The 114,127-nt window shown below is 37.3% G+C and overlaps 8 protein-coding genes across 8 annotated transcripts; 3 read left to right on the top strand and 5 right to left on the bottom strand.

The window, feature by feature from the left end:
- Positions 1-3,569: 3,569 nt before the first annotated feature.
- LOC133292374 (protein TIC 20-v, chloroplastic) lies at positions 3,570-4,600 on the bottom strand. Its single transcript, XM_061490781.1, has one exon. The coding sequence runs from the start codon at positions 4,516-4,518 to the stop codon at positions 3,853-3,855; it is 666 nt and encodes a 221-aa protein (XP_061346765.1). The 5' UTR covers positions 4,519-4,600; the 3' UTR covers positions 3,570-3,852.
- A 2,809-nt stretch (positions 4,601-7,409) lies between these two features.
- On the bottom strand, positions 7,410-7,820 carry LOC133292344 (uncharacterized). The gene has a single exon (XM_061490752.1). It carries the CDS (start codon positions 7,818-7,820, stop codon positions 7,410-7,412), a length of 411 nt encoding a protein of 136 aa, XP_061346736.1.
- A 272-nt stretch (positions 7,821-8,092) lies between these two features.
- Positions 8,093-8,503, top strand: LOC133292343 (early nodulin-like protein 1). Its single transcript, XM_061490751.1, has one exon. It carries the CDS (start codon positions 8,093-8,095, stop codon positions 8,501-8,503), a length of 411 nt encoding a protein of 136 aa, XP_061346735.1.
- A 4,351-nt stretch (positions 8,504-12,854) lies between these two features.
- On the bottom strand, positions 12,855-14,080 carry LOC133292380 (nuclear transcription factor Y subunit B-3-like). The gene has a single exon (XM_061490787.1). The coding sequence runs from the start codon at positions 13,777-13,779 to the stop codon at positions 13,186-13,188; it is 594 nt and encodes a 197-aa protein (XP_061346771.1). The 5' UTR covers positions 13,780-14,080; the 3' UTR covers positions 12,855-13,185.
- Positions 14,081-20,890: 6,810 nt separating this feature from the next.
- On the bottom strand, positions 20,891-29,900 carry LOC133292342 (DEK domain-containing chromatin-associated protein 4-like). The gene is made up of 9 exons (XM_061490750.1): positions 29,796-29,900; positions 29,515-29,574; positions 29,234-29,344; positions 28,830-28,910; positions 28,584-28,655; positions 22,593-23,055; positions 22,267-22,367; positions 21,874-21,904; positions 20,891-21,516 (listed from the first exon to the last, which is right to left on the bottom strand). The coding sequence occupies exons 1-9, from the start codon at positions 29,898-29,900 to the stop codon at positions 21,362-21,364; spliced, it is 1,179 nt and encodes a 392-aa protein (XP_061346734.1). The 3' UTR covers positions 20,891-21,361.
- A 5,771-nt stretch (positions 29,901-35,671) lies between these two features.
- On the top strand, positions 35,672-36,811 carry LOC133292341 (uncharacterized mitochondrial protein AtMg00810-like). Its single transcript, XM_061490748.1, has one exon. The coding sequence runs from the start codon at positions 35,672-35,674 to the stop codon at positions 36,809-36,811; it is 1,140 nt and encodes a 379-aa protein (XP_061346732.1).
- An 8,429-nt stretch (positions 36,812-45,240) lies between these two features.
- Positions 45,241-52,892, top strand: LOC133292340 (3-hydroxy-3-methylglutaryl coenzyme A reductase 1-like). Its single transcript, XM_061490747.1, has 4 exons — positions 45,241-46,139; positions 50,770-50,951; positions 51,783-52,129; positions 52,409-52,892. Exons 1-4 carry the CDS (start codon positions 45,241-45,243, stop codon positions 52,649-52,651), a joined length of 1,671 nt encoding a protein of 556 aa, XP_061346731.1. The 3' UTR covers positions 52,652-52,892.
- Positions 52,893-68,160: 15,268 nt separating this feature from the next.
- On the bottom strand, positions 68,161-104,315 carry LOC133292371 (NADH--cytochrome b5 reductase 1-like). Its single transcript, XM_061490777.1, has 9 exons — positions 104,135-104,315; positions 103,092-103,233; positions 102,833-102,923; positions 102,652-102,729; positions 85,556-85,636; positions 85,353-85,442; positions 73,772-73,837; positions 68,472-68,558; positions 68,161-68,378 (listed from the first exon to the last, which is right to left on the bottom strand). The coding sequence occupies exons 1-9, from the start codon at positions 104,241-104,243 to the stop codon at positions 68,286-68,288; spliced, it is 837 nt and encodes a 278-aa protein (XP_061346761.1). The 5' UTR covers positions 104,244-104,315; the 3' UTR covers positions 68,161-68,285.
- Between the last annotated feature and the right edge of the window lie 9,812 nt (positions 104,316-114,127).

Raw genomic sequence — 114,127 nt, 5'->3', positions numbered from 1 at the left:
TGAGAAGAAAAAAAAAATCTCTATTCAATCCTTATATTTTATTTTTGCGAAAGGTTTAAATATCTTTATCTCATCTCACATTCTAGATTAATCCAATAAGTCAAAACTTATCAGACAGCCAACCTGGCTCAAAAAATAATTAAGGTTGAATTAATTTAAAAAAATATCTCTTGAAATTTTATCTTAATTTTAAAATATAAAATCTTTTTCCATCTTTCAATTTCTTTAATTTATCCACAGAACCATGGTAGAAAAGATAAAGTGATGTGCAAAATCTTGCCGACGTATTTTCTTTTTTTGGTAACAACATACGTTTTTTCCTACAAATCTTTCATGTACAATAAATGTCTCTTGTACTCAAGAGACATTTCCTTGACAAACCTTTTTCATCTTTTCTACTCATCGTTATGACGAACTCCATTATTAACAATGCTACAGGAGTCAATCTATGATTAAAAAGAGAAAGTTTAAAGCCAAAACAACTAAAAGTAAATAGTGTGTGTGTGTGAGAGAGAGAGAGAGAGAGAGATGAAACAAAAAGTAGAAGTGAAAAGGAAAGGTTGAAAATTTTGTTAGCATAGATTAGAGGCTCGTGCAAAGTGGTGGAGATTTGTGTGTGTTGCTTCAATACTATAATGACAAATGTACTGCCATGCGGCACCAAATCCTGTATGCAAAAGAAAAAGTGGCGCTAGATCCAAGACGATATTAGACAGGTGCTGATTACAAATCAAAAAAAGGAAATCTAGGACACTCTTTACCCATAAAGCGTTGTCACAAGACTCACAACATCATTGCAATCCTCATTTCTTTCTTTTCTTCCTTCCTTCTTTAGCGTGAAGGAAAACATTAAAGTAGATAAAAAAAAAAAAATGTTTCCATCAAATTTCCAGCTGGTTGTAGTGGTAGCGTTTTGGTTATCAGTGTGCAATTTTCATTTGGAAACAGTTTATGGGGATGCATCAGGGGATGTTATCCCATCCCCAACTGCTTGTGTGAACTGCCAGGTTTCTCCACCACTTTCTGGTTATCCTTCTTATGGAGTTCTACCACCGCCACCTCCAGCTCCTGCTCCGCCTTCTGGCTACTCTATATATGGCGCCCCACCGTCACCAAAAAGTAAGTGCCCTCCTACTGCTGCAGGTGTTCAGTGCTGTACTCCTCCTGCTCCTTACATTTATGGACCTCCTAATCCTTATGGACCTCCAAATCCTTATGCTCCTCCAAATCTTTATGGTCCTCCAAATCCTTACACCTACGTGCCTTATGGTGAAGGGTCTGCTTCAATGCTTCTGCCACTTCTAGTTCCTTCCATGATGCTTTTTTCTTACTTTATTTTTCTCTTCTGAATCTAGCTGCTTTTTATTTATCTAGTCATGAAAAAAATTAATGATCATTTTAAATTGGACATGATATGTAATATGGTATCGGGTTATCAGTACTTGTAGTCTGTAGATGCTGCTGTAAATCTGTAATATATCCATCCATGATAAGATTCTCTACTAGTTTCAGTTATATCCTTTGTTATAGTTAAATTCTGTTAATTCTTTTTTTTTTTTATACCCGAGTATTATTATACGTATCTTCTATGCAAGTTTGTGTCTCGAAAAGAGTGTGAAAGGTATATCCGGTGATATTTTTCTTTGTGCTTGCGTCTGGCATCTGAATCCTGACAAAACGACAAAGCATCGATCTGAGAGGAAAACTGGAAAACTAAGCCATTATAGGGGACCCTGGTAGGAAGGAGGGAAAAAACAAGAAGGTAGTGATTGTCCTCAGGTATATGCCACCGAATGACAAATAAACAATATTCGATACATCACTTAATGCAGCATTTATACGGAAAATCACTAGCTAAGTAAATGAAGTCCAGAAAGGATGTGCCAACAAAAAATAAATATTACAAGTAATTAATTGTGAGGTAATCCAAAGAGTATGAGCCCATTAAAATGGCTTATGTCAATTTAAGCGGCGAGCAGAGCACATGGAAGCTAATGAATTAATTCTTCACCTTGTGCTCACTGCACGGCTGCGTGAATAATTACATCTACACATTTCCATATTTATGGTAGCTCTTGTGTGATGAGCTTTTGATATTCTCAGAGGTGGGGCTTACCAAAGATCAGTAAGCAATTTAACCTTAAGATTGGATATGGCTACTAGCCTACTGCTCTCAAATGAAACAATCAAAGAGATCAACTTGATTCACTGCTATCGCTTGCAACTACTCAAATAATTTGCCCCCGTTTTTGTATTTTGATTTTGATCATCAAAGGCAACACATCCATTGGGTTATACGTATTTGAGAATGGGTTTTTACTTTCTACTGAACATAGAAAAGGCAAAAATGAAAGGAAATATAAAAGATATCAACTACGAGCGAGGTGCAAGCATAGAGACTTTGGAAATGGCTTTGATGCGGCAGTTTTTTTATCATATAACCACTAGATGGACATCTAGAACCTATTTGAAACAACAGATACATAAATAATGATGAAAAACTGGAATGACGATTCCTTTCAAGTGGAAAGTGAGACCAAAGATAAAACTATTCTAAAGTATTTTGGTTCCAGGCTTCCAGCAAATGGCAGAGAACATTGACATTAATACTATCCACAACTGCTCACTGAAGAGACAACCAAACCAATCAAAAGGCATACTGAAGAGCAATAGAACTAATCGATGTAATCTTCAATGTCCTTGTGTATGTATGCAATATAATAGAACAAGAAAAATACGTTTTGTTTTGTTTGTGTTATAGACTCAAGAAAGGCACACATTCTAGAAGGCGCAAAAAGGACTAACGGCTAAGAGGGAATTAAGGAAAGATTCCTGTATTATATTAATCCTACTACGACAGCAATGGATCATGAACCAGACCCTCAACTTTCCTAAGAGACCCAGAATTTTACTATTGTCAGGTAACTCATCTATAAATAAAGGGTTAAGCCAATAAAATACACACGTTCTAAACCCTCTCTTTCTCTTAGTTGTCACTGTGCACACACCTCACCCATTGGCTATGCCATTATTATATTAGTGAACAATAATCTGCTATTCTCTAAGATATCTCCCCCACAAATATCTGAGAGAGGCCACGTAGATCCATCATAAACAAACTAGCCACCGGTTGGATATCTCTGTCACCAAGACAAAACAGTTTGGTTTGAAGGAAAAACATTGCTTATGTATGCAACAATTGATTTTCCTTGGGTTACCTCCATCATAAGTAAAACAGTGTACCCAGTACCAACCCAGAAAAGCTATATGGATATACAAAACATATTTATAGAAAAGGATTATAACATTTGAAAATTACCTCTATCTCTGTTTTCCCTTCCTCCCTAATGCATAACTTAAACCGTCTAGAAAAATATCACTCTGATCCCCCAGAAGAGTTCAAAATAAAAGCTAACAATGTAAGAACTAAAAAGAGAAGATAACTGATTGTAGAATTATTAAACATCCAGACAGGAAAAGAATATCATAATTGCCAATCATAATCCACTAAAATTTCCCTTTCCACGGATATGTAAAATAGCCAAAACATGAGAACTTAAAAACCATATCCATTCAGTAAATCCAGAGACATATAACACTGGATTCAATTAACAAAGAAGCAAGGGAAGTTTCTCATTGTCTCAAATACATCAAAACTAAAGCCAGGATAAGAAATCCCTGAATTTGAAAGTCATATAAGAATACAGAAACTTAAGAAACAAAATAAAAATTCCGTTTCGCAGAATTTTCTAGGTTTGGTATTAAGGAAGTGAAAATGTAAACTTTTCCACTACCTAGGCTGAAGTTGAACAAGAAGTTGCTATACAAGTAAATTACCAATGGGCATTCAATTCAAAGAACTTGCCTATCAGCTGCTTCAGCAACAATCGGTAATCTGGGGATTTGACCCAACAAGCAGGAAGAAGAACCATAAATCAAGCACACCAACAGAAACAAAAACACAGTGCTGTCCAAACTCATCATCAAATCCAATCCCAACCCACCTCTGGGATTAAAGCTTCTTTCCAAGAGATCAGGGAATATCAACAGCACATCAAGGACAATGGCTTGCATTGTATTGAACCTCACATATCGACTAAAATTGGGGTTTCTGACAATAACAAAGTAAAGGGTCAAAAATACCAGAAACCCATTAAAGGGGAAGCTCTTGAACACTCGTATTGCAGGCACCAATGGTTGAACAATAGCTTGAAGAGGGTAGAACTGAGTGATAACATACTTCCCGTACTGTATACCATCAAAGAAAGGGTAGAAGTAGCAAAGAGCAGAAATCAAACGGTCAGAAGCATCAGCTGAGTCATTGCCATTGGATTTGGCTACTATAAGCCTTCTGAGTTCAATGGGTTTGCTGAATTTCTTTGGAAGCATGTTTAGAGTGAGAAGAGAGGGGTTTGTAGAGGAAAACAGAAAGGGAGAATGAAGTGACTTGTGTGAGAAGCTGAGAGTAAGAGATGCTGAATGGGAGAGAAAGGTGGAGGTTGCCATGGACATGAACATGGTTCACTTCAAAGAGAGGTTTGATTTTGGGTGGAACTGCGTATGGCAATTGAGGAGAAGATAGATATTAGATAATACTGATTTCTTTCTTTCCCCTTGAACAAGAAAAAAAATCTTTGCCTCCAGTTGGTAAAAGATTAAGAATATCTTTTCTTTTTTTTCCTTTTGGGTGTAAAAAAAAATATAAATTATTTTTCTTTCAAACCAGTATTTATTAAATATTTCTATATTCTTAAAATGTAATTTTCTTAAATTATCTCCCAAATTAAAAAACACTAAATAAATTATTTAAATATAAAAATTACTTTTTTTATAGTTTTTAAGATATTACAAATGAGAAAGGATATTATAACAACCAATTAATGTTACTACCGATATCACTACCAATCAATTTCATTGTTAGATCGATTATGTTTATCCAACGGTTATATTTATTTTCATCTTTGCACGATTATGATTTTCCACATTTAATACTACATATTTAAAGTAAAAAGCATTAAATATGGAAAATCATAATCATACAGAGATGAAAATAAATATAATCGTTGGATCCACATAACCGATCAAACGGTAAAATTGATTGGCAGTAATCTATGATGCACCGACACTGACACGGGACACGCCGACACGTTAATTCTAAAAAATGTCATATTTCGACACGTTGGGACACGTTTTGATATTAAATTATATTTTTAATATATATAATATAATTTATATTTAATACATGTAACAGCCTATAATAAGTCGTATAACTAATCAAATATTCAAATTTCATAAAAAAAATATAAAAAAAAAAATATTCGTACCTTAGTTAATTTTACATGTAAATTTATAATTTTTTTTTTTAGTTAATAAAATAAAATTAGGAAGTAAAAAAAAAATAAAAAACGTCGGATGCGTGTCGAAATGTTGATCGCGTGTTGAAAAAAGTTGACTGCGTGTCGAAAAAACGTATCAAAACATGTCGGAGCGTTGACCGCATGTCAGAACGTGTCGGAGCGTGTCGGTGTCCGACACGCACATTTTGAAAAAAATAACATGTCTGTGCTTTGTTGGCAGTAATATTGATAGTAACACTAATTAGTTGTTACAATATCTTACCCATTACAAATAGCGTTTAATGTTTTAGTTTAAGTAATTAAGAGGATACACAGATATTTATGAGAATATAGCATAATGAGAAAATAAGAGTATGTATTAAATAAAAACATTAAAGTATTTAATGTCATTGAGTACAAAAAATAAAATTGATACATTTTTTATTACTTAATTAGAAGAATCCATTAAAAGAATATGAAAAAAATTGGTAAAAAGGTATTTTTATTTTAATGGACTATTAATTGTCAAAATCGATAAATCTTTTTTTTCTGATAATTGGAAAACATATTGCTAAATTATTTTTCACTGTAATTTGCCAAGAAAATGAAGATTTCCCATGTTTATATACTCAATAACGTTTCCTCAAATATAAGATTTTTCACCTAATTCGTGTAACTCTAATTGTTAATTTGTTATAATATAGAGAGTTAATATATAAGGAAAAAAGTTAAAAAAAATTAGAGAGATGGTATAATTATGGAAACAAATATTTGTCATTTTAATGGATAGTTATGTTAGTTAAAAGTAGTATTTTTATTTAAAATTTAAATTAAGACAAATCTCTCACTTACTCCTCCCATATTTTCATTATATATCTTTTTCTTTCTCCTAAAAAGAGACAATTATATATCCTTTAAAATGATAAAAATTAATATCAATATTTATATAACAAGAATAATATATTGGTGGTCGACCCTATTTTTAGTAGATATTTCTCATTTTCCTTAAGTTGAGGAGTAGAATAAATTTAATTAGGTTTTAGGTGAGTTTTTTTTTTTCAACAATAAAAATTTATTAAGTGAAACAACTAAACCGATAACACAAATCTCTAAACTTTCGTACCCGTTAAATTAGATTATGAAAATAATATAGGCAAAAGTTTACCAATGTGCTTGTGGTTTATCTCAGAATCACCTATGTCCCTTTTTATTTATCACATATGTTCCCTGAAGTTTATAAAAAATAAAAAATTACAAGGGTATATATGATAAAAAAAATCACAAAGACAGAGTTGATTCTTGAGTAAACCACAAAGATATTAATGAACTTTTTCCAATAATATAAGTATTGGAAAAAAAAACTAAAACGGAAATATAGATTTTTAAATTTTTATTATTCACTAAATAGGTTAGAAAATCTCGTCAATAAAAAAACCTAATAGTTTCAATCGATTCATTATCTCCTATTTAATTTGAGCAAAACAATACAATCCATCACATAAAAGAAATAATGATTTTTGTATTATTTTAGGGGTTTACTAATATCATGTTACATAAGATAATACTCTCATGTGGGTGATACAAATATAGAGGGTCCACAATTTAAAAAAAAAAAAAAAGAAAGGAAAAAATTGGCATAAAATTCTATAGTTGTATGACATGAGATAGATATCTTATGCGGCATGACACTATCATTTCCCATTATTTTATCAGTTAATTATCAAATAACTATCAACATAAAATTTAAAAAGGGCTTTATACCTATGCTGTGAATGCAGAGTATCAGATTTTGCAGTAGAGAGAAATAATCATAGGACCCACCATATCTTTTGAAAAATAAAAATAAAATTAATATGGCATAAATTATGACGAGTCTATGACTGTAAAAAAAACTTCTTCTTATGTGTCAGAAGAAGTGTTTTACCCATTTAAAAATGCATCAAATGCAATCACAGAGTACCACTAAACATAAAATAATATTACTCCAAACAATAAAATATTTTAAAAGATAACACCCAAAATATTATATAATACCAAAATTTTATCAAACTTTAAATAATCGAGTCGATTTGCTTAGATAGCCATAGCGAACAGGAGTTGCAGACTGCACAAAATAACTGGAGCCTCATATTTGAAGCCTGCACCCGAATCGTCACTAGCCTGATCCGGTGAAATCTCCGGCGATGAACTCACCGGCGCCCTACCCTTTGATGGAAGTGTCGTTGGTGAGCCTGCCGGTGTTGCCGAAGTTGAAGGAATACTCTGAGGAGCCTGTGCAGGAGCAGCTGAACTGGAAGGCCCCTTTGCCGCCGCCGGCGAACCCGCCACTGGACTGCTCACTGGTGTCGCCGCCGGGGATGGAACAGACCCGTATGGAGATACAACCGGAGTAGCCGAAGGCGGTGATAAAGATGGAGACTTTACAGGAAGTGTTTCAAGACTCACAGGAGATGGTGATTGATTTGAGAGAAGGAGCGGGTGCATTGTCTGGTTGTGCTATAACCAAAACCGAAGAAGCCACAAAGAGTGCAAGCACAGAAAGTACCGACAACCTAATCATCATCTCTGAATCTTTCGAGGATGGAAGGGGTTGTTTGTGCTGTAAACTTTTAGCTCTTATTTAAAGAATTTGATTGAATAGCACAAACAACCCCTTCCATCCTCGAAAGATTCAGAGATGATGATTAGGTTGTCGGTACTTTCTGTGCTTGCACTCTTTGTGGCTTCTTCAGTTTTGGTTATAGCACAACCAGACAATGCACCCGCTCCTTCTCTCAAATCAATCACCATCTCATGTGAGTCTTCAACCACTTCCTGTAAAGTCTCCATCTTTATCACCGCCTTCGGCTACTCCGGCTGTATCTCCATACGGGTCTGTTCCATCCCCCGCGGCGACACCAGTGAGAAGTCCAGTGGCGGGTTCGCCGGCGGCGGCAAAGGGGCCTTCCAGTTCAGCTGCTCCTGCACAGGCTCCTCAGAGTATTCCTTCAACTTCGGCAACACCGGCAGGCTCACCAACGACACTTCCATCAAAGGGTAGGGCGCCGGTGAGTTCATCGCCGGAGATTTCACCGGATCAGGCTAGTGACGATTCGGGTGCAGGCTTCAAATATGGGGCTCCAGTTATTTTGTGCAGTCTGCAACTCCTGTTCGCTATGGCTATCTAAGCAAATCGACTCGATTATTTAAAGTTTGATAAAATTTTGGTATTATATAATATTTTGGGTGTTATCTTTTAAAATATTTTATTGTTTGGAGTAATATTATTTTATGTTTAGTGGTACTCTGTGATTGCATTTGATGCAATTTTAAATGGGTAAAACACTTCTTCTGACACATAAGAAGAAGTTTTTTTTTACAGTCATAGACTCGTCATAATTTATGCCATATTAATTTTATTTTTATTTTTCAAAAGATATGGTGGGTCCTATGTTTATTTCTCTCTACTGCAAAATCTGATACTCTGCATTCACAGCAGAGGTATAAAGCCCTTTTTAAATTTTATGTTGATAGTTATTTGATAATTAACTGATAAAATAATGGGAAATGATAGTGTCATGCTGCATAAGATATCTATCTCATGTCATACAACTATAGAATTTTATGCCAATTTTTTCCTTTCTTTCTTTTTTTTTTAAATTGTGGACCCTATATATTTGTATCACCCACATGAGAGTATTATCTTATGTAACATAATATTAGTAAACCCCTAAAATAATACAAAAATCATTATTTTTTTATGTGATGGATTGTATTGTTTTGCTCAAATTAAATAGGAGATAATGAATCGATTGAAACTATTAGGTTTTTTTTATTGACGAGATTTTCTAACCTATTTAGTGAATAATAAAAATTTAAAATCTATATTTCCGTTTTAGTTTTTTTTTTCCAATACTTATATTATTGGAAAAAGTTCATCAATATCTTTGTGGTTTACTCAAGAATTAACTATGTCCTTGTGATTTTTTTTATCATATATACCTTTGTGATTTTTTATTTTTTATAAACTACAGGGAACATATGTGATAAATAAAAAGGGACATAGGTGATTCTGAGATAAACCACAAGCACATTGGTAAACTTTTGCCTATATTATTTTCATAATCTAATTTAACGGGTACGAAAGTTTAGAGATTTGTGTTATCGGTTTAGTTGTTTCACTTAATAAATTTTTATTGTTGAAAAAAAAAACTCACCTAAAACCTAATTAAATTTATTCTACTCCTCAACTTAAGGAAAATGAGAAATATCTACTAAAAATAGGGTCGACCACCAATATTTTATTCTTGTTATATAAATATATATATATTAATTTTTATCATTTTAAAGGATAATAATTGTCTAGTTTGATACCAAAAGTTAGAATTTAATTGTTATAATTTATTGAATTATATTTATTAATTAATTTTTAATTTTTAATAAATTATAATTGTGAAATTAGCCGAAATTAACAATTCAGATAGGATATCAAATTTTTTTTAATTTGATACCAATATCAAATCATCCCATATCATCCATTATAATTATTTTAGATTGCAGCCAAATTAGTCTTTTTTTTCTATTTATAATCATGACGTGAAATATTTATTTATTTATTTGGTAGAATCATTATACTTGAAATGAAATGAGATGGATTCTCAACAATTTTTATTTTATTGGAAACTTTAGATAGGAATCTAATGATATTTTTTTATTCTTAAAATTGAAAATTAATTCCTATTCTTTAAAATAATTCTAAATAATTAGGGAATTGACTTATCTTTGTCTTGCAATGTTTGTTCCTATAGAGTAATGTTTTTTTTTTTTATCTTGGGGATAAAGCCCCAAGCAAGCTAAAGAGAAGAAATGCAAGGAGTCCTACCAAAGTCATCTAAATAAGCTAAATACATAAAGTATATACAAGGGGATCAAGAAAGAGAAGAAATCTTCCCGTGCCGAATTAACCAATGGAAGATTCTGCACAATAATTTCCTTTTCTGTATATGTGTTTTACCTTCATAGTCCAATCTCTGTCTAACCATGTTCGTAAGTGAGTAACAAGATGCGACTCACAGGCTCACTCACCACGTGTCTATAGTTTTTGAGTCACTTTTGATTCATAGTGAACGATAACCGTTGATTAACGAAAATTAACGATTACGATTTGATATCAAATTTTAAAATTTGACACTGGTGTCAAATGATCGTGCCACACATAGAGAGACAGAGAGAGAGATAACACACAGAGAGAGACATAACACACAAAATATTTTATGATTTTGTTTTAAATCATCAAAATTTTAAAAAATAAATAAATAATCTTCTTTGAAAATCAATTCTTATTTTTAAAATTAATCGAAATGTAATAGTTCATATTCTGAATTCTCACAAAATGTGATGGAACTTATAGTTTTTTGTTTTGATTTCAAATAGGTTGACTCTTTACTCTTAGTAACTGATCCGGATAAAATATAAGCCCAACCAGGGCCCGAAAACATATAAGGAAGCCCAGGCCCACTGAAGACCAGAGCAAAGTGCAAAGAACAAGCACAGACGCGATGCCCTCATCGCGTCACACAATACACGATACCCACATCGCGTATGAAACCTTCTATAGGAAGTAAACTTAAGGCCCAAGGCAACTCCACCGCGCCTTAACTCCAGTAAACAACGGACAGCTCCAGCTTGCCACAACTCTACTACTAGACACTATGAAAGATAAGGCTACTCAGGTCCCCTGACTGACCTGCAGCCCAAGGCTGGCCACTCAGAAGCCAAGCCGCCTTTGAAGGTATATCATCAGAAACGCGGAAGCGCATCGTACCGATGTGATGAGGAATGAAGAACACCGCTTTGATTACCTGAGATGAAGCAGCGAGCGTGACAATTTCTCACGTTCTGTTCTCATCTTCAAGCCTCACGATCTGCAGCAACGCACCACGAACGGTCGCAATTCCGCTCTACGGTTGATCTTCCAGGCTATGAATGACTCAAGGGGGATTAGGTGGTCGTGTGGGCAACCGTTCAGATGATGAACGTCTGACTCTTTGTGTTTCTGATGTCTGTAAACCCCTAGGAGGCACTAGAGAGAAAAAAGAGTTTTTATACTCCAAGACTAACCCTAAGCTTCATGGGTTGAAATTAGTCTTTTTGGGCTCACTCTCACTAAAGCTATTGGGCTTAAGTGAAAAGAGCATATTAAACCCAACAATCTTTCACTTGCTCTTTTGGACACAAACTTGAGTTCATAAACCCAAGACTATGTAGCCCATAAGCCATCATCATCTGATTATACAACCCATCCCTTGTCTCGAGCTAGCCTGGGGATCTACCATTTATCACTCATCAAGGCTCCTGATAATCTTTGAAAAATTATCTAATTCGGCGCTACTCCACTAAAAGCCCGAACGTGAACTCCAAGATTAATGACCTTTATAACATGAATATGCATCGCCCCTTTGTAGAATGTCTATAATTGATTGACAAGTTTTCTGTAACTCAATCAATTATTTATTCTCTTGACTATGATAGTTTCTCTAATGGATTACATGCACTGGCCAGTGTCTTTAATATCCAAGTACCGAAACATATAAAGGAGACATATCCTACAATTTCCTACATTTTGACCTTTGGCATTGAGAGCTTGTATATTCACTTCCAGCATTAGCATTAATAAAACTTGCATATAGAAATAACAGTGATAACTGATAATCCATGGTGACGGATTTTGTCGATTGATTTATGACGGATGCGATGACAAGTATATTTTTTCCATGATTGGGTTATCTATGTTCAAAGAAAGGGGGTTGATACAATAATATTATTATTATAATTATCTCATATCAATAAGATATAATTATAATAATAATAAAAAAAAATTTCCTCTCCTCAAACATTGTCGCTTTGTGACAGAAAGAGAAAAAATAATTTTATCATTATAACTATATCTTACTAATAAGACATAATTAAAATTGCGTGCCGCAAAGAAGGTTATATAAAATAACTTTATAAACTTTTTTCCCAAATTAAAATGCCCTTTTAGGAAGCAAAATTTGAGCATGTTCTCTAGAAAACTCCTGCATCAATGAGCAAACTAAACCTAATGGTCCTTTAATATTGCTGGTCTTTCCTCTTCCCCGAATGCAGTAGTCATCCTGCCCAAACCTCTATTCATATTGTTAGAAGTTCTTATCCCACATTCTTCATCTGTTTAATCACATAACATAGCATTAGGTTGTTGCTTTATTATTCCTGTGATTCCAAATAATAACTTTATATTTTACAAAATATTACTCTTATTTTATATGAAATAGTTATCTCATTTTCTCTCAGTTCAAAAATCACACCTCCTTTTTTTTCTTTTTCTTTTTTGCTTTTTAATTGTGGACCCCACCTGGATTCTCTCTATAACATGAGAGAACTATTCTCATATAACATGAGACTAATATTTACCTTATATTTTATGATTAAAATAGCTAACTTAATGCATCATCATTGATATTCAGCTTTCAAATTGCAGAAAATGCTCCCAAGTTCCTGATCCTATCTTTACTCCCTTCACCGTCCTCAGTAAATAATTAACCCATATCAATATACACCAGGCAAGAAAAATAAATATTTGACAATTTGGACGTAAATAATACATATTGTACAAAAAGGAAAGAAGCACTATTTCTATCACACAACAGTTTCAAATACTAACCCAATTTTGGCTTCTGAAGAGAGTGCCTGCCAATCACCATTAATATTAGAATTCATATTTATTTTTTCGGTCTAATTACCTAGTGCCCCCAAATTAACTATTAGTCTTGCATTTTATGATTTAGAATTAAAAATTAAAATTAAAACTTTTTGTGCAGACCACATCTATCTATCTGGGTCTACCTGCATTAGATCCAGCACCAGGATAACTGGGCCCACCCTTACCCATAACAGGACCAGCACTATTACCAGTGACAGCCACTTGATGAAACCCACCGGAACCGTACACGTGTCCCTGATGCACCATCATCCCCATTGAACCTCCACCTCCATACTCGTACCCACTGTTAACGGCGGCGGAAGAAGCACCGCCGACCTCCTTATCACGCGCGGCGACGGTCTTCTCCCCTTCCATCTCCCTGAATCGCTGAAGGTATATCTTGAGTGGATCCACGTACTCCTCGAAGCCCAAGGTGGTCATGGCCCAGAGCAAGTCGTCGCCATTGATGGTCTTGCGCTTCTCCCTCTGGCACTTATCGGAGGCCTCGCCGGTGATGAAGCTTATGAACTCCGACACGCATTCCTGCACCGTCTCCTTGGCGTCCTTCGAGATCTTCGCGTTCGCCGGCAAAGCCTTCTTCATGATCCTGCTCACGTTCGCTATCGGTAAGAACCTGTCTTGCTCCCGAGGCGATAACTCGTTGCTGTTCGCATTGTTCCCTGCGTTGTGTGTCCCTCCTGAGTCGTTGTCCGAGTCCGCCATCCAACTCACTCACTCGCTCAACTCAATATCCTTACAAATCTCACAAATTCACTCGTTCAATTGAAATCCCTCACTTTCGCTATTTCATCGAAGTTCGAAGCATTCATATTTGGAACGAGGGATTTCAATTGAAGAATCTGCGTTGCGTAGCGTAGCGTTGACTTGAAGGAGAAATATCGACGAATTAAAGCTGATGATGGAGGTGGACAGGGTGGGAGATGGACAGCCGGCGATCGGCGGCGGAGGTCTCCCGCCGGCGAGGAGTGGCGAGAGGAGGGAGGTGGAAAGGGTAAGGGAAATGGGAATGTGCAGGGTCCGTTGGATCAGGAGTGTTAATAAGGCTTTATCTGGTGGACACGTGGAATGTTGTGAACCGTTGTTAGTCGATAAGTGTGTGTCTGTACGGACGGGTTTCAAGCCATCGGATTGGATGACGGATTAATGATCTGGACCGTTGCTTTGGTATCTGCCAGTTGGTCTAGTCCTACTTGGACTCTATAATCGCCCTCTCCTATTTCATTCTTATTTGTTGTTAGTCAGTTGAGATAAGTAGTTGAAGGGCAATGAGGGAATAAGTTCGAACCAGCAAATATGCATTGCAAAAGAGGTAGTAGCAGTAATGCAGTATCCCAAATAGAATCTCACATAAGAGATATTTATTTTTTAAAAAAATAGACATATTATTGTTAACATAAATCGACTTATATATATATATATATATATATATATATATATAGAGAGAGAGAGAGAGAATAACATAAACAACTAAACTTCATTTTTTTTAATTATGCAGGATTAATTACATGGATAAATGAGGTAATTAAGTTTAATTAAAAGTCAAGTTTTTCAAAAGGTCATTGAGAGCAAGGTCTTTTGTTTAATAATTTTTATTAATTTTCCAAAGTTTACCTCTACTTTTTTTTTTTGTTGAACTGTGTCCATATTACCAATTTTTATATACTGAAACCTTTATTGATCTGTAACTCACGTAATAAAATTATCTTAGTTAAGATTTTGTCAATTTTTTATTATGTACTACTTTAATATATATTTTTTAATTCATTCATTTGTCATCTTATTTTTTTTTTAATGTTTACTTTTCTGTCGCAATATTTTATATACGTAACAGTTAACCTGTGCTCTTAATTGACCATTAATTATTTGCCAACAGTAGAACCATAAACATAGGCAATCTTACGATCATTGAGTAGAATTTTTATTCGAGTTTAAGACACACCGCAAGGGGCTTTACACGTGGAAATATCTTGGCCTTGTTCTCTGGCAAATCAACAACAGCTTTAGCCTAATCTGCGAGTATAAGAACTCACAATATAATTCCACTCAAATGCAATTATATCAAGATAGTTGATTAAAAAACCAAGAAAAATTGGGTACTCCAAAAAAAAGTTAAGAGTTTTTGAGTTTTTATCACTCGGAATTTTCAATCGCTACAAGCTGTCCATTACTTCAAATCAAAATCTTACCTTTTTGTTGGTCTCGATTTTGTTGAGAATCCTCTGTCTGAACCTTTCCATCCTTTAGATTATGAATCTTAAAGCAAGGGCTTTGTACTAAAAAAGTTCTGATTAGATGTGTCGGTGTTGGCAATGGCACTCTACGGAAGAAATTAATGAATGGTGGGCCTCAATAAGTTTAAGTACATATAGATTTGGATCTGATCTAAAACGCGACTTGCGAACAGCTGCCGACTGGCTAAGTCTGGTTTAGATCTAGATCTAGATGGATTGCGACTCAACTGGACCAATGATAGAGGAAGAAACAAATGTTCCAACTTCCAATAACGAAGATTGAGGTTTGAGAGGAGATGAATCAGTATGTAGATGCAAATGACGAGTCTGAAATAGAGTTATCTGTTGTTAGGTTTCGATAATGAAGGTGGAGGAAAAAAAAAACTCACGAAAAAATAAAATAGAAAGAAAAAAAATTAAAGGGGTAAGCTATCGTAACAAGCAACTAGTGTTACTACCAATCAATTTTACCGTTAGATTGATTAGGTTGATTCAACGGTTATATTTATTTTTACCTTTGTATGATTATGATCCCCATATTAAATGTAAAAGTATTAAATATGAAAAATCATAATCATACAAAGGTAAAACAAATATATAAAATATTAAATATGAAAAATCATAACTTTTTCCCAAAGATGAAAATAAATATAACCGTTGGATCAACATAATCAATCTAATCGTGAAATTGATTGGTAGTAACCTTAATTGATTGTTATAAATTTATAATATCCTATCCCGAAATTAAATTGAAAAAACTTAAATTTTAATAGAAGAATATTTTTATATTTTTGCATCATAATTTAAGAGTGAACACTTATCCTTGTTATTAACCTAAATCCGCCTCTGACTCTATGCATGGGATCCTTCGATTGGAATGCCGTTTTCTTTTAAGATGCAACAAGTGCATGTGTGAATTATTAATTGCAGAGCTAAGGATGACGAATATTGAATGGTCACTGTTACATTTCTTCCTTTTCAAGCAAATTTGATCTTCAGGGTAAAACGTATGTGACATATCGAAATGTATTTTATGTGACTTTGTTATATGTAACTTTTGTATTTATTTTCTTCGTTATATAAGTATTTAATAATTGAGATTCTATTGAAATTTCTGAAAATTTGTTAAAAAAAGAAATAGATACAAAACCTTACTTAATAAGATTACCTGAAAAATCTATTAAGATGTACTAAAAATAAAAATAAAAAATCTATTAAGATATAAATGATATTGGTACTACGTACTTTATTGGAAGTTTACTGTACAACCACAAAGCACTACACTTTAAAATATATTGACGTTCAACACGTCTGACACTTCTCAAATACCTTTAAACACTTATAGCCGAATCGTTTTATTTATTTATTTTTGAGTTTTTATTTGTATAAATGAAATATCATAAAAACTTGATAATTTAATATTTTCATTATATATAATAACTAGTGTTAACTACTGAAATATTAATATGTGTTCTAATTTAAGGTTTGTATTTTTATATTATTTCATAAATTTTATGCATTATATGTTAATTATATCACATTTTATAATTTTAATTTACTGTATTTACGTGTTGAATTCGTGTTATATATGTAATTCCTAGCCGCAAATTACAATTATTCTTTAACCATTTCTAATATAACTGTTGGGTTGGGCTCGTGACGTCAGGGTGTGGTTGAAGGTTTTGGGGCACACAAGGAGATGTGGAAGACAGTGTGGCAGTGCCCAAATGTCTTCCATATAAATCCTTAACAAAGTTGATGATTTTTTCTTTTTGACTTTATATATTAGCTTGTATTTCTATAATTAAATTTTTTATCTAAAAATAAATAATATATGTGATAATTAAATACATTTATAACGATTAATAATCAATATAAGTATTGGTAAGTCAAATTTAATGGGTAATGGTTATTTTTTAATGGGTATAAAAATTCCTACACTGATATGACAATTTGATCGCTCCATTTTATATATGAATTTATTACTTCTCCTAACATAGGAAATTAATTTATCTCCTATGCACATATAAAAATAGGAAAAAACAAGTATTATGTTCTAGGAAAATTCTTAAGTCATGTCATAGAGACAATCAATTGTGAGGGCCATTATTTTTAAAATAAAAGAAAAATAAAAGAATTGATGGGTCCACTTTTATGTGTAGGTAGAAAAATTGGTTGTGTCATATGAAAGGAGGAAAACATTATCCATAAAAATATGTTAAACTCCGTGTTTTTTTTTTCTTTCTCTTCTCCTCATATAGGTTCGCGTGAACCTCTTATATTTTTATATGTGTATTGGAGATAAATTTATTTCGTATAACATAAAAAATATTAAACACTTTATATATATGTAATTATATATACAGAGAACGCTATACGTGTGTATCAAGAACCTATGTTTTTTAAGAAGGGAAAGAAAGAATTTTATCAATATCATTAGGGGTGAAACTGAGTTTAGCTGTGCCAAGTTTTATCCTGAAAAGTCCAAACTTATGCCAAAAAAATTTCAATTTGACATGACTTAATAACATAGTACAAGTCTAACTGCTAGTCTGACCTGCTCCATTTATAAAAAATAAATAGCCTGACCTGCTCTATTAGCCTATTAATTTTTAACTTCTAAGCAGAACATGAATCAACTTTATAAAATACTCAAATTTTGTTGTTAAAACAGAAACCATAATTTCAACATTCAAACAAAACCATGAATCACAACAACAACTTATCATAATATGCATTTAAGTCACTTTAAGAAACAAGATGTCCAAACTAAATAACATATATTTCATCATATCCAACAAATCATGAATCCAACAAATGCATCATGATGCTTGTATTAGCCAAAAATTTATGATCATCTTCTCTCCCCTGCAAATACAATTCCAAGGTTACATAAGTTGACAAATAATTTGTAAATGTAGAAAAAAAATGATTAAAGAATAAAGAAAAAGATTAAACAAAAAACATTTTTACACCTTTTATTTTTTCTTCAAACCATATTTATTACGTAGTCAATCTCCACCATATATTAAAGCTTGGATGGTATCTTTAGCCAAGCTAGAACGATAGGCATCAATAACTCTTCCTCTAGCACTAAATATTGATTCTGATGGTACTGTAGAGATTGGTACAAATCTTATAACACTCTCAAAGGTAGTATCGGTGGGGGATCAAACCTAGATCCTTCCATCACCTACTCAGCTCACATACATCAACTGAATTATCACTATTTGATATTATTATGAATAATATTATTTTATTTAATTTAAAATAAATAATATGATATATGCCGACTTGTAAGTTTATAGGTCCGAAATTTAAAAAATAGCCTATGACCTGCTTTTTTAAATAGACTATTTTAAAAGTTCAAACCTATTCTACTTCACTATATGTAATAGTGAAAAACCTAATCTAATAGAAGCTAAGCCGTAGGCTATGTAGACCAACCTAACCTATTTTCCCTCCTAAATATTATACATATCGTTACAGTACTGAAAATACCGCGTGAAGTCAATATGTACAACGGTATCAATTTGACATGAACGACCCTACATTGAGAAAACTGATAAATTTGAATCGGAGCGATAGTTTAGAAGCAGAGAATAATAATATACGTCGCACTATTCTTGTTTTTTATTTGACTGAGCTCGTCTTGTGGGGCTGCTTTGTTTATCTTACATGATTGTATGAGTCGGACAGAAAATGTTGTCATCAGTTTAAACTTTAAACCATATATAGCTTCTCATCAGCTTTATTTTAATGAATTACTTTCAAGACCTTAACAAAATCCTACTCGATCAAACAATACTATAAAGCTTATATTAAACGATTCCTGAAACAAACAAATGTTTTGTTTGTCCTTCCATTGCAGTCTAACAACTACTAACTTATAGGAAACATTTTTAAAATGCAACTATTTCATGACTTTCCTTTCATGTGACAAAACTTAGCCTACCAATTTGTTTATCTCTTGATAACAAAAAAATAAAATAAAATTGTTTTCTACTAATTTTTAAGGTAGATACCATTAAATGACAACCTCGTACCACAAAAAGAATCAACAATTGGCCCATAAATTGAATTAACAATGAAGAAAAAAAATATCCGTATGGCCTGATATATCCAAAGAGATATTAACCACTGGTCATTTAGCTTTCAGGCGTGTTAAGATATCTAGTGGTATTAAGAATCTTCTATGAGAGTGCAGAGTATTGAATTTTGTATGAGTGATAACACACATGTACAATAATTTAATCATTTGGAGACATATAGACCTTTAAAGCAAACAAAAGGGTAAGCACTAGTTATAGTCAGTGGTCACAGACATAGTGACTTTGCATGTAGGCCTCCACTATTAAACATTTGCTAAGTGGGTAACCGACCCATACATATTCTTGCTGCGATGTCCTTTTCCGTCTGTTTCTTTTCTTTTCTTTTGTTCGCACTCTTCTGTTTTTTACGCAAATTTTTTAGTAATAGTAAAAAAAAAAAAAAAAAATCAATGTTTTACCATAGGAAAATTAGGAATTAATGAATTTAAAATTACTTTTAACTACATTTTTTTAAAGAGTTACTATAAAGTAGTTTAAATACTAAACAACTTAAACCTTATAGATTTAGTACAGGAGTACAAACGAAACTGAAAGATTCATACATTAATTTTATTAGTAAAATTATATTGAAAAATGATTCTAAATTTTTATCCTATTTGGACACCCATACTAAACTAATCCCTATATGTAAATATTACTTGTCGGCTAAATCACCCTTTTGGCAATCATGTCAGATTGTCACCATACCAACTAGACACAAAATAAATATGATTATAACTACACGTTCTCAAATAATCACACCTTAAATATTGATCTAAATCGTGGTCAGTTTAGGGGCTATCATGACGGGAGATTTTCTTGGTGCTCCACTAGTCTGAGTGAGGAGCGCATCCGGCTAAGAATATTTTTGACTTGTTCCCCTTAGTCTTAGATACAAAGTATGTGCTCTAAAAGTTAACAAAAACTTTGTTCAGATTGGACATTGATTCAGCATCTAGGAAACTTTCTAATATGTTGGCAATCTAATCTAACTAGTATGATGAATTCATTGTGATCATAATAAATTAGACTTTTCACATTTATCAATATTGTGCATAATTGGACAACACAATATATACATTGGTTCTTTTTTAACTTATTTATATTAGGATTAAATCCTATAAGTCATCATACTTCCATTGCAAGAAAACCGTAGTTTTGAAATAAATTATAAAAAAGAAGATCCTAACATTAAATTCAAATATTTCCTTTGATTATGAAGATAATAAGATACGCATATTACCACATTTAATCTTTTTATATCAATAGAACTTGATATTTTATATTCATATACAAGGTGTATAAATTCAAATTCATTTTTATTTTCCGATTTATAAACAATACTATTTACGAATTTAATTTCATCATAGCAAATGTAAGAAGACACACTTGTCCAAGGATTAAAACTAACAAAAGAAAGGGATGGCTTTCGAAATGCGAAATAGCATATACTATGGAAGAATTAGAGCAGACTGAAAGATACAAGACGGCATGAGGTTCAGCTCAATGGCATGGTACAGCTGGTGAACAAGTCATTTCGTAACACATGATACAGATATATACAAATGCAGTGGCCATTACATATAAAATTATACAACAACAAAATCTGAAGATTAAGAAGGTAAAGACTTGACCACGCAGTACCGTTACATGCAATCAATTACAACTTACGTCAATAATTTATTAAACTAGGCAGATTGTTGAAACTACTATTGGTCAGTTATATTTAGACAATATAATCCTACAAGTTCTGTTCATGTGTACGCAAGAAACTGCAGACTAGGAGCACAACAAAAGCCTCCAAGGCCCTCCACTGAATTTTGCAAATCCTGGTTTGTGGTCTCAGAGATTGGATGGATGCTAAGAATAAGTTACAGCCATTTTAACTCTGCCAAGTGTACATACGACGTATTAACTGGGGTCAAAGTCTACATTGCTAAACCTGTCTCCAAGCGGTCACATCTAGGCTTCAACCTCTTGGCCAGTAGATTGGGTCTCATCATTCTCAGCATCCCCTTCTTCATCTTCATCTGCTTCAGCTAGTTTTGTCAGCTCTTCCTGAATAATTACCTTTATAGATGCCTTCCTTGGGGTGAGATCTATGTTGAATTTCTTATCTGAAAATTTGTCAGCAATTTGTTAGGCACCTAAATTTAAGTTGAATTCTTATTTTTATTTTCACGAATTATTAAATTCCTTTTATCTCCAATGTTGTTCATATTTGAGAATGGTGGGACTCTAAAACTGTAGATCCTTAACATTAATATCCTAGATCAGTAAAGAGCTTCAGTGAATGATGTAGTACAGGTTCCACCAAAATAATTATCATCAGCCAAAATTCTCAGTCACAAACACAGTAGATTCGGCTCTTAAAGCCATAAAAGTCACACCATCTGTAATCTGATAGTTGCAACTGAAAAAGGTATTATTATTAAAATGAAAACAGAAAAATGGTAAAAACGAATGGTACATACCAAGTTGCTTCAGAATGTCAGTAAATGTAGCCTGCAAAAGAGAAAAAAAGTTTTAGTTTTGAACAACATAAAACCTTCAGCATATATCAGATACCAATTTGACACTACCATTTTCATGGCCACAAGCTGGCCAATATAGTAACAGCAACGCGTATTGCAATATTAGATAGTACTTATAATCTGGTGAAGGTGGTAAAGCTATTCCTTTGTGACTGAAAGGTCACGGGTTCAAATCTGAGAAACAACCTCTTTGTAATTATTTGCAAGGGTAAGACTGCGTACAAGGATTGTATCACCCCACACTCACTAGTTGGATTTAATTGGGAAGTGATTTTTTACTTATAATCTGGTGAAGGAATCATACAGCCTTCAAAAAATAATGCAACTTCTTACCGTATTGAAGTCAACTTCTTTAAGAATTTCACATATTGTATCACGTAACTTGTCATCACTGGGGTTCAACTTGTTCTTGCCCTTTCCCTTAGCAGCCTTTTCTGCTTAATACACACAGAAAGATGTTTCATGAAATACATAATATGAAGATGTTATGTTAAACCCTATGGGAAAAAGTAAACATACTGACTTCTAAGATTTTAAGGTTAGCTTTAAGCAATTTTTTTTTTTTTTTTTTAAACTCATCACTAGGGCACTAAAAAGGTATGCAAATATAACATTTTTAGATGAATAATGAAAACACAAATGGAGTTCCAGATATCTACCTGTTTTTTCTTTGGAGGAAGACTTAGTCAGAGTCGAGGTCTTCTGCTTTCCCCGTTTTTCATTTTTCTTCCTCCTTGAAGAGACCTTCGGACTTCCCTCACTATCATCATCAGACTCTGAGTGGGTAGACAATGATTTCTTAGAAATTCTCTTTGGTGCCGAGCGAGTTTTTGTTTTGAACGTAATTTTCCTTATTGTACTTTTTGCAGCAGATTCTTTCTTTGTTGATGATGTTTTGTTAATTTTTCTAGGTTTCTTCAAATCTTCAGATTCATTATCAGATTCACTTTTGTCGTCACTTTCAGATTGCTCTGGCATTTCATCCTCAGATTTGTCAGGAACATCATTTTCATTTTCCTTCTCATTTTCTTCCTTTTTCTCTTCCTCCTCTGACTCATTTTCTGTCTCAGTTGTATCCTTTCTCTCCTCCGCTACTGAAGAATCTTCATTTTTCTTCTGACTCTGAAAAATATACCATAAAGTTTAGAAAACCGAATAACTATGGAGAAGTTCCCAATTAAAAAAAAAAAAAACTAAAGTTGCACTTATCATTTATAAAATAAGGAATAGATTATTCTACCTACCTTATCTATCACCTTTCAACACCATTAGATTAGAATCTCAAGAAGAGAGAAAAATAATAAAGGTTAGTTGAAATTTTGATCTAATGCGTTGGAAAATGGTAGATAAGTAGGCATGAAAAAAAGGTAGATAGAATAACCTATCAAATAAAATAATAGTAGTATATGGTCACCACCAGCATATACTATCCATGGGAAACCTATGAGATGCTCAAACAGGTGCTCGTTGAAACGTACACTATGATCTCAAAGATATGGTATTATAATTGAATTTCAACCCACTTACCTATGAACTGTAGGATCGCTCAAATACAAAATCAACCAATAAAACAACTATTCAAGAATGTCGTGAGGACTTGTGGAGAAAGAGAACAAACTTCTGTGAAATATTTTACTAAACTTCGTTGCTTCTCAATTCTGTATTTCTCAAACAATATACTAGACTATTTATAGGCTATAGTTTGCCTTTCTAAAACTGCAACACTAAATAGCCATAAACCACAATTAAAACCAAACTTAATAACAAAACATAACGACTGACTCTTAACTTTCAAAACTCCTAAAATTAAATGCTAAACTTATGACTCATAAACTATCCATAACTGACAAATTTAAAACCATTAAAAATTAAACTGACTGCTTAATTAAACCCATTAAAAACTAAACTGACATTTAACGTTTATTCTTAACAAAACTCCCTCGTAAACTTAAATGCTTCTGCCATCTTTCATGCCAATCATTCTTTTGCAGTTTTCCAGTAGTAACGTCGACAGTGGTTTTGTGAAAATATCTCCGACTTGGTCTTGACTTGCCACGTGTAATAACTCCACATTTCCTTCCTTTACTTGATCCCGGATGAAGTGAAAACGGACGTCAATATGCTTGCTTCTTTCATGATTCACCGGGTTCTTGGCTAACTCTATAGCCGACTTGTTATCAATACGGATCTCGATTGGGCCGACTTGTTTCTCCTCCAGCTTGCTTAGTAAGTTCCTGAGCCATACTGCGTGACAAACACACCAAGACGCAGCTACATATTCAGCTTCACAGGTCGACAAAGTCACAATGGGTTGTTTCTTCGAGATCCAAGTGAATGCCGTGTTGCCCATGAAGAATACATACCCCGACGTACTTTTCCGATCGTCTACATCTCCACACCAGTCACTTCATCAGTGTACCCAATTAACTTATAATTTTCGGACCTCGAGTAGTGAAGTCCCAATGAAGCTGTCCCTTGTATATACCTCAAGATTCTTTTTGCCGCCTTCCAGTGTGAATAACTCGGCTCCTCCATGAACCGACTTACAATCCCCACACTCAGTGAGAGATCCGGTCTTGTGCATGTCAGATAACGAAGACATCCTACCAAACTTCGGTAGTTGCTTGCGTCAACTCGATCTCCACCATCATACTTTGAGAGTTTTGAACCGGGTTCCATAGGGGTTGAAACCGGGTTGCAATCTGTCATCTTAAATCTTTTGAGAATCTCCTTTGCATATGCCTCCTGAGAGACAAAAATACCCAAGTTGTCTTGTCTGACTTCCAGACCAAGAAAATATCTCATCAGACCGAGATCTGTCATCTCAAACTCCCTTGTCATTGTTCTTTTGAGTTCTTGTATCATTCCATCATTGTTCCCCATAAAGATGAGGTCATCCACATAAAGAGCCACAAACAAAACATCATCTCCAATTTTCTTTATATAAAGTGCATGTTCATAGGGGCATTGCTCAAAACGATTTTCCTTGAAATAAGTGTCAATACGAGTATTCCACGCCCGTGGTGCCTGCTTCAACCCTAAAGTGCCTTCTTCAACCTCAGCACTTTCTTCTCTTCTCCACCTTTCATGTATCCCGGTGGCTGTTCGAGATAGACTTCTTCTTCAAGTACTCCATTCAAGAATGCCGACTTGACATCCATTTGAAATATCTGTCACATATGTTGAGCTGCTTGTGAAATCAATAGCCTAATTGTCTCCATCCTTGCGACGGGAGCAAATACCTCGTCATAATCAATTCCTGCCCTTTGCTTGTAACCCTTTGCAACTAGCCGAGCTTTATATCGTTCTATCTCCCCTTGAGCATTCATTTTCTTCTTGAATACCCACTTTACCCCAATGGGCTAACTCCCTCCAGGTAGCTCGGCTAACTCCCACGTGTTATTTCGATCAATGGCTTCTATCTCCTCATCCATGGCGTCTTGCCATTTGTTATCTCGGATGGCTTCTTCAAAGCTTATATTTTCAGAATCTGCAAGAAGACAAACAAAATGTACCTCACTTGTTGACTCATATATGTCTTGTATGCTCCGCATCCTGGGTTGTCGTACCTCGTCTTCATCATCAGAAGCTTCAGGACTTGCCGGGTTGATAACTTGTGTTGAGATCCCGCCTTCAAAATTCACCTCGGGTGAATTGCTCCAGTCCCACTCATCTGCTTCATTGAACCTTACATCTCGGCTCACTACGACCTTCTTGTTGACAGGGTCAAACAGCTTATACCCCTTTGTTTTTTCATCATATCCCATAAAAACATATTTCCTGCTTTTGTCCTCGAGCTTAGTTCTGAGCTGGTCTGGTACGTGTGCAAAGGCCACACTACCGAATACTCTGAGATGAGCCACTGACGGCTTTTGACCGCTCCAAGCTTCCTGTGGTGTTTTGTCCTCTAAACTCGAATGTGGACATCGATTCTGCTCATACACAACACACTGCACAGCTTCCGCCCAAAACTCCTTCGGCATATTCTTGTTCTTCAGCATTGACCGAACCATGTCAAGAACAGTTCGGTTCTTCCTTTCAGCAACGCCGTTTTGTTGTGGTGAGTATGGTGCTGTTAGAAACCTTCTTATCCCATGTTCCTCACAGAATGTCAGAAATGCTGTCGAGGTATATTCCCCACCTCGGTCAGAACGCACTGACTTGATGAATTTTCCTGTTGCCTTCTCAATCATTACTTTAAACTTTTTGAATACTTCAAACACCTCGGACTTCTCCTTCAGGAAATAAACCCAAGTTTTTCGTGAGAAATCATCAATGAAAGAAATGAAATATTTCTTACCGCTAAAGGATTCTGGGGTGATTGGACCACACAGATCAGTATGAATCAACTCCAGAGGCTGCTTGGCCCGAAATCTCGCCATCTTTTGAAACGTGGTCCTAGCATGCTTGCTAAGTACACAACTCTCACAAAACTTTCCTTCATAGTTGATGTCAGGCAGTCCGTCAACCATCTTCTTCTTTGCCAGCTCGATTAGACCACCATAATGTAGGTGACCAAAGCGGAGGTGCCAAAGTGACGCCTTGTCTTCCACCTCGGCTTGTAAACAGTCAACCTGTACACATCTCAAGTTCAGTTTGTACATTCGATTTCTGCCCATTTCAACTCGGACTATCAGCCGACCTCTCTCATCTTTCAAATACAATACTCGGTCCTTCATCTTAACCGAGTAACCTTTCTCCATCAATTGACCCATGCTTAAAATATTGCTTTTTAGGTCGGGTACATAGTACACATCTCGGATTGAGCCAATCAACCTGTCCTTTTGCAGGAAGCATACCGTACCACGGCCTTTTACCTCAACCTTCGAGGCATCCCCGAACGAAACATGTCCGGTCTCCACCTTTCTCATCTCCTTGAAGAAATGCTTATGTCCGCACATGTGGTTACTCGCACCCGTGTCAAGATACCACTCCATGTCATCATCTGAGTTTCCTTCATTGTGTGTCATTAACAAGACACCATCCTTCATCTCCCCTTCTGTGGCTAGGTTGGATGTCTCCTCCACCCTTTTCTCTTCTCTGCATTCTCTTGCAAAATGTCCGACTTTTCCACAGTTGTAACACTTGTCCGAGTTACAATTTTTCGCAAAGTGACCAAACTTGCCACACTTGTAACACTCGACGTTGGAATAATATGATCGTCCTCCTCGTCGACCTCTTCCTCTTCCACACCAGTTCTGTTGACTTGATTGTCCTACCTCATCATTACAACCTTCTTGACTTCGGCCTCGGCCTCTACCATTACGGCCAGTGCCTCGTCCACCGCGACCACGTCCTCTACCTCGGAAGTTTTGAGAATAGAGAGCCTTCTCATCTTTAAGTGTTGCTTTGGTCTGAAGTGCTTGTCCAAGAGTCTCCTCCTTCTTCTTCTTCCGTTGCTCATGCGCTTCAAGAGAACCGGCTAGCTCATCAATGGTGAGCGTAGCTAGATCTTTGGATTCTTTTATAGCACATACCACGTTCTCAAAGCTGTCGGTCAAAGATCTCAAGATCTTCTCCACCACTCTGGTGTCCGCTACATCTTCTCCATTTTGTTTCAATTGATTCACAATGGTTTGAACACGAGTAATGAACTCGGATACTCCTTCTGTGTCCTTCATCTTCATTCCCTCCAACTCGGCACGAAGGGTTTGAAGCCGAACTTGCTTAACTCGGTTGGCTCCTCTATAGACATTTGCCAGAATGTCCCACGCTTCCTTTGAGGTCTCCGCATTCGCTATCTTTCCAAAGCCGGACTCGTCTACAGCTCGAAAGAGCATGAACAACGTTGCCTTGTCCTTTGCACGTGTCTCTTTCAACGTTCTAGTTTGGGCCGCTGTGTATCCTGCGGTGGTCGCTGGTTCCACAAAGCCTTCCTGGACGAGTTTTCTGGTGAAGAGTTTTCTGGTGAAGAGTCATGTCTTTAGGTTTGTGTTAGTGGACATTAATGAGTTTAGAGTTGTTAGTGATGTTATGAGGGTTTATGAGACTCTTGATTAGCCTTGTAATGAGTCTCTTCATTAGTAGAGTCTCTTCATTAGTACTTTCCGTTTTTTTGTTTTGCCTATTAATAGGCTTGATGTAATGTACAATTTGGAGAATAGATTTGACAACAGAAAGTTCTTCATAGATATACTTGTGTGGTTGTCACTTGCATCTGTGTGTAGATATCAAATTCTAACATGAACAACAATTACAATAAGAGATGCTGCTAATGAACCACTGATATGCAAACAATTTAATGATATAAGCCCTGGCCAGGCCATGGGATTTTGATGGCATTTTTCTGAAATCATGCCACTTCCTTCAGCTATCGTGCCCCATGGCTGCCATTTGACAGCACTAGACATGCAAATTAGTATCTCGCAAAAATCATTTTTAGAAAGGATATGACAACCCTTTCCCGTGGGGCTCTTGATGCTCAACTCAAGTATGAGAAGAGAACCAGAAACTCGAGAAAAAATAAAGGTTAACAAACAAATGCAATTCAAAGAGTTCAAAACAAGCAGAAGTGGGATAAACACACAGTCTAATGGTAGGCTAGACTGATATTTTACCATAAGACTTAAACTTGGAAAGCACTTCACCAATTATAGAACATATCTTAAATCACATTTCAAATTTCTGCAGTTAAAGGAGTGAAATAGCACCTTCGCAGATCGTCTTGATGTGGTTCCAGATCTTGATGAACCTCGTTTAGCTGTGCGCTTGCGCTTTTTCCCCTAATTCGATAGATAATTGGGAAAACATAAATAATACGAACATGTTGCACCAGAAACATAGGTCTTTAAGTAAAAACATAACACCATGAGAGAGAGAGCGAGAGCGAGAGAGAGAGAGAAGCATAGTTGTTGTCACTCGAGGGGAATTGAAAAGGCAAAGAAAAAATAATAAACCTTCTCATTTTCTGCAAGAAGCATAGTTGTTGTCACTTGAGGGTCAACCAAAAAGTCAATCAGCTTGGCAACAATATCTTCCTGCTTATGTAGAAGATTATTAGCATCAGAAAGAACAAGGATGCTAATTCAAGCACAAAGGCATCAAGGAGATGAATGCACTACGATTATTATCAACTGCACTGGTGATTGTCTTAATGCATGCATGATGCACCTACTCAAGCATTAACACACAAATAGTAATACCATCCCCATATTCACGAGTTATAAAATTTCGTGGAAAAGTCCAGAAAGTGAAAAGAAATCACAGCATTAGCAGAAAAAAGATTTGGCAGAAAATCACTTCTCCGTAAAATTTAACATTTATCCACAACAAATGCATCAGCAGTGCTAAATCAACAAACCTTCCTTGTAGTTGCCTTCGCTAGTGGTATGTCAAGCACATCGCAGAATTCCAGTAACTTATCTTTATTACACTTGTCAAATTTTTCTTTTACTTTAGTCATTTGCTTTTCCTGCAGTAACAATATTGATTTTAGAAGCTTAGGAAGACAAGGAATAGCTATATGTCTATATGCATAAAAGTACGCATTCATTAAAGAAGTTACTACAAACAAGTCAATAACACCCTACATTTTGTTAATATATGACTTGGTTGCAAATTACAAGTTTTAGCAGTGGTTACCTCATTTTCATGCCACACAAAACCAGAAAATCTTGATATATTACTCTTGATCTGAACTGCCTGCAAAGCGCAGAAGAATAAACAATGAGTCACATAGAAGCACAATAACATCTCTGTGACGGTCAATTTCATTATCTCAGTTAAGTGTAATCTTTTATCAGTCTAAGCATGCACTATCATATATCCTTAAAATAGAGGTGGGGTAATATATATGTTGACGGGAAACAAGTAGTGGTGTAAAATGACAGAAAAAAATAGATAGTTCACAAAGTAGGATATACCTTCCCTCTCCTACCAAAGAGGACTGTGTGGAGCAATTTCAAAGTATCATCAGTCTTCCTTCTGGATAATTTAAAAGCCACTAAAGCAGAAAATGCAAGAGCCATAAAGTTATTAGCTGTTCTGAAGAAGCAGAAACAAGCATCCACAGCATAAAATAGGTAAAGATGACAAAAAAAAAATACTTTATATAACTGGTCAACTTAATATAAATCCACATAAAAGTACCTAAAAAACATTTTTCACCAGTATCCATAACCATAAGATAAGAACTTACCCAGGTCTACCTTAAAAGAGACGATACGGAACAAAACAGATAACTTGAAACTATATTCACAGGATACAAAAACCCCAGAAGACAAATAAGGGTGCCTTTGGATAAGCTTGAAAAAAAAAACACCTTTATGATATAGCTTTTTTGAGAGCATTTTTCAGAAGCTACTATTTCTAAAACAATTTTTTTTGATATTTTTACCCCCGCCCCCTCTTATTTTTTTTGAACACTTATCCAATCATCATAAATTTTTTAAATATGTTTTAAATTAAAAAAAAGGCTAAAAAAAAAACATAAAAAGATACTCTTCATGTACCATGAAATGTGGGACTTCTTTAAAATGTCTACAACTTTGCTGGAACTTGATTTTACCCTTAATACAGAGAACACCATATTTCTAGACACCTGATCCATAATATAAATCCAATAGGGATCATTTACTGCTTCACCATCACCATCTCATGCACCAAGAATACTAGGTTAGTACAAGATTGTCATTTTCTTGTCAGTTTTTGTATTTTATGCAGAACAAGTTCTTCTCCAAGTAAAGCTGTCATAATAACGGTTTAAAGGTTTGGCCTGCAGTCTTGACAGACAGAAACACAATGCTGCATGCACAACAACTATGTCATCAAATTTCCCAACTCTGTATGTTTATCCTAATGCACCCTCCTATTCCATCTGGAGTCTGGGTGCTCCTCATTGATTTAGTATTAGCAGGAGCCCTAATTTACTATGGGGCGAGACTCAAAGCCCCATAATTTCCAATTCAAGAAACAACTCATGAATCAGAACCCCATCCCCATTTTCCAAATTGTAAATGAAATCATAGGATAAGGTAAAAAAATTGATGAATAGTTAAAAATTTAATACAACATTTCAGTTCTTCTCTTTTTTATGCCATCATACATTCACTCATTGAACAATATTTAATTCATTCCTTTTCTTAATTTAATTTATCATAATTCAGCCAAAATATATCATAAAAGTTTTATTGATTCAGTTAAATAAATTTTCATTTCATCCCTAACATATCAATTCCTCAATTGCGGGCCTATAGATTTTCTTTCCTTCTTTGATTTTTCATTTCATTACTACCTTAAATTAGGTTAATATGCCTACAAAGTGCCAAGAGTTATCATTGTAGAGGGAAAAAAAGAATTGCATCCTGTAGTCATTGTAGTGGGAGCAATAATTATTAATTCTAAAAGATTGTTATATATATATATATATATATATATATATATATATATATAATTCTCATTTAACACGAGAATTCAAATTTTCCTACACACCCTTCGATTTCCGTACTGACACGAGTCCTACATATAATTTTTTCTAACACATGGGTCCCACATGCTTTTTATCTCTACAACATGAGAAATTCTCATTTAACATGAGAAAATCAAACCCCATATATATATATGAATTTAATGTTTCTCAAGTTGTAGGAGATAAATTTATCTCCTACGCTCACATAAAAATGTTGGGGCCCTAGAAGAGAGAAAGAAAAAATATGGACCCCACACACTTTTATATGTGTGGAGAAAAATTTATCTCCCTAATTTTCTCTTTGAGGCGAGTCGGCCCCTCGGGTATCCCCATAAGCTTACACTCTTTGAGCCTGTTATGAGACTAATCCCAAGTAGGGGCTTTAGTCACAATGAAAACTCTTTGCCCCCTCCTCAAAGGTGTATTTGGTGAGAATCGAACTCAGTTTCTCCCCCCACAGGCAACAAGGTCACGGCGAGACGAGCCGTTTCTCATTAACGATAGGTGTCAAGTGGAAGTACAGTGATGTATGCAGCTGAGGCATCCTAACAGCTCCGCACTTGGCTACCCAGCGTTTACCATGGGCACGATAACTGGCACACCAGAGGTGCGAGACGAAGAGAAAGAAAGGTCTATCTATTTTTTTTTTTATTCCGTTAAACCAATTATTCGTTATTGGAGCAGATCATCGACATATTTTAGCTCGACGGAAATTTTTTTATTTTTCTAAAGATTCTCTCAAATAGAAATAGAGAACGAAGTAACTAGAAAAAAGCCTATGTTGCCAACTGAGCTACACTCGGGTCCATCTTATATGTTTAATAAGCAAGACTATATCTTCTGGTTATGTAATTTGATCAACCCAGGCTACTTTTCTTCTTTTACCCCTAAACATTTAGACTAATATGCTTGAAAACTCCCAAGTTTGTCCCACTATTATTATCACTGAAAGTACAGTAGGCACAAAAGGAGGCATAAATTTTTTAAATCCAAAAAAGGATGCGTGCAGCTAGTCAACAAGAGAATTAAATGAGTAGAAGATAACGGACTTGCTAAAATTATCATTAAAGTAACTGCATATGTTGTAAGTCTAAATTGTTATTAGATAAACTTAAATGTACGGTTTTTAGATTAATGGGTCTCTAGAAGTTTTATGTTTAGGAATTAATGTTGGTTAAGTGTTATGGGGGTTTGGTTTTGATATTTGTTAAATGGCTAAGTTTTCTACGGTTTATGTTTTATTGCGTTTAATAGCTTTTAATAGGTGTTTAAGTTATTTTTTAGCAAGCTACCATATAAGGAGATGTAATCGTCATAGAAAGTACAGAGCAAGAAAAGAGAGTTTGATAATAAAGAAAAACTTTCGTAGATTATTCGTTTGGTTGTCTCTTGCATCTGTGTGTTGATACCTTAACAAATTGGTATCAGAGCTATGGAAAGGGGGAGTGATATGGCACTACCTAAGTTGACGAAGGAGAACTACGAGAATTGGTGCATCCAGATGAAGGCTCTTCTCGGATCCCAGGACGCTTGGGAGAATGTTCAAGCAGGTTTTGTAGAACCACAGGACACTGGAGGCTATTCGGCGGCTCAAACTAAAACGTTGAAAGAGACGCGTGCAAAGGACAAGCTGGCGTTATTCATGCTCTTCCGAGCTGTGGACGAATCCGGGTTCGAGAAGATAGCAAATTGTGAGACCTCAAAGGCAGCCTGGGACACCTTGGCAAATGTCTATAGAGGAGCTGACCGGGTTAAACAAGTCCGGCTTCAAACCCTTCGTGCCGAGTTGGAGGGAATAAAGATGAAGGACACGGAAGGAGTATCCGGGTTCGTTGCCCGGGTTCAGGGAGTTGTGAACCAGTTGAAACGGAATGGAGAAGTTATACCTGACACCAGAGTGGTGGAGAAAATCCTGAGATCTTTGACAGACCAGTTCGAAAACGTGGTTTGTGCGATAGAGGAGTCCAAGGATCTGTCTACACTCACTATTGATGAGTTGGCGGGTTCTCTTGAAGCGCATGAACAAAGAAAGAAGAAGAAGGAGGAGACTCTTGAACAAGCGCTTCAGACCAAAGCAACAATTAAAGATGAGAAGGTTCTCTATTCTCAAAACTTTCGAGGTAGAGGACATGGCCGCGGTGGACGAGGTACTAGCCGTGGTGGTAGGGGCCGAGGCCGAAGTCAAGAAGGTTGTAATGATGAGGTAGGACAATCAAGTCAACAGAACTGGCGTGGAAGAGGACGGGGTCGTCGAGGAGGTCGGTCACATTATTCAAACATTGAATGCTACAAGTGTGGCAAGTATGGTCACTATTCAAAAGATTGTAACTCGGACAAATGTTACAATTGTGGCAAGGTTGGACATTTTGCAAGAGAATGCAGAGAAGAGAAAAGGGTGGAGGAGACATCTAACCTAGCCACAGAAGGCGAGATGAAGGATGGTGTCTTGTTAATGACACACAGTGAAGGAAGGTCAGACGATGACATGGAGTGGTATCTTGACACGGGTGCGAGCAACCACATGTGCGGACATAAGCACTTATTCAAGGAGATGAGAAAGGTGGAAACCGGACATGTTTCATTCGGGGATGCCTCGAAGGTTGAGGTAAAAGGCCGAGGTACGATCTGTTTTTTACAAAAGGACGGGTTAATTGGCTCAATTCGAGATGTGTACTATGTACCCGACCTAAAAAGCAATATTTTAAGCATGGGTCAATTGATGGAGAAAGGTTACTCGGTTATTATGAAAGACCGGGTATTGTATTTGAAAGATGAGCGAGGTCGGGTGATAGTCCGAGTTCAAATGGGTAAGAATCGTATGTATAAACTGAATTTGAAATGTGTACAGGTTGAATGTTTACAAGCCGAGGTAGAAGATAAGGCGTCACTGTGGCATCTCCGGTTTGGTCACCTACATTATGGTGGTCTAACCGAGTTGGCAAAGAAGAAGATGGTGGACGGGTTACCTGACATAAACTTTGAAGGAAAATTTTGTGAGAGTTGTGTACTTGGCAAGCATGCCAGGACTACGTTTCAGAAGACGGCAAGGTTTCGGGCTAAGCAACCTCTGGAATTAATACATACCGACTTGTGTGGACCCATCAATCCGGGTTTTTTTAGCGGTAAGAAGTATTTTCTCTCTTTTATTGATGATTTCTCACGGAAAACTTGGGTCTATTTTCTGAAGGAGAAGTCCGAGGTGTTTGATGTGTTCAAAAAGTTCAAGGTGATGATTGAGAAGGCAACAGGAAGCTATATCAAATCGGTGCGTTCTGACCGAGGTGGGGAATATACCTCGACAGAATTTCTGACATTTTGTGAGGAACAGGGGATAAGGAGGTTTCTAACAGCACCATACTCACCACAACAGAACGGTGTGGCTGAAAGGAAGAACCGAACTATTCTTGACATGGTTCGGTCAATGCTCAAAAACAAGAAGATGCCGAAGGAGTTTTGGGCGGAAGCTGTGCAGTGTGCTGTGTATGTGCAGAACCGATGTCCACATTCGAGTTTAGATGACAAAACACCATAAGAAGCTTGGAGTGGTCAAAAGCCATCAGTGGAACATCTTAGAGTATTTGGTAGTGTGGCCTATGCACACGTACCAGACCAGCTCAGAACTAAGCTCGAGGACAAAAGCAGGAAATATGTTTTTGTGGGATATGATGAAAAAACAAAGGGGTATAAGCTGTTTGACCCCGTCAACGAGAAGGTTGTAGTAAGCCGAGATGTAAGGTTTAATGAAGCAAATGAGTGGGACTGGAGCAATTCATCCGAGGTGAATTTTGAAGGCAGAATCTCAACACAAATTATCAACCCGGCAAGCCCTGAAGTTTCTGATGATGAAGACGAGGTACGACAACCCAGGATGCGGAGCATACAGGACATATATGAGTCAACAAGTGAGGTACATTTTGTTTGTCTTCTTGCAGACTCTGAAAACATAAGTTTTGAAGAAGCCATCCGAGATAAGAAATGGCAAGATGCCATGGATGAGGAGATAGAAGCCATTGACCGAAATAACACATGGGAGTTAGCCGAGCTACCAAACGGAAGTCGGCCCATTGGAGTGAAGTGGGTGTTCAAGAAGAAGATGAATGCTAAAGGGGAGATAGAACGAAATAAAGCTCGGCTAGTTGCAAAAGGTTATAAGCAGAAGGCTGGAATTGACTATGACGAGGTGTTTGCCCCTGTTACAAGGATGGAGACAATTCGGCTACTCATCTCACAGGCTGCTCAATACAGGTGGCCAATACATCAAATGGATGTAAAGTCGGCATTTCTGAATGGTGTTCTTGAAGAAGAAGTCTATGTGGAACAACCGCGGGCTACATGAAGGCAGGAGAAGAGAAGAAGGTGCTGAGATTGAAGAAAGCACTTTACGGGTTGAAGCAAGCACCACGGGCATGGAATGCTCGTATTGACAAATATTTCAAGGAGAATGGACTTGAACAATGTCCATATGAACACGCTGTTTATGTTAAGAAAAATAGAGGAGACTTGTTAATTGTAGCTCTTTATGTTGACGATCTCATTTTTATGGGAAACAATGCCAAGATGATACAAGAGTTCAAGAGCACAATGACAAGAGAATTCGAAATGACAGATCTTGGTCTGATGAAATATTTTCTTGGTCTGGAAGTCAGACAAGACAACTCGGGTATCTTTGTCTCTCAAGAGGCATATGCAAAGGAGATTCTCAAAAGATTTAAGATGGCAGATTGCAAGCCGGTTTCAACTCCTATGGAACCCGGTTCAAAACTCTCAAAGTATGATGGTGGAGATCTAGTTGATGCAAGCAAATACAGAAGCTTGGTGGGAAGCCTACGCTATCTCACATGCACGAGGCCGGATATCTCGTTGAGTGTCGACGTAGTAAGTCGGTTCATGGAGGAGCCAAGATACACACATTGGAAGGCGGTAAAGAGAATTTTGAGGTATGTTCAAGGTACAATTTCACACGGGTTACACTACCCGAGTTCAGCAAAACACAAGTTGATTCGATACTCTGACAGTGATTGGTGTGGAGACGTAGATGATCGAAAGAGCACGGCTGGTTATGTGTTTTTCATGGGCAACACGACATTCACTTGGATTTCGAAGAAGCAACCCATTGTAACCTTGTCTACCTGTGAAGCTGAATATGTAGCAGCATCTTGGTGTGTTTGTCATGCAGTATGGCTTAGGAATTTACTAAGCAAGTTGGAGGAAAAACAAGTCGGCCAAACCGAGATTCGAGTTGATAACAAGTCGGCTATAGAGTTAGCCAAGAACCCGGTGAATCATGAGAGAAGCAAGCATATTGACGTCCGATTTCACTTCATCCGGGATCAAGTAAAGGAAGGAAATGTGGAGTTAACACATGTGACCAGTCAAGAGCAAGTCGGGGACATTTTCACAAAGCCACTGCCGACGTTGCTGCTCAACAATTGCAAGAAGATGCTTGGGATGAAAGATGGAAGAAGCATTTAAGTTTATGGAGGAGTGTTATTAGATAAACTTAAATGTACGGTTTTTAGATTAATGGGTCTCTAGAAGTTTTATGTTTAGGAATTAATGTTGGTTAAGTGTTATGGGGGTTTGGTTTTGATATTTGTTAAATGGCTGTAAGTTTTCTACGGTTTATGTTTTATTGCGTTTAATAGCTTTTAATAGGTGTTTAAGTTATTTTTAGCAAGCTACCATATAAGGAGATGTAATCGTCATAGAAAGAACAGAGCAAGAAAAAGAGAGTTTGATAATAAAGAAAAACTTTCGTAGATTATTCGTTTGGTTGTCTCTTGCATCTGTGTGTTGATACCTTAACATTATCAAGCAGGTTTTGCAAATCCATGCAAGTGATTATATAATCTATTCCTGTGAGTCGGTTATGACTATAAGGGGATGGTCAAAATGAAATCAACATCTTTATTCATGACCATCTAATGAATTGTCAATATAAAAACGCTATCTCAATTCTATCTTCTTGATTGATTTTTGTCTTTTTCCTCCAGTGGGCTCAGGGGATTAAAATCAGCCATCAATTCAAGCTAATTAAAATTACAAATGACAAGGAACAATCCATTAAAGAAAGAATACGGGATGCAACCCAAGTATCGTATTCTGCATATCAACAATTTGACCCCATTATATTATTTAAATAATATTGCAATGCATTCGTGTTAGAATTGAATATCCACACAGATGCAAGAGACAACCAGACTTGTGTATCTACAAAAAAAACTTTTCTTTTCTATTCTTGCTTTCTTGCTCTTTCTCTTTTTCTCTTGATCTACTTGATCTTGATCTACATTTCATACAAACTATCAAAGGCTATTTATAAGCTATAAAACTAACCAACATAACTCCACACATAACACCCTCATTACTTTATAACTGACATAACTGACTCATTAATATTCTAACTGACACAAGAAACTAAAAAACCAAAACTACTAAAAAACGGACATTTAAAATTTATCCCAACAAAACTCCCCCATAAATTTTGAATTCTTCTTTTTTGAATTTTCCACCGGTTGATTTTTTTTGCGTTGCTGCGCCGCTTCCATGTTGCACTCCTTTCTTCAATTTCTTTTTTTTTTTTGTCTGGCGGTTCCTTCATTGGTGGAAGATAGACAGTCTTGAATTTTCCTCTGTCGACCTCATCCTCCAATATACTTCCACATCCATTCCTACACGTATGATCTTCACACAAGTCATCATACTGATCAGTATCTGTATCACTATAACGTCCCATTAGTTTTACAACACCTATGCCAATTTTAATACTTTCAGATTCAACATGTGCTACATTAATAGCACGTTGGGCCTCATCAACCACAATAACCCCATCACTCATTGAGGACCGTTGATTCCCATCATCAAGCAAATAACTCAACGCATCATTTTCTGATTCCGCCCCACGATCTTCTTCTGGTTTACGCTTGAGCCAAAATGATTCCGCCATAAAAGTAACTCTAGGCTCCTCATCGCCGGGTTCCCTATCCACAATCACACCTTCCATTTTTCCGCTCTCAGTTTCTTCATCGCCGGGTTCTTCTTCATCGAGAACAGCTTCCACGCGCCTCATCAATGGAATCTCAGACCACCGTCCTCCAGGGAAATGGTCTCTTTTCCGTGGTGTCGACATCTTCCACTTCCACCATAAATTCAATGCAGTCTCCGACTTCTGACTTCCAACCCGAACTGCGTCTATGTCGGTCTCCGACATCAACCTCATCACGCCGGGGTCGAGCTCTTCTCCAAAACATGAACTCGGTGAATTAGCCGGGATCTCCCCCATCCCGGTTATCAACACAGAACTCGGATTCGCGGTCTCCTCCATGCCGGTCTCCGTCAAGCACCTCGGCTTCTCAATCTCCTTTCCGATTTTCGACTCTGTCTCCAGACACTCAAGTTGCACGAAGTCTTCTACCTCGACAATGGACTCGTCATTCCCTTCCTTCTCTGCTTCGATCTCGGCTCCTTCGTTCTCCTCATCTTCTATCTCAGTTCCTTCGTTCTCCTCCTCTTCTATCTCGGCTCCTTCGACCACAGTCATCTCCATCGTCTTCTTCTCCGAGTCGTCTCTTACGCGTTCTGACACGTCAATCTCCTCCGCGGATGCGTTGCCGTTGGCAACCTCGGATTCCGCCATCTCGGTCTCTTCTTCATCCGCATCATCTTCATCATCTTCATCATCATCATTGAAGATTTCATCTTCTTCATTAATCAGATCAAAACGTCCACGCAAGTATTTTGTTATGAAGGCCATTAGAAAATCTTTCCACATATTATTAAAGTCGCGGCAGTTCCATGTACGGAACCATTTGATTACGCTTCCTCTGAGTCTTCTCATGGCTACCTGCCATTTGTTCTCTTCAAATGTTTTTTCTCTCCGAAAATATTCTTTTAGACAAAGTAAGAAGACCAATGCTTCATCTTTATCTCCATAAAAGAGTGGCACTTCCATCTCGTTCTTTTCCTCCATAGCCCAAGCTCTGATACCAATTTGTTAGAATTGAATATCCACACAGATGCAAGAGACAACCAGACTTGTGTATCTACAAAAAAACTTTTCTTTTCTATTCTTGCTTTCTTGCTCTTTCTCTTTTTCTCTTGATCTACTTGATCTTGATCTACATTTCATACAAACTATCAAAGGCTATTTATAAGCTATAAAACTAACCAACATAACTCCACACATAACACCCTCATTACTTTATAACTGACATAACTGACTCATTAATATTCTAACTGACACAAGAAACTAAAAAATCAAAACTACTAAAAAACGAACATTTAAAATTTATCCCAACAATTCGTTCATATACTGAAATGACAATGCACTCATTCATGTAATATTCCAATCATAAGGTGTAACATGAATAAGGTGCAGCATTCGTATATACTCTTTCGAATAATTTGTGACATTCATGTGAGATGGTACCACAACATGTACCACAGGATTTCACATCTAAATTTGTGAAAAGATGCGTACCTTCAACTCTCTAATTTCATATATAATATATTTATAAATGCAATGCCCAGCTATTCTATACATTCAGCCATGATGCAAATACAATTGGAAATATAATATTCAGAAACGAAATTAGAGCGTGCTTCTCAAACGGTGAATTCATCACACAGAAAACACCCCTTTTTTTAAATATTACAATATTAAATAGATGGTAAAGGCCCATGTCACATACTTTCCAAATAGTATTATAATATTAAAAAGATGCCCATGCGCTTTCTCAAATATAAATTACTGAAGTTTAGTTCATGTTCGGTCTGAAAGGCAGAGATGTCCAACCAGTGACTGGTATATTTTATGTAGGATCTAGGTGTCCTCTCTCAAGTATTTATGAATGAGATTCCCTTGAGGGTAGGCTGATCACTGTGCACAATAATAATCGACATAATCAAGGCGTGGGGTGTGTGCACAGTAACAAGCTAAGAGAGAGGGTTTTTTGAGAGTGTGTACCTTATTAGTTTAACCCCTTATTTATAGATGGGTTACCTAAAGGAATGTACTTCTGGGCCTCTTAGGAATATTAGGGACCCAAGTCCAACTGCTTAGCTGTCTGGATAGGATTGTCATCAATAGGAGATTCCCTTCCTTTTGTGTTGTCCTTTATTGGTCCTTCTAGAATATAGGTCTTTGTCAGGTACATAACAATTGCCCCCCAGCCCGAAAGTTTGGTTGTCCAGGCTGCCGGGATGTAATAGCAGTAATCTCTTCATTTTATTCCGCAAGTCTGATTTCTTATCAAAACTTGAATGTGTTTCTTTCTTAGCAATAATTTTGATTTCTTCGCAAGAACTTGAGAATCTAAGGGTGTCCCCCTATCTTCCAAGATTATTTACCTCGGCTAGAACTCACGTTCTTGCTATTTTTGCAAGACAGGTTCAAATACCTCGACATTGTAGGCCGGACTAGAACTCGCAATCTTGCCCGTAGGCAAGAGGGTTCAAATACGTCGACGTTATTGGCCGGGTTAGAACTCACAATCTTGCCCGTAGGCAAGAGGGTTCAAATACCTCGACGTTGTAGGCCGGGCTAGAACTCGCAATCTTGCCCGTAGGCAAGAGGGTTCAAATACCTCGACGTTATAATATTTAACTCGGCTTCTTGCCAGAGTTTCATTTACCCCAGATTTTTATCTTGGGTCTTTATCCCGGATTGAGGTGTGATCCTTTCTCTAGGATCCCATCTTTCCAAACCCGTCTTCATTTTTTCGCGGATTGGGATGTGATTCTCTTTCTAGGACCACATCTCTCCAAACCCGTCTTCATTCTTTATAAATAAACCATTTATATTTCGGTGGGCCGGTCTTCATTTTGACTCTTTCTTCATAATCTACAAAAGTGAAATGTTAACATTTTGATTTTAAGTTTAGGCCACAGTATTCGCCTTTTTTCTCGAGCCCTGCTTTTCTTGCCTCGGCTATTCTTTCAGTTTGGCTTCTTTTGCTCAAGTCTTGTATTCATCTAGGTGGATTTCCTTCCTTAGTTGAATGGATCTGGATCTCCTTCCTTTTTTAGAGGGGATCTCCACACCACCTGTTTAATTATTCTTTACATCACAGTATAAAGAAGATAATTAGCAATAATTTTGGTTCAATCATCAATCAATAATTTTCCAGCTGCAATCAGCAATCAATTCAATTAGCAAATTATATTTGACCATATTTTATGTTATATGATCTGATTGAGCACCCATCATAAAGCTCCATGCTCCCCCGTTTCCTTGATCTTCATTTATACTCTGTGAACATAGGAAATGTAGCCTCATGGTGAAACCCGATGCTCCTTTTTTCACGATAATATTTAGGGAAAGCTTACCTTGCAAGCTAGCTATCCAAGCCAAGAGTCCACACAAGCTCAAAGTCCAAACACAGCAGAGTCTTTCCTTACGTTTTCAGTGTGTTTTTTCCTCACTCGCACACTTCCTGGGAAAACTTACCAGGAGGTCACCCATCCCAGAATTGCTCCAAGTCAAGCACGCTTATCTGTGGAGTTCTTCCGTTCCGGGCTACCAAAAAGAAGATGCATCTTGTTAGTATAGGTAGTACCAATTAATTCTTATAAGCTATCCCAAACTGTGCAGTCTCACACCTGCACAATCTTTGGAATCCCTCTCTTTCGGGTGTCGATTCGATTCATTCATGCATGTAACCCCCCGCTGGAAACCTGTCAGGAGCCGCTCCTTGTCCGTTCCTCTTTGCACCGACGATTACTCCTCGCCCTCGTCAGCGCTCTGGATGTTACATCTTAAGGCTCTTCACAAAGCCACAAGCCCTTAATCACTTGATTCTGACTTAAATAAGTTATTACAGAAGTTCAACTTCCACAATCTAGGGTCCACAAACCCATAACTCAGTTCTGTATGAACAGTACCGTTATTGTTCTCGAAAATCCAGAATATCTGGATATTTGTCGGGGCCATATCCGGATATCCCATATCCGGATATCCATATTCGGATATCTCAATATCCCATATCCGGATACCAATATCCGGATATCATATCTGGATATTTCGCGACAGAATGCAGTTTTACATTTTCGCGAAGATATCACTCAAAGGTCTAACTTTTACCCTTATTATACGTCCATTGATCCATTTTTAGGCATATACAGGTTCATATACGTGTTGGTTACTTCATTTTAACATATTACATGTCAAGACTCCACTTTTACCCATTCAAACTCATGATCAAAGGTGGTAAAGCTTACCCAAGCTCAAAACAGAGGTATAATGGCTCTTGGAGCTCACCAAACAGCTCCTTAAGCTCAGACTTTCAAGGCACACGAAAATGGCACACCAAATGTTGGTTCTTTCTTCACAAAGGTCACTTCTTGGACCTCAAAATGCCATGACAATGGCTTCACCCTCACAACTCAGAAACTCAGCACCTTAAACTCTCCAAATAGAGACCCAAGGTTCAGAAACAAGGCCAACACTCACCCCCAAAGGTAATCCTCACTCACACCAAGTGTTTTGGAGGAGATTTCATGAAGGAAATGGTCTCAAGGCTCAAGAAATGGGGAAGGGAAGGCAATGGAATAGTTCACAAAGACTGGTCAGCCTCCAAGGTCACGTAGCAATAGTAAAATGCCTAGGGTTTTGTGCAAAAGTAATATTTATAGCCGGTTTAAACTTAATTGCACTGTATTACCACTAATTGTTATGCTTAGCAATTTAATTCCAAACTTAAGATTATGAGCCTACTCATTTTTCTAAGATTTATCATATTTTTATTTTATTTTTCGCAGCACTTTTCCGGTACGCGCTTTTCCATAGTCAGTATCAGTTATGGCACCGTTTCTCATTATTTTGACTTGAAACTTGGTTTAAAAGTACTATATATTATTCTAGTGACATATACACACTTTTCATAATTTTCCGGGATACTTCATCGGTACGCATTTATACCGAGTAGCAGAACCGGTATCTGCACTTTTCGTCAGAAAAACGACTTTCAGAATTATTAATCACTTACCATAATTATCTAAGCCTCATAATAATTATTAGGATCAATTATGAAATTATTTCCTAATTTCTCATAATTAATTAATTAACTTTCTTAATTAACGGTGCGAGTTCTTATTCATAACATCTTTTATTTTAATTTTTAATGTATTATATTAATTATAAATATTTTCTTTATTATTTTAAATATTATATCTTTTAAATTAAAATTTTTAAACTTTACTTAACTTACTCATATATACTTTTTGAATTTTAAATATTTTACAATAATCTAAAAATCGGATCAACCCTTGCGGTAGTTAATCAAACTCGAACCTACCTGGATATGATTACGAATAACTACGAAAACGAAAATAATTTGTTTCAAGTTCCTCGGAATTGCATCCTATCACGTTCATCCATTTTCGGGAAGAATTTTGGTGGTCCTGGATCACCATTAATTTAGTGGTTCAAACCAATTAGAATGAGACAATTATTGAAGAAAGAGAAGAGAGAAAAAATAAAAAATAAACTTTTATACAAGTGAAAAGACCACATAAGTCCTGGAGCATCAAAAAAATTTCCTCCATTTCCTTCATTAAACATATTTAGCGTTAGATGGTGTTAAAAAATGAATAAAAATATTATAGTTCCTAACAAAAAAACATGATTCTCACTTTTTTTTGTAAGAAAAGTTAATTTTTGGTTCATCTATAATTTCAGTTCTTTGAAAGTATGATCCCATTAAATTCGACGAAAATCCAATTTAGTCCCACAAAAAAGATTACCATAAATATTTTTTTTGTAAGTGATCAAAATGGGGACCGTATTTTTTATTAGGAATTCAAAAGAGACTTTACTCAAAATAATATTTAATAAATTTGACCATATTCATACACTTTAAATATAAATTTATTTATTTTTTTAGAAATATTCAAATCGATTCATCGCTTTGCGACTAGTCCGATTCGGAGCGGATTTAGAAATAAGTGTTTAAACCTCTCCTAAAATAATTTTTTTATAATACATGACCTAAATCATGATGATTAATTTAATTGTAAAGGACTAAATGCTCTCCGATATAACATATCATTTTTAAAGTCAACGAGGTTAGCCTCAAGAGCTATAAGTAATTATATAATAGATTGTGTTAAATTTTTCGATATATAAAACAAGGATTTAATATTTCTAAAAGTGAATGTAAATAAGTTATCTATATTTGTTCTTAAAATGACGTCGTTTTGGGTTAAAAATTAAAAAATTATAATAAATTTTTTTTTATAACCTTAAAATAAATTATAATTACAAAAATACTTTAATTTCTGCCTCAAAACGACGTCGTTTTGGGCTCAATGTAAATAAATTATCTACATTGATTTTAGAAAAAGCAAACCCATAAAAGAATGACCTTTTTATCAAAACAAAATGCACTTTGGAGTATTATATAAAGTGTGAGGGTGGTTATTTATAGTTACTACTAAAAATTTTATAACTCTTATTATTAAATTAATTATCATTGATTTTCATTAATTTAACGGTTATAATTTATTAAATATATTTATTAATTTTTTAATAAATTATAACCATTTAATTAACAGAAATTAATGATAATTAATTTAATAAAAAAAGTATAAAACTTTTTAATAATAAATATAAATTATTTATGGTGCTATAGGAAAAAGAAAAGTGCTTATCGAAAAAGAATGCCGCAAATAGGGCATAGGAGCACGTGGGGGGAAATGAAAAGCTTGTATGGGAGAGTCGTCCCAGCGCCTTGCACTCATTCTGTCTGGATGATCCATCATCACTCACTCACTCACACCATTCATTTCTCTATAAACAACACCAAACATTTTCGCAACAATTTCGCTGGCACTCTTTCCACCATTTTCTTCTCTCTCTCTCTTTCTCTTTCTCTTTCTCTCTCTGACCCTCATTGCCAGCCACCATGGAGCTCCGTCGCCGTTCCCACGACGGCACCTCCTCCTCCTCCTCATCCTCTACCACCGACAACACACAATCCCCATCTCCAGCGGTCAAAGCTTCTGACGCCCTCCCCCTCCCGCTCCACCTCACGAACGTGGTCTTCTTCACTCTCTTCTTCTCCCTCGCTTACTACCTCCTTCACCGCTGGCGCGATAAGATGCGCTCATCCTCCCCACTCCACTTACTCACCCTCTCCGACATCGCCGCCATCTTCGCCCTCGTCGCTTCCTTCATCTACCTCCTCGGCTTCTTTGGCATCGACTTCGTCCAATCCTTCATAGCTGCTCGCCCATCCGACATTGACCTCCCCGAACCCTCTTCCTCCTCTCCATTCCCCAAATCAACCCAACCGGACCCCTTGGTTCCCTCAATTTCCTCCGACGATGACGCTGACATCGTCGATTCGGTTCTCGCCGGCACCGTCCCCTCTTACTCACTTGAGTCCCGCCTGGGGGACTGCCGCCGTGCCGCGGCGATCCGTCGGGAGGCACTGCAGAGGATGACCGGGAGGTCCCTCCAGGGGTTGCCGTTGGAAGGGTTCGATTATGAATTGATTTTGGGACAGTGCTGCGAAATGCCGGTGGGGTATGTGCAGGTTCCGGTGGGGGTGGCGGGGCCGCTGCTTCTGGACGGAGTGGAATACACGGTGCCGATGGCGACAACGGAGGGGTGTTTGGTGGCAAGCACCAATAGAGGGTGTAAGGCTATATATGCATCTGGTGGGGCCCACAGCGTTGTGCTGAGGGATGGGATGAGTAGGGCGCCTGTCGTCAGATTCGCGTCGGCCAACAGGGCTGCCGAGCTCAAGATCTTCTTGGAGGATCCTCTCAATTTTGATACGTTGGCTGTCGTTTTCAACAGGTCTCTTTGTTTTCTTCAATCATGGAATGGAATTATTGTTTTTTTTTTTTTTTTTGGTACATGGAATTGTTGTTTTTCATTTATGGCGAACTGTGTTTGGTGTTGGATTTTTGGGATTTTTTCTTTCGGGTGGGTTTCAAGTTTCAACATTTGGTTAGAATGTTTTGTCGTCTGGGAATTTGTTTTTTTTTGGTGAACGGCTTGAGATTTATTTTTCCTAATTTATCTCTTTTATTATTATTTTTATGTTGGTTTACGGCATGCTATGATTGATGTTGATGGGCTTTCCTTATGAAACCGAGGTTTTTTTTTTATTTTTTATAAATCATAGATATTCTGCGCGGAAGCAATTTTTTTTTTATGATAAACCTGCGCGAAAGCCATTTTATTCGGGGGCAAGTCTATATTTTTTGGATAACTGATGTCTTTGTTGTTTTTTTCTTTTTGGCTGTGGGTGGTGAGTTTCAATGTTGTAGTTGTTCTTCCAAATTTGGATTTATTTCTAAAATGGGGATTACTTCTCTCACGTAGTATGAGAGAAGTTTTCTCATGTTAAAGAGATAAATAAAATGGGCCCATCAACTTTAAAAAAAAGAAAAAAAAGAGAGACACATTATTCGAAGGGAGAGTGACACGAGAGATTCATCTTATGGAACATAAGAGTTTGATTTTCCTTCTAAAATATTAGATTTTTTTATTTTAAATCTTGGTTTATGCCTATGTTTGATATGTACGGATTTATGTGACAAGTGTTCTAAGTAAAAGAGAGAAAATATACTTACAAAAAAAAAAAATTTATTGATTGTTAAGTCATTGAGTAAAAAGGATACAAGATAGTATATAAAGGAGTAGTAGGGGTTGTAGTAACTCTACAACTTATCCAAATATAAAATAACAAATATATCAAAATAAAATAATATTATTTATATCTCTAATACTTCCCTTCAAGATGGAGGGTAAATAGCATGAACACTTCATTTTGGGAAGAAAGAAGATTAAAACAAAGCTTCACGAAACATAAGTTGGAGAATAGCATAGCAAATCAACTAGTTGGAATGACCATCAGTCTGAAGAGCTGGTAAAGCATCAGCTAAAATGTGCTGGAATGGACATCAACAAAGGAAGGGCTGAGATGGACATCTGCCTAAACAACAGTGTTGCAACTGGGATAAAAGCCGACAGAGCCACTGTAATGCATAATTCGCGGACCAGCCACTTGGATAAACATCAGATAAATGCTCCACCGGAATGGCAGGCCAAAATAAAACTAAATAATGGCAAAACTAAATACAAGCCAAATCAAACTTGAATAACACCACAAACATATGTGGGAATAAAATTAAATTGGCCAAATACAAGCCTAATCATAACAATATGCCAAACATCAACAAAAATCAAAATAAAAGAAACATATCACGGGGAAACACAATTAATCTATGAGCCCATAGTGGGAGTGACACAGTAAAACATATTTCAAAAAAAAATGTGAAGAAAGAAAAACGGAGATGAGAATAAATAAATAAAAAGGATACATCTGGAGGAGAATGAAGCCAGAAATAAAGTCTTAGCATAGCAACAACACAAAGAGAATAGGAACAAGGTTGTCAACACGGCGAAGATCCGATGAACAGGAACAGACACGATGAATATCCGTGCAGACTCGACGAAGACGAAGACGAAGATAAGAGTGGCACGACTCGGTGGTTGACAAGTTGCACGAAGACAGGAACAAGAAGCAGAACAGCCATGGACGACGCCAGTGGACAGAGACACGACGCCGGTGAACGAACGACGCCTCCTATAAGGGTGCTGAATGTAACGCCCGGCCGCTTCAAGAATCAATGACTATCCCCACATACTAACACGAGACTTTTCAGTGTACTTTTTCCTCACTCGCACACTTTCCAGGAAAACTTTCCAAGAGGTCACACATCCCAGAATTTCTCCAAGTCAACCACGCTTAACTATGGAATTCTTCCGTTCCGGGCTATCGAAAAGAAGATGCATCTTGTTAGTATAGGTAGTACCAATTAATTCTTATAAGCTATCCGAAACTGTGCAGTCTCACACCTGCACAGTCTTTAGAATCTCTCACTTTCGAGTGTCGATTCGATTCATTCATGCATGTAGGAAGCCTGTCAGGAGCCGCTCCTTGTTCGTGCCTCTTTGCACCGGCGATCACTCCCCGCCCTCGTCAGCGCTCGGGATGTTACATGCCCACCAGCTTCCGCCTAGTTCGTCCTCGAACCATACCGTACTGGAAGATAGGCTTTGCTCTGATACCATTTGTAACGCCCGACCGCTTCAAGAATCAATGACTATCCCCACATACTAACACGAGACTTTTCAGTGTGTTTTTTCCTCACTCGCACACTTCCCGAGAAAACTTCCCAGGAGGTCACCCATTCCAGAATTGCTCCAAGTCAAGCACGCTTAACTATGGAGTTCTTCCGTTCCGGGCTACCGAAAAGAAGATGCATCTTATTAGTATAGGTAGTACCGATTAATTCTTATAAGCTATCCCAAACTGTGCAGTCTCACACCTGCTCAGTCTTTGGAATCTCTCTCTTTCGGGTGTCGATTCGATTCATTCATGCATGTAACCCCCCGCTGGAAGCTTGTCAGGAGTCGCTCCTTGTCCGTGCCTCTTTGCACCGGCGATCACTCCCCGCCCTCGTCAGCACTCGGAATGTTACACAGAAACAGGGGGCGACGAGTTGAGAACTAACGAAAAACAGGAGATGCGAGCTGATTTCTCGTTGGTGATGGATCAAAATCGGTAACATTAACGAAAACATAGAAAAGAACTAGGAAATAGAAATAGAAATGACGAGAGGGAAAAAAAATAATTTTTTTTTTTATAGATTTGTAATGTAAATCACTAGAGAATGTCGGAAAACACAAGCGAACAAGATAGACTGGAGAGAAAATAAAAATCCGAAGGAGATGACCCAGAATAATGAGGTAATCACAAATTTAGGACAATGGAGATGACCCATAGATCTGAAAAACCATAAAACGAAAACGAAGATGAAAGGGAAAGTTACATAAAGGGAAAGGAAGATCGATGAAGGGAACAAAGAAAATGATAGCAACGGAACCTCCATTCATGGAGGATAATTGTTAATTGTTAATTCATAGAGTAAAATGGATACAATAGAGAATATAAAGAAGTGGGGGTTGTAACCAAGTGTTGTGAAATCCGGCCTGGCCTGACCCGGAACCCCAAGAACCGGTCATCAGGCCGATTCGACCGGTCATGCATCGGCCCGATCAAAACTCGATCAAAACAAGCCAAATCCAGTCAAAATCGGTGACCCAGTCTGGTTATGCATTTTTATAAATAAATAAAAAAATCAAAAACCAAAATTGTTTCTTGTCAGACAAAAATGTAGAACTCATTTTAAAATTTTTTGTAATTTTATTTACTAGTAATATATTCTTCTATAATGACCCCAAATTTCAGTTTCCAATACTGAAGAAATTTGCAGAACAATAAATTAAGAGAATGTGACACATGTCATTTCAATGTAGATAAATTTGGAAAATATGAGTTCACATCATCTGGCCATTTGAATGTCATTGAGAGGTATGCTATGCAGATTCTGAGTTGCAATTTAAATTGACATAATAATGGCGTGCATTTTTATTTATTTGTGCTTTATGAATTTGTAAACGTGTGATTGGATAATTTTTGAGCTTATTTAGTGAAGCTTGTTTAACTCATTTTAGATATGAAAAATTTAATTAAATTTATATGTTTGTATTTATATATATTTTTATATATCTGGCTTAACCGGTCTAACCAGTGACCCACCAGTCCGACTAGTGATCCAGTACGCCGACCAGGTCGATGCCCTGATCGAGTTTAATAACATTGGTGGTAACAACTCTACAACTCACGCTAATAAAAATAACAAACATACCAAAATAAAATAAAATATTATTTATATCTTTAATAAGTGTTATGTTCTTTTTTTTAGTTTAAACACTGTAGTTGAATGATTTTCTGAGATGAGATTTTTTATTTTTTTGTGGTGATTGAGAAATTTATTGTTTCCAATTTATCACATTTTTATTTTTTCGTATATTTGTTTAGGCATGGTATGTTTGATGTTGATGGATTTTCCTCTACGGGGATAAGGCTCATCTATAGTTTCCTTTTTTTATTTTTATTTTTTGTTTGCGTTTTGTTTGGTGAATTTCAATACTGAAGTTGTTCTTTGAAATTTTGATTTATTTTTGAAAATTGGGAAAGAAAAAAGCGAAGAAAATAAGGCATAGAAAACTTCAGAATCTAGATTTGTTTTGTGAGCAGTTTATAAAATTTATATGGAAGTTTAATTTCTTAGTCTGTTTTTTTAATTAAGAAAACATATAATTTATTCTTAATTTCTTTAATTTTATATTTATTTTTTAATTAACTATAAATATTTTTTATAATTTTAAATATATTTTTTATAAATTTTATTTTTAATTTTTACCTAAATTAATTACGCATACTTAATTTATATTTTTAAATATTTTTTAATTTATACATTTTAAATTTTATCTGAATTTAAAAGCATTATAGTTTACAGGATGTGTGCCAATTTATACTGAAATTTGATGTTTGTGTCTGGTCCTATAGGTCGAGTAGATTTGCCAGGCTTCAACGTATTCATTGTTCTATTGCCGGGAAGAATGTTTATGCGAGATTTACCTGTAGCACTGGTGATGCCATGGGGATGAACATGGTTTCCAAAGGGGTGCAGAATGTCCTTGATTACCTTCAAAATGACTTCCCTGACATGGATATTATCGGCATCTCTGGTAATTTTTATACCCTTTATCGCTTTAATGGGTAGGAACCCCTAGATTGTTATATATTAAACAAACTTGCATTGATGCCACGGATACTGTTTAATGCAAATAAATACTTTTGTATGTACAACACATCGTTTCTTTCTGTATCCCTTCAATTATGTGTTTTTTTTTTTTTTGGTGAAATCAATTATGTGCTTTTTTCTTACATGATAGTTGTCCTTTAATACTCCAATTTTATTTTATATATATATATATATATATATATATATATATATATATATATATATATATATATATATATATGTATATCTTTATTATTTTTAATAATGTTATTGTATTTGACCCAGTAACCTGTGTCGTGCAAGATTGTTATTCTACTTATGCATGTCGAAGTTGTCTGTATTCTTATTGTATAATGTAATCTGACCAGTCTCTATTAACTTTCTGGTTAGTTGATTTTTAATAAGAAAAAAATTGGTTAATTCTCTCATTTGTGTGTAATTTAATGTTATTTGTTACAGTAGTCATATTTTATCCATTTATTGTTGTACTATGAACTATGAGTATGAGCTGTGAATTTGATGCAAAAAAAATTGGAACCGTGACCTTGCTCTCAGACTCATCACCTGCTTCCTTACATCTCGTTGGATTCCTCCTGTGTGCTACTTTTATTTTCTTTCGTCATGTCCAATTCAGTTAGGTGTTAAGTTTTCCAGTTTATTTGCATACGTTGAAGGTGCCATTGAACTAATTTATTTGTTTGGTTATTCTGATGACTATAAAGTTATTTTTATTAGACTTGAAATGTGATGGCTATGTATGGACTCAATTCTTTAGGAAATTACTGTTCGGACAAGAAACCCGCTGCAGTAAATTGGATTGAGGGACGTGGGAAGTCAGTTGTTTGTGAAGCAATTATCAAAGAAGATGTGGTGAAGAAGGTATTGAAGACCAATGTAGCTGCCTTGGTGGAGCTTAATATGCTCAAAAACCTTGCTGGCTCTGCTGTTGCTGGTTCTCTTGGTGGATATAATGCCCATGCCAGCAACATTGTTTCTGCTGTTTTTATAGCCACTGGTCAAGATCCAGCACAAAATGTTGAGAGTTCCCATTGCATAACCATGATGGAAGCCGTAAATGATGGGAGAGACCTTCATATCTCAGTGACTATGCCTTCCATTGAGGTGATGTCTATATTCATATTTTTTTAAATTTTCCAAACAAGTTAGTTAGTTATAATCGAGATTTTACGTAAAATCAGAAAGGGAATAAAAAATTGTAAAACGTAAAATCGTAAGATAAAAAAATCATAACGTAAAAATGTAAAAGCTTTCGGAATATTGGTAAAATCGTTTTGATCAAAAAAATCATAAAAACATAAAATCGTAGTAAAAAATCGAGATTTTAACTACCATATTTCCAACTCAATAGCTAGGGTTGTATGTGACTTGTGGTCCTCTCAGGTAGGTACAGTCGGGGGTGGGACTCAACTTGCATCTCAGTCAGCTTGCTTGAATCTGCTTGGCGTGAAGGGTGCGAGCAAGGATTCACAAGGATCAAACTCAAGACTCTTGGCCACCATTGTTGCTGGATCCGTTCTAGCAGGGGAGCTGTCTCTGTTGTCTGCTATCGCTGCAGGGCAGTTAGTCAAGAGCCACATGAAATACAACAGATCATGCAAAGATATATCTCAAGTGTCATCCTGAGGAGGAGTACGTGGTTCCCAGTCGTTACTTGTAATGCCACTTGATGAGAGGAAAATGGAAGACTTCGTATTGTTTTGGCACCCATGTGAAGGTTATTTGGTTTGTAACGCTGTCGGTGAATGTGAAGTTATTAATTCTTTGGTGGAAAGCAGAGCTCTTTCTGTTTTGGTGAGACCTCTCTGGACCATTCACTGTGCAAGTTTGATAGCTTATTTGGAGACTCAGATGGATCTTAACACTATCCGTAACCATGACATTTGATGTGTTGTGTTATGCTTCTAAATATAAGTTAGCATTTGTACCATATCTATGATACATCTATCCGTTCCTATGTAGTTGTACCATATCTATAATCTATGATACTAAAAACTTGAAGCTTTCACTTTACCATTGCCTAGCAAGCATCCAAGGAGAATGAAGATTCAAGGAGAAGGAATTCTCATTGCAATCAAGAGACATCGGTGTGCATTAACATTAAAAGGCATCATCTACTTTAAGTGCATGTTCAATTTTATTTTATTTTTATGTACTAAAAAAAACTTGAACATGCACTTAAATCTAATGAACTGTCAAGTACCAGTTCACCAGTTTCATGCAATATACTTTTAAGGGTTATATTTATTTCATTCAACATAAGATAAACCAAATTCCTACACATACATAACAAAAGTGGAGCCCACTTCTATTTTTTTTCTCTCCAATTATTTGTGGGTCACTCTTATAATTTCACTTCATTAACATAAGATAACTATCTCCAACAACATAAGAAAAATATTTCTCATACTTTAATAATGTTTTCTTTTAATTTAAGAAAAATACTTGACGCACAATTGTTAGGTGCATATCACTCCATTCCATAGTGAGGTGACAATGTTAGAATATGAACACAAAAATAAAGTTAGACCAGTTAAAAAACAAAAATTTATTCAGATACAAACAAATATTTCCACCCCATTCCCGGTCAAGTTAGAGTTTAGTCTAAAGGGGTTAGATTTATATAAAATATGTTAAGTCTGGCTTAATTTATTAGTCTGTTATAAGCCAAATTATAATATTGGTCTGGTTTGTATTTAAAAAATACAAAGCTTGGCCCATAAAGCCTTTAAAAAGGCATATTGCACTATGTAAAATATAAGTTGTGATTATTTTATTTATTTTGTATATTTAAGTTGATGGAAAATTAAAATAATACAATAATTGAAATCACACAACAACTCAAAATATTATTATATTAAAAATATTAAAATATTATTTATTAAAAAATACAGATTGAGCCTCCCGCACCATTAAATTGAATAATTAGGAATTTTTCATAATTAAGAGAGATTAATTAAATAAGAAATCTAATTATTCAACAAGTTGTTCCGGAATGGGAACGACATTCAGCAGGTTGTTCCTGGAGTGGGAACGACGTTCGGTAAGTTGTTCCCAAAGTAAGGGACAGCGTTCAGAGGGTTGTTTCCGAAGGAGGAACGATATTCTTAGGTTGAGAATGTCATAAAGTCACTTTTGGGAGAAAAGTATAAATAGTGAGGTTTTTGGGTAAAAATACAGTTTTGCGAAAGTTACCGCAAACCTACAAATAATGTTGGGAGTAATTATTAACTCACTTTGTGAATGTTAAAATTATGATTTGATGATTAGATCATGAATTAAAATAAGATTTATGACAAAGGGCTAAATGAGTAAATAGTCATTTAATGAGTTGTTGACTTTAGTCAACTAAGCTTAAGTGAATAAAGTATGGTCATTAGGTCACTAAACATATAAGACACCAACAATGCTCTTTTTCCTCATTTTCGTGGAAGCCGTGGGAGAAAGAGAGAAAAACTTGAAATCACCATATCTTGAGCTACACTTGACCAAGGAAGCACGGACACTTGTAAAAACAGGAAGAGTCGTGTCCGACACGCTCCGATACGGTGTCGGACACGCGGTCAACTTTTTCCGACACGTTGACCATTCCGACACGCGAATTTGACCGTGTCCGACATGGTCAAATGGCATTTTCGTAATTTTTTTTATTTTATTTTTTAAACTTTTTTTTAAAAAAATTATTTTTTTAAAAAATAAAAATATATTAATAAAGCTTCCACCTGATCATATCAATTTTATTTTTTTTGTCTTTTTTCTCCTTAAGTAGATAAGATATCATCTCAGAATCATTCATTGTTGTGAATTCCTATTATGCTCTTGTTGTATCTCATTCTCTCTGATCTTTCTCTAATATGATTTGATCTCTCTATCTGATATTATATCTCTCTCTCATCTCAGTTCTTATTTTTTATTAAAGCTTCCATCTTTATAATATGTTGATGGGTATTATTAATTTAGTTTCATTTTTTTGTTAAATTATTAAATCTTAAATGAAATATACATTATATAAATTAAAAATATTATTTAATATTAAAACGTGTCCCAACGTATCGAAATTCATAATTTTTTAGGATTGACGTGTTGGAGTGTCGTGTCGTGTCACGTGTCGCGTGTCGTATCGGTGCTACATAGCACTTGACAAAATTGAGTGATTCCAAAGTCAAACTTGCTTAGAATTTTGAGAGGAACCAAGATCAACCCTTATTTTTGTGTAGGAAGAATTGTAAAGAGAGATCTCTTCCCCTCAAAGTTACGAAAGTTTCTGGGGTTTTGAGTGGTTTAGAGCTCATGGAAGATTGAAGAACCTTCCTCCTTCCATTCTTAGGTGATTGGTGCTAAGTAAATCCAACTCTTTTCAGATTTTTATGGAGAAATGAGAATGCTAGGTTTTGGATGAATAGTAACAGCATAAATAGTGATTTTGGATGGATAATGATGGTTGTTTGGTGTTGTTTCACGTTATAAAGTTGATTCTAATGACATTATGGTATAGGGACACCCATTGGAATCAACTTTTGTTCAAGACCAAGATTCTTGAAATTTTACCAAAGAGGGTAAGTTGTGTTTTATGAGAATATAAGAAATTTCTAGCCAATAGCTTGATGTTTCATATGTTGTATGAATTGTTGATCACCTTTACACATTTGTCATAGGTTGCTCTTGTGTGAAAGTTGGTGATTATGTTCATTTGAGCTAAAGAAGAGCTTGGAACAGAATTCTACTAGAGGTAAACTTCTGGTCATGGGGTTAATCCACTTGTGTGTTCCACCATGCTCCATTAGGAGGAATGGTTGGATGATAAGATTTATGATAATAGTTGTAATAGAGTGCTCATGCATTGGTTGAATATGATATCTATATGTATGGTATACTATGTGTATTAATGCTCTCTAACCAGTAGATAATTGTGATTAGAACCTTCCATGGGAATGGTAATGACCTGCATAGTGGTGAAAGTTCGAAATGGCCTTGAAGGCCGATGCATGCAAGAGGGAAAAACAAAATTTTTTCTTTGCGGAATATACATGCACATCAAGATCATGCTTTAGGAAAGCATGATGTTACCTTGTTCGTGAAATCACCAGATGATCAAGGCAGGTCTGAAGGGTTCAGACCCTCTAACGTTGATCCACACCACCCACTCGTCTAGGTGCAAGAACTCCTTCTTGTGAAGCCACCAGATGATCACCACAAAGAGGCTTGCTAGGCGCTCTATGTATGAAGATGGAGGCTAGGTGAAAGTGTTTGAAAGAGTGAAGCTCTCAATGTGAAAGCTTCACAAGTGGCACAGGAGAGAAGAGAGAATAGGCTAGGCTTTTCAGAAAAAAAACCCTTGGAGGAACAACTGAACACTTAGGCGCATAAGAGGAGAGTATTTAAAATAAAATACCAATCAGATTTTTCTCCCAAAAATCTGATCATTAGGCGCCAGATTGGAGAGAGAGAGGTGGAGCTGTTTAATTTCAAAAATTGCTAACAGGCTCCTGGATTATTCTCTTGAGAATTGGTTCAAAACCTATTCAAAATTCTGATCAGAAATCTTCATAAGATCAGCTATATGGTGCGCCCCATATAGCCCAAAAAGGTGACCAGATACATCTGAGTAGTTGCATTCAAATTTGAATCAACTCACTCAGATTTTCTCCCAACTGACTGAATCTTCTGGAGCTGATTTTGATGAGCAAATCTTGCTCACCAACAGCCCAAATCAGCGCCATATATAGCCTTGGATTATGTCCAAAAGATTCTCTCATGATACTAGTGATTTGTTCCAACAAGATCTCATCTTATCCTTTTGTTATGAAACAACCTTTCATAGGCAATTCAAATTCGAATTCAAATATTGGAATTCAAACATTCAAACATTCAAATACAAATGTTCAAACATTCAAATTCAAAATTCAAATTCAAAGTTCAAATTTCAAATTTCAAAATTCAAAATTCAAAATTCAAATTCAAAATTCAAAATTCAAATTTCAAATTCAAAATTCGAATTTCGAAATTCAAATTCAAAATTTAAAATTTCAAAATTCAAATTTCGAATTCCAAAATTCAAAATTTAAATGTTTGATAATTAATTTAACTAATTAAATTAATTAGTAATGTCTTGGACTATCCAAGCCCATTACAATGATCCATGCGCCCTCCACCCCTTTAGGTGGAGTTCCAAACAACTTCTTGGGCTAATAACTATTATTAGGCCCAATACCTTTAATGCTAGAGCATCTAGACAATTAGGTGTTTGTGTGTGACCCATTAGGTCCAACTTAGCCACTGACATAAATGGGCTTGGGCCCAATAAGCCCACAACCCATCTAATGACAACACAGAGCACTAACAATGCTTTGTTGCCCCAGAACTAGTTAGATTAATGATTTGATCATCCTATTAAACATATTTGGTTGCCGTATGTTTGTCCCTTCGTCTCGGTTACCTTCCCATAAAACCTAGGGTAAGGAAACGCATCAACCCTTGCGGTTTAGGGTTAGCTTTTTATGAAATAGGGAGTCTTCAATTTATTTACTGACTCTAAAGGCAGATCATCTTATGATCTCTTTTACTATGCATAGATTTCCGAGTCACTGTAAATGTCATCCTGATTTCTCCGGTTTAAGGATAACCTAATCTCTCACAGAGATTTGACGAATTCCTTCAGCTTATTACCCTAGCCCTGTGCCCTATCAGGACAAGCCCAAGAGCATACCTATGAGTCTCCATGTTTCAGGCAGACGAGATATACAATCAAGGCATGCCTTCTAGAACACAGTCTAAGTGAAAACTTCTGGTCTGAGGAAAGACATACCCAAATATATAGAGATTACTCTAATGATACTATCTGTGAGATTTCCTCATAGAGTCTCTTTGAGGGTCCGTTCAGTGCGAGCTATACCCTTATAGGTCCACCCACGACTTTAGCTAAGACATCTCCATATCTGTAGCACATGAGGTCTATACCTTGTATCCATATACAAGTAGATAAGTCGTGCTAGTCTTACCCGAGACTACTGACCCCATTCTCAGTATCTCTAGACTAGGAACATAAAATTAGGAATAAACATCCGGTATTCTTGAATCCTCGTGATTGTGATCTCATCACAGATACTCAAGAGATACCTATTTTATTCCACGGGGTTTATCAAGTTATTCATAATATATTAACATTAATATCGAGACATAATTATGAAACAAGATAAAGAGTGCTTTTATTTATTTGCGACAATATTAAAAAGGTCTACATCTATGTCCTTATTTAATCATAAGATTGTCTCTAGGACACCCAAATACTAACAAGTGGGTATGGTAATGACCTCTGTAAGTTGGTGATGTGGCATAGGTATGGTAATGATCTCCATAGTGGATATAGTTGTGTGACCTCCACAGTGGGCATGGTAATGACCTCTGTGAGTTGGTGATATGGCATGAGAATGGTATTATGACCTCCATGTGAAAATGTATTGTGCTGGTATAATGTATGATTTACTATTCCTTTGTTATTATTTATGCACATTGAGTGAACCACTGGGTGGAGTGACCCTTCAAGACCCTTGGTTTACGAGATTTTATCCCACCCCGTGTTTGAGGGACCACATTTCAGGTACTAATGATGGTACTGGAGCGTCTCAGGGAAAAAGACCCGAGTAGGGTTATGGGGAATTGTATGTTTTGGATAAACATCTTGTGGAAGAAGACTATATTGTAATTTGCATGACATTGGTGGTTGTGTATTGGACTTGGATTATATGATATAATTCCATGTATTTTGATTAGCCTTCATCTTTTGAGAGATTGGTATAATGATGCAAAAAGCTTATAATTATGATATTGGATATTTTGATGTATTTGGATATTTGATGCAATTTGATGTAAAGACATGAAAATGTAATTGATAATGGCAATAAACTTCATGGAGAGTCATGTGTGTTTTGTAAAGTGTAAATCCATTTGCATTGAGCCTTTGGATATGAAATTTATTGATGGATGAATTGGATAAGGCCTTGGAAAGGCTAATAGTATGTATGAATTATCATACTATATCAAGTAGGTGTAAAATGAGCTTAGGAAAGTATCCAATCATGAGTAATTGCAACCAAGTGTTGTCAAATTTATTATGAAATGTAGGGTTGACTTAAAATGCCCATATCTCCTTCGTTACTTAACAAAATGAGGCATATTATATATCATTTTAAAGCCCTAGGAGTCTAGTTTCTAGTTTCAAAAATTCAAAATTTCTGGACAATGGAACACTCCCAGTTTGGGTTAGAACTAACGCTTCCAGAATCTTGAAATGTCAAAATTGAAGAGTTGTTTCGCTAGTAGGGGACGGGAACGACTTTTGTTCATGGGACGATATAATAACCCTCACATGTAGTTGTAGATTTAATTATGAATTAATGATTTTATTCATGATATTGGAGAATAATTATAAGAAAAGTAAAAGGAAATGAAATAAAGTCACTTTTGGTGAAAAATGAGTTAAAATGATAGTTAAGGAGTAAAAATATGGGTAGGAAAAATTATCAAAAGGGTAAAAGTAAAAATAGAAACATGACTAGAAAAATATTCTAATTTATTAGGTAAAATTTGGTAATAAATGGAGGTGATTATAAAGATAAGCCTTTACCTAGTTGAATTTCACTTAACCTATGTAAGTGAAATATATCAAAAGCATTCATATTCTTCTTCATCCTCCACGCGATGACAGAGAGCAAAGATGAAAAAAAAGAGTTTGAGTGAAACTTCATCCTTTGATAACTTGAGCTAGGATTGATGAAATCAGTCCATTCCAAAGCCTAAAGTGTGTCAAATTTCATCCTCTACAAAATCCATAGCTTAGTTTTAGTTGGTAGTCATTATATTGAGAGATATCTCATCCTCCCCATTTCGAAAATTTGAATAAGTATGGAGTTTTGGGAGTTTTTGAGTGCATTGGAGCTTGGGCTTTGCTTCCTCTTGCATTCTAAGGTCAGTAGGTTTCCATCCTTTTACACATATTTCCATGAATTTTCATGAATCTTAGGTCACCAATGAATAGCGATCCAAAAATAAGAATTTGAAGGAGATGTTTATGGTATAGGATTGAGCAAGGAAACCCAATAATTGAGGAGGATCCAGTTGAGGCGCCATTAGATTGAGAAACCTATTTTTCTCTAAATTTTCAAAAAGGGTAAGTGATCAATATTGAGATAATAAATGATATAAGTAGTTGGAAGGTGATTTGTAGGTGGGTCCCTTTGTTAAATAGGCTTGGGATTGGTTCCCGTAAGAGGAAAAATTATGAAATTGCCATTTAGAACACTTTGATAAATTGGACACAAAATCAAGTGTAGGTGTCTTGTATGTGTAGTCCTGAAAATTGAATGTGGTATACTAGTATATATCTACTGATTGTCTTCACGTATTTGGAATAGGCTATGATATTGTGAAAGATTGTGGTTATGACCCCTTGGATACAAGGAGTGCATTGGAGGACAGTGCTTGACAGGTAAACTTTCGGTCCTTGGGGTTAATCCCCTGTTTGTTCCACCAAACTCCAAGGGAGAGTGGTAGTTTAATATGGTATGTTAAAAATGATTTATTATATGTTGCATGTATATGTATGTATGTTTGTGTGCCACACAAGACGGTGTTTCCTTATGTGAGGCCTTGTCCTGTATTTTTTGAGAGCATAGGAGATGTCTATGTCATGTCGATAGTCTATGTATGTTGTTAGAGATGCATGCTCAGGTCTATATTACTTATTTAATTGCATCTCTTTTTTTATTAATGTAATTATATAAGTAACATCATGTACTTTATTTTGAGACAGTATGATTATGAGATAGCCTAAGCCATGGATGGTTGGACAATATGTTTTATCTATGTTGTGGTATTCCTGAATTATATTACATTGTCAATCAGGTTGAAATTATCATGTGGGAATTATCCTCAGTGGTCCAAAATACAGACGAAATGCTGTTCGTTTTATTTTGGCCATGGAAGTTAAAAAAGTTTGCAATACATTAGGAAAAAGAAAAAATTTATTCAATTAGCTTCTGCATTAATTAACTTGAGCATGTTGTGTTTACTATCATATAAATGTTAATTAATTGACTGCAGACGAGGCGTTACAGACGATAACATCTTATGTTCATATGGTGGGAACGACCCAGAGGGGGAACAACCCAGAGGGGAAATGACTCATGGGAACGACTTATATGTATATGAAACAACCCATGTATAAGGGAACATCACATATTCCCAGCTCACACATGATTTAGTAAAATGGACATAACTTGAGCTATAGGGCTCCAAATCGAGTGAGGTTTGAACCTATGTGAAGCTAACCCATAGGGATATACCATTGTAAAGTCTTAGGACCATTAGATATATGGATCATTCCCAGTTTAATTTAGAAGTCTCTGCCCTATTTTTGGGAAGTCCGGTTTGAAGCAGTTGGCTTGCAATAGACGTATCTTGAGTTATAAAGATCCAATTGAGGCTATGATATACCGTTGAAAAACTAAAGATGTTTAATTTAACATAATAAAAATATGGGAATTTATGGTGATGTATGCCAGTCCCAATTTCACGAAATGTAAAGTATGTTCAATGTTAAATGAATAAATGATGATATTTCAAAGAGATGAGTTTTGAGGATAGTTATGCCTCATAAATTAACAGAGTGTGAACACTAGTTAATCATGTTTAAAATAAGTTAATGATAATTAGCTCATGTGTAGAAAGGAAAAAAATTTATATGTAATTCAGTGTTAAATACTTTGATTACCTTTACGCTTAATACCATATGTGATGTTAGCAAACCAGTGTACAATGGGGTGTTACAGGAGGCTTAAAGGTCAAACCTTTTAAAAAAGACTTGTAGCTTGATTTCTAAAGATGTCAAGCTTATACTATTTTTAAAACAAGTCAGGCTAAAGGTAGGTCAGACTGTATGACCTTTGGAAAGCCATATGACCCATTTACAGCCCTACTTATTATTCATATTGTTATTAATATTTTTTTATGCGAATATAGTTTCTCATGTTACATGACACAAAATTGTCTCATGCACACTAAAAAAAGTGGGTGGGACACACTTATCTTTTCTCTCTCTTCTCCTTAGTAAGTCTTACCCACTTTTTTGTATGCGTATAAAATAAAATTATCCCATTCAAGATAAGAAACTATATGCCCTATTTTTATTATTATTATCATTAAATTATTGTTATTATTAATATTACTATTTAAACTGCTTTGTACACCATTTTCTATCTTCTGTATGATGTAGTAGGCCCATGGTAGTTAAAATTGGAATTTTACCTAAAATCGAAAGGAGGATAAAAAATCATAAAACGTAAAATCTTAACGTAAAAAAATTGTAAAAACGTAGATTTAAATCGAAATTTTAACTATCATGAGTAGGCCCAAATTCACAGAGAAACAAAAGGCAAAGCAAGAGATATGAATAGTTATAACTATAATAATAGTTACTACAAATTACGATTTAGTTTTATTTGAATTTGAATGTAATTTCTGAATTTCAAAATTGCAATCTGTTACTATAAATATTTTACATCAATGACAAAATAAAAAAGGAAGAAAAAGGTTATAATCCAATCTCTATCTAAATTTCTCTCTCTTTCCTTTTTGTATTTCCTTCCATTTATTTCTTCAATCATCCATAATGCTACATTGGTGCTTTCATTGAGAGTTGAACTCACCCTCCAATGGTAGAAAACACACGACTACGTGACTTACAACAACAGTTGGATGGCATTGAACAACAACAACAACAATTACAAAAACCTGATTTGGTTTGTCACTAGGTTGAACATTTGTTTGCTGATTTTCGCCAAGAAATTCAACAAATGGTGGACACATCACATGAACAAACAATACTCCAACTACAACAATTGGGAGTTCTGGGTTCAGGCCTAGGCACTTCATCTGGTTCTATCCATACCACAGATAACTCCATATTCAGACAATTACGTTTGGAATATCCTCATTTCCCAAAAGGAGATCCTTCTCTTTGGCTATATACAGTAGATCGCTACTGTCAATATTATCATGTTCCTATGGATGATCGCTTACTAATTGCTTCATTTCACTTGGATCTACCAGCATCTTATTGGTTTCAAGGATTGGATCGTGACAGTCTCATCTGGGATTGGAATTCCTTCATTGTTGCTTTACATCGACATTTTGGACCATCAGAGTTTGACGATCCAGCCGGTTCATTAACAAAACTAATTCAAACTGGAACTGTGTTGGAATATCAGACGACATTTGAAGCCCTTTTTAGTCGGGTACCTGGAATGACACCATATCTGCTCCGTAGTACCTTTATCTCTGGACTAAAATCGCAGATCCTTCGTGCTGTCATGGCTCAATGTCTACCGAATTTTCATTATGCATTTGCTGTTGCACAATTATTTGAGGAACAATTTGCAAAGGATACACCACCCAGACCATGGGATCCAGGAACATCACAGTCTTTGCTAGCCCTTCCTCCACCCATAAACCAAACTCCTATTCCTGGTATTCCCATTAAGCGACTCACACAAACAGAGATGCAAGCACGTAGGGAAAAAGGATTGCGTTATAATTATGACGAACGATATGTGTTCGGTCACAAATGTCAAGGAAAGGCAACACTACTGTACATGGAGGGAACTGAAGAAGACACACCTTTATTAGAAAGTCAATTATCAGAGTCAAAAATTATTGAACTTGCACCAAATATAGAACCATTTTCAAAGACTAGTCTCAAGACAGCTTCAGAGGATCACCTGAAGTTCAAACATCAAGACCACAGATCAACCAAATGTTGATTCTATCACAAACGTCAGTGTTTCTAACCTTGATTCCTGTGACACCCTGTGTGCACCCTGTGTATTAACATACAAATAGTATAAGCGCAGCTCAAATAAATGCGTAACCTAATTAAATCAATTATGAGTCTCATTAACTTAACCGAGTGGATTTTTTTTATAATCGCCTGTATGAAATTGCAAAGCTACGATAACAGAAAATGCCTCAATAACATGAATAAATACTAAGTCATGAAACTACCACACGTAGTCATGACAACGTCCACATCATGGCATATACAAAACATACATGCCCAACAAAATATCAAATAAGGCATGGACAACCCCCATACACACAACAAATATAACATACATATAAAAGTCATATCTCAGATACAATAATTATGTCCAAATAATATAAATAAAGCATGCATATAAATCAACTCTGCTTCGTCCTTTTGCCTTGGGAAGCATCCATCTCATGGATATCTGCACCTGAATATGTGCCTCAGAAGGGGTGAGATCTCAAAACAGAAATCTCAGTAAGCAAGGGTTCTCGAAGAGCTCCTTCGCCCCAAGCTCACTTCGGTATAACAATTTAAAAATAATAATTTAACAGTAATAATATCCATATAATGCAGCAACATATATATATATATATATATTATATATATATATATATATATATATATATATATATATATTTTATGCATGTGTGCTGACAAGTCTACTGGCCAGAGAACGATATGATTTACACACGACTGCTACATACATAAGAAGTATAAGGATCTTGCCTTATGCCCACACTCAAGGAATACAGTCTTGTGCAGCTCCATACTACACTCATGTATTAGTCATCTTGTGTGTAATACACCACATAACATACATATATGAGAGTGCATCATTTTATCATCTCAAATAACAGATAAGTATATATACCATATAAAAATACCATCCTTCTCTTGAAAAATGGAGGAACAAATGGGGATTAACCCTGAGAACACAAAACTTATATGTCAAGTAGTATAGTCAAGCACAAAATCCAGAAAGTAGTGCAAAGATCACGAAACAGCAGAATCAAGTCTGTTTTATGTCAAAAATATCATCAATATTCATATCCTGAAATTTCAAGTTAAATGGCGTACTTTTTTTTCATTTTGTGACTGTAGGCTTCATCGAAAGTCCCCAAGCACAAACCGTAATTACCATTTTTAAAACAGAAATCGCAAATCTTTACCAAAACTTCTAATATTTTACAATGTTAAACTTGACATCATAAGCTTTCTAATGAAATATTTTATGTCTAAATCGGAGTTGTATAAGTCCAGTTATATTTTTCGCAAAGTGACTGCAACAAACTGAATTTCCAGCAACTAAGACGCGACTTCAAACTAACACAGCAATCAAACCACTTATCCAATGGCTACGAAATTTTACAAGATTGTAGCCCTATATGTCATCTTCACATAGGTCCAAATCTCACTCAATTTGGACTTTGTAGCTTGCGATATTGCAATTTTACTAAACTAGGTCATTGTTGTCTCGCGGAGTATTTGATTACTGCATTTTTCCAGGAAGTATTCAAATACTGCTCGAAAAGTATTCGAATGCTTCGAAAAAATGCAGAAAACTGAGTTTTTAAGGTATAATTGACCTCCAATGATCCCCCAAATTTGTTTAGTCATTTAATTAACATACCAACACATTTTAAACACAAAAATAACTTCAAGACTCAACCTTTAACCTAAATCATGTTTTCTATCATGAAGAACAAAGGAAAGGTCAATCTTTTCACATGAAACATAAGTGGGATGTTTGATATATACCTTGAGCTCACCAAAACAGAGAAAGAAGAGGACTTTAGAGGCTTAGACTCCACTCTCTACCATTGTCAAGTGATGTGCACGGATTTAGGTCTTCAAGGTTGGTTCTTTCTTCACAAAAGTTGGTTCTTGAAGCTTGAAAGTAGGTTGAAATGACTCCAACTCTACAAAACACACAAGGATACACTCCTCACTCACCAAGGCAACAAGTACACTCTTTCAACATGCTCACTATCTTCACTAACTTCACAAACTCAAGGTGTTTACATGGGTGGAATGATCAATGGTGAAGAACGAATAAGTGTTGGTGCATTTTCTTGAATATAAGCTTTGTCTTTAATGAAGAACAAATGGTGGCAGAAATGAGAGGATGAGAGGGTGTATCTACGTGGGTGTTATAAATTCTGACCTAGGGTTTAGTGCCATTAGCTATTTATAGGTGCATTCACTTAAATTAACAGTATTAGTTTAATGAGTTTCGCTCTTCGTTTAACTCAAAAATTTCATGTTCTTAGCCTAGACATTTTTCTAGGAATTATCGTATTTTTCTTGTAATTTTTCGAGATTCTTCACCAGTACGAGTTTTATACAGCGAAATTGTCTGTATTAGTTCTGTCATCACTGCTTATTATTTTTACTCCAAGCTTGATATTCTTAGCCTAAATATATTTTTTTGGAATATTCATATTTTTATTTCTATTTTTCAGATTACTTCGACGATATCTATTTATACCGCGAAATACTCGGTGTTTACACTTTCCTTCAGAAAAGCGACTTAATATTAATTATTATGCTCTTTCCATATTTTTCCAAAGTCAGTTATGGAATTATTTTCTAAACCCATAATTAAATTATTTAAATTCTTAATTTAACGGTGCAGGTTCATACAATTCCAAATCAATTATTGGGCCAGATCTTGAGGACAAGGTCATTCTCCATGGGCCAACAAATGTAGTGGGCCCAAATTCACAAAGAAACAAAAGGCAAAGCAAGAGATATGAACATTTATAATTGTAATAATAGTTATTAGAAGTTACGATTTAGTTTTATTTGAATTTGAATGTAATTTCTGAATTTCAAAATTGTAATCTATTACTATAAATATTTTACATCGATGACAAAATAAAAAAAGGAAGAAAAATGTTATAATCCAATCTCTCTCTAAATTTCTCTCTCTTTCCCTTTTGTCTTTCCCACCACTTATTTCTTCAATTATCCATAATGCTACATATGAGCTCTAGAATATGCGAGGTCATAACCATGGAAGTTAAAAACTAGTTTTAAAAGTGCTGTAATCCTTGGACTCGCACCCGAACGCTGGATTAGTTCCATATGTGGCTCAAAGAGTCGAACCCGTGGGAATACCAGTGGTTCTGATTCGCCTCAAAGAGGTAATTAGGATCAGTTACCAAAAAAAAACTAGTTTTAAAAGTGCACTTTTACGTTTTATGACTTTTTATATAAAAATATTTTCATCAAAATTTCAAGCACATTATTTTTTGAGATAGGTTATTTTACCTACTATTTTTTTCGCTTACCTTTGTCTACCACTCTCCAACATCGTTAGATCAGAATCTTAATTAACATTTATCTTTCTCTCTCTTCTTGAGATTATGATTTAACAGTATTGAAGAATGGTAGGCAAAGGTAGGCAGAAAAATGATAAGTAAAATAACCTATCCTTTTTTTTTTAGGATTTTTTTATAGGATAGGATATTGTGACACCCAAGTTATGTTACACTCAGTCAATCTCACCGTTAGATCGCTTATGTTGATCCAACGGTTATATTTATTTCCATCTTTGTATGGTCATGATTTTTCAAATTTAATATTTTATATTTATTTCTACCTTTGTATGGTTATAATTTCCCATATTTAATGCTTTCACTTTAAATTTGGGAAATCATGACCATACAAAGATGAAAATAAATATAACCGTTGGATCAACATAAGCGATTTAACGGTGAGATTGACTGGGTGTCACATGAGTGTAACATAACTTGGGTTTTTTTATTATGATTTTATATTTTATAATATTTTATTCCCTTTTCATTTCAAAATAAAAACTCGATTTTAAGTACATTGATCGTGACATCAACCACGATGAATCCTGGAAGTGAAACGGCACGGGACAATTATCCCAGAAAAATGTATTACGAAACATAACGATGATTTCTAGATCTGCCAGAAGTTTCAACATCTATTCCTCACATACACGTTTTTAGAATCCCTTGTTTGTCTAGTTCAATATCCTGGCTGCTTCCCAATACTTTAACTGAAAAATGTTAGGCTTTCCCTTTTTTTATTTTTTTATAAAAGAAAAATCAATTTGGACAGCAAGAAATGATGCTGCCGTCAATAGTAGTTTGTAGTTTTACAGCTAGACATGAAAAGCAATGCCAGCAGCTCAAGCTTATCAATGAAGACGGTTGTTTATATGCGAAATTGAGGAATATCCTCGAATGTTACATACAGCATTGGGCATCAAAACTTTCTAATCCGAACACTGAAGTGTAAAATTGTAACCTGGATTACTATGTTAAATCTGGAAATAAAATACCATTAAATGTCCGAATGTTGACATTGGACTAAAAAATGCTATATATTTTAAAAAGAAAAAGGTAATATAGCCTTATCCAAGAACTAAAACTGAAACTGCATTTGGAGACTGTATCCAAGAGCTTCAAGATGAGCAGCCATAGCCTTGTTCATGGGAGGTGGTCCACACCTTAATATCTATAAAATATTTAATCAGTTGTCAGTTGTCACCTAATGTGTGACACGGAGAGAAGGGGAAAAAAAAATTGGATAATGGAGTGCAAAATTGACCTTAACATCCGGTGCTGGTGCAGGGCAATTTGTTTCGATCATTTCCTTGGATACGAACCCAACACCGCCGTCCCATACTTCTGGTGGCTGCAGAGTATATAAAAATATATTCACAGCCAATATAAGAATACATTTAAAAGCCAGATTTCATGCTAGTAGATCCTATCAATTATTATCTTAACAACAAAAATGAAGGATAAAAACCAATCCAAAACTAAAATATCTAACCATGTTACTAGAACCAGCTTAGACCGCCAATTCAACCCGGAAACTGGTACTGTGGCCGGTCCGGTCGGTTATGCATTCAAAGCATTCTGGACCAGTGACAACCGGGTTGGTTCACCCGATTTTCAAAAAATCTACTGACCCGGTAAATCATATCAAAACCGTTGAAGTAGTTTATACCATAAACTCTTTTGCAGAATTCTTGAATATAGACACTATTTTTTTTTCCAATAACCGGGAGAAGGATGGGGGATAGACCTTTCCTTGATGCCCATTATTGTGCATCAAGGAAGACAATTAATGTAAGTATAACATTCCTCTTTTATTAATGGTTTTAATGTTTCTACACTGAATGCAGATAAATTATCTACATTCACTCCCAAAACAACGTCGTAATGCAGATAACTTATCTGCATTCACTGCAGACAAAACGAACCCTTTATTAATATATACAAATAATAAAGGGATTAACGTTTTTCCTGTAATTAGAGATAAAATTACATCATTTTTTGGTTTGAAAGAATAAATGCAAGGTATTTTAATAAATTTTATAATATAAAAAGAAAGTAAATTTTTAAAATACCATACATTTTTTTTTCCTAAATCCCAAATGACGTCGTCGTAAAGTTATAAAAGATAATTTTATCTACTTTTATAGGAGAAACACTTTCTCCAATAATATATATATATATATATATATATATAGTTATGTACCGTCATTGGAAATGCCCAACCAAACTTAGATTTGTGTCTATTATGAAAATCGATTTTAAGGTTACTGATGAAAGTATTAGCAGGCTAATTAAAAGCCTTAGTCGGCAATTTAACAATAATTAAATCTTAAAGAATATTTTTGAACTTCTCAACAATTATGAATTTTTTTTCTGATGCATATAATCATATTATCATTATATTAGGTTGTATGATAATTTTTTAAAATAATATTATCATATAATAACTTTTTTAATTTATAATATTATCATTATACTTGGAAGGTCTGCATATGCAGTAATGTGATAAAATGAAAGTTAGGCTGAGCTATCAAATTCTCTATGCAGTGCTCTATTTTGCTAGTTTATTATTTATATTTGGCAGGAAGGAGGGAATCAGGGACTAAATTGGGTCTATATTGGGTATTCATTTGGGAGGGATCGCCAAATTTTTACTGCTGAGATGTTTGACTGTTTGACACAGAATTCTTCTCAGGGTGAAGGGGGTGTCCCCTTGTGAAGTGTTATTGCTTGTACTGCTCCTTGTTTATTCAATAAAACACCATACCTTGCTCTCCGTTTTCTCTGATCTAAATTGCAATCCCCAATCGTTGTAACGGAAAAAAAAAAAAAGAGAATAATTTAATGTATTAGATTATTTTATATTCTTATATTTTTAGTTTTATTCCTTTTTCTGTTGTAACCGTTTCTAGAAGCTGAGGTGTATTTTTAGTGTGTGCTGATGGTGCTGATATTGCACCTTTATGTTACGCCACTATTTGGCCTTTTCTTTCATATAACTACTTGTAATTTCTGCTTTTGCATGTTAATCGAATATACAGTTTTTCCTTCATCATGCTCTTTTCTTCTCTATTACTGAAAAACTAATATGGTATCAGTGAAATCCTCTTCCTGAACCCGAGCCCTCTTCTATGGCTCGTGGTAACAACGCCAACCGCCCACCACTAGCGGATAATTCCTCTGGTTCCTCTTATTCCATGGACGATTCTTCCAGTCCCTATTTTTGCAAAATGGAGATCATCCTGGCTTGGTTTTAGTCTCCCGCTCTCTTAGGGTATTGAACTCTGTTACTAAAGAGATTGTCGATAGCCTTCTCTATCTTTCTACTGGTTATGAGGTTTGGGCTGATTTGAAGATGCGATATTCTCAGGCTAATGGTCCTCGCATTTTCCAGTTTAAACAACGCATTTCTTCCCTATATCAAGACTCTCTTGATGTTAATGCTTCCTATACAAAGGTGAACTCTCTTTGGGACGAATTACCGGACTACCTCCCCCTTCCTTCTTGCACTTGTGGTGCTCTCCATGAAATTGGGACCGGTAGGAAGCAGGATCATGTTTTACAGTTTCTTATTGGGCTCAATGAGTCTTTTTCGTCTGTTCGTGAAGATAATGTTTTCCCTGCAGATAATGTTCCTCATCCCCTATGTTTTTCATTAACTGTAAAAGATCTTTCTCTCTAGCATTCTAGATTAGGGCATCTTTTTGTTTCGGTTCTAAATTCAATGAAATGTTTGCTGGGTTTTTCTGATGATTTGAATACTGAGCATCATTGTTCTGTGTGTCCCCTTGCAAAACAAAAACGTCTCCCTTTTATTTTAAATCCCAAATTATCTGCATCCCCTTTTGATCTTGTACATTGTGATATCTGGGGTCCTTTTCATACAATTTCTGTAGAGGGCTCTCGCTATTTTCTCACTATTGTAGATGATGCTACACAATTCACATGGACTTACTTTTTGCATAAAAAATCTGATTTCTCTTCTGTTTTTCCTTCTTTTTATAATCTTGTTCACACTCAATGTTCTTTACCTATTAAGTCTCTCCGCTGTGATAATGCCCCTGAGTTCCAATTGTCCTCTTTTTTCTCCTCTAAAGGCATTCAGGTCTTCCATTCCTGTGTTGATCGCCCTCAGTAGAATTTTGTTGTAGAACGCAAGCACCAGCACCTTCTCAATGTGCACGTGCCCTCCAATTTCAATCTCATATTCCTTTGCAATATTGGCAGGATTGTATACTCACTGCGGTTTATCTCATTAATCGTACCCCATCTCCCCTTCTTTCTTCCAAATTTCCTTTTGAACTTCTATGTCATAAACCTCCAACCTCCAACCTATACTCATCTTCGTAACTTTGGTTGCCTTTGCTATAGCTCAACACTTTCCAAAAATCGTCATAATTTTTCTCCTCGGGCCTTACTTGCTGTGTTTATAGGGTACCCACCTGGCTTCAAAGGTTACAAACTCCTTGATTTGGAATCCAAACGTATCTTCATCTCGCGTGATGATGTGCTTTTTGAAAACATTTTCCCTTTTGCCTTACATTCTTCCTCCTCTTCCCTACATACTGAATTTTCCACCTTACCTACTCCTTCTTCCTTAGTTGTTGCCACTATTTCTCAGCCTGTTACCTCTGACCCATCTATCCCTTCTCGTCCTTCACGGACTCGTCACCCTCCTTCCCATCTTGATGATTACATTTGTTCTTCTTCCACCCTTCACCCTCTCTTTAATTGCCTCTCCTACCATCGTCTTTCCCCTTCTTATGCAGCTTTTATAAATTCTGTTTCATCCCATTATGAACCCACCTCTTTTTCTGCTGCATCACAATTACCGGAATGGCAAGCTGCAATGCAAGATGAGCTTTCAGCACTTGAGCTTAACAAAACATGATCTATTGTTTCTCTTCCCCCTGGCAAGCAAGCTGTGGGTTGTAGATGGGTCTACAAGATTAAATATCAATCAGATGGTTCCCTAGAGCAGTATAAGGCTCGTTTATTGGCCAAGGGATTTACTCAACAGGAGGGCATTGATTTTTTAGAGACCTTCCCCCTGTCGCGAAGCTTACAACTGTATGGGTCCTTCTTGCACTTGCTGCAATCAACAATTGGTCTCTTGTGCAACTTGACGTTAATAACGCTTTTCTTCACGGGGAGCTTTTTGAATAGGTATATATGCATCTACCTCCTGGCTACTCTTCTAGTCAGACTTCTCTTCCTCCTAATGCTGTCTGTCGTCTCCATACGTCATTGTATGGTCTTCGACAGGCCTCAAGACAATGGTTTGCAAAGTTTTCTAACACATTGTCCTTATTTGGTTTTGCTCAATCACAATCTGATCATTCACTTTTTGTGCGCTCTTCTGGAGTTTCATTGCTATTTTAGTATATGTTGATGATATTATCATTGCATCTAACAATTCTCATGAAGTAAAGTTCCTCACTGATGAGCTTCACAGCAAATTCAAGTTACAGAATCTTGGTTCCTTAAAATATTTCCTTGGACTTGAGGTAGCTCGTTCTGCCAAAGGTATCTCTGTTTGCCAACATCATTATGGCTTGGAAATTCTTAAGGATTCTGGTCTTTCTGGTTGCAAACCATGCAATACTCCTTTTGAAGTTGGACTTAAGCTTTCTGCACCTGGGGGAGATCTTCTTCCTGATCCTTCTGTGTACCGTCGATTAATATACTTGACGATTACTCAGCCAGATATATGTTACAGTGTTAATTTTCTCAGCCAATTCATGGCTACTCCATGGGTTCCACATCTTCAAGTTGCTCACAAATTACTTGGTTATATCAAGCACACTGTTGGTCAAGGCATTTTCTTTTCTTCTTCTTCTACTGTTCAACTTAACTCTTTCTGCGACTCTGATTGGGCCTCTTGTGTTGATAGCCGTCGTTCAATTTCTGGCTTCTGTGTCTTCATTGGAGATTCTATTATCTCTTGGAAGTCCAAGAAACAGAGCACCGTTTCCAAGTCATCCACTGAGGTTGTGTATAGGTCCATGGCTCATGTTACATGTCAATTGCTCTGGCTGTTTTCTCTTTTTAAAGATCTTAAGGTTTTACATTCTAGTCCTGCTCATCTCTTTTGTGACAATCAGTCTGCTCTCCATCTTGTTGCCAATCCTGTTTTTCACGAATGCACAAAACATATAGAAATAGATTGCCATCTTGTTCGTGAGCATAGCAACTTGCGGATCTTCTTACTAAACCTCTGCTTCCTTCTAAGTTTTCAGCACTAGTATCCAAGATGGGAGTTCTGAATATACACTCTCCATCTTGAGGGGGCCTATTAGTATATTTTATATTCTTATATTTTCAGTTTTATTCCTTTTTCTGTTGTAACCGTTTCTAGAAGCTGAGGTGTATTTTTAGTGTGTGCAGATGGTGCTGATATTGCACCTTTCTATTTGGCCTTTTCTTTCATATAACTACTTGTAATTTCTGCTTTTGCATGTTAATGGAATATACAGTTTTTCGTTCATCATGCTCTTTTCTTTTCTGTTACTGAAAAACTAATATAATGAAACGGGGCTAGAAGTTAAGAAGAGTTTCGACTACCTGATTTAGAACATAATAAACTTTGAATCGATTTGGGAACTTAATGGCAAAGTCATCCAGCTCTTCCTGAAACAGAAAACAAGAAGGATAGAATAATCTTAAATAATTTCTTTACCATAATCCAAGCTTGAGAATTGTCCCTACTTCAATTTTTCATTTTATAGTGATTCCTGCAACTAAGTTCCTAGGGTATTTCTCTGTTCAAGAATCAACATCAAAAGATAAAGGGTATGGATACAGAAAGTCTATAAATCTACAGATGTATCATTTGATCAATATCTTGTTATATAAGCTAAAAAGATTTGGAAAGAAATACTCGGGAAAAAAAAAAACCAAAAGAAGGTACGAATTCAGCAATTAACTATGATCTTATAGCAAGAAAAATGAATAAATTAAAAGATTTATCAATTAAAAATTTTCTCTCAAATACCTCTCTTGGTCACAGACTGTTCTTTTTTCTTGGTAAAAGAAACAGAAATAGACCTCATGTTAATGAAAAATGTGACCAACGAATTACACAATATCCACCGAGATACAATCACTGTTTTTGCTGGAAGTGGCTGAAGTAGACTTACTGGGACCAATCCTTGATATTTTTGCTGTTGACAAATACCACACGAACTGACAAATTCACCGATATCCTTTCGCATTTCCTTCCAAAAGAAAACAACCGCAATCCTTTTATACATGCATAATTCACCTGAATGCCTCCCCATGGTGAGGGATGGAATTCATGCAAAATTACTGGTATTTGAGCAGAAGTCTTGGGAATTATTAGCTTATTCTTAAACCAGAAGCAGCCCTTCATGACATGAAAACCAAGGTGAAATTTAGCATTAAAGAGCACTTCCATCATAATTTCGAGAGTGGCCTCATCCTTAAGCATCTCCTCAGAAATTAATTGCACATCTGAACTTGAGACTATAGTCATCTCTTTACACTCCATCATTCTGGACAAAGCGTCAGCAGCTCAATTTTCTACTCTCGGCATATATTGGATCTCAAAGTCAAAGCCTACAAGCTTTGCCATCATTTCTGTTGCCCCTCTGCCATCAACCGCTGCTTGGTCAAATATTTGAGGCTACGCTGATCGGTTTTGATTATGAAATAGCACCCCATCAGGTAGTGGGCGCCATTTTTGTACTGCAAATACAATCACCTTTAATTCTCACTCACAAACAGACCTGGCCTATTCCAAAAATGCTTGACTCAAATAAGCAATGGGTCGCCCTTTTTGCATTAGGACAGGCCCCATGCCCCTTTGAGACCTGCTATGAGGTGTAGGAGGAAGCCAAAAGCTTTTACACAAATGACATACAACAACTTTATTCTATTGTTTCTCGAATAATGGAATTGCGCAAATCATTAGATACTCGAATGGAGGCTTATATTGGTGTTAGAAATAATATTAGTTTTATTATTATTAGTTTATTATTCTAGAAGGTTATTTGGGCTTAGCCCATTAGGTCATTTAACCTCTTTAAATAGAGGACTCTTGTACAGCATTATACGCAACACAACACAATACAATACAATACATTCATCTTTTTCAAGTTGGTACCAGAGCTTGGGTTCTGGGAATCCTGCTTCCGCATATCGTGTCGTGCATCATACCGGCAACCATCCTTTCACACCTAACCCTTAGTTAGTCACAAATTTTTTGTCCTCAACCTCGTATCATCAGGAAAAACATCGTCAGCCTCCGTTCATCGCCGGAAACCACCACAAAACCACCGTCCGCCACTGTTCACCGCCGTCAGACTGCTTTTCCGGCGACTTTTCCGACCAACCACCACGCGATCAGAAGCGGCTCAGGCAGGCGACCCTGTCTATCCAAGCCGCGTGTTGATCGGAGCATCCACGCGCCGATAGAAGTCTCCGGCGGCCGAACCACTGTTCCGGCGCGTGAGCCACCGTCCGGCCACCGTTCCAGGCCGGACCACCACCATCTTGCTCGCCTCCTCACCCTCTTTCCAGATCTGGTCTCTGTTCGTTGTGGGTCCCATCCGTTTGAAAGATATAAGTGAAAAACCCGTTGTTTGGATACTTCTGTTCAACTTTTTTGCGCGATTTCTTGCTTTCTTGTAGTTCTTTGCTATTTTCTGGTCATCTCCTTTTATTTTGTGATGGAGGGCTCAAATAATGCGTCCAAAAACACGACTGGCATCATCTCCGGTACTACCCCATCTCCATTCTTTTCTCGGGCCAGTGATTCCAATTGGAACAGGGGATGCGGTCGCAGACGTGGCCGCAGACAGAGGCCTCGTTGCAATTATTGCCAGAATCTTGGGCATTTTGAAGAACGCTGCTATAGGAAGTACCCTCATTTGAAGCCACCGACTGCCAACTTTGCTCAAACTGATGCTACGCCACCTTCAACTGGATTAGTAACTCTTTCAAGTGCCGACTATGAGGCACTTCTCAAGAAGGTTTCTTCTCAGCATCCTACTCAAGACACTGGTAATCCTATTGCTTGTTTTTATCAATTATCTCTTGGACCCTGGATAATAGACTCAGGTGCTACTCATCATCTTTGTGGTAATAAAGATCTCTTCACTTCACTTTCTTATTCTAATAACCTACCCCCTGTCACTCTTGCTGATGGCACTAAGGCTCCTGCTCGTGGAATTGGGAAAGCCAACCCAACTCCCTTTTTTAACTTTGAGTTCTGTTTATTATATACCTGGCATTCCTTTTAATTTAATCTCTGTTAGCCAGTTGATTCATTCTCTTTCATGTACTATTACCTTCTCTAAACAATCCTTTTCTATGCAGGATTCGGGTACGGGGAAGACGATTGGAGCAGGCGTTGAGTCACGAGGTCTCTATTATCTGATTGCACCACCTTCTCCAGTAGCCTGTTCTCTCACAGAGTCTCCGGAGCTAATTCACAGCCGTCTGGGTCATCCAAACCTCTCCAAGCTTCAGCATATGGTTCTCTTTTTATCCAATCTTAAGTCTTTAAACTGTCATTCGTGTCAGCAAGGAAAACACACTCGCTCCTCCTTTGCTAATAGAGTCAATAAAAGAGTTGATGCTCCTTTTTCTATTGTTCATTCTGATATTTGGGGTCCGAGTCGAACAACGTCTGTTTTGGGTTTTCAGTATTTTGTCACCTTTATTGATGATTTCTCTCGTTGCACTTGGGTTTATTTAATGAAAAAACGTTTTGAATTATTTTCAATTTATCAAAAATTGTGCTGAGATAAATACTCAATTTGGTGCTTCTATTCAAATTTTGCGCAGTGATAATGCAAAAGAATATGTGTCTCTTGAGTTTTCTAATTTTTTGGAGAAACGTGGGACGTTACACTAGACCACTTGTCCACACACTCCACAACAAAATGGAGTGGCCGAACGTAAGAATCGACATCTGGTTGAAACTGCTCGTACCCTACTAATTCATATGAATGTTCCACTTCGTTTTTGGGCAGATGCTATACTCACCTCTTGCTTTCTCATCAATCGCATGCCCTCTTCCGTGCTCAATAACGAAGTTCCTCATAGTGTTTTATTTTCAGGAGCACCTTCCTATCCTCTACCTCCACATGTATTTGGATGTACCTGCTTTGTTCATGATCTTACTCCAGGAAAAGATAAATTAACATCCAAAGCCTTCAAGTGTATTTTTCTTGGATATACTCGTTTTCAAAAAGGGTATCGTTGCTACTCTCCTGATCTCAAGCATTATATTGTCTCGACTGATATCACTTTCCTTGATCAACAACCTTTCCATTCTATCCCATCTCAGATAACACAAGTTGATCAAGTTCTTCCTGTTCCTTGTCTTGATTTGTCTTTACCAGTTGCAGGAGACTCTATCCCAGGGGAGCAACCCCTTGACTCCATCCCTGAGGACCGTCCTTTTCTCACCTATCAGCGTCGTCAGCCTGCGCCTCCAGCAGATTTGACCCTTATTGACTCACCGCCAGCTGCTGTCGACTCTTCCCCTCCGGATCCTCCATCAGAGACTACTCTCATTGCCCTTCGCAAAGGTATTCGATCCACTCGTAACCCTCATCCACTTTATAGTTTCTTGAGTTATGACAGACTTTCTTCACCACATTTTACTTTTGTTTCTAGTATTTCGTCTATTTCTATTCCTAAAACCACAGGTGAAGCACTCTCTCATCCGGGTTGGCGTCAAGCAATGATTGATGAAATGCAAGCACTTCACTCCAATGGCACATGGGATCTTGTTCATGCTACTCCTGGAAAGTCAGTTGTCGGTTGTCGATGGGTATTCACTGTCAAAGTTGGTCCTGATGGCACTATTGATCGCCTCAAAGCTCGTTTGGTGGCCAAGGGATACACTCAGATATTTGGTCTTGACTATGGGGATACTTTTTCTCCTGTTTCCAAGATGGCATCTGTTCGCCTATATCTTGCACTTGCTGCCATTCATCAATGACCTCTTCTATAACTTGATATCAAAAATGCATTCTTACATGGTGACTTGCAAGATGAAGTATATATGGAGCAACCACCAGGTTTTGTTGCTCAGGGGGAGAGTTCTGGCATGGTATGCAAGCTTCGTAAATCTTTATATGGCCTGAAGCAGTCTCCTCGGGCCTGGTTTAGTCGCTTCAGTTCCGCTGTTCAATCCTTCGGTTTAACCCGAAGTCAAGCGGATCATTCTGTCTTCTATCAGCATAGCTCTTCTGGCCAGTGCATCTATCTCCTGGTCTATGTTGATGACATCATTATTACTGGCAGTGATCAAGCTGGGATTGATCAGTTAAAGAAGTACTTATTCAATCAGTTTCAGACCAAAGATCTTGGCAGACTTCGATATTTCTTAGGAATCGAAATAGCACAGTCTAGGAAGGGCATTTCCATTTGTCAGAGGAAATATGCACTGGATATTTTAGATGAGACTGGTATGTTGGGATGTAAACCCATTGATACACCTATGGATCCTAATATTAAGTTATTGCCTGGACAGGGGGAGCCATTGGCAGACCCTGGTCGTTACCGCCGACTAGTTGGAAAGTTGAACTATCTTACTGTGACAAGACCAGACATCTCTTTTTCAGTTAGTGTGGCAAGTCAATTCCTTGACTCTCCTTGTGACTCTCATTGGGATGCAGTTATCAGGATTCTTCGATATATCAAAAAAGCACCAGGAAGAGGTTTATTATACACTAATAAGGGGAGTGCAGAAGTTTCTAGCTATTCAGATGCTGACTGGGCAGGTTCTCCTTCAGACAGACGATCCACCTCCGGGTATTGTGTTCTCCTCGGAGGAAATTTGATCTCTTGGAAGAGTAAGAAGCAAACTGTGGTTGCCAGATCAAGTGCAGAGGCAGAATATCGGGCCATGGGAAATGCGACCTGTGAGCTCATCTGGCTTAAGCAATTGCTTAAGGAATTACATCTCTGTGAACAACGGCCCATGAAACTTATTTGTGACAATCAAGCCGCATTGCACATATCCTCTAACCCAGTCTTTCATGAGAGGACTAAACATATAGAAATTGACTGTCACTTTGTTAGAGAGAAGATTCAGTCAAGCGAGATCGAGACAGCATTTGTCAATTCCAGTGATCAACTTGCAGATGTTTTCACCAAGGCTCTTAGAGATCCCTGAATAGATCATATATGTAAACCCAGTCTTGCAGATGTTTTTTAAATTTATTTATACAAATTTAAAAATTATAATTTTAAACAATATTTTTCCCAATTAACATCACTAGGAAATTAAATAAAAAAAATCAATTTTCTGGAGAAGATATCTCGTCTCCATATCCCCACAGAAATTGCTCTCGATTTTGGTTTTGTTATCATGTTACTTTTCTTTGTTCGAGGTCGTAACTCTGCCTCTCTTTTTCTTCTCTTTGCGTAGATCTCAGTTTCACCATTTTCTTCTTCTTCTTCATCCATGGCCGAATCCCTACGCAAAGCCATAGCCCAGAAGCAATCCGCCGTGGAAGCCCAAGGTAACGCAGTCCGCCGCCGCTCCCGGTGTTCTGGACCATGGCTGGCCACTAACGAAGCTGACCAGTGGTAGCAGAGTTGGATGATGGAAGAGGAGTACGAGGGTGGAGTTGGAACAAAATAATTTATTTTTTGTCTATCCTATCCAATCCCATGGTAACCCAGTGTCCACCTTAGGATAAATTTTTTGAATCTCGGTAGGATAGGATAAGGTAACCAGATAAGTTTTTCCTATCCGTTGGTATCACCGAACAACTGATAAGAGTAGGATAAGATAGTCTATTCTATCCTATCCCTCTTATCAGGTGCACCAAACAGGCCCTAAAGATAAAACAGTACCCGCACCTGTTCTTGCTTCTCCTCATGTGCCATCTACTGTTCTACTGCTTTCATCTGTCATGCCAATGATTCCAACTGGAACAGTAAATGCGGTCGGGGACGTGGTCGTGGACAGAGGCCTCGTTGCAACTATTGCCAGAACCTAGGTCATGTTGAAGAGCGCTGCTACAAGAAGTACACTCACTTAAAGGCACTAGCTGCCAACTTTACTCAAACCGACACTATGTCATCCTCTACTGGATTAGTAACTATCTCAAGTGCATATTATGAAGCTCTTCTTAGAAAGGTTTCATCCCAAACTTCTGCTATAGATATAGGTAATCATGTTGCTTGTCTTTCTCAATCATCTCTTGGACCTTGGATAATTGACTCAGGTGCTACAGTTCACCTTCGTGGTAATAAGAACCTCTTTATCTCACTTATTCTAATCATCTACCTTCTGTTACTCTAGCTGATAGCGCCAAGGCCCCTGCTCGTGGCGTTGGGCAAGCCAGTCAGCTCCTTATTCAACTTTGACCTCTGTTTATTATATATACCTGGCATTCCCTTTAATTTGATATATGTTAGCTAATTAGTCTATTCTCATTCATGCATCATTACCTTCTCTAACCAAGTTGTCTTTATGCAAAATCCGGATACTGAGAAGACGATCAGAGTGGGTCGTGAGTCACGGGGGCTCTACTGTGTGGACGTGCCTTATTCACCAGTGGCCTGTTCTCTCACGAAGTCTCCTGAATTAATCCACAGTCGCCTGGGTCATCTAAGTCTCTCAAAAGTTCAGCAGATGATTCCTTTTTTGTCCTGTCTTCAGTCTTTAAATTTCCAGTTCTGTCGACAAGGAAAGCACACTTACTGGTAAAGTCAATAAAATAGCTGATACTCCATTTTCTATTATTTATTCTAATATTTGGGATCCGAGTCAAACTATGTCTCTCGGGTTTTCAATATTTTGTTACCTTTATTGATAATTTTTCTCGTTGCACTTGGGTTTATTTAATGAAAAATCATTTTGAATTATTTTCTCTCCATAAAAAATTGTGTTAAGGTTCACAATCAACTTGGTGCTTCTATTCGAGTTTTGCGGAGTGATAATGCTAAAGAGTATGTGTCTTTTGAATTCTCTGATTTTTTAGAAAACAAAGGACGTTACACCAAACTATTTGCCCTCACACTCCATAACAAAATGCAATGGCCGAACGTAAATATAGACATCTGATTGAAACCGCACGTACTCTTCTTCATATGAATGTTCCACTCTGTTTTTGGGCAGATACTATTATTATGTTTTCTCATCAATCACATGCCCACTTCTATGCATAACAATGAAATCCCACACAATGTTTTATTTTTAGGTATACCTCCCTATCCACTGCCTCCACGTATTCTTGGGTGTACTTGCTTTGTTCATGATCTCACTCCAGAAAAAGATAAATTAACATTTAAAGCCTTCAAATCTTTCTTTCTTGGTCACTCTTGCTTTCAAAAGGGATACCGCTGCTATTCTCCTAATCTCAAGCGCTACATTATATCTGTTGATGTCACCTTTCTTGATTAGCAACCTTTCACTTATTCCAAAACTCTTGTGTCACAGGTTGATCATAATCTTCACATTCCTTTTCTTGATTTGTCTTTACCAGTTGCAGGTGTCATCCCTATTGCAGACCTTAATTCGACTGACTCACCACCTTCAATCGATTGTCTCTTCCCCTTTGGCGCCTCCACCAAAGATTCTCTCATTGCCCTCTGCAAAGGTATTCGATCCACTCGCAACCCTCATCCACTTTATGCCTTTACGAGTTATTACTGACTCTCTTCACAACATTTTGCCTTTATTTCTAGTCTTTCTTCTCTTGTCATTCCTAAGACCACAGGTGAAGCATTATCTTATGCAGGTAGCGCCATGTGATGATTGATGAAATGACAACTCTTCACTCCAATGACACATGGGATCTTGTTTCCGTTCCTCCCGAGAAGTCTATTGTCGGTTGTAAATGGATATTCACGGTCAAAGTTGGTCCTGATAGCAATGTTGACCGCCTTAAATCCCGCTTAGTGGCCAAAGGATACACTCTTGTTTCCGCTTAGTTGTTTTAGTTTCGTTGTTCAAAACTTCAGTTTAACTCGAAGCGAAGCTGATCACTCTGTTTTTTATCGAAATAGCTCTTCTAATAAGTGCATCTATCTCCTAATCTATGTTGATGACATCAAGATTACTGGCAACGTTCAAGTTGGGATTGATTAGTTAAAGCAGTACGTTTTTAGCCAAATTCACACCAAAGACCTTGGCAGACTTTATTATTTCTTAGGGGTTGAAATGGCACAATCTAGGCAGGGCATTTCCATTTGTCAGAGAAAGTATGCCTTAGATATCTTAGAAAAGACAAGTATGTTAGGGTGTAAGCCCATCAACACACTCATGGATCCTAATATTAAGCTCTTAACAAGACAAGGGGAGTCATTGTCAGATCTCGGTCGATATCGCAAGCTGGTCGGAAGTTGAATTATCTTACTGTGACAAGACCAGACATCTCCTAGCGGTTAGTGTGGCAAGTCAATTCCTTGATTCTCTTTGTGACTCTCATTTTGGATAAAAAAACACCAGGAAAAGGCTTCTTGTACATAGATAAAGGGCATACTGAAGTGTGTAGCTATTCAGATGTTGATTCAGCAAGTTCTCCCTCAGACAGAAGCTCCACTTCGGGGTATTGTGTCCTCTTTGGAGGAAATTTTAACTGTGGTAGTCAGGTGAAATGCAGAGGCTGAATATCGAGCAATGGGAATTGCAACCTCTGAGCTCATCTGGTTTAGACAATTGGTTAAGGAATTACATCTTTGCAAACAACGGCCCGTGAAACTCATTTGCGACAATCATGCTGCGTTACATATATCCTCTAACATGGTCTATCATGAGAGGACCAAGTATATTGAAATGGATTGTCATTTCATTCGGGAAAAGATTCAATCTGGAGAGATCGAGACCACATTTATCAATTCCAATGATCAACTTGCACATATCTTCACCAAGGCTCTTAGAAATCCACGTGTAGATTATATCTTTAGCAAGCTTAGAGCCTATGATATATACTCTAGTTTAAGGGGGAGTGTTAAAATTATTAAAATTATCTTGGAATATCTATAAATAATCATATAATTATCTATAAATATTAGTTTCCTTATTTTATTAGGATTTGAGTTAGGCTTTGGGTTTCTCCTTTAAGCCCATTTGTTTCTCTATATATTGTACTCCTTTTTAACTAAGGAATACAGTCTAATAATATACGTAATTCCTTTTCACAATTCTCTTTATTCTCGTTATTCTCAATTGTTCCCATCATTGGAACCAGCTCAACGCTCTTCCTTCCAAAAGAATAAAAAATGGTTCAACTTGCTCATCTTCTACAATGCAATTCACCCTGAAATAGCACTCAGCATGGAAGATCCACCCCCATATGCATCCTCTCTAGTGAAATAAGGAACCTCAACCCTCTCCATATCCGTTGTTTTTCCTTGGCATTCAATGAGTTTCTGTTTAACCTCTCCCATATTCCTCCTTCGTGCACAATATTTCGTCCACTAGTTCCAAACACTGCACCGTGTTGATCCACTCGATCAATGAATCCCAAGATCGTCTCTCTCAGTTGTTGGACTGATTCTTCCACTCCCCCAATCTTTCCTTCCAGACGCTTAGTTTGCAGCTCCACTCCTTCAACTTTATTCTCAGTCCTTGTCTGTACCATGAAGCACTCTCGAGATTGGAAGTGCTATGATACCAAATGTTGGTACCAGGAATATCAGACTAAAGGAAATAGAGAAATAGACCTCAAGTTACTGAAAAATACGATAATGGAACTACGCAATATCCACTGAGATAAAATCTTTATTCAGAATACAATAAAATTACATAACACGTAACAGCACACTATTGCAAAATATAAAAGTAACAATACTCGATTAAGCACTTCCCTAGCTACTAAACGACTCCCTATTCAACAACCTCATCACCATTCTTAGTGTTAGTCTTGTCATGCCCTTCACCACCCACTTCCTTTCCTTTTATTTCTTCCTCTCTAACCGAATCATCCCTCACACCTTCTCCCAATTTCCCTTCTCCATTCACTACCTTCCACATGGCATCCTTACTAACTAATTTCACATCCCTCCCACCCTTAGGCATCAGTTTGTTATTTCCCTCCAAACTCTTAATTCCCCTTCCTTCACCCTTATACTTTCGTTTATACACCTCTTAAAAGGTTCCAAAGGCCCATCACATTCATTTATATTGTTTAACTTCTGTATCACTCTGCCCATCATTTAATTACTATTTTTAATTTTATTTTAATTTTTGATAAAACAGAAGTATCAGTGAAACAAATATCCAGATAAACTCTGAAGTGCTAGCTTAACAAATGAAGTGTAAACAAAGAGAGTTTGCAACTTGTTTTATAAAATCTTAAATATCAGTGTGAAAATATAGTTCACAGGGAGATGATTGGAAAAAATTAGCAGTGAGGACATCATTACAGGTAGCAGGTGGCACAGTATCTTATGCAAGCTAGCAGGTTCATATTTTTAAATGCATATACAGATCATGCAAAACTTGTTTAAATGAGAACTAGAGAAACTTTTATATTCCTTGCGAAGCTTTCAGTTCGGATTAGAGTTTTAGTTCATATAATTTAGTTTATTGTCTAGCATTTAGAACATTGGTAACAGAATCAGTGAAAAGAAAAAAGTGCCTAAAAAGATGGCAAAACGTCCAGGGACAAATCAATTTTATGACTTTTCTACAACGTGGTTACTGATTGCTAGTCCATCGTCACATAAAGATCAGAACATTTATCTAATAATGAAATGAATCCAGTTAGATTCTACTTTTCACACGTTCTCAAAGAACTAAAACACAACTGCAGTACTAATGTAAGCATTTTGATTTCTACAGAAACAAAAGGCATGCAATGTTGGATAATACTGAAGTGGCAAAGTCCAGCATCAAAGAGATAATGATATAAAAGAATATAAAACCATCCCCTTTTCATTAACTTCAGATTGCATTGAAATCAAACAGGAAAGCACATTTGTTGCAATGTTGCATGAGATTAACAAGTTGACCTATTCAAAGCTTTTAGCTTGTACAAGAAAGCAAAAAGGAAAAAATTTATGGGCTGTTCAGTTATCAATTTGATTGACCAAGGTAGAGAATATGAATCAGAAATTGAGAGCACGCTCTAAACTAAAAAATTTGATATGTATAAAAGATGTAAGCCACATAGGAATGCACACGAGGAAGAAGGTTTAGAAGATTTACCTTTAGAAGAATGTCTTCGTATGTGACATTGGCATATATCAGATTTATGTTAGTTTTGTCCTGTGGGTTTTCTAGTATAGCTCTTGTAACCTCAAGAAAAAGGGGAAAAATATAATTATTACCGATCCAAAAGTTTCAAAATGTAAAAAATGAAATATGAAGGGAAGGCACAGAAGCTCAACAATACTTTTACTTATACATACCTGAAACATTGGGGTGATGCCAGTGCCACCAGCAATCATACCAAAAGCTCTAACTTGGTTGGGCTGGTACTTAAAACGTCCCTGGAGACATTGTTGTTGCAAATAAATATGCATTTGGTTGTACCAATCATAAGCATTTTACCAAATGACTTTCCTATACTGAAGATTATTGTTGTTGTTATAGATATAAAACCAATCATAAGCATTTTAGCTAATGGCTTTAGCTTTTAGGATTTGGTCCTTAACATAATATTAAAGCCTTTATAACAAAATGGTTAGGATTTTGATCCTTGCTATCCTGATTCTTCTAATAAAATGGATGTATGCATTGTCCACTTTTAGAGCCAAAAGAGCTCTAGCATGAGGGGGTTATGTTAAGAGAGACATTAGGTGAAAGCTCAAGAATGATATTATATCTCCAGCAAGTGAACAACTGTTTTAAGTTTGCAGTATTATAGCATTGGGCTTGTAGTATAAAATTGGAGAAGAAAATGGATTATTGTGAAGAAGACATAACATTTGCAACGATTGGCTGAATTGCTTGGGTTGTCACTTACCAAGCACTCTTCATCTCAATTTTGTCTCAGTTTTATCAATTGTGCCGCATTGCACGCAATCCCGTGACGGTAGCAGGCAATGGACGGTGGCCACTACTGGTCGCACCGTACCGCAACAAGAAGTTGTTGCGGCCGCAATTATTTGCGTTTCCCCATGCTATTCCTCTGCAATAGGGAAACAACATGAATTTCCATCCTTGCCCTCATTTGAAATTTCCAACAGCCATTTTGTATGAGCTTTAGGGTCTTGTAACCGGGTTTTTATTCTAAAACCCTCTACCCACTCTCTTATGTCTCTCATCTCTCCATTCTCTATTCTCTCAACTCTCTGTCATCACTTTTAACAATTGATGGAGAGGTATTTATTATGCTTTTTTACTTCTTTTTTCCTTAGCCTATGATACGATGGTAACAAAGGTTTATTCTAGGAAACGTCACAAGGGAACAATGGGGATAGCTGACTCAGCAGTGAATATTCTAGAAGGAAATAAGGAGAGCAATTCCGTTAGAAGGGTGGGCTCGGAGAGAGAAGAGAATCATGACGTGGCTTGAGGAGATGGTTATTTGAGGCCAAGCGTGGTGGAGGAAATGCAGACTGGAACTTGGAATTGGAATTGGGAGAGAATCAACACCTCTCTAATTGTGTTGAACTGTAGTTTCTTTAATTCGTTATTGTTTTCTTAGTGACATGCTTTTAATTTCCGTATTGTAATTTCCATCCATTAATATCAGAAAACCCAGGAGTTGTTGCTTCTGGACCCAAAAACTTGTGTGATTCTTCTTATTTTATGTCATTCTCTTTACCAGTTGTATCAACTAGTATCAGAGCCTTCCACTATGTCTCCCGGTTGCAATCGAGCGGCGCGGGTGGTGACGTGGGCATTGCAGTGTTCGCCTGGGGCTAGTAAAAGACTAGCGTAAAGCCAGCCAGCGTGGGCGCCGGAACTGCGGAGTGTGGTGGAATGTTAGGGACCCATTTGCAAGGTATGGGACTTGGAGTCCCACATTAGTTGTATGGGCAACTAATGTGGGGTTTATAAGGCCTTGGGCACTCCCACCCTTTGAGCTAGCTTTTGGGGTGGTGCATCCCAAGGTTCTTATCAAATGGTATCAGGGCATTCTGATCCAAGGGTGTTTTCAATGGTAGTGACTAGAAATATGGATGCACGAATTGAAGCTATGGACGCACATTTCCGTCAGAATGAAGAATTGGCAGAGGAACGTCATAGAAGGACTGACCAAAGGTTGACGGAGATTCTTCAGATGTTAGAAGGAGATCGACGAAACAGCGATAGTCGTAGTCAAGGAGGACGTCGTCGGCGTGGGCGTTCTCGTCGGAGAAGCCACACATCAACGGAATCTAAGTGGGATGACAACAGAGATGAAAATGTGATGGGGGGAGCAAGAACCGTGCATTTAGAAATGCCCAGATTCAGTGGAGAAGAGGTGTATTCCTGGCTGACTAAGGTAGAACGATAATTTCTGGTAAATCGTATTGGTGATCAGGAGAAGATTAATGTTATCATGGTGGTTTTGGATGGTGCTGCTCTTAATTGGTTCCAAGTGTGGGAAAGGAACAATCCCAACTGCACCTGGATGGATTTTAGAACAGAGATACTGGAGAGATTTACCATGGAAACCATGGGTAGCCCGTATCAAACATTGATGAGCCTCCGACAAACCGGAAGCGTTGCAGCGTTTCGTGATGAATTTGAAAAGATCATAAGTCTGTTGCATTATGCGGATGACCAAATGTTAAAAGAGATTTGACTCCGTGGGTTGAAGGAGGCGTTGAGAACGGAGTTATTACAGAAGAACATCACCAATTTGGGAGAATTGATGAAGGAGACGACACTATTGGAGAAAAGGAATCAGGCTTGGATCCACGATGGGTTTGGAATAGGTAGTAAATGGGCTAGGCCCAATCGTTTTCCTCAGCCCAATCGCAACTCTTGGTCAGCAAATGCGAGGCACATGAATAACTTAAACCCAGTTGGCCCATCACAGGACACGCGTAACAGCGAGAGTGCTAGGGGAGGGGACACGCGAACTTCTCCAGCAACACACAATTCTCAGGACAATCTCAGTGGGGGGGTTCGTGTCACTAAAAGCGTGGGAAGTTTGGCTTCTAGGGTTGACGGAAGGAGATTATCTCAAGCTGGACTTCATGACCGATCCAAGAAAGGGCTATGTTTCAAATGCGGAGAACGATGGAACCCAACCCATCGTTGCAAATTTCCGCAGCTTAACCTCTTGATTATCGACGATGAAAGAGAGGGAGGTGAAGAAGTTATGGGTCATGAAGAAGACAAACCCGAGGAAGCTCAACCGACCGGGGAAGAGCTCGCGCTGCAACTATCCATGTATAGTTTATTAGGGCTCTCTTCGAACCAAACCATGAAATTTTGGGGGTCTATTCAGGGAGAAAGAGTGGTGATGATGGTGGATTGTGGGGCGTCCCATAATTTCGTGGCCAAGACTGTAGTGGAGCGTCTACAGCTGACGGTGGAAGATACTCCCAGTTACAAAGTAGAAGTCGGAGATGGGTACAAGGTGGATTGTCAAGGTGTGTGCCGAGCAGTTGACGTTGATCTTCAAGGGGCCAGATCTCCACAGGATCTGTTCCTATTCGAGTTAGCTGGGGTTGAAGTTATCCTTGGGCTGGACTGGTTGAAGAGTTGGGGAGAAATGAAGGCTGACTTCAACAAACTAACGTTAAAGGTTTGCGTTGGGGGGCAAAGAGATCGAGCTGAAGGGTGATCCGATTCTGTCAAATAATAAAGCTACTACTTCTCTTCGTTCTATGGTCAAAGCATTGACTGAGGAAGGGCAAGGGTTCGTGGTAGACCAACATTGGACAGCTACGACAGAGGCCAAACTGGAAGTTCTCTGGCCTGAACTCGACCAGTTGTTGTGCGAGTTTGAGGAGTTATTTCGAGAACTCAAGGAGTTACCACCACCGAGGAGACAGGATCACGCAATTAATCTCAAGGCAGGTAGTGAGATTCCAAATAGGAGACCATACAGGTATCCTTACTATCAGAAAGCTATTATAGAGAAATAGGTATCTGAGTTGCTTAATTCTGGGTTCATTAGAACCAGTGTCAGCCCCTATTCTTGTCCTATAATTTTAGTAAGGAAAAAAGATGGAAGTTGGAGAGCTTGTGTGGATTATAGATCTTTAGACAAATTTCCAATCCCTGTCATTGAGGAGTTATTGGATGAATTGGGGGGATCTCAGGTGTTCTCGAAGTTGGACCTTAAATCTGGGTATCATCAGATTAGGATGAAGGAGGTTGATATTCCAAAAACCGCTTTCAGGACGCACGAGGGTCATTATGAGTATGTTGTGATGCCTTTTGAGCTCACTAACGCACCCTCCACATTCAACTCCCTGATGAATGAGGTTCTAAAACCATTTCTTCGTAAATTTGTTTTGGTTTTTTTTTATGACATCTTAATCTATAGTTGTAACATAACTGATCATATGGAGCATCTTAGAGCTGTGTTTGAAGCATTGAGGACCAACAAATTAGTGGCTAACCGCAAGAAATGTTGCTTTGCTTTACCACAAGTGGAATACTTAGGTCACATTATCTCTTCCGAAGGAGTCAGTGCTGATCCAAGAAAAGTACAAGTTATGCTCCAGTGGCCTTATCCTAAAGATGTTAAAGGGTTAAGGGTTTTTTGGGTTTAACTGGCTATTACCGTAAATTCGTAAAAGATTATGGTAAGATAGCTAAGCCATTGACTGAGTTGTTAAAGAAAGACAATTTCAATTGGTGTGAACAAGCCTAAGTGGCCTTTGATAAGCTCAAATCAGCTATGTGTACTGTACCAGTGCTGGCACTTCCAGATTTTAATAAGTTGTTTACTTTGGTGACAACTTATTAAAAGGAAAATTCTATAAAACGACAGTACGACCGACAATGCTATATGGAGCGGAATGCTGGCCAGCACATAGGCAACATGAGCATAAGATGGGAGTAGCAGAGATGAGGATGTTAAGGTGGATGTGTGGGTACACAAGGATGGATAAGATAAGAAATGAAGATATTCGACGAAAGGTCGGAGTAGTACCGGTAGCCGAGAAGATGAGAGAACATAGATTGAGGTGGTTTGGGCACGTGATGAGAAGACCCATGGATGCTCCTGTAAGAACAGAAGTTTGTTACCAAGAGCTAAACACAAAAAGAGGCAGAGGTAGGCCGAAGCTTGCTTGGGGAAAAGTAGTAAAACAAGATTTAATGGAGTGGGATATAGATTGGCGGACAGTATGTCTTAGAAAGGAATGGAGAAAAGCTATAAGTATGGTGGAGGGTTAGACCCGCTGTTATTCCTATGTTCCAGATGGTCCTTTTTTAGTCATTTTCCCCTTCATTTCCCCCACTTCTTGTCCCTTTCTTTTTTACTTTTATTTATTTATATATACATATATTTTTATTTCATTTTATTTTATTTTATTATTTTATTTGTGTATTTTTATTTATTTATTAATTTTTTTATTTTTTTATTTTTTATTTTTTTTGTTACTTTTTTTCAACCGTTTTGTATCTTTCATGTGGGTTCATCTACCACCGACCCCAATTAATTTGGGATAAAGGTGTTGTTGATGTTGATGTTGATGTTTACTTTGGTGACAGATGCGTCCGGACGTGGGGTGGGGGCTGTTTTGATGCAAGAGGGACGCCCCATCAGTTTTCTTAGTCAAGGTTTTTCATTGAGAGCTCAAGAAAAGTCTATCTATGAAAAAGAGCTTATGGCGATTGTACTTGTTGTTCAAAAGTGGCGACCTTACTTGTTAGGACGTCATTTCATTATAAAGTCAGATCAGAAAAACCTTAAATTTCTGACAGAGCAACGGGTGTTGAATGAAGAACAACAAAAATGGGTAACCAAATTACTTGGTTACGATTTTGAAATTCAGTATCAACCGGGAAGAGAAAATGTAGTGCGGACGCACTATCTCGCACCTTACAATTTTCTGCTTTGACTTGTGTGGATCCAGTGGGTTGTAATGATTTGGAGGCTGAGTTACAAGCTGATGATAAGTTGCGCAATATAATGATGGAGTTATTGATAGACCAACAAAAGCATCCGGGTTTTTCTATGGGTAGTGGTCGTCTATTTTTTAAGGGCAAGCTGGTAATACCAAAACAGTCCAGATTTATATCCAGTATTTTAAATGAATTTCATAACTCATGTGTGGGTGGTCATTCAGGTTTTTTACGCACTTATAAAAGAATTGCTGCAGTGGTGTATTGGGAAGGTATGAGGAAGCAAATTAAGGACTTTGTAGCAACTTGCGTTATTTGTCAACAGAATAAATGTCAGAAATTTCCCCAGCTGGACTTTTGCAGCCATTGCCCATTCCAAAGGAAGTTTGGATGGACATTTCTATGGATTTCGTGGGAGGATTACCCAAGGCTCATGGAGTAGACACCATTTTTGTGGTAGTGGATCGATTATCCAAATACGCTCATTTCATTTCATTGGTTCATCCTTTTATAGCTAAGGATGTAGCTATGATTTTTATCAAAGAAGTGGTTCATCTGCATGGGTTCCCTGTTTCCATAGTAAGTGACAGAGATAAGGTTTTTCTTAGTTCATTTTGGACTGAACTTTTCAAATGTTCAGGAATTAAACTAAAGTACAGCACTGCTTACCACCCTCAATCCAATGGCCAAACTGAGGTGGTTAACCGTTGCTTAGAGACTTACTTGCGTTGTTTTTGTGGTCCAAAGCCCAAGACTTGGCCCCATTGGTTGCATTGGGCTGAATTTTGGTACAATACATCTTACAAGGATTCTCCTGGAACTACAACTTTTTAGGTGCTCTATGGTTGTGAACCTCCCATTTTATTGCGTTCACTCTTTGCTAATTCACCTATTGATGAAGTGTCCAGGTTACTCCATGATAAGGATGAAATCTTACATGATCTTCAACAACACCTTTGCTAATTCACCTATTGATGAAGTGTCCAGGTTACTCCATGATAAGGATGAAATCTTACATGATCTTCAACAACACCTGCTAGTGGCTCAGAACCGTATGAAACAACAAGCAGATCAGCATAGAAGAGATGTGGAATTTATGGTTGGTGATTTAGTTTATTTGAAATTGCAGCCATATAGATTGAGATCTTTAGCTAAAAAAATCAATGAAAAACTCAGCCCTCGTTTTTATGGTCCTTTTTCAATATTGGAACGGGTGGGATTAGCAGCTTATAGATTGGAGTAGAGTACATCCAGTATTTCATATATCCCTGCTCAAGAAAGTTGTGTCCCCATCCATTGAAGTGCAACCATTACCTTTGATGCTGACTGATGAATTGGAATTACAAGTGCAACCTGAAACAGTTTTGGGATGGAGAAAAAATGCAGGGGGACGCATAAAAGTGCTGATCAAATGGTTACAGTTGCCTTCATGTGAGAATTCATGGGAAGACTCGGCTATGCTCAACCAGAAATTTCCAGATTTTCACCTTGGGGACAAGGTGCAAGTTCTGGGGGGGAGTATTGATACGATGGTAACAAAGGTTTATTCTAGGAAACGTCACAAGGGAACAATGGGGGTAGCTGACTCAGCAGTGAATATTCTAGAAGGAAATAAGGAGAGCAATTCTGTTAAAAGGGTGGGCACGGAGAGAGAAGAGAATCATGACGTGGCTTAAGGAGATGGTTATTTGAGGCCAAGCGTGGTGGAGGAAATGCAGACTGGAACTTGGAGTTGGAATTGGGAGAGAATCAACACCTCTCTAATTGTGTTGAACTGTAGTTTCTTTAATTCGTTACTGTTTCTTTAGTGACATGCTTTTAATTTCCGTATTGTAATTTCCATCCATTAATATCAGAAAACCCAGGAGTTGTTGTTTCTGGACCCAAAAACTAGTGTGATTCTTCTTATTCCATGTCTTTCTCTTTACCAGTTGTATCAGCCTATTACCGTTGATGAATTTATGTTCACTTTGTTATGTTCTGCAAAGTTCACCAGCACAAGTTAATTTAATTATGAATGAATGTCTTTATTTTTTGAGCATTTATATGTGTGGTATATCTAGATACTATTCAGCTATGGCGTTCATGGTGTTTGTCGCGACAGGAAAAGTGAACATACTTCTTTAAATTCTTCTAATTCGAAGCCTTCTTATGGGTCTGTTATGATCCCGGCGAGGCCTCCTCACCAAGGCTCCTCCTCTTCCTCTTCTAGATATGTGCATTTCACTCCTCTCAAGCATCCTTCTACATCCAAGACAGTTGCTGAATGTTTTGTTAAAGAAGTCATTAGATTATATGGCTTTCCCAAGTCCATAGTGAGTGACCGAGACCCAATTTTTCTCAGCAACTTTTGGGTAATCTAATTTAAGCTCCAAGGCACCATCCTTTGCATGAGCACGTCATACCATCCCCAAACGGACGGCCAGACAGAAGTAGTTAATTGATGCCTAGTATTTGTGTTGTTTCGCCTCGAAGAGACCTAAAAGCTGGGTTCTTTGGCAGTCGTGGGCTGAATTTCGAGACAACACCACCTTCCACGAAACCACAAGCACCACTCCTTTTGAGACAGTTTACGGGCTCTAGCCTCCCTCAGTAATACATTACCTACTGGGTAAAATGCAAGTGAAGGCAAGTAACCAGGGAACTAGGGGATTATGATGAAGCCTTACGACAACTCAAGTATCATCTAAAGCGCGCACAACAAGTTATGAAGCATGTTGCAGATTCACATTGCAGAGACCTCTCTTTTGAGGTGGGGGATTGGGTGTTCGTGAAGATTAGGTTGCACCAGCAACGATCCATTGCTCGCAGAATCAACCCCAAGCTTTCTGCAAGGTTCTATGGACCTTTCCAAATTGTGGAGTGTATAGGGCAAGATGCTTATAAGCTCTGTTTGCCTAACTCCTCACGGATACAACCAGTGTTCCATATTTCTAAGCTAAAGCGTGCATTGGATACCAGAAGCAATCCAGAATTAGATGTGGAGATTGAAATCTATCCAGAACCAAAAGCAATCCTAGCATCCAGAGAAGTGACTCCCAATAGAGCTAAGAAGACCAAGTGGTTAATGTTAAGGAAATCCAAGCCAATTGAAGAAGATACGCGGGAAAGACAGACTGACATACGCAGCTAGTTCCCTCAGTTTTGGCTTGAGGACAAGGCAAGTTTTCTGTAACAAAGCCTATTAAGGTATACCAAAGACGCAGCCAAAGGACACTTGATCATGACGTGGAAGAAGTCAGCCAAAGGACACTTGATCATGACGTGGAAGAAGTCAATAGTGAGGACGTGGAAGAAGTCAGTATGGAGGACTTGGCAGCTGATGTGGTGTAGGAGAGCATGACGGAATAAGCAGTTACGGGTTGTTACGGGTTTGGGTGGTGTAGTATGCGTGTAATGGATTGTAATTTGTTATATGTAATGGGAAGGTGACGAGAGGGGTATTCAGTCAGTTAGTGAGTAAGAAAGAGGAGAGAATAGAGCACTCTCGAATTGCTCTAATTGTAACAGAGTTCTATTTCTTTTATTACTTCAATATCAGTAAACCATTACAGAGTTCTCCTTAATTTCATTCTCAGTTTTTATGTTAATTGACCATTATTGCTGTTAACATTACAATTGGTATCAAAGCTTCCAATTCTGGGAGCATTTTATGGTTCTGACGAGGAAAATGGAAAATCGTTTATCGACATTGGAAGAGAAGTTGTCACTATGGTTCAATAATAGCGAAGAACATTCAAGACGTTTGGAGGAAGGAATCGAGATGCGGTTTCGCCAATCTGAATCGGTGCAAGAAGATCTGAGACGAATCATCAATGGCATGATGTTGGACCGTGGTCGTACCGGAGATAATGGAGGATTGGGTGGGTCCAATGGAGAAACCCAGGGCACGAATGGAGGACCGACGGACAATGGAGGTCCAACGGGAGTGGGAGGACCGAGCGGAGGAGGCGGTGCCAGCAGCGCGGCTGTAGGAACTCTTCCAGGAAATGCAGGAATCAACGATACCTCCGTGCGAAGGTTGGAGTTGCCTTTGTTTGATGGGGATGATGCTTATGGATGGATCCATAGAGCTGAGCGTTATTTCACCATTAATGGCATTCCGGAGGCTGAGAAATTGTCATCGGTCCTAATTGTTTTGGAGGGTAAGGCTCTCCATTGGTTTCAATGGTGGGAGAGTCAAAATCTGGGAGCGAATTGGGAGCAATTCAGGTCACATGTGTTGAGGCGATTTCAAAGGGTCACTGCTAATTGCACATTTGCACCATTGTTGAGGCTGAAACAAGATGGTAGCGTGAAGGAGTACAGGGAAGAGTTTGAGAGGGTGGCTGGGCCGTTAGGATATGCTAATGGCAACATGCTCAGGGACATATGGTTAAATGGGCTGAAGGATGAGATAATGGTGGAATTGAACATCCGTGGGCGTGATTTGGCTTTAGCTGAGTTAATGGATCTGGCCCAATTCGTGGAGGAACGTAATGAGGTTTATGCTATAGGCAAACACAATAGTTGGAGTGGGCTGAGGGCCCAGACAGCTGTTAATGGAAAAGCCCACAACCATTACCCAAATAATTATCCTCTTCGTCACACTGAGGGTAAATATAGTGTTGGCACGCAAGCTACACGCGTCCTTGTTAAAACAAGTCACGGACCGACTACCTTATCCCCAAATCAGAGTTCGAGCCCTAATCGAGTTGGGGAGAGCGTTGCGAGCACCGCACGGACAAACTCACGGCGTCTGTCCAACGAGGAATGGCAGGAGAAGATGGCGAAAGGAGAATGTTTCTACTGTCACGAGAAGTTTGTGAGGGGCCATAGGTGCAAAAACAACAAGCAATTTCATCTCCTTCTGATAGAGGAGGATGACAACGAAGATAAGGGAAGTGGTTTACGGTGTTCAGATCATCCAGAGGAGGTTGACGAGCGGGAGCTCCATCTCTCCTTGCACAGTATTATGGGATTAAAGTCGAATCAAGCTCTCATGTTGTGGGGTAGCATTGCCCAACACCAGGTGGTTATTTTGATTGATTGTGGGGCCTCAAGTAACTTCATCAGTCCTAAGGTTGCTCGAGTGGCAGGGCTATCTGTGAGTTCAACACTTCCATATGTAGTGGAAGTGGGCGATGGCCATAAGGTGCGATGTCAGGGTGTGTGTAAAGATGTCACGATTCACATGCACGGGGTGGTGATTAGGTTGGATCTCTTTCTATTTGAACTGGATGGAGCGGATGTTGTTCTTGGATTGGACTGGCTTAAGACATTGGGAGAAGTGAAGGCCAATTTCAGGGAGCTCATCTTACGGTTTGATGACGATGGTAGGGAAGTGTTGGTACAAGGGGATCTTTCTTTGTCCAAGGTGGTCGTTTCTTTAAAATCGATGCTGAAGACGTTTGAGTCTGAGGATGAAGGCTTTGTCATCGCTCTACAGCCTTCTCATAAAGAAGGGGATGAGGGTGTGCAACAACGTGAGATTTTGGGCGAGTCTGTGTCTAGTTTATTTACAGAATTTGACACTGTGTTCACATTTCCTCCAGGATTGCCCCCTCCTAGGTCCCATGACCATGCCATAGACCTGATTCCAGGTAATACCATTCCCAATATTCGGCCTTACAAGTATCCACACCATCAGAAGAATGAAATCGAGAAATTGGTTGGAGAGTTGTTGGCTATGGGGCACATCCGGCCGAGTACCAGCCCTTACTCGTGTCCGGTTATTCTTATCAAGAAGAAAGATGGAAGTTGGTGTGTATGTGTTGACTACAGGGCTTTAAATAAAATCACTGTCCCTAATAAGTTTCCGATTCCAGCCATCGATGAGTTATTGGATGAAATTGGTGGTGCTCAAATATTTTCCAAGTTGGACCTCAAATCGGGTTATCATCAAATACGAATGCGTGAAGAGGACATTCCTAAGACGACATTTCGGACACATGAAGGTCATTACGAGTATCTTGTAATGCCTTTTGGTGTTTGCAATAGACCTTCTACCTTTCAGGCTCTCATGAATGAAGTATTGCGTCCTTTTTTACGCAAATGTGCTTTGGTATTTTTTGACGATATTCTTATTTACAGTAAAGACCCTGAAGCTCATGTTGATCATCTGCGAGCTATCCTTCAAGTTATGAAGGATCACAGTTTATTCTTGAACCGTAAAAAGTGTGAATTTGGACGGTCCCAGATTGAGTACTTGGGTCACATTGTTACTACGGCTGGGGTGATGGTGAATCCCACTAAGATTTCTGCTATGCTAGATTGGCCAGTACCACAAAATGTTAAAGGGTTGCGAGGGTTCTTAGGGTTGACTGGTTATTACCGCAAGTTTGTCAAGGACTACTACGGCAAGGTAGCTCGTCCTTTGACTGTGTTGCTTAAGAAGGATGGGTTTCAGTGGCACGAGGAAGCCCAAGTCTCTTTTGATATGTTGAAAATTGCTATGACCACAGTACCTGTGTTGGCATTGCCGAATTTCTCCCAAGAGTTTATAGTTGAAACGGATGCTTCAGGGAGAGGAGTGGGTGTTGTGTATTGATCTGTGTCAGAGAGTTACAATATACAGAGACCCTAATGGGCTTAAGTGAAAGGCCCAAACCTAATCCTAATACAATCAGAATATTTACGGATAAGACGGAATCCAATCATATCTAATAATATCTAATCATATCTAATCATATCATATCTAATATTCTAACACTCCCCCTCAAGCTGGTGCGTATATATTATGAGCACCAAGCTTGTTACAAATGTATTCAACCCGAGGACCTCTAAGAGCTTTAGTGAAAACATCTGCTAGTTGATTAGACGAGTTGACAAAAGCTGTCTTGATTTCTCTTGACTGAATCTTTTCCCAAATGAAGTGACAATCAATCTCTATATGTTTGGTCCTCTCATGAAAAACAGGATTAGAGGATATATGTAGCGCAGCTTGATTATCACAGATGAGTGTCATGGGTTGTTTCTGTTCACAAAGATGAAGCTCATGAATCAACTGCTTTAACCAGATCAACTCACAGGTAGTATTTGCCATTGCACGATACTCAGCTTCTGCACTAGACCGAGCAACTACAGGTTGTTTCTTGCTCTTCCACGAAATTAAATTTCCTCCAAAGAAGACACAATAGCCGGAAGTAGATCGTCTGTCCGAGGGTGATCCTACCCAATCAGCATCTGAATAACCACAAATTTCTGTATTTCCCTGATCCGAATACAACAAACATTTTCCTGGTGCTCCTTTGATGTATCGGAGGATCCTCACAGCAACATCCCAATGTGAATAACAAGGGGAATCAAGGAACTGAGTAGCCGTACTGACAGCGAAAGAAATATCTGGCCTAGTCACAGTAAGATAATTGAGCTTCCCAATCAGCCTTCGATAACGTCCAGGATCAGATAACGGCTCCCCCTGTCTGGGCAATAACTTAACATTAGGATCCATGGGTGTATCAACTGGTTTACACCCCAACATACCAGTCTCTTCTAGGATATCCAAGGCATACTTCCTTTGACAGATAGAAATGCCCTATCTAGATTGCGCCACCTCAATTCCCAAGAAGTAACGCAGCTTCCCAAGGTCCTTTGTTTGAAATGCACTGAATAAATGTTGTTTTAACTGACGAATTCCGTCTTGATCACTTCCGGTGAGAATGATGTCATCAACATAGACTAACAAATAGATGCACTTGTCAGGAGATGTAATCCTATAAAATATAGAATGATCAACTTTACTGCGGATTAAGCCAAATGCCTGAACGGCATAACTGAAGCGACTGAACCATGCTCGAGGAGATTGCTTGAGACCATATAAGGATTTTTGAAGACGACACACTTGTCCATACTCCCCCTGAGCAACAAAACCAGGTGGTTGCTCCATGTAAACTTCTTCGTGCAAATCACCATGAAGAAAGGCATTTTTGATGTCAAGTTGAAGGAGTGGCCAGTGACGAACAGCAGCAAGGACAAGAAATAGGCGGACGGATGCCATCTTGGCAACAGGAGAAAAAGTATCCTCATAGTCAAGACCAAATATCTGAGTGTAACCTTTGGCCACCAAACGAGCTTTGAGGCGATCAACAGTGCCATCAGGACCAACTTTGACAGTGAATACCCATCGACATCCGACTACTGACTTTCCGGGAGGAGCAGGAACAAGATCCCAGGTGCCATTGGAGTGAAGTGCTTGCATTTCATCAATCATCGCCTGACGCCAACCCAGATGAGATAATGCTTCACCTGTGGTTTTAGGAATAGAAACAGACGAAATACTAGAAACAAAAGTAAAATGTGGTGAAGAAAGTCTATCATAACTCAAGAAACTATAAAGTGGATGAGGGTTACGAGTGGATTGAATACCTTTGCGAAGGGCAATGGGAGTAATTTCTGATGGAGGATCCGGAGGGGAAGAGTCGACAATAGCAGGCGGTGAGTCAATAAGGTTCAAATCGCTGGAGGCGCAGTCTGACGACGTTGATAGGTGAGAAAAGGACGGTCTTCAGGGATGGAGGCAATGGGCTGCTCCTCCGGGATAGAGTCTCCTGCAACTGGTAAAGACAAATCAAGAAAAGGAACAGGAAGAACTTGATCAACTTGTGTTATCTGAGATGGGATAGAATGAAAAGGTTGTTGATTAAGGAAAGTGACATCAGCCGAGACAATATAACGCTTGAGATCAGGAGAGTAGCAACGATAGCCCTTTTGAAAACGAGTATATCCAAGGAAAAGACACTTGAAGGCTTTGGATGTTAATTTATCTTTTCCTGGAGTAAGATCGTGAACAAAGCAGGTACATCCAAATACATGTGGAGGTAGAGGATAGGAAGGTGCTCCCGGAAATAAAACACTATGTGGAACTTCATTATGTAGTACGGAAGAGGGCATGCGATTGATGAGAAAGCAAGAGGTGATTATAGCATCTGCCCAAAAACGAAGTGGAACATTCATATGAATTAGTAGGTTACGAGCAGTGTCAACCAGATGCCGATTCTTACGTTCGGCCACTCCATTTTGTTGTGGAGTGTGTGGTCTGGTGTAACGTCCCACGTTTCTCCAAAAAATTAGAAAACTCAAGAGACACATTCTTTTGCATTATCACTTCGCAAAATTTGAATAGAAGCACCAAATTGAGTATTATCCGTAAATATTTTGATTGTATTAGGATTTAGGTTTGGGCCTTTCACTTAAGCCCATTAGGGTCTCTATATATTGTAACTCTCTGACACAGATCAATACACAACATATTATTTTATATTCAAGATGGTATCAGAGCTTCGCCGCCCCCCACTTTCTCTTGTGGCGTTTCTTAGCACAGGTAGGCCGAGCCTGTTGCATTGTCCACGCTTCAAGCCCAATGGGCTCTCGTGTGAGGGGGCGTGTTGAGATATATAGTCCCACATTGGTTGTATGTGCAATTAATGTGGAGTTTATAAGGTCTTGGGCACTCCCACCCTTTGAGCTAGCTTTTGGGGTGGTGTATCCAAGGTTCTTTACAGTAACAAAGCCTATTAAGGTATACCAAAGACGCAGCCAAAGGACACTTGATCATGACGTGGAAGAAGTCAGCCAAAGGACACTTGAGGATGACGTGGAAGAAGTCAATAGTGAGGACGTGGAAGAAGTCAGTATGGAGGACTTGGCAGCTGATGTGGTGTAGGAGAGCATGATGGAATAAGCAGTTACGGGTTTGGGTGGTGTAGTATGCGTGTAATGGATTGTAATTTGTTATATGTAATGGGAAGGTGAGGAGAGGGGTATTCAGTCAGTTAGTGAGTAAGAAAGAGGAGAGAATAGAGCACTCTCGAATTGCTCTAATTGTAACAGAGTTCTATTTCTTTTATTACTTCAATATCAGTAAACCATTACAGAGTTCTCCTTAATTTTATTCTCAGTTGTTATGTTAATTGACCATTGTTGCTGTTAACATTACATTTTCACAGGGAGAGTATTGGCGCTAGTTGATGAGTCTTTCAACTCTTCTAACTTTTTGGAAAGAGATATTTTTTTTTAACTGAAGAAAAAGTAGAAGACACAGCAAGAAAAAACACAATGAGCAAGATGCTCCTAGACTGAAGATATTTCTTCAAGTCCTTTGCGTAAGGAGCCTAGGGAATAATATTAAACAAGCATAACCCTCCTAACTTACATTCCACTCCTATAACTACCCACTACTCCAGCCAATAACTACCCCTCTATCATTTTCCTCAACCATTCCCTCAACCTCTGTTAACTGCCTCTGATTTAACTTCCTCTGACTTGACTTGTTCCTACGGATGTAAAGCTATTTGAATGGTTGAAGCTTATGTCATAATGGTTGAGGGACTGGATCCCCATCAGTTTGTAACAGAGGCTATGCCTCCATTGATTCAATAAATTCTGTAGAATTTTTGGGGTCTCATCATTCAGAAGTATTCTATGTTCAACCGTATCAATAAATCATATTTGTGAAAAAACAACTCAGACAAAAAACTTAAGTTGCTGGATCACCAGTAGTCAGCATGCAACATTACTCGCCTCACAAGTTGATAAATTAACTGCCATAAAAAACCTACATATAGCACAGCAATGTATTTTACTAATCGTTATAGATGTTAATTAATTAAGTATATTCCAATAACAAAGAATTGTAACAGTTAGATTTTATTAAAAAAAATTATTCAATTGGACTATGAAAAAAATGCATGCACCAGTATGGGAGATGGCAGTAGCAGGCTAGCCCTAGGGAAATATACACTAATGATATTCATGTTGGCAATAATTGATAGTATCAAAGTAATTGGGGCTGGTGAGCAGTGATGACAGTAAGTATTATGTAAAGAACCAATTAAACCCAAAAGCTTAAACTATTGGGTGAGGCTACATTAATAGTTTTATATATCTATAACACGTCCCGTTGCCTCCTCACACGAGAGCCCATTGGGCTTGAAGAATGGATGATGCATCAGGCTCAATCTACGTGTGTTAAGAAACTCCACAAGACTTAATTAATTATTAATTAAATAGGGGGCGGTGAGGATCGAACCTGTGACACCGAGGCTCTGATACCATGTAAAGTGCCAATTCAACCCAAAAACTTAAGCTATTAGGTGAGGTTACATTAATAGTTTTATATATCTCTAACATATTATAATTAAACATATAAAAACAGGAATACATATGTCCCTAGGTATGTGTTTTGTGTGAGAGAAAAAGAGATTACAGATTCATAATCTTCACAACCACAAATTTTCATAGAAATGTAGTATCACTTGATTTTGAGATTGAAAGGTTCATATGGCTGATAGTTGAAGAAATAAATCTTGTCAAAGTTTTATTTAAAAAGGAGGGTTATGCTTCAAGAATTTTAACAAGGAGTATCAAGGTATACTTACAATAAACAACAATTTTGTTGATCAGACTAACAACTTTAATTATTAATTTGGCCAACTCATTAGTCATTACAGTTCAACCAAAACTCCCTTGCTAATAGGTTAATAGTTAAAGTGTAATAGAAGCTAATCTAACAACATCTACCCAATAAATTACTTGGACAAATATTGGGAAAAATTTAAAAAACCTTTGGTCCCTTCACAGCCATGTAATCACCTTCACGCATCTCCCGAAAGTGATGAGACATCCTTCCTTGTGGATACATCTAATTATTACCCAAACAATATAGTAGCAAAACTCAATATGTATAAATAAAATATAAATTAACAAAAATAAAATACTGAAAAACAAAAGTCAGTGGTAGTAACCTTTATAACCAATTCAAAGTATCCAACGTCGGTATCCAATGTTGTAGGAGTATATGGTTTGATGACTTCTTCACCAAGACTATCTTTCCCTCTGTAAAGTAGACAAAAGGCATTCAAGATGAAAGCATTATAATTGATCAAACTGCCTTCAACGAGTGCGATCCAGTAAGCCCGATAAGCTCATCGTAGGGTCTTACTAAAATGAATTAGGCACTGGAATCATCAAAAGAATTGGACAAGAGAAACAAGAAATTCAAACCTGCAGCTGATATGTTGTCCAATAGGAAGTCCCAACACTGAGCCAGGAGTAGGAAGATCAAATCTGAACGTAGCAACATTATGGCTGAGTTGAGTGCGTTTAACAAGTTTAAATTCCTTGAAGTTCTCAGGATCCAGGCACCCTACCAAGAAACGTAAAAACTTTGTTTATTGTTGAGAACCAACTTCTCCCAAAGGCATGACTTATTAGGGGATGGTTTATAAATAGTTTTTGGAAAAAGTATGTATCATTTTAAAGGAAGTAAAGTTGTGTCATTTTAAGTGAAAGAAAGAGATAGATAAAGGAGGAGAGAGAGTGGACAGAAAAAAATAAAGGTATGGGTCTCATCTCTTTGTGAGAGTGAAAGGACATAAGTTGTGTTATTTAAAATGACAAACACTTTTCCTATAATTTTTATATCTAACAGACTAACAAGACCCATTACGCAACGCAAGTCATAATGCATGGTCCCACCCTACTTTCAACTCTTCTCTAGTCATAGAGAGACTCTAATACTATCTCTCAAGAACCAACTTTATTTCAATTATAAGTTAAACATAGTGTAATTGCAAAGGATATTATAACAGACGATAAATAACAAATTAAAAAGCTAAGATGTTATAGTTTCTACATTATAGTAAAAATGTACAAATAAAATTGCCATTTTAAGAACAAATTAAATCCAATAAATTTCCTCCATGATGATACGACTAAGTAGAAATATTCTGCAAGCATGATTTTCCAATTAAAAAACATAGCTTTTCTTTCGTTAACTGACTTCTCTTAGATCTCTATATTTGTCCTGTGGCAAATCATTTTGCAAAGGCAAGGACATTATGCCCCTCAGCAACCTCACATGTCACATGTGAATTTGACACATTCACTTGCTTTTTTGTTAAATAAATTAAGACCAAGGCGAAACCCATTTCGAAAGAAATCAAAACAACTCGACCCATTTGAAAAATGGAGGATCAACCATAAAAAGCAATAAAGTTGATGGCATTGAGGAAACGAGAAAGAAAAAGAAAATATAAAATGGAAACCTTTAGGCTTCTTGGTGACATAGTAATAGTATGCAGTGCCACCAACAATGGCAACAAGAGCAACAGCCATGCTTATCATATCTACCCTGTGACTCTGCAAAAATTCCATTTTTGGAGATCTGGGATTTTCCAAGGACGAATGGGTCTTTGTTCAATTTGCAGAGTGGCTATGGATTTTGGGTCAAATTGGGCGGCACTGGTAAAAATGGAAGAAAATTTCTTCGATTTGCAACAACAGTCTGCACTTTGCACGCACGCGTCAGTCTCCCTCACAAGTGTCGTGGTATTTTATTTTATTATTTTAACTCGTTTGTGATGCACGGACTGAAAAAATTGATTTATTTGTCTAGTAAGAGTTAACAAATTTTAAATAAATTTTTACATTTGAATTTTAGAAGGCACAATTATTAAAAAAATAATTAAAAAATAAAATAGATAACAGATTTGTAACTTAATATTGAATGTAGTCTATAATAGACTTTAAAAATGTTACATTAATGACGTCAAACTTCTTCCTTAGCAGTTGTGTTCATACTCAACTTTCTCTTCTACGGCAAGGTGCCTCCTACTCTACAAAGCACGGACACGCTCCATGAGAAAAAATTTGCGTGTCGGACACGTGTCTGACTCGGACACGCATCCGACACGCGGTCAACATTTGGGGACACGTGGTCAACTCTTCGACACGTTTTTCGGACGCGCGGTCAATTTTTTTGGACACGTAGTCAACGCTCGGACACTTTTTTTTAATAAATTTTATTTTTATTTTGTTAACTAAATATAAAAGAAATAATTTATAAATTAATTTTTTTCTATTATGAAATTTGACATGAAAAATTAACAAAGTACGAAAATTTATTTATATTTATGTTATGAAATTTAAATATTTGATTAGTTATATGACTTATTATGGACTCTTATATGTATTAAATATAAATTATATTATATATATTAAAAATTTATTTAATATCAAAACGTGTCCCAACGTGTTCAAATATGACATTTTTTAGAATTTACGTATCGTGTTGTGTCCCGTGTCCGTGTCCGTGCATCATAGCTCCTACTTCAGCAATAGAACAAATAAAAAAAATTGATGTGGTCAGTATATTGTATTAATGATATAGAATATAGAAATAATAGTTTTTTATCTATGCGTTGCACAAAGAAAAGAAGAAACCAAATTGTTTGTCATATAAAAGTTAACGCAAATATTCTTGCATATGCAGTGACATCATAAACGTTTGTGATTGAGATTTTATTCTTATAGCAGAACCAATGGGCTTTTTGACCCTTTTGCCCCTCATTAATTAATTAATAACCAATTTGCCCCTGATCAAGAACTATCCACCAACCTGCCCCCGTTTAGTTGACTACCTTGCTGTTTTAGTCGAGCAAATGGTCAATCTTCAGAAAGTGGACTACCGCAAATTTAGTCGACTAAAAAATCATCTTAATCGACTACACTTTTGGGATATTTAGTCGACTAAGTATCGATATTTAGTCGACTAAATATCGACTGAAACCCTATATTTTCCATGTTTTCGGTCTCATTTCGATTGTTGTTGTTGTGTAAACCTAAATAGCTCCCTTTGTTCATGTGTAATCCTCTCAATCCGATTGTATTTCATCCCACCATCTCTACAGACCTAATATTGTGAAATCATTGTCATTGCCCAATTCCAAACCCCAAAATCCGAACCCAAACCCCCAATTTCAGAACCCAAGTCCCAATTTCGTGAGGAAGATGAGCACAAGTCCAAACATGTATGTGACAATGATCTACTATGATGGAAAGCATTATGAAGGCCCCAATGGTGTTCAATTTGAAGGAAAAACGAAAATGTTGAAAATCAAATGGGGCACTACATACAATGAGTTAAAGGAGAGAATTCAGCAAAAATTGGGTTTGCAAGGCAGCCAATGCGTTCAACGGATGATTGCCAGGGTAGAGACAACAGTTGGTAAGGATGCTATTTACTACATTGGTAACGATATATGTGATGATGAAGATGTCGAATGTGTCATAGATGCAATTGTTGACCGAAAATTTCAAAATTTTATTGAGATATATGTTGAATTAGATTGTGGTCAATCTTCATCTGCACCCATGCATACAAGAAGTGAACCGTATTTTGGTCATGAAGAAAGAGTAGTCGATTTATCTGCACCTGCACATGTCATAAGTCAGATAACACTGCGGGAAATAGATGAGGATGAACAGGATGCCGATATGGACAGCGATGAGGACGGTGAACCTGAGAGTGTTATTCCACTAGGTGACACGTCAGATACTGACGTAGAGGGTGATTTCGACGCTGACACAAGCTCACCATCCCCGGGTTCGCAGGTTACGAGACCACTTCGTGTTGACCCTGTTAGCAGTGGTAAGATTTGTTTTTTAAAGATTTAATTTAGCAATTATTTTTTTTGTTATGAATGGTATTGACGGTGGCATTATAATGCATCTGTAGGTTCTGAGGTCGAGCCATTTTGGAATGAAAGCTCACATTATACCTTCATTAATTGGGCCCACCCTAATGATGAGACGGAGATATTGTATGGTGACGATGATGATCACGGTGGCTGGCAATTAGGGGATCCTTTATATTTGTATCAGGAGTTTCGTAGCAAATCTGAAATGCAACATGCAGTCAAATTATATTGTATGAAGGCTCACCGTACTGCCGTTGTGGCAAAAAGTGATGACCATAGATTTGTGATGAAGTGTCGACACCATAATGATGGATGTCCCTGGTATGTGAGGGCATTGTTGCCGAAGAATGGAAATACTTGGGTGGTTAGTAAATGGGTTAAAGAACACACCTGCCTAAACCAAGGTCTTACCCGGGATCATAGACAGTTGGATTCTGATGTGATATGTGCAACCATTATCAGTATGTATTATTCGATATATCTAACTTCCTAAGGTATGTTAACGTTAATCAGTTTGTATTCTGACTGTTGGCCGGTGTTTTTTTTATATAGGTATGTTAAAAGAAGATCCATCATTGAAGCCAGTTCTTATTCAAGAAAGGGTACAACGTTTGTATGGATACAACATATCTTACAGGAAAGCTTGGAAGGCTAAAATGAAAGCCATTGTCAAGTTATTTGGCGACTGGGATAAATCGTATGCATTCTTGCCTGGTTGGCTGACATACATGACGCAGGTTAATGTGGGTTCTGTGTTCAAGATTGATACAGACCAATGTGTTGATGAACGTCGAGTGTATACGGATAAGGCTGTCTTTCACCGAGTATTTTGGACCTTTCACCAGTGCATTGAGGCCTTCAAATATTGTAAACCCATAATCCAAATTGATGGCACGCATTTGTACGGTAAATACAAAGGAACTCTTTTGATTGCAACTTCACAAGATGGAGATGGTTACATTCTCCCTATTGCATTTGCTATTGTTCCTCCTGGTGAGAGATTGGATGATTGGTCGTGGTTTCTTAGCCTCATGCGTTTTCACGTCACGCATAAGCATGGCATTTGTCTAATATCCGATCGTCATCCCAGCATCATCAGGGCTGTAAGAGATCATGCCGGTTGGCAGCCACCATTTGCGTATCATGTGTTTTGTCTACGCCACATCGGAAGCAACTTTAACACTAAGTTCAGAGATGTGGAATTAAAGAAAACCCTGATGAAGCTAGGTACAATCTTCTTTTTAATATGTACAAATTGTATATAATTCATCCTTTTGTATCTAACGCATCATTTTGTATTTCAGGGTACTTGAGTTCAAAGATTAATTTTGATATCAGATTCCAGGATTTTATCGACAGTAACCCTCAAGTAGCTTCATGGATAGATCAGATTCCCAAAGAAAAATGGTGCATGTCTTACGATGAGGACGGTCGGAGGTTTGGTCACATGACGACTAACTTATCTGAGTGTGTGAATAAGGTCCTGAGGGGTGCACGTAATTTGCCTATAACAGCATTGGTGAAGATGACTCAAAGTAGACTTGTTGAGTATTTCGTCAAGAGACGTGAAAAGATCCAAAAGGCAAAGGCAAAGGGTTGGAGAATTGCAAAAAAAGTTGAGGATATCATCCAAAAAAATGATCAATTAACAGTGAGCCTCCGTGTGCGGGTTTTTGATAGGGACCTGCAGCTATTTGAAGTTGAGGATGCCTACAATCAATCAACTCATGATGCAGGTGACATAATGAGGGTGGACTTGCTCAATCGCAAATGTCAATGTGGACGGTTCACATCTAGAAGATTCCCTTGCAGTCATGTCTTAGCGGTGTGCAAGGTAGAAAAGTTGAACCACAATGATTATTTTGATCCTGTGTTCTCAATTGCACAAATTGATAAGGTATATGCTGCTCATTGGTATCCAATGGGCAATGAGTTGTTGATTCCACAAATTGATGGCCCAACCATTATCCCAAATGCATCTTTGGTACGTGCACAAGGAAGACCCAAATCGTCAAGGATACAGAATGAGATGGATTGGGTTGAGTCTCAACCGACAAGCAGTCAGAGTAGATGTAGCCTGTGTAAGCAAATTGGTCACAACAAACGTACATGTCCTATGAGGATTCCCAATACAAGATGAATTGCGGAGGAAGCAGGGGAAGGGCTTAATGTTTTGATGGTTTAACATTATAGGCATTTATGGTTTTATATGCTTGTATTCGATGTCTTGATGTTTGTATTTGAATGTAATGACGGTGCTATGTTTGTATTTGATCTCATGATATTTGTATTTGACTCATCTTAGTTTTTTGACTCGGAAATTATGCTCCCTAAGTCACACTCCCTTAGTGGATCAGTGTAGAGTGGAAACCTAGGGCAAAAAACATGTGTAATTCGGATTTGGGGTCCTAAACCAACAATTTAGTCGATTAACCTGTACTGGTTTAGTCGACTAACCTAGTCGATTAAACCAGTACAGGTTAATCGACTAAATTGTTGGTTTAGGACCCCAAATCCGAATTACACATGTTTTTTGCCCTAGGTTTCCACTCTACACTGATCCACTAAGGGAGTGTGACTTAGGGAGCATAATTTCCGAGTCAAAAAACCCATGTGGACATTAAATTCCTAAAACCAAGTCGTATGTTGTCATAACGTTTGTTTACGGTTAACAATACAAGATGTAGCCTTTTTGAACACATGTACTGATTTGCTGTGATGTGTTATGGACGAATGTGACCTGTTCAATATTGTTTTGTGCCGTGATGATCAAATTGCTAAAAAGGTTCCATTCATAAGTTATACAATATTGAAATGGAACTAATTCATTACACAACATAACATAGATCCAAAAAACATAACAATTCTGCGTTCATTAAAAAAAGTTACATTACATCAACGACTTAAAGGAAATACATGAACAAAACACAATAACATGATGTACACCCTAAATCTACTCGTCATCCCCGTCTGTGTCCGTCTCCGAGTCGTTCTCATCTGACACATGACCCCCATCCCCTGCTGCCTCAGCTACCTCACCACCTCTTGCAAGCTCCAGACGAGCAAGCCTGTCTTCCACACCCTTAAACCTTCCCTGTATGTGTCTAAACCTTTCATTCCCTTTCTTTCTCCATTTTTTATGTGCCAGCGCCATCTTTCCTATCTTCTTTGTCATTGCATTTATGCCCTTCATGACATCACGCAGTGAAAATCCACCTTCAGGTTCAGCTATCTCCTCAACCTCAGCCACATCCTCCTCCTCCTCCTCCTCCTCCTCCTCCTCCTCCACATCTGGCTCAACAATATGGTCATCTGGGGCAACATAAGGAACCTCAACCTGGGGCATACCACTAAACTCCCACACACCCGATCTCGTGTTCTTAGTAATCTTGCACTGCTCCAATAGACGCTTTCCGAACTTGCAATTATAGCCCGTGGTCTTCTTCAACAGCTCAGTCTCCATGGGAACACCAAAGTGAACCAATATCCTCTGTACCAGACAGGCGTATGGAAGATGACCCTTATGTTTGGCCTTAAACATAAACCAACAGATATAGTGCCTCCAGTTCACCATCTGGGCATGTCGGATAGCCCACATAATGGGAATGTCATGTTCCAACACCCTGGAATGATTAAAAGATCGCGGAAACAGAACGTGGGTGAGGACATAGTGTAGTATACGGGACTCCACAGAAAGCAACCCCACCGTATAGTGCAAGTGTTCCCCACGGACTCTTCTCTGCTCCTGCACGGCATCCTCTCGTACATATCCTGGAAGTACTACACCACTATCAGCGTCATACACCACAGTCTGACAAGAGTCAAAATCATAGCCGAGTATCTCCAACCATGCAGGTGCCGTCATGATGATCTCTATTCCACAGACCTTCGACCTCAGCTCGCCCTGTACGTAGCTGAGGTTATGGTAGAAGGCCCGCACCATAAGCTCTGAATACGGACATAGGGTCTCGGCCAACACCCTCAGATGTGCCGCCTCCAACACCCCCACAATTTCAAATCCCTCCTTATCAAAAAAGGTTGTATCCAAAGATTTTGGAGCACATAACGGCCGGTTCAAATGGTCACGTACGAATGAAGCGTGGACGGCAGGGTCGTCCTCAAACAGATACCCATACGGGAGGTCAACAGTATCAGGCTCTTCGTCTTGTCGCCTTGACGAAGAAGGCCGCTTTTGCCTATGCTTGGTGCGTCTCTCAAGTGACTCATTGCCCTCATCGCTTGGTCTTCTGCGGCTCGTCATTTGTTTAGGGTACCTACAATGAAACATGTCAGCATTTAACTATATGAAACATGTCATGATGGTAATGAAAACTTGCAACATAAGCGCTGTAAACCAAAAGCAAACTTTTGCCCCATACAAACTTTTCAAACAAAAAAATTCACACAATGCAAAAAAATAAACCTTAGTAGATTACGGTTACAAAACCTACAACAAACCTACAAAAAATTCACACAATGCAAAAAAATAAACCTTAGTAAATTCACACAATTCACAAATTCGGACAACAAACAAATACAAAAAATTCCTAAACCTAAAACACAATGCAAGTTAAGAAACCTTACCTATCCTTCAGATTTCACGATTTGGACCAAATTTGGGGGCAATCCACACGCCTAAAGGAAGGGTTTGGACCGTTCTTCAGCTGCTCCTGCGGATTTGGGGTTTGGGCCGCCTCCTTAGTCGATTAGGTCATCCTACTCCCCCTCTGCCGAATGGGGGGTTTTTAAAAAACAAATCCGTCGATATTTAGTCGACTAAATATCGATACTTAGTCGACTAAATATCCCAAAAATGTAGTCGATTAAGATGATTTTTTAGTCGACTAAATTTGCGGTAGTCCACTTTCTGAAGATTGACCATTTGCTCGACTAAAACAGCAAGGTAGTCGACTAAACGGGGGCAGGTTGGTGGATAGTTCTTGATCAGGGGCAAATTGGTTATTAATTAATTAATGAGGGGCAAAAGGGTCAAAAAGCCAGAACCAATGTGTTTAAACAGAACCAAAAAAACTATCATTATTGTTTGTAAAGCAACTTCAACAAAAATTTACGAATAAAATTTTGTAGCACATAACACCCAATTGCATCATATAATGTACAAAAAAAAAAAAAAATGCCCTTCTTCAGTCTTAAATTAAACAATGTTGCTTAACAGTACTTTAAAATAATGTATTCATGTTTTCACATATTCAATCAACAAAGCAGGTATTATCAACATGACCATGATAAAATAGTAGAGAGCAATTGTTAGATAATTAATTAAAAGACAAAATAGGTAAGTGGTTTGCAACTTCATATTAAACGGAGTCTATAATAGATTCTAATCGTGCAACATATTAAGAAAAAAAATTAAAAAGTTGTGCTTGACATTAAGGTAATAATAAAAATGGCCCAACTTGCACTTACAAAACAGATAAAACTAATTTCATAGTGCACTTTTGATCCTTGCTCCTATTGGAAATAAGTGAAAAACAATGCATAAAAAATGTCAAATAAAAAAAGTGTCAAGCAGTTGAATAAAGATAATAAAAAAATAACTAATTGTGCATGATATAATGTTTCTACATAACAATAAAAAAATGGAAGAAAATTAGGCCAAACCACAAAGAAAATGGCAATAAAGATAATAAAAAAAGACCACCGTGCTATTTCTTTTCTTTTTATTTTTACCTATGCCAAACAACAATGTTATATCCTTCTACACAAAATCAAATCAATTACACTAATCTTTGAAATACTTCCTCGTAGACTATGTTAAATTACTATTTGTAACATAATCATTATCATCAAGTATCAACCAACATCTTCAATCCTTGTTTGCTCTTTACTCTTGATAGTGCCTTATATAATTGCCCATGAGTGAAAACAGGCCTAGGGAGATAAATTCCAACATGAGAAAGCGATTGTCCTTGACTCCTATTGATAGTCATAGCAAAAGAAACGACAAGGGAGAATTGTCTTCTTTAGAAATTTATAGGAAATGTATGACTTAATGGGCTCATTGACACGAGTTGTCGAACTCGCGCAAATTAATTAAATTAGCTTTATTAAAATTTATTAGTAAAGAGTCAACTGAGTCATTTCTCAAGGAGTTTGCAAGGAACTTAATCGGTTAGTTATAAAAATAAAAATAAAAATAAAATGAAAACCAAATGAAAATGGAAACAAAATGAAATAAGAACTAAATAAAAATGGGAACTAAATAAAAAAAGAAACTAAGAAGAAACAGAAACTAAAATGGAGAGGGTTTAATATGATTATCAATTTAAACCAAAAAAATAGAATAATCAAGCTTTTGGTTACTCGACCAATCGCGGAGTATAAACTCGTTCGACTTGAGTTCATTGGATTAATCAACCTAACCATTAAATCTAATTGTTAATCTCTTTCCCAAGATTGCAATCACGTATCTCAGATTGAACACACACAACCGCGCGATGTCAAACCAAGTTGGAAAGAGAAATGAATTGGGTTCAAAATAAGGCGCAGGTCCTCAGGATTCATCCATGGAATCCTCAACCCTTAGGTTTATTAAAGAAAAGAGGAGAGAAAAAAGACGAAAATTATATTAACTTCAAAAATGTAAAATTCAAATTTCAACGAAAGATGATCATCCACAAGGTCCTTACTCTCGCCCTTTTAACCCCAAATCAAGCTGGGCTTCGGGCTCTACAAATCCAACCCAAAACAAAAGAAAACAAAACATAAATAATAGCTCTGGGTCTCATGTACATTGGGTTCAAAATTACAACTTAAGCTCACTTTTAACAAAAATTCCATAATCACTTTTCTAACTTGTGCTCCAACTTCGACCATTTTATTGTCAGAATTGTGCTTTCATGTCTTCATAACATTTGTAGTCCTATGAGTTAGCTGCAAAACACAACAAGAATGTTGTCATTCGGACACCTGTGGAGTGAGATATGGTCAAAATGCTAAAGTAACATAAAGTTGGAAATTAATTACGAAAATAAATTAAACCCAATAAAAAGCCAAAAATCTAATTTAACCCAAAAGACCATTATTTTACTCCAAATAGTCCTAAAAATACTAACCAAGAGTAGTAAATAAGTGCAATAAAATATCAATTATCAAATTCCCACAAGCTTATTTTTTTGCACTTCCGAGCAAAATTAATTTTCAAAACAGACCAAAGAAATAATAGTAAAGACTAAAGGATAACTATATTTTCTAACAATTGCCAAGCATACAAAATAAGAACAAAGATCACAAGCTTCAATAGATAAACCAATCAGAGCAGAAGTTCTACAATCACAAAACCTGGTAATCTCAATTGAAAATGCTAATTACATAAAATGGTTTCTCACAAGATACTCTCAATTACTCTCTCAAGTGTAAAGGGTAGTTAATTGTATCACTCAAATTTACTCAAAAAAATTATCGTACCATAACTTACTCAAGTTGTACTTCTCCACTGCTAATAAAAAATGCACGCACAAATCAAGAGTGCTTTAAAATAACGACAAAAACTGATGCAATTTCCCCGGCAACGGTGCCAAATTTGACATGAGCCGCCTG

The sequence above is a fragment of the Gastrolobium bilobum genome, unplaced genomic scaffold (genome assembly GCF_033153095.1).
Source record: "Gastrolobium bilobum isolate Gb01-03AN ecotype WA unplaced genomic scaffold, APGP_CSIRO_Gbil_v1 utg2134, whole genome shotgun sequence".
In the NCBI taxonomy this organism is placed as follows: Eukaryota; Viridiplantae; Streptophyta; class Magnoliopsida; order Fabales; family Fabaceae; genus Gastrolobium; species Gastrolobium bilobum.
The sequence above is the reverse complement of the archived record's forward strand: the minus strand, read 5'-3'. Positions and strand labels throughout refer to the sequence as shown.

Bases quoted from the DNA above. Each gene is read 5' to 3' on its own strand.
- LOC133292374 (XM_061490781.1), bottom strand. From the start codon at position 4,518: ATGTTCATGTCCATGGCAACCTCCACCTTTCTCTCCCATTCAGCATCT.
- LOC133292340 (XM_061490747.1), top strand. From the start codon at position 45,241: ATGGAGCTCCGTCGCCGTTCCCACGACGGCACCTCCTCCTCCTCCTCA. The intron at 46,140-50,769 runs GTCTCTTTGTTT...CTGGTCCTATAG, and splicing joins TTGGCTGTCGTTTTCAACAG to GTCGAGTAGATTTGCCAGGC. The intron at 50,952-51,782 runs GTAATTTTTATA...TCAATTCTTTAG, and splicing joins GGATATTATCGGCATCTCTG to GAAATTACTGTTCGGACAAG.
- LOC133292380 (XM_061490787.1), bottom strand. From the start codon at position 13,779: ATGGCGGACTCGGACAACGACTCAGGAGGGACACACAACGCAGGGAAC.
- LOC133292343 (XM_061490751.1), top strand. From the start codon at position 8,093: ATGCACCCGCTCCTTCTCTCAAATCAATCACCATCTCATGTGAGTCTT.
- LOC133292344 (XM_061490752.1), bottom strand. From the start codon at position 7,820: ATGCACCCGCTCCTTCTCTCAAATCAATCACCATCTCCTGTGAGTCTT.
- LOC133292371 (XM_061490777.1), bottom strand. From the start codon at position 104,243: ATGGAATTTTTGCAGAGTCACAGGGTAGATATGATAAGCATGGCTGTT. The intron at 85,637-102,651 runs GTTTTTTAAATT...CAATGTCTCCAG, and splicing joins TGGCTGTGAAGGGACCAAAG to GGACGTTTTAAGTACCAGCC. The intron at 68,559-73,771 runs GTAGTCGAAACT...TATACTCTGCAG, and splicing joins TTTATTATGTTCTAAATCAG to CCACCAGAAGTATGGGACGG.
- LOC133292342 (XM_061490750.1), bottom strand. From the start codon at position 29,900: ATGGCTCTTGCATTTTCTGCTTTAGTGGCTTTTAAATTATCCAGAAGG. The intron at 29,345-29,514 runs GTAACCACTGCT...TTGTTACTGCAG, and splicing joins TTGTGTGGCATGAAAATGAG to GAAAAGCAAATGACTAAAGT. The intron at 23,056-28,583 runs GTGCTATTTCAC...TATATTTTTCAG, and splicing joins CATCAAGACGATCTGCGAAG to AGTCAGAAGAAAAATGAAGA.
- LOC133292341 (XM_061490748.1), top strand. From the start codon at position 35,672: ATGAAGGCAGGAGAAGAGAAGAAGGTGCTGAGATTGAAGAAAGCACTT.